This window comes from Mytilus galloprovincialis, chromosome 9, assembly GCF_965363235.1.
Source record: "Mytilus galloprovincialis chromosome 9, xbMytGall1.hap1.1, whole genome shotgun sequence".
Lineage (NCBI taxonomy): Eukaryota > Metazoa > Mollusca > Bivalvia > Mytilida > Mytilidae > Mytilus > Mytilus galloprovincialis.
Window position 1 is genome coordinate 61341305 of NC_134846.1, and position 144179 is coordinate 61485483.

Here is a 144179-nt window from a genome sequence, read left to right on the forward strand (position 1 = left end):
GTTGAGCAATGCATGAAATTGAAATTCCCATAAAAAGAACCCACATAACTAAAGCTTCTCTCCAATTAAAGACGCGTTTTAGTTACATTAAAGGAAATTATTAGATCAGTGTTACAAAATTGTCCATGTATAAGTAATGTGGGAATTGTTTAAGCTGGTTCAGAAATCTGTAACGTTTGAAGTATGAGAAATAATTAAAATGTATCAGTATTGGTCTATTAAATATTAGTCAAGCGGTGAGAATTCTCTAAAAAAAAATGTTTTTCATATTTCTTAAAATTGTCCGAATTTAAGATTTAAAAAAGAAACCTAAGTCCTTTTAAGGTTGTACCCAACACCTTCACTTAAATTAATTTGGCTCGTTTAATTTTCATTAAATTTTGGCAAAGTATTTACTTTGACCTTTTGACAAAAATATAAAAGTTGAACCAACTTATTTATCAGAAAAATTACACTGGTTATATAGCAGTTTGACAAACACTAATTTTGATCATTGAAAAGCTTAATATTCCCTTAACAACGCAACGTAATTGAAACGTTTAGCAGATTTTACAGAGTTATCTCCCTGTAATGTTAGGTACCACCTTAAGATCTGAAAAAAGGAATATAATCTTTAATAAAACAAGATATCGACATTTTATCTTAATTTAAGTTTTCAAGTTTTGATTCTAGAATCTAAAATCTGACCATTTCATTGCTAAATTTAGATTTTATTGCAATCTGTCATTTCCTACGGTTATATTTTAAACAGAGTAAAGGCAATTTTTGATGACTCTTGAGTAATAACCATTATATATGTTGTCATTTTTTTAGTAAAAGAATAAGAGTGTAAACTCTAAAGCACTGTCAAGACAATGTTATGTTTTGCAGGATATTTTGTGTCAGAAAATTGTCAAGATAAGTGTGTAATAGTCTCTATTTGTTTTGCTTTGTTGCAGTGTTTTCAAGCTTTACATGAGACAATATGGGTATATTGTGAATGATACTTTAATAAGATTACAAGATAGAAATAAAGGTATCGAAAACACTGGTTTTGGAAGTCTATAATCCAAAATTTATACGACACTTTTCAAGAGACATGCAAATTAATTTTTTTAACTTGTTAAATCAAAAAGAGATAGAAAACTGGTATACAAACAACAAAAACCACTGTGCTTACATTTTTGTAGGCTTTGAATACGTATGTAAACCAGTGTGTGTGACAAAACTAGATTATTCGTTGAATCATTTTATGAAAGTTTTATTTCGAGATTTAGGATGAAAAGAGAAAATTGACTCTGAGTTAAAAAAGTGTTCAAAATGTGAAAACTGTTGAATGATTGTTCTCGTTTACTAAAGAAATAACTGAATGTGTAGGGGGTTTATTATCCCTTGTTTAAGTGGGATGGAATATTTATATTTCAGTAATCTAGAAATGACCGTTCGATACCGTCAGTGACCAATCTAAACCTACAAACATTATGTTACAGTGGGTTAATGATAAAAAAAACATGACATCTGTGTCGCTTCTGCCATGTTATTGTATAAATTATAATACTTTAATGTTAAATATTGATTGGATATGAAATTTCAAGGTTATTACGCAACTCAATGTCAATTTCAAATTAAACTAGAGGTTTTAAATCGCATCTGTTACAAGGTGTAAACGATTCACCACCACAAAATCTGTAAACTATATTTAAACTTTGTAAGTCTTTCAGTGCTTTTTTGTTTTTTTCCGGTTCACACATAAATAATTTAATTTAGGATCAATTAAAACAAGCTGTTTTCAAAATTACTACATTCGTGTTAATTGTGTAATATCATATCCTATTTATCGTGATATTTGATTCTGTTAAAACGTCAGTATTATTGTAAAACCAAACCTTTTTTTCATTTTTATGTGTATTTGTATGATTTGTGGTGATATAAATTTTTTCAACATGTCTTTTTTGTTCTGTTTCGTAGTACGACAGATAGGAAGGACAATCTTCCCGTCGATACCACAATCCCTATTACATGTTGTCACGTATTGCACTTTAGACCAATAGTTGTAGCACATGTTCGGCTTTGGTATTGCATAATCAGATCAACATTTTCGTACTATTTATAAATTAATATTTCATTGATGATTTAAAGATTTGTTTATCTTTTCATTTTGTTTTTATGTTCTTCGAGTCAAACCTCCCAACGATTATATATTACAGATTTAGTGCGGGTTAACCTTGAACTGGCTAAAATTTGGACGGCTTATGCAATTATGTCGAAATCGAGCAAAACTACTAATGTCCCTTTATAATTCTAGATATATCATACATGTTCCATACAAATTTGAAAATTTTAAATGCATTTAAGCTGTCTTTTTGTAAAAAAAAATACCCTATAACTTAAAAAATGACTTAAAAATGACTGTTTTTGAAAAATTAATGTCAAACCACTGTTTTATATACCAAAATATCGACAGACGTTGAAATGATTTGTCCTTTTCAAATAACACTATAATAGGCTATATTTTTTTTGTTATCTTAGAGTTTAAAGAACAAAAAAGAAATATTTTTCATAAAATTGTAATTTGCATTTTTGAATTAACATTAATATTGTCCTCATTACATGTATGTGATTTTTAACAACGTTATGTCAGAATCTAGTTTTGGCTTTATAACTATTTTGATCTGAACCTCATTTATTATTCTTATGTAGACGCAACGCGCGTCTGGCTTATTGAATTATAAACATGGTATCTTTGATATTTATTATAACAGCTATCAATTTTCCATCTTACAAAATTTTATAATATGACATAGCACATCATCTATTTTGTCAACAGCAACATCGATTCGTTCAGTTCACTCCGAAAAGAAATATTCATACCTTTTCCCCAAAAATAATTATTTCAATTTTGGGGTTTTTGAATTCCTTTAAAGAAATACCATACATATATAAAATGAAAGCGATATAAAAAAAATCCCTAATGATTTGAAAGAAGAAAGAATTTGAAGCTCAAGGGTTTTTATTACTGCACAATCATCATATTTAATTACAGCACATTTCCGAAGTCAGTTATTATAATCTATAGATAATTTAAAAGCTTTTTATTAAAAATTTCATAGTAAACTATATAATTAAAACCATTTTAAAAGTAAATTATAAAGAATTCAAATTATTACGAATTTAAATTATAAAGAATTCAAATTATTAAGAATTTAAATTATAAAGAATTCAAATTATTAAGAATTTAAATTATAAAGAATTTAAATTATAAAGAATTTAAAGAATTTTGTGGATAGTTGTCTCATTGGCAATCATACCACATCTTCTTTTTTATATTAAATTATAAAGACACATACTTTAAGACGACAGTTTTTTTAAGAAGTCATTGCCAAATCGTAAGCTAAAACCTCGAAAGTCACGTAGATGCATGTTCGCCTTAATTGAGGGTTCAAATCCAGACCGAATCAAAGCAAAGACTTTAAATTGGCATTCACCGCTTTCCCCCAAGGAATCCGGCTTTAAGGAACCAGAACAAACACTGGTCGCCTCGGAGTAGAATAATATGTCCAGGTAAACGGACATGTCTCCCAGTGGATTGCAACCCTGTAAACTAGCACATTAAAATCCGTCTCCGTGTGTCGGTCTAGTACAAAGCAGGGTTAATATTCGTATATCATCAACTTTGTTGGACGTTGGGCAGCCATCAACCATATTCATCATGAAGATATTCCACCCACCCGATGGAAAATGTTTAATTGTTTCTACCTTTATTTCATGAAATGGTAAAGTGAACTTATTTTTTATTTAAGGCCTACAATTCTTTAAATCACTACTACATTCGTATAATCACAAATGTAGTCTCGATTTAGTTTTACAAAATGTTTTCTAAAAAGTAATACATTTATTGATTTTCAACATTGCCTCGGGTTTGCTTCAGTTCAACATAAATTGAGGTTTTCAGTAACTTAAATTTAGCATGTAGAACTCATATTAAATTCATGAGAATATTATGAATTAAGTTATTTCTTTTTTTTTATATTAATTTGAATATTGCGATACAAAAAGGTGTTAACTCAATATTCTCGAACTGACACAATGTACAACCCAATCATATATTTATATATATAAAATACACATTTTTCTAGCGAAACATTTTTAACTTAAAAATAAGAGAATAAATTATAAACTGGAATTTGAATCATGAAACAACTTTTTGTTATATGCATATATTTGTTTTTCTCTCTTCCAGCGAAGTAATTACTGATTGGGGTACAATGTAAATATTTGGGTTTTTTTTTCGAGTATAAACTTTTGGTGGTTTAATGGATCAATTTCTTGAGCCGTTTCCACAATGAAATTTAGGCTACACCATTGACAGGAAATTAAATATAATCAGTTAAGTTTTATTAATTAATACTCTTTTTGTTTTTTCTTACTTTTTGGAAAAACGCTCAAATCACTCAAAGTAATAGTATGTCGTTAATAACCTATAATGTTTGTATGGTTTGCCCTTATAATTATGTCTATAAAACTAGACTTTTAACAACAGGCAACTGGAAGGTTTTATTCATCTAGCTCTAAAACCCCCCATTTTCTTTGGAAAATGCCTGTACGCAGTTCTAAATATGTCAGTTGTATTTTCATAGGTTCTGATGATGAATAGCGTTAAATTTCATCACATATTTTGGACTTGCCTTTTTTTGAATTTGCATTGGAGTTCAATTTTTGTTGTTATTCTTTTGGCTGGTTGTTTTTGTGGTTGACCTGAGTTGAGGTAAGCCAAATTCAGAAAGCTTTACGGTCGAGGACCAGTATCAAAGGGTCATTGTAAATACAAATAGTTAACACACTCTTTATTATATGATAACAAGTCTCAAAGTAAAAAAAAAAAAAAAATACTATTATACAGAAACAGGGTATAAGTACAAATGTAATATTCTAAGTCATGCTGCATTTTTTGTCAATAACTTAAAGATTTCTATTTTTTTCTCTAAAACCTTAATTCATCTACAACACTAAAAGTACGCAGGAACAATAATCGGAAACTTCACTATTGTGATGCTGTATTCTTGCAGTTAATGTCACACAGAAATATTGTTGAAAATCCCGTTTTTAAATGCAACAAAGCATTGAGTATAATTTAAGCATAGGATATGAATGTATCAAATGCCTCAATATTTGTTTTGTATGTCACATAGGACGTTCCAACCTGCAGTGACGTATATATGACGTTAGCTTATAAGACGATCAAGTTTGTTTCTGTTACAGAAGAGAACCATAGGAAGAAAAGCGGTTTTCATATCAGCAGAACAGCTAAATTAGTATTGCAAATACCACTGTAAACGTATATGCTTTTATCCTATCATTAGTTAACATGAGACAATAACTTTTATTAACTTTGATTATAAAATATAATTACTTCTTTAAAAAGGATTTTTAATGCCTGGAGTGTTATACGATTGATATACTACTTTTTAAGTTTCCGTCCTTGTAGTAGACACAATTCACTTAGCGCATATGTTGTTATCGATTCATTTAAAGTGAATCTATAGACCTATGCTAGACAGTAATATATAATCATGTACATGTATATAAATCAAAATGATATTTTTAGTACGGCCGCATTTAGTTCTATACTGAGTTACAAGACAGCGCATGTATAAGAATGTTGAAAGTACTTATATTTTTTTGTTACAAAAGGGACGAAAGATACCAAATGGACATACAAACTCATGAGTCACAAATAAACTGACAACACCATTGCAAAAAAAGAAGACCAAAATACAAAAGGCAACAAACAAAACACAACATAGAAACTTAAGACTTAGCAAAAAGAAACACATCAAAACCGAAAAGTGATCTTAGTTTCTCCAGGGAAATAAACAGATCTTTTTCTACATTATTTTACGGTCATGTTGATTATGTAAGTACAAACCAGTTGAAAAGTCTAATTCAGTGGTTCATATTTGGAGAAAGAAGAACAGGAATGTGGTTACGACGATTGGAACACATCTGTGAAACATTTATTTCATAACGTTAAATAAACTCTTGAAGGCGTAAAATTAACGGTTGAATGCTTTCAACTTCACCACATGGACCCTTTATTGAATAGCTTCCTTCTGCGCAGCAACCCTCTAACAAGGAAATCATGATAAGAAATGAGATCTGGAATATCGTATCAACAGGCAGATTTTTACTGAATTAGACTTATTACCGGGTTTGTACAAACATGCGAAAGACAACGGCTGCCACATCTGTAGCAGGATCTGCCAACCGCTCTAGAGCATCTGAGATCACTGCAATATTTTATTTGGGTTCGTGCTGCTAAATTGTCTATGTTGTGTTTGTGAAATATTGTGTGTATGTTGTTTTCTTTTCTTTTTTCTTTGCAAAGGCGTTGTCAGTGTTTGTTATCGACTTATGGGTATTACTATTGTGCCTCTCTTATAATCCATATGCAGGCGCTGTTGACATATTGTTTCATAGAAATGGAAAATTTACAATTGGGAAGCTGAAATCATTCCTTTTTTGTAAAATTTCGTTTTCAACCGATGTAAGTCAAAATGTGAGGCAGATTTTACTGTATTTGTTGTTTCCTTTATCTCAAGTTAAGTTATAAGTGTTTTAAATTATCGATATGCAATAGAAATAACTTTTCTGATTATATACTATTGTCCTTGATCTGTGTTGACAAAATATTCGAGAATAGCAGTCAGACAACTTTATTTCAGATAATATTTCAACATCCTGTTTTTTTTCACAAAGTAAAAAATCTAAGTCTAATTGGTCATGATCTTAATATATTTAGAAGGTGATGGTGTTGTCTGTCCTTTGAACTGTCATATATAATAACCACTTATGTATCTCTTTTTACCATGCGTCATTTCCCGATCTAGAGTTAGTTTTGATGATATCCAATATGATTTGGAAAACAATGAATATAACCAACTCTTGATTGTTTTTGGAAGTTCAGCAACGATCCTTATTTAGTAAGTTCATCTCTGTTCGTTATCCCATTTATGATTTTCACATTCCTTAGACTATACTAAAAAATATATTTCAAAAAGATATAATCCTATTTTTATTCAATTATTTCAGGAAATCGAATATGACTATTTTTGTTGTATTCATCTCATTTTCCATTTTTGTTATCAAAAACTATATAAAATACACTAATTGGATATCCGAAGAAATGATTAAACCATTAATTAGATTTTTACATAGAAATAAGGAGATTTCCTTTTGAAGATAATATGTAAATACCGTGATAGGGACTAACTATGCTTCTCGGATTGCAGATTTGTTTCTTAACTTTGATGATATCAGCTTATGGCTAACGTTATAGGAACCAAACGCAACGCCGTAAATCATGATGTATTCTTGACATAGCTTATGACATTACATTAACTGTTTGATAAAGATGTTTCGTCGACAATTTCTCGGATAACCAACGTGAACTCCTTTGACATACCAAAAGAAGAAATTAAGAACTATTATGTGTCAGTTTCATGTCTACTGTACTGATACACAAACAAACATGATTGTCCTTACAAAAACAATGTTTTATTACCAGCTACGTGCTCTTCAAAACCAGCTTTCCAAATCAAAATTGTCAAGGGATCGACCATTTGATATTTGGATAAAGGATAGGGTGGAGGCAGGATGACTTTGTTTTTTGATTGACTATTCAATTTCTATTTCTAAGTATGTGCATTATTAAGGGTACATACAATTGATGTCTCTTTCCTCGTGTATTAGTATTTAAACTAGAAACACATATGATACGTTTCAGGAATGTGTTTTTTTTTTCGACAGACAATTGATATTCGAAGCGAACAATAGTTCTCTTCTCTTCTTTTTGACTTTTATTTTTATTCAAATGATGCAGACATCTTCCAGAAGCTTCTAACGGGGAATGAATAGAAGCTAGCATTATCCTTTGAATTCCAAGTTTCGTAAATGAAATATAGGATACCAAATATATAATTAAGTCTGCTTCAAATCTTGACTAACTTCCAGCAATTGCCAATGAAAATATGTTAATTTCTTACGTTTCTACATAAGAGATTATTTCATCTCTCAAGATTTTAAATTTCATATGTATGAAGTAACATTCTAGCAGCTGCATATGGACCATACATCTCCCAGTTGATACGTTATTTCAGGGTTTGCGTTTCTGATTTTGTATTCTATGATAGATTATTGCTTTCTACAAAGATGCGTTTAAACAAGGGTAACATATGTAAAGTTAAAGTTGTCCCTTCAAAATATTGTACGAACACCATCATGATTGGATGGACTGTAATGAAATGTATGCGAAATATATGATAATAGCGTATTGACATTCACTTCCGGATTGTCTAAACCTTCCTTTTGATTATTTTTTATTAGATTCATTTAACCTAAGGAAAAAGAGTGACGAGTTTTTTTTTCAGATAATCAATATTTTTGGCATTTACTGGGGGTAAATATTTATAATTTTTTTAACATGTATCAGACCTAGAAAATGTTTTACAAAATGACCAGAAAACATTTTCTAAAATGATAATAGGTGAGGTGAGCCAGTTAAGTAGGATCTATTTTCTTTTTTTAAGCTGAAACTTTCACAGTTAACGAGGTTGAATAAATTTTATATTGCAAGTAAATTTGAGTCAAATGATAGTCCAACATATAATTTTATTGCAATTAGTTTACATCTTTTGTGTGCATCGATTTTTCCAAACATCGATAATCAAGGGAAACAAACTAAACATTTTCTCACTAAAATTTATCAATAAAAGTTTTAATTTAATTTAAATTTCAAGCTTTTCAAAATACTGATACCTTCGGTGAATATCTGTCCGCCAGTAGTGTAGTCGACCAAGCACTAATGAATAAAAACAACTTTCCATAAATTTTGTGCGTTCGAGGCAATTTCTTGGAATTACCTTTATCAGGAACACTCAAACTCAAACATTTGAAAGCCAAAGATGTAAATGTCGTGTACAAGTTTTAATTTTCAACATGTTATAACATCCACAATGCAAAAAACATTACAAGTTATAACATTACAAAATTACCTCGTACACAAAAGTGTTGTTTTACCATAGAGTTTAATATATGAACTGTTATTTAAGAAAAGGGTGAACGACTTTTAGGAAAAGGCTCTCCTGTGAAATGAATTCGTAAGAAATTGGCTCTTCCTCTGTACATTTGACCCTACATATTTTTCTTTATCTTATTGGTACAGATTCACGTTGGAAAAATTTGCAGGAGTATGTAGAACAGTACAACCCTTTTCCTGTAACCTGGAGTACACATATTGAGATTTGTCCAGGGAAACTATTTCCCAAATATGCAATTATGTAATGCATGTTTAAATAATCATCTAGACTACAATCCAGGATAGTAATAATTCTGGATATCCCAATGTCTACCAGTAAAATTGGAATTCTGATTTATACTTGATTCTATTGACCGTGTATTTAAGTCTGTTGACCGTTATGGTTTATTACTTATTTTCAACCAAAGGAATATATTACCTTTGTTGTATATGTCAATTTTTTGGTCTTCTATGCTCTCCAACTTCTTTCTTTTTTCTGCCTTTTTACTTTTTGACTTGTGCGTCATTGATTAGTCTTTTTGTAAACGAAACGCGCGTCTGACGTACAAAACTATACGTCTGGTATTTATGATGAGTTTATTAAATATGTGCCGTTTGTGCATGTTCACACTATAAGTACTTCCATTTTTAGGGTTTGACCCCTCACACAATAAGACTGAGTTATAAGGAAAACAGTCTGAAATCAAAACTACATATAGTTTTACAGTAACCTTAACGAAATTAGTTGACCGGTAGGATGTTTCTGTGTCTCAATTATCTGGCAACACATTTTTGCGGTCTTAAAATTTAAGATACCAGTATAAAATCTGATCTGAATTTTACTCATTTGCGTTCTATAACTTATATATTTTGCAATGCGGTTGATGCTTTTATATCAGGAAACGACTTTTTTCTACATGAGGAAATGTTTGTTTAAAGTCCGGAATATGACAGTCGTGTTCCATTTATTTTTTGTATTGAATCTTTTTTTATTTAGCCAATTGTTTAGGGACCTTCCGTTTTGAATTTGTCTAGGATTTTGGTATTTTTTCTTAATTTACTTTTTTTACCCTATCGACGCATTTGGTCACGTTCCTGTATTGAATGTTATAGAACATGTATAATACCTAAAGTTTGTATGCTACAAGGATCTTGTTTTCTCTCTTTCTTATCTACTTGGGAGATTTAAACATCCTTGAACTACTGTCGCTTTAATTCTATAAGTACATGCAAACTTGTAAAAAGTACATATTTTAATAAATAATGACTACATTTTTTGACATCATTTAAATAAATAAATAAAAGTCAGTACAAGACATGAGTGCACACTATATGCTCCCTATCGGATGTAGTTTCAGGATACACTGTACATTGGTTTCGCTTGATGTGCAAAACACATTGATGGGTGTTCCGTATTCATATTGAAATATTCATACTTTAATACAGTGATTGTTATTATCATTGCTTCTAATAGATTTTCCATTTAACTTATCATAAATAGTCGGAAAACATACGTTTCCGGATGATGAAAATTGACCGCATTGACGTAAAACGCTTTTCTAATAGTTTCAAACTTTTACGTTTTTATTAAATTGGTGATTTAAACTGAATCTTACTGTACATATTATGGTGTTTTTTTTTTATTTGTCTCGGTAAACTTTCTATAACTTCCATTTTTAGTTATACATCCTTTTGTCGTGCATCGGGACTTACATATACTGTCGTTTGTTATTGTACAATGGTCATTTATTTTCTTGTTTTTAATTTTTCGCATGTACTTTGTCTAGATGCCCTTTTGTTGTATTTTTTGCCACATTTTCTATTTTTTAATTATTTAGATCAATATAACGCAATGTTGACTGTTGCAATCCTATATTTGCTATTTTTACCTTAGTTTCGATTATGTCTATTTGTTTTTTTCACATATTGTTCTCAACATAATTGAATTTTATGTCATTGTCATATAAGTGGGAGGATAAGCTACCTAGCAGCCCAGGTGTAGTCCAATATTTTTTACATGAGAAAATGCCTGTTTCAAGTAAGAAAAATGACAGATATTTTCCATTTGTTTTATGTATTTAAGTTTTTGAGTTTGCCATGTGATAACGGACTTTTCGTTTTGAATTTTCCTTGGAGTAAGAAGTTTTTGTATTCTACTTTTCATTATCCAACAGTTATCTTGATTCAATTTCAAATCTAGCTTAATATGGCAATGCCTTTGTAGCGAAAGAAAACTTTGCAGTGTTATATCTTTTTGCAATGTGGTTTTCTGGATTCAAGGTATATATCATCGGTGAAAAAAACTAACTAAATGTGGCCTTAAATTCAAAATTATATCAGAACGAGAATTTGTCCGCACTATCATTGTCTATGTTCAGTGGACAGTGAAAATTGAGCAAAAACTCTAATTTGACATTGAAATTAGAAAGATCATACCATAGGAGAACATGTGTACTAAGTTTAAAATTGATTGTACTTAAACTTCATCAAAAACTGCCTCGGCAAAAAAACTTTAACCTGAAGAGTGACAAACAGACGGACGGACAGACGAACGAACGGCCGCACAGACCAGAAAACAGTATTCACATAAATTACACATAAAAAGGCGTATTAGATCAAAGTCTATCCGTCTTTATGAGTACAATCTGTTTTCAAAAGTCATCCATTGCTCCATTAAAATATCATAAGTTTTTATCCCCATTTGCTAACGTTATTTTATTAAACGTGTTAAATATCGATATAAATTATTTAAAGTACAAACATTAACTACTGACCCGGTATCCGGGTCCATTATTGATATAATTGTGTTCACAGAACATCCTTCGTGACATATCCCTCTTGTATACTCGGTTAACACTTGACAATTCAACAACTTACACTTTTCATTTTTAAAGGCAAATACTACAAATATAAAAGGAAGATTTGGCTCTTCTGATTAATATTAAACTGTTTTTTTTTTATCAATCTCCGCTAAGGGTTTCCGTTACATAACACGATTTTTTCGAATGAGTCCTTACGGATCGCTATTTGAATTCAATCGAAAGCATGCGAACATCACTCGCCTGTGTCGGTTTATAAATCACAGAAACTCGCAGACACTATTTGAGGGTCCGTGGAATGAGAGTCAACGTTTTTAGAATGTCAAAATCTTCTTAAGATTGTCCATGTAAGTATTTTTTTCGTAAATAACTCGTAACAATTCCTTAACTGTTCATAAGAATTGTAAATGACACGTATCTTTTGTGTTACGTTGTTCACCATTTTGGACCGTATTGCGATGCCTTTACAGAATGTAATCAGCTACTACGGGGTAATTAAGGAGTTGTTGCGCAAGATTACTGTACAAATATATTCGCTTACTTTACGTATTTCTGAGGTAATGTAGAAGCGGAAAAAAATCGTACGGACTTGTAAATACTGGTTACTTAATCATTTCTCGAACTGTTGAATACAAGGCCTTAAACAATAATAAAAAAATTGGTCAATAAGTCTAAAAGTTGAAGTCAAATCCATATACTTGTTAGTTAAATCTCTACAAACTGAATCGTTGAAATAAATGGTCATTATATCTGGTGTAAACAGTCTAATTATCCAAAATGTGAATAAAAATGGTAACTTGTTAGATTTAATATGCACAACAAAATCATAAAAGACTGGTTGTGATGTACAATTTTGTATATACAATATCTGCAAGTGAATTAATATTTATTCTTGTATATATTTCATGAAATGAGCCTCATCATTACGGGGATGAAAAAAGAAAAAACCCATTCCTCCTGTCATTTCATTTTATTTGAAAGATACCAGCACAAAAAGGACACGGTATAACATGTGTATTGTGTTGAAATAATAACAAAAGAAAGATAGGTAGGATACTGATTAAAATAACAAATCACAAATGAAATTGTTAAGTTATCAAAAGTACCAGTATTATAATTTAGTTCGCCAGACGCGCGTTTCGTCTACATAAGACTCATCAGTGACGCTCATATCAAAATAGTTATACAGCCAAACAAGTACAAAGTTGAAGAGCATTAAGGATTCAAAATTCCAAAACGTTGTTCCAAATACGGCTATGGTAATCTATTCCTGGAACAAGAAAATCCTTAGTTTTTCGAAAAATTCAAAGTTTTGTACACAGGAAATTTATAAAAATGTCCACAATATTGATATTCATGTCAACACCGAAGTGCTGACTACTGGGCTGGTGATACCCTTGGGGACGAAACGTCCACCAGCAGTGGCACCGACCCAATGGTGTAAAGTTATCAAAAGTACCAGGATTATAATTTAGTACGCCAGACGCGCGTTTCGTCTACATAAGCCTCATCAGTGACGCTCATACCAAAGATTCAAAATTCCAAGACGTTGTTCCAAATACAGCTAAGGTAATCTATTCCTGGGACAAGAAAATCCTTTGTTTTTCGAAAAATTCAAAGTTTTGTAAACAGGAGATGTATAAAAATGATTGTATAATTGATATTCATGTCAACACCGAAGTGCTGACTACAGGGCTGGTGATACCCTCGGGTACGAAACTTTCACCAGCAGTGGCATTGACCCAGTGGTGTAAAGTTATCAAAAGTACCAGGATTATAATTTAGTACGCCAGACGCGTGTCGTCAACATAAGACTCATCAGTGACGCTCATATCAAAATAGTTATAAAGCCGAACAAGTACAAAGTTGAAGAGCATTGAGGATTCAAAATTCCAAAACATTGATCCAAATACTTAGTACAGCTAAGGTAATCTATTCCTGGGACAAGAAAATCCTTAGTTTTTCGAAATATTCAAAGTTTTGTAAACAGGAGATTTATAAAAATGAATTTATAATTGATATTCATGTCAACACCGAAGTGCTGACTACTGGGCTGGTGATACCCTCGGGGACGAAACGTCCATCAGCAGTGGCATTGACCCAGTTGTGTAAAGTTATCAAAAGTACCAGAGTTATAATTTAGTACGCCAGACGCGCGTTCCGTCTACATAAGACTCATCAATGACGCTCATATCAAAATAGTTATAAAGCCACACAAGTACAAAGTTGAAGAGCATTGAGGATTCAAAATTCCAAAACATTGATCCAAATACGGCAAAGGTAATCTATTCCTGGGACAAGAAAATCCTTAGTTTTTCGAAAAATTCAAAGTTTTGTAAATAGGAAATTTATAAAAATGACTGCATAATTGATATTCATGTCAACACCGAAGTGCTGACTACTGGGCTGGTAAAACCCTCGGACACGAAACGTCCACCAGCAGTGAAACTTCATAAATAGTTTGTTTAGAGTTTGTTCACTTTTTCCGAACAATTTTTTGCTCACTCGGTAGTGTCAAATTCTAACTTGGGAGTTTAATGACAGAAAAATAAAACCGAAAACAAAATTAAATTAAATTTGATATCATTGTATCATTATACACATTTTATTAATTATTTACTTCATGAAACAATAAAAAGCATGAAATTTTCAAGACAAATTAAAACTACGTCGTGATTTATAAATATTATGGGAATGCACAAATCAGCTTTTATATAAGTTTACAAGAGGAGAAAAATTAAAGTGTTGCAAATGATAGCTTGTGTATTTACTGGTCACAGATGTTGTATTGTGATGCAACAGTATTGCCTTTTATAAAATATCGGGTATAGAATTACAAACATCGAACTCTTGGTTAAAATAGTGGTGAGACTTTAATTGTTTATAAAATAATTTAAATGTTCTCACAAAAATATAAGTAACTCACAATTTTATTTCAATTTTTGCTACTTGTATTGCATTTCTAACTGAGATATTAAAGATAAATATTACATAATATAAAACAACAGAATACATTATCCCGAAGTTAATATGAGTAGATACATTGGTACTCATTTACTTAGCACCATCGAGTATAATTTTCTCAATACTGTAATTAGCTAATGAACGTTCTTGAAATAAGAGAGGGGTACACATAGCAATTATAACTTGATCAATTGTCTTCATCGATTTCATGTAAATATTGAAACAGGAGAATTGACACTATGGCCACACCACACAAGTGCTTTCGAAGGTTATTCGATTATCCATATTGTTTTATTCTTTTAAGATCTTTGGAGCGTTTGTAAGCTCGTCCCGTTACAGCGAGGTAGATAAGCTTATTCTGTGGTACTGTTGTAGGTTGAGGATATCGATTCGAGTGCCCGCCACAAGTCACGTGATACCAATTAATGTTATTTAAATCAGAAGCTGAGATGTTCTTCAATATTTCTTATATAAAATATTAAATCCAACCCCTTGAGTAAAGGAAAGTGTACAACAGCTTATTAAGGTAAGAACTTTTATTTTTTGTAGTGAATTGAGTTTTTATTATTATTATTTTACAATTTAAAAGAATACAACAAGAAATTAAATATAAAAAATACTTTAATTAGTTGTAAAGTTATTTTATAAACTTTAAAAACACTGTTTGTCTGTTATATATAAGTAATGGTTACAATTGGTAACTATTAAAAAAAGCAAGTCGTCCTCTCTAAGTTCTAAGCAATGCTCATAAAGAATGTTTTTTTGAGAATCAATCTGTGCTGTTATTGAAGACGAAAACTAGCATGTTGTATTAGAGAAACAATAATAAAAGTTATTTTATAAAATGATTTATGGACTTGCATAATTTTTAATGTCTTATTCTCAATAAATAAGTTAATGATTTGTTTTTTTTTTAATCGTTGACGTTAAAAGAAGATTTATCTATCATGAAACAAATTATGAAGTTTAGAAAAGTAGATGGAATCAAAACAGTTTTTTATTAAGTGTATTGAACATACTTAAGTGCAGTTTATTTACAAACTTTTAAAACAACTTCTGTCTATAATATTGTACATGCAAAATGAAAATGGGTAAACAAGGTATCTTGAAAAAATAACATCTGATGAAAAAAAAAACTGTATCAGGATGAAAACGAAAAATTTGAATGTACATACCGGGACGTTATAGTTCAATCCATGTAAGATTTTTTTTCATCATAACATGTAATTCAAATAGTCTATAGGTATTAAAGTTTTTCAAGCGTATTCACATATGTTTTTAGTATGTCAAAAGCTATGTTTTGTACGTTATAACGCCATTTATTTCCGTTAGCAACAGATTGTTTTCCCAGTTGAATTGCAATTTTAAAGTCGCATTTATGATTTAAAGATACATTATGTTTAAGCTTTGTGTAACCGTCTTCAAATTAAGTCATATCAGTCTTGTGCATAAATGAAGAAAAATTGTAGGATCATGTGTGAAGTATCGCACAGTAGTGATTTAGATAACGACTTTATATGTTGTTTTTTTTGTTTTCTTTCATACACCATAAGGCTAAAAACATACACAATTTTCAACCCCATTATTCGTCCTTTAAATAATCTAAACTAAAGTGAGAGTAGGATTGATTGATTGTTGGTTGCTTAACGTCCAGTAAGAGCGAGAAGATCGAGTTGTTAGCCTAAGTATTAGTTCTAAACTGTTCAGTACTAGAACTTTATTAAACTACTACTAAATAAGAAAAACTGAAAATAAATGCAATATGAAATTAAGATAAAAATAAATTAAAAGATAAAACAAATAAGTTTGACATAGCGGCACCGAACCATAAAAAACAAAACTAACGTAGGAAAAAAAATATAAAGTTATGATAAATGTAAATTGTTCTTAAGAATAAAGTATGTCAAGACAAGCACACAGGTAAGGGTTTGTGGTATGACTGACTATGGCACAAATATCCATTACAAATCAAGAAACAAATATATGAAAGGCCTTCAAAAATAAATAAGCTCATACCATATAATAAACCATGAAAGGCAAAAGAATCATTAAGTGTGTAGCAATTCAAAAGCGAAAACGAGAGACTTAAATTGTGCTTTTGAAGTACACAAAAAAAATTATGACAAATTGTAACCAAGCGACAACTACAGTAGTACAGGTTTTTTTTTTTTTGGCTTTGAACAGTCACATTAGGTTATTGGCGGGTTTAGTACTAGCCACTTCCTAATAAAGACTTTCATTCCTGTTATAGTAATAAGAAAAATCAAGAGGACAAGATAAAGATAACACGATTCCGAAGAAGATGTTAACCGTCTTTAAATTAACTCAATTATTGATACATTTTGTACTTCCGATTTAGATTGTGTTATTTTGTGTATAATTTTTGCTTTCATTTGTTGCATTTTTTTCTTCATTTCGTCAGAAAATATTTGTTATCATCAACTTGTCATCTAGTATGCTGTCACGGAAATCAAAATTCATTGACAATAATTTTTATTTTTACAGTACCGGTAAATCAAACTGAGCAATAACGTCTTAAGGTTATAGAAATTAAAACAATTCATAAAAGAAAAAAAATATTTTATTTCCTACTTGCGGACAATAGTGCTTTATTTTATTTTATTCCGAACGAGATATATCTGTATGCAGGTTTCTATCCACCTTGAATCGATGCTGAAATATGGTCTCATTTACTATTCTTAGGTTTAACTTAAGATTAAAATATTCGAAATCAATCGAAAAATCTTTTCTTATAATATCAGCATGTGCCTGTTTTATTTTGAATTGCAGATTGCAATTTTCAATATCACCATGACAGTTCAGAATGATATTGTTTAAATAACGTATTTCACCAATAAAATAATCATTCTATTATGTCTTTTTTGTATAAAGGTGTTGCGTGTCCCAATAATCCATTCACCATTACCATTAGAATACATATTTTCAGTTAACATACCCTCCCGCAGTTCTCAAAAAGAAGTATTTCCTACTTGCTCTATACATATGTATATCATCTGAAAACCATTCCTATACTATTACCTATACTTGTATACATATTTTTCCATATTTCTAATCCATTTCTCCACAAAAAAAAAAAAAAAAAAAAAAATCATAGCAATTTTGAAAACAAAATAATGTAATCTGTTCTAGAAAAAACATCATTTTTATCTGAAAAGATATTTGTCCAGTTTTGTTGAAAAAATGTTCAAATTTTGATTACCTCAGTTTTCGTTTGTAACCCGGATTTGATTTCTCTCAAACGATTTGTGACTTTCGAACAGCGGTATACTACTGTTGCCTTTGACATATAATATATGCATGGTTATTGCCTATATAAAATTTTGGGATGGGGAAAATATGAACATGTACGGATATGCACATGCTAGGAGTGTTGAACAAACGCCTCAATGTCATAAATATGAATATAACACCAATCCCTCATAAAATAAAAAAAAATGAAAAGCTAAGAGAAATACTGTTTTAGATCTGCTTTCAAATCTAAAGACCAAATAAAAAAAAAAACACAAAAAATAACCGCGTACTGGTACCAAGGCATTTAAATCAGGACAACTGGTAGCATACGTAACTACTGCATCAAAACTATCTACATTGCAAAAAAATAATTATGTTGAAAAAAATTAATTTCATTCATAAAAATGCATCAATTAAACATTAGAAAATCACAAACATGTGTGAACCAATATATGCAGTTATTGTGTTGGTAACCTTTTCATATCAACAAGCTGTTTCATACATGTATCAGGTACTAAACTCGTTATTTTTTTATTAGATTGACGTGAAACTGATGAAAATTCGAATACTATATATACAGCTATCATGATGGTGTACTTATGCTTTCTTATTAAAATACTTTATTCTATTGTTGCTAGTATGAATTAAACCAAATAAATGCAAATGCATCAAACAGTACAAAAAATATTCGTGGGTGCCAGCAAAGCACGTTAATGTTTTAGAACATAATGAATGACATTTCTTGGGTTAGAACTGTGAATAGAACAATATCTTAATGGAATTCGTTCAAATATTCTTTAGATTTATTTATGATTTCTAAGCTAGAAATAAGGATGAATTTATTATACACTGAGTAAATTAAAAGATTTTTTAGAAAAAAAAAGCGATACAGTATTGAAAAGAAATCTAATAAAGATTGGCTGAAAATAAGATTCAAACGATTTCAGTTTTTGTTACTTATCTACAGTTTTGATTAAAACAAAGTTGTTATAATTTGGCCATCAATCAAACCCTGAAAATGACACCCAGATCGATCATATTTCTTGCAATTTTTGAGTTGGTTTATTACAGTGTCTAGGAGCATTTCTTACGCTCCTTTCTTCGTTTGTCATATTTGAATTTGTTTGATAAATTGCCTATTTATCAATATCTCAGCTTGGTTCATTCATAGGTTTAGATTGTGTACATTTACAATGTTAGTTTCAGAATTAATGTAATTGCCTATATAAAGACGAGGGTATCTCATGTCGGATTTCTACGGATAATTTGACGATTCTGTTTGATTAAATCTTCAGATTTCCAACTTACAAATAAGTTCCATTTGATAATGCCTGCAAATACCGAAATGTAAACCAATTTAACTATTTTTACCTAAGCTTCGATTTCGTTGGGGTAAAATTTAAGGAGTAAGTGTTGAATATCTAAAAGTATGTTTAAAATTTAAATTTGAAAATTAAAATTTAATGATTATGATATAAGGACCACACTTTTGTCAAAAGAGAAACTACGTCGACGAGGTAAATTCAGTTCTCTGTCTGTATTAAAAAATAGTGTTCAGTTATCTTACAACAAATGAAATACTACGAAAGCTGAAATCTTTTAGCACTTTTCATTTGAACTGATAACCTCCTTGTACGATTTACTTACCTGTTTTTGCTTTCGTTTGTGTTTGTTGTTGTTGCTTTTGGTTATAATAATGTTGAATTCTGTCTCGACTTGTATATTTTTGATAATGTGACAAGTTCAATTACGAAGCCTATATAGACTGTCCCCCATGTGTTATATATTGCTGTACTCTTGACATTAACAAATGTAAGCGAGACCACTACGGTTCCTATAATTAATGTCTCCTTTCATGATAACGAGCTATATTGTTTCATTAAGTGGAAAAATTGACACGACAACATCTTTCATCATAAACGAAATTAGGTGTTTGAATCAAACAAGCTACAATCACCTTCTGTGCAGTCTGAGACAAGCTGTGTTATAATTCACTACTTGCTGCCACGTAAATACTATAAAAATGGTTAATGAAAGTCAGAATGGCTGATACTTGATTTGTCTGTTGTTATTAATTAAATCGAGTTTTATTCCGGACAAACTTGGTAACGAATCGAATCAGAACAAAGTATAAATGTTTTTATATGTTTATTCTGGGCAATAAAACTGTTTGCAATGAATTTCTTAACACATATAGAAACAAAACAAAGTTCGAATCTGTCATACAACACTGTGAACAACTAACCGCTTTTTCATTTTTTTTTATTTAATGATCAGAATTCGTTTTAATATGGCATAATACTTCTGAATTTATTTGGTTTTATTGACTTTTTTATCCGAGCGTCAATGATAAGTCTTTATAGACAAAATGCGAGTTCGTCAAAAAAAATTGAACTCGACATCTATGATGAGTTTACAAATAACATTTTTAAGTTGTGCATATGTGATTCAGAGAGCGTCTTTACGAGTATATGCCAGACGTCATTTTGCATACCATGCAACAATATATTTGAAGTAATGCTAAAGTAATGTTTTAATGCATCTCCTTCGATAGTGGGGATCATCATGTTTCCGGTTAGTGCATTTGTCCTTTTGTTCAAATCAGAACAGTTAAGCCCTTATTAAGAATGTTTTTCTTTTAAATATCATTACAAATAGTTTATTACACGATTCATTAATTTTTCCTGGCTTTTATTTGAACAGAATGTAGATTTCAAAATGAAAGACAAATCTATAGAGAAACGTTTCCCGCCTAATTGTTAAAAGGTTTATAAATTATAGATTACCTTATATTACCTTAGGCGTATTTGGCACTTCTTTTTTTAATTTTGGATGCTCATTGCTCCTCAACTTTGTACTTGTTTGGCTTTATAAATATTTTGATATGAGCGTCACTGATGAGTCTTATGTAGACGAAACGCGCGTCTGGCTTCCTTAATTATAAACCTGGTACCTTTGATAACTATTACCATAACTGGGACGATGCCACTGCTGGTGAATTTTCGTCCCCGAAGGTATCACCAGCCAAGTAGTTAACATTTCGGTGTTAACATGAATATCAATAATGAGGTCATTTTTATAATTTTCCTTTTAACAAACTTTGAACTTTTCGAAAAACTAAGGATTTTTTTTAACCCAGGCGTAGATAACCTAGCCGTATTTTGCACAATTTTTTGGAATTTTGGATCCTCATCGCTCTTCAACTTTGTACTTGTTTGACTTTATAAATATTTTGATATGATCGTCACTGATGAGTCTTATGAAGACGAAACGCGCGTCTGGCGTACTAAATTATTATCCTGGTACCTTTGATAACTTTTATAACTCAGAAACAAGGACAGAAATTTTTCGTATTTTTCTGCTTTTTATATTCTGTTCTTTATGAATTATCAATATATACCCGTCTTTAAACAAAGTGTTATAATGAAATAGAGTTGCGAACATCTTTAAAATTTCTCTCGTCTTTAGGCAACCTCAGGCAATCTTCCTAATGAACAAATATTGGGCAACAGTCAATGCCTCAAATCACAAAGGCAGACTGTAACCTTTTGCCAACTAAGTGTGTTAAAAAAGAAAGAAAAAAGCCTATTATCCTGTAGACACAACTGGTCTTGCAATATGTTTACATACCATGTTTGTCACTGATGAGTCACTGGCGTATTTATATCTTTCGATACCAGAATAGTCACCTGATCTGTAGATTTACCGATTGTGGCATTTAGACAGAGGTGGGGTATTTAGAACAAGAGAAGAAATTTACCATATGTACTTATCCGGTCGGTCAACTTTTCGCTTATATTTGTTGGACACCTCTATTTACTCTCTCTATTTAATTAATGAGGTCTAAAACATAGGTAAACAAGAATCGCATGTAGCCAAAAACAGAAAAACGAAAACAAAAATTGATAGAAAACCAACCGTCAGTGAATTGCTCGTCTACATAAGAAAAGACCTGTATCAAGTCAGGAATATGACAGTTGTGTTTTATCTTTTGGTTTTGCCAATTTTCATCGGAGTTTGTTATTTCTGTTATTTTACTTCTTGCATACTATTAGTCCTGGTGTCTTTGATGAGTTTATATCATTCTTCATTAATACTTTGTTACTGAAGATATAATTGAAATCTGTATATGTGTACACACTTTTACTGAATGATATGATGTTGATAATGTTAAGATTTTATACTTGTCGCTATTTCAGAATAAATCGCTCGTCTTTAGAACAAAACACTTTGTTTTGCTTTGTATTTTCGATTTATCATCCAATTTTCAAAACCTTTTCAGACTTAGACTTTTTTTTTATGTCATCGTCCTTTTACATTACATCTTAATTTGCACATTCCTAAACATGGAAATAAAATCTAGACGTGTAAAAGCAAATGGTAACTGATTCCAACATAAGAATTGATTTTAGTAGCTCAAGAGGATAACTTTACGGTCATAAGAGGATCAAAATGCTCATTTATTTGAAAAACAGAACTCTTATGTGATAAACTAACAACGATTAAAATCCATCATTCTATGAAAGTTCAGATAAAATAACTAACATGCATTCCAACTTAAAGTTTCAGTTTCTTTTAATAAATCGAAGCCATTTGTCTTTCGTAATTAAATTTGTACTATATACATTTGTACAGCAATATATATATCGCATATATATATATATAACAAAGCATCGTCCTTTTTATCCCGTAATATTGGCCAATGGACGTTGCTAACTTCAACTACCAAGTATGTATTTTTAAGGTAGCTAAATCCAAGTGCAACATGTACATTAAGCTGCAAAATTTTCTTATTTTCAAAGCAGCTAAATGCAAGAGGTCATATACATTGAGCTGCAAAATTTTCTTATTTTGAAGGCAGTTCAGTGCAACACAGACTTTGAGCTGCAAAAGTTTCTTATCATCTACATCCGATTTCACCTGGATAGATGCACGCTTGATTAGTGCCTATATATATATGAAGATATGGTAAAATTTTCATTTTCAAGTAACCTATCTCTTTTTCAAGCCATTGAACAACTTCAACATTGACGGCCTTGATATTAAAATAAGATAAGAACAAAAGTTCAACGACAAGTCACTGCACAAATCATTTTTATGTCGTAAACATATTTTTTAGAATGACTTTGAAATTTGAATGAATAATTATAGAAGGGACGTTTACATCCATAGAGACAATATAATTTTAATGTAAATCAGAGATTAGTATCACAACACAGCTCTATTTCAAAGACTTTTTCATTTCCAGTAATATGGTCATCAAGGAATATAAAGGTTAAAAGATATCTAATAAGCAAAAGGCTAAAATATTCCATGTGATGAGCTCAATCAAAACAAGACACTAACGTCACAAAGTGAACACTTAACGACTCAAATGATAAGTTTAAAATAGTCAAGTTTCATGTACACAATGTTAATTGTTATTCCCCTCCCCCCCCCCCCCCCCAATTCGTTTGACAATATTAGAAACAACATTTCCTATGTTGAAATTAAAAACTCTAAAAAATACACTAAGGCGAACTATAAATTTTAAGCATACCCTAGCCTCCTGAGAGAACGTCGCGTATGCACTGAATACATTTTCACAGCTGTTGAGAATTTAAATATTTGAATGGTTTATCATTCACATTTTGATTTCATGGAATTTCAGAGTAAAAATATTAATCCAAGTAAATAAAAAAAAAAAATATGAACTGAAATAGTATTTCACAAACTGTTAGTTTTAAGGCGGCTTACAATGTTTTTTAAGACAGTCATCAAATAGTGTTTCCTTCTTCTTTTTTCCATAGCCTAATTGATATGTTTGTCCCTGAAATTTAACTAGGAGTTTCTAAATCAGTTATCTTTGAAAAATGAATCGTTTACGTCTGAACGGGATATTGGACAATGATCCATCACGACGAGAAATACAATCTCCCTCTGGGTCACTTCAAGTTTGCACATGCATATTAAATTTGGTAATGTGTAGGGAATTGTCATGACGTATTTTAAATATTTTGACGTCATTTCGGATATGAGGTACTGCAAATTAATATTCTTCTACAACATCATTGAGAAAGACAATTGATTAATTCTATTAATACTGTGCCAGAAAACTGTAATTATATTAGTTATGGTTAAAAAGTCGAGTTGTTAAATGTATACAAGGTTTGAACATATACAAAAGAAAACTTTCTATGATTTTAACTAACATATTCTGAAGTCTTGCCAGACTGAGTTAGATTGTGAGATTTTGAAATCAGTTGAATTGTCCTTTTTAACTGGACCTTGGAACCATTCCAATAGAGATCGTTTACATTGGGGAAAATCATTGGCATTGCTAACAATAGTTAGCTTGTATGACTAATCTTCAATGAAAGCTCTTCAAGTACGGAAATAAGCAATAGTAAAACATAAAGATGTACAAAGATCATAAACAGAAACTTAAATAAAACGTAACTTAATATAAGATGTTTCCACTTGGAAATAATCGTTAGGGATTTCTGAATCCAATCACTGTCTACAGCCATATTGATGTACTCTGATGTAAAAAGGTTACTTTATTCTTCTCAATCACACCAAGAATTTTCCGAATTTCCGATACAAACTGCTGTTCAGTGAAACTATTCCTTTCACAATGCTATTGACGAAACATACATGATGTATATTTATCTGAATTCCTATTGATTTGCACTTTCAAATCTCAGGAGGCAATTAGTTATTTAAAAAATAAGTTTTCTGACTAAATATGAAATTTCTTGTCATGTGAATTAACCTTCTTATATAAACTTTAGAAAAGCTTTAGAATTTCCCGCGACACTTTTAATCTCACAGCACGTAGAAAGAATGTCAATGGGTTAGGCTTTCTCTTCAGCCGACACGCTTTGCAACTGTTCTAAAATGTAACATAAAGGCAAAATATTTTTCAACTGTTCGGAATAAAACAGATGCATCGATAAGAAACATTATTGTTTATTGAAACAAACATTTCTGTTGCACGTAAAGCGTAGAAAAAGAGTTTATAAAACCATTGCTAAGCCTGAAAGGTTCTTGGAAATACAAGAAAACTCTTTATATTACTAATCTAGATGTTAATAAACCTAAACATTTATAAAATGGTTAGAAATTTAGAAATGTTCAGGCCACAAAGGTATAAATATCGGAAACCAAATTATTTTTTTTCGCGTTTAGCCCTTTCAAGTCCACTTCACGACGATTTAATTTCGCGATTTACAGATATATTTCATGTAGTTCAATAGTTTGTTTGTTTGTTATTATTATATAGTTCAAAAGAAAAGATCTAAGTTTTACGTATTCGCGGCGATTTATATAATCGCGTTATATTTCTTCTCACGAAAGTCGCGAAAAATAAATCGCTCGTGAAAAAACGTTGGTTTTACATTACTTGAGGAGCTATACAACATAAAGGGCCGATTAGATTTTATCAAGGGAGAGTTTCAAAATATATTTTTAGGTCAGTATCAAAACGCTATCTTCTGAGCTGGTGATACCCTCAAGAAGTAGCATTCTACCAGCATCAGTATCGATCCAGTACTACAAAATGAAAATAAATTTTAAAAAAATGTTTCGTTCTTGGTGCTTTTCTGGAAGATTGCATTCAGCAAAAATATAATTACCAAAATTTCTACGCTAGCGAAACGTCCCCCGGCATATACAGCAGAAATTAAATTGTCACAATGTTTCATCGTGGAAGGATTGCCAAACCAGGTAAAAGACCAAAAACTCCCGTACAGATGGTTAAATCAAAATGGCGGTACAATGTGGCCAACTTCTTATGGTCATGATGACAAACAATAGTACCAGGTATAAAAGCTTTCTGTAGAATTTTTCTCAGTGAAGTTTGAATAACCATGTGAAAAGGTTTGAATTTTGGATCATGATAACAGTATGACCCATTTAAAGAGTTTGTTTTGTAAAACTGTCTCATAGAGGAGTTGCTGTCACAATGCTTACAATGGTAACAATAATTATCAATCTTAGTCATTGTCTATAACTTCCGTAAGAATTGTTAAACAAAAACAATTAGTCAAGATGAAGAGATTCTGACCACAAATAATTCTACAAAATATATAGAGCGGTCTCGGAGAATTGAAGTGATTCAAACGGACATTCGAATTCATAACCCCTGTGGATCGATGTGCGGAGACGAACAAGCAACTTTGAGACACAAACTTTGTTTTATAAAACAAAAATAAATACAAAACATTCATTTTCAGAATCACGTGCATCGCGAATGAAAAAAATATAAAATAACACTTGTAAGAGCGCAGCTTAATCTATTGATTCTTGTGCATTAATGGTATCTGCAAAACTTGTTTTTATAAAAGAATTTACTAAAATTTGACTATTATATTAGAAATTATTATATTTACTGTTGGATGCGTTTGAAAGTGACATCTTCTCATAAACTAAGACAAATCTATCATTTTTTGTTTATAATTCAATACTAGCGTTCGCTTAGATTACTAAATTTTAGATGCAAGTCCAAAAGGAACCAGCTGTGCTTCATTTCTTGTCTTTTTTTTTCTTTTATTATATGAGACAAACTTCACATTGGAACTTCTAAGCAAAACCCAAAAGATGCTAGCATTATCCTTTAACTTTACATTCAGTTATCAAACTAGCAGTTTCGCAGATGGCGACGGATATTTTTCTTAACCACAATTCCTCCTTTTTTTCTTCAAATATGATCTACCGAATGCGACTTATCACGTTTTGTACTCAAATGAACTATACGACGGGTACCACATGTGGAGCAAAATCTCCTTACAATTCCGGAGCGCCTGAGAACATCCCTTGTTTTTGCTGAAGTTCGTGTTTCTCAGATTTTAGTTTTCGATATAAGTTATGTAGATGATGTCCTCTCAATGAATAATTCAAAGTTTGGTAACTATGTTGAACGCATCTATCCCATCAAACTTGCAGTTTCGCAGATGACAACGGATATTTTTCTTAACCACAATCCCTCCAATTTCCTCGAATATGATATACCAATTAGACTTGACTCCGGATTTATACCTAAATGAATAGCACGACGGGTACCACATATGGAGCAGAATCTCCTTACCATTCCGGAGCGCCTGAGAACATCCACGGTTTTTGATGGGGTTCGTGTTTTCAGCCTAAAACTTTCTACGTTGTGTTTTGTATACTGATGTTTGTTTTTCGATAGTTTATTCTTTTGTTGCAATGTCGAAGTCAGTTTATTTTCACCGTACACGAAAAGTGTAATTATCCCTTTCGTATAGTTTGTCTCTCCATTATGCGCTTTTTAGTCGAACTATATCTATATAAATTATCTAATCTCAAATCAAAACGTCACGTCGGTACAAATACACGTAGACAGCAGTCATACCGAAGCTTGTGACCACAATCGACCGCAGATTGTATTACCAGTCAAATTTATAGTTCCTCAATATAAGAGATTTATGTCATTCAGACATCCTTTCTAAGAATTCAATTTTGGCAGGTTTTTATTATTTCTGAGAAGTAATTAACTAACATTTGTACTGTTCAGAGAACTGAATTAGAAGGGATAATTTGATTATTTGATTTTTAAATCAGTCATATGAATCAGATATATTGTTTGAACTTGTGACCATTTCACAAAACAGCAAACATAATTATGGTATTACCATGGGAACGATGAATCCACAGTTATTTTTGCCAATCAAACATTCCGTTAAATGGCTCGTTATCTTGGATTGAAAACGCAAGATTAATTCTGTAACCTTAAATCAAAGACAATTACGGATGACTTGCCACGAACAATTTCTCTTAACTCATTAATTCTCTAGTTCTATTCCAACTCTTGCATAACCAGCCAGCATAGACTTTTCTATAAATTGACCAATTTTCTCATCAAAGTTAGCAAGTAAATCGCGGAGAAGCTTAATCTAACTGCATTAATTACCCTTAACTGTGGTCTAAATGGTTACTCTATCCGACAGAGACAGTATGTTTTGTCATGTTAATGGCGAAGTAATTCATTCTTTAAACATATAAAAATATATCTTTCTGTTCTGCTTCTTGTGTTACATATTTTTTTTTCAAGGTTTTGTTGTTGGTTATTTTCAGCGATTTGTTAAATAAAAGTATACGCTAATTTATTAAAAAGGAAACGGAGGTGACATAACATGATAAGAGAGTACGAATAGGACACAATTACAGAGCATTGAAACTAATTTGATACACCATTTATGTATTTCAAAAACTTTAATTTTCTTCATTGGTGGTCGATTTCAAATAACAGAAACCTGAAAGTATTAAACGTTGATGAAAACAAACCCCTAAATTGCACGCTCAAAAAGTAAAAGAAAAAACACAAAATCCAACTCAGGAAAACTGCGTTTAAATCTTGTTGTAAATATTTTAATAAAACAGTTCTAATTATTTTCTTGTTAACAGCATGTATTTAACGAACGTGCATAATAAACCATGCTAAACGATATAGCATATCTAACATTTGTAATAAATAACAAAAGAATATTTAATTACTCAGTTTTATAGGTTTAAAAAAAAACTAAGAACATTTATTACGATTTCTTTTTTAACATTAGTTTCGTATCCCCACAATTCTTCCAGTTTATTATGTAATTAACAATTAACGATCCGGTTAAAATGTTGGAAACCTTCAATTGTTTGTAACCAATATTGATTATCAATTTCTTGTAATTTTAATTACTCACTCCATTTCTTATCTTCAAAACCAGTGGTGTGAACCCATGCTGGGCGACAAGTTTTATTTCAATAAACATGATAAAGGAAATGTTACTATGTATGGAAAACTCTGATGTAAAATATTTATCTGCGTTTAATTGTAATGATATATTGATGTCTGATATTGTGATAAGATCACATTATGTACGTCTTAATTGGATTTCATACAAATCACCTGCAGTTTACAGATACTAGATTATTTATTTAGTCTATCTATTTACAGTATCACGTTATTATTAGCCAGGTTACTTTCGGGACACGTTCACAAAGGGTGACACTAGTGATGTATTGGCCTGTATGCATGACTTTATATCTTACGTAAATGAAAACTATGTTAAATCTTCAGTAATAAAAATTGTTAAGCTTTTTTCTCCATTAATTTTCACACATAGCATAAATACATTTTCAGTTGACATTATTCCCGCATTGCCATATCATTTCCTTAGTTGCCCACACAGCAAGGTCTGCAGTGAAATAATGAAAACAAATACGAACAATGAAGACTAACTTAATTCCTAATGATACGGGTTACATGTTTGCCCCTGGGATGCGAATTTTGTGGTGTCTCAAGATTTATTAATTAAAGAATTACCACATTGTAGGAAAACCATAATGAAAAATGAGGAAATGGATATAAGGTTATGTCCCAATTATCAAAGTATATAATTACACAAAAAAACAAAACAAGAAGAACAAAATAGGCCTCAAGAAAGTTATCGATTTAGATAAAGTAAAACTATACCTACATTTGGGAATTAAAAGTACAGTATATGGATGCAAAGTGAAAAAAAAAAAAAAATGAAATTGAAAAAAACTTATACTTTTGTATTAATTTTGTTCGCCAAAATATATATATGATAGAAACTGCTAGCGTGTAATTTTTTCCAGATGTCGTCTGTTTTGTCGTTGTCATGGGACAGCAACTACTCAATCGATTTGTTTGACTGCCTATCCCTGAATTAAGAAAATCCAAAAGTTCTAGTAATTAAAATAAATATTAAATACAATATGCATCAATAGTCTTTATGTAATCCAAGAACAAGAAAGCGATAGTAAAACATGCAAATGTAACATAAGTAAACGCCAGTAACATTTCACAAAATGTTCCTTGATATATTATTCTATTTTCACAGAATATCTATTTCACTTTTACTGTAAATCTCGTGTTACACTTCTCTTAGCATATTTTTGGATGGTTTCTATACATCAATTTGGGTTAATGCTTAACAAAAAAATATAACCTAAAAAAGGAAACAGATAAATACTTAAAAACATAAAATTAAAGTTGATCATCATAAATATTTCATATTTTGTGTAAAGAACGTAGACGTGTTAGATGTAAATTACTCTATCATTTAAAAGAATTTAATAAGCATTAGTCTTAGGATTGTCGAAATTGATTAGAGATGCATTTCATTTCTTAAAAAATATTTGTTTAGCAAAAAAACTTCTTTTTATTGGACCTCTATGATAGCTTATGCAAGATTTTTTCATGATTTATTATTGATGTATTATTAAAAACTGTTTAACCTGGTAGTGTGGTATCAATGCATACCAATAAATTACGCGGGTTTTATGGGTGCGGGGGACAGTTCCTAGATGATGTTATAAAGTACTGTGTTATCTTTTTTTTAAGACCTCTCTCGAACTCCAAGTATAACAGATATACATTTTTTAGGCATCATCAGTTTGTTATGATTCGTGTAATAAGGTTCATTTACATATCCCCTAGTTTTGCAAAACTATTAACCGACTCAAAACTGTTATTAATATATATGAACAAAAATCTTGAGAAATTAAGATTCAAAAACATTACTTAGTTCAACTAATGTTGGTAGCTTTTGTCAATTTTTAAATTTTTTTCTATATGGCAAGTCACCAAGACTGAGTTAAACCTGTTCTGACATAAAATATGATTAGTGTGGTCTACAGTTAATTTTTTAAAAATCGTTTGAAAACACTTGTTTTTTCTACCTTCAAATGCAGATAGCCATATGTTGTTCTTATGATGTACCACTGACCGAGTTCTACCCCGCCAATTCAGTGATTGTCGCTTGTTGCGGTGTAACATATTTGTTTTTTCGTTCATTATATTTTGTACATAAATAAGACTGTTAGTTTTTGCGTTTGAATTGTTTTACATTTGCCATTTTGGAGCCTTTTATAGCTGACTATGATGTATGAGCTTTGATCATGGATCCATAGTTGTCTAACTTCTTTTAATTTGGTCTCTTGCGGAGATATCACATCTTATTTTTATATAAGACAGATTTTTTTGCACAATATTACTTTTCGTGCTCGTAAACGTAATTGATTTGGGTTTCAACTGTTTAAGTCAGTGTTTCATACAGCTTGGAATTTCCAAGAGAGGGACGAAAGATACCAGAGGGACAGTCAAACTCATAGATTAAAAATAAACTGACAACGCCGAGCCTCAAAATATAAAGGCAAACAGACAAATAATAGTACAGCAAACACAACATAGAAAACTAAAGATTAAGCAACACGAACTCCACCAAATACTGGGGTGATCTCAGATGCTCCGGAAGGGTAAGCAGATCCTGCTTCATATGTGGCACCAGTCGTGTTGCTTATGTTATTACAAATCCGTTAAATAGTCTATTTCGGTAGGCCACATTCATGAAAGGGAAGGAGATTGTAGTTACGACATATCCGATATTAGCTGTGAAACGTTTATTCCATAACGGCCAACCAACTCGTGATGGCGCAACTTCCAGCAATTTTGTTCCCAGTATTAAGATAAAAAAAAAGTGCTATAAAAATTGTTTTGGATTTAAATTTCTCTTCGTTGAGACTTGGATTTTCCCCTGTGGTATAGTTATACTATTTATAAGTTCAAAACTGGTTAGTGAGAGTAGTTGTATAACGAGTATAAATATAAATGGGTAAAATATGCACGTGAAATACTTTGGCGGTTGAAAAGGTGGGGTCCCGTTATATTATATAAAGACTATTTGTGGGTGTCATTTATCGAAAGTGCACACAGTAATTACGACAGTTTGCAGTTTATTGTGTCATAGCAATGTATATGATTATACTTTGTTTTATTTCAGTTAATTTAAATGTATTGGACAAATGTGTTTGTACTTATAATATTTTGGTTTATAATGTTATTAAACATTGCTTACTAGAGCAACTAAACCTATATTTAGAGTTTTGTTTTATTTAGAATGAAATTCAAAACAGTGTGGCTGTGGCCATTGATTGACACATTAAATTCATCCATTGACTGGGACAATTTAGGTGAACGTTTGTATGTAACGACCACTGCTCACTATATACTTTTTAAAGACACTTAAACTATGGGGTCACCAGAGGTTCTCAACACCTTAATAAAGTAATTCGAAAAATTAATCAGAAATAACACGATGTTTTGATTTATATCAATTATATAAATCAAAACATAAAGGTTATTCCTGATTAATTTTTCGAATTATTTTATAATTAAAGGCGTTAAGAAACCTTTGGTGACCCCACAGTTTAAATGTCTTTCGTAGGTACGCCGTGAACAGTGGTCGTTACAGACAAACGTTCACGTAAATTGTCCCAGTCAATGGATGAATTTAATGTGTCAATCAATGGCCACAGCCACACTGTTTTGAATACCAAGGATTTAGTAAAGAAATGTTTTAAATTCGGACGAGCATGGCGAGGGAGAATTTAACTATAGCTTTTAAGATAATGTACAGAATGTTGGTAATTTTATTCCTCAATATCAAACCGCAGAGCTGATTCTGACCAAAATGACTAGTTTATTAGTTAACCAAATGAAGTTCATACTACATCACATTAGATTAATGTCGTGCAAAATCTGTGCATTTAGGTTTAAAGAAATAACATGTTCTACTGGAAAGTAATCATCTCGTCCGGAACAAATACAAATCTTACTTGAGGAACCATTTCACCGTTGAATAAACAAATTTATTCAATGTACAATGATAAAATCGATAGAGTTCTTATCTCGGATCAAAAACGGCTTCAAGCGCATCAAAGTAGATCAATTGAAAATATCTTAGCAGAGTTTATGAGGATCTTTAACTTTACTAATTAAATCAACAAGCAGTGATTCTAATTATGGCTTTTGTCATTGGAATTGTGATAAGGCTTGTTCTGTTTGGCAGTTCAAGCGATGTTTTTGGAAATCATTGTGCTAATATGTAATAAAAATTTAAAAGATCATATTTTTAGAGATATTTTTTATTAATTAATTGGAAATTTCATCAAAAAGTACAAAGGAGATGGATGCATACAACTTCAGGTTGCTGTATGTCATTCAACAGAGAGCAAAACGCATGCCCTAAAGTAAGGTGAACACAAGTGAAAACAAGACAGAAACTGACGACAACCATGACCACACAACCTTGGTTTTTGTGTATAAAAGTAAGACAGGCACGTAAAAATGAGTCGGAATTAAGCATATTATTTAGCCATTAACCACCCTTTACTAACACATTTATGTGCTGTTTACATTACACAATAAAACAAACTTTTATACTAGACTTATCCGATTTCCACAAAGCACATAAACAACTAGGATTAACTTTGATTGCAAATGAATTCAAAAAAATATATACTTACAAATAAATAAAATTTCATACTTGCATTAAAAATACAAATATATATTCAATAAATACCAATTCAAGGATATAATAAGTAAATCGTCATTGTGACATTGCATTGTATCCTACAAAATATGACAGTTTTGCATATATTTTTTTCTTTACGTTGTGTTTTCTCCTTGATGTTTTCTTTCTTTTACAACCACCAAGAGATCGTAATCTTGTTTAATTCACAAAAATAAGAACTATATCTTAAAGTCTCATCCGATAGTAATTATATAGAAGTTTTTCTATAGACATGTTAATGATATAGCACAGGTAAAATAAAAAAATCTCACCTAAAAGGCACGTATCTCATCATCAGACTAGAAATAGAAAATAATGCTATTTATGATTTGAAAAAAAAAATCACCAAAGTTACCAGACTTGTAATTTGGTACACCATATAATTTTTTCGTTTATATAAGAATCGCAGATAATAAATCCTATAACTTAATATGTCTTTAATGTTTACATGTTTGCCATGAATTTCGGAATTTTATTTATATGTTTTATGTTTCATAGCAGAGGTAATTTTCAAAAGACTGAATATTACTGGAAGGTTCAGTGTGCTGCAAAAAACTCGTTCAACTCACAATTTTTATTTGATCGAAGTACCTGTACCGGTTAAAAAATAATGATCCTTCATTAAGGATTCTAATGATGATCGTTTTGTCGCAATCGACAAATATTTATCAAGAAACCATGAAGATAGATTTACTCTGGATTTCTAATTGTTTACCAATATAGTTTCTCTGTAATCTTTTGTTTTGTGTTCGTTTATAATATCGAATGTATAACATTTATCATACATATATGAGAATCACCAAATCTTTCTTATACTAATTATAGTTTTGAATTTTTCTCCTGCATATATGGATTGTTGATTTTTCTCTTACTTCGATCATGTGTTGTCTTTTGTTGTTGTTGATATAATGGGTTCTCATTGCACTATCGGTACGTGTTTCTACTAACTTGCTTACTAGTATATTGTATAAAAAAATAAAAATCGACAGTTTAATGCAGCAACATAAATTTGGACCATTTGTACTTTCATACCTTTTTCAGTTTATCACAAAAACAAGAAAACCATCACATATGCTTTGTTGTGAAGTTTTTTTGGTTAGCCAGGATTTTACATAGTAGAAAAAGACGTATTGATTCTGTTTTTAAGTAAAGAGAAAAGTGAGATGGTCTACACGAACTTGTTTCCTATGACTGTAATTGCTTTTGATTTTGAACAACTTTGGATCGAATCTGAAATACTTATTTCTTCTACTTCGAAGGCTTCCCAAAAGAAAAAGTACAGACTGAAGGAGACAAGGGAGAGCAACAACGCATACATTAACATGGAATAACAGTGTTATATGTAAAGACTAAAGGTAACTTTTTCTTGGAATATACGGATTTTACTGTGAATTATTTTCGGAGGAATCAATCAAAATGGTGTCGTTTAGTTTGGATTTTGTGAGAACTAAAGCGGGGGACTTAATGCAGACCGCCAACGATAAAATTCAAAATCCAGTATCCCAGCGTCGACTGGTTCTTATTATAGTGTGTATTGCACTTCTACTAGATAACATGTTATATATGGTTATCGTTCCTATTATACCTATATATCTACAAGACATGTTTAGCAATGATGAGAGTAAAACTACAGCTATACCATATATAGACAATGTAACATCAATGTATAATTATTCTTATCTGTATAACAAAGACAATCACTGGAATAAAACACTAACAACAACTACAACAAAAGGTCCACTCGATATACCACCTCCACCAATTAATTATGGTGAAGGTGGGGGTGCTATTGGTATACTTTTTGCTTCTAAAGCTATTATGCAACTAATGATAAATCCATTTACTGGTGCTCTCATAGACAGAATTGGATATGACAGACCACTGATGATAGGTTTAACCATTATGTTCTTTTCGACAATTGTTTTCGCGTTTGGAAATTCGTATGCAGTTTTATTTCTAGCTAGAAGTCTTCAAGGGGTTGGATCGGCTTTTGCAGATACATCAGGCTTCGCTATGATTGCCGACAGATATCGGGAAGATTCAGAGCGAACAAAAGCACTCGGAATAGCTCAGTCATTTATATCATTTGGATGTCTTGTAGCACCACCTATCGGGGGTGTCCTCTATCAGTTTGCAGGAAAAGTTGTTCCATTCATTGTCTTGGCGTCTTTTTGTTTAATAGATGGTATTCTTTTGTTATTCGTGATGAAACCATTACGTCAGGAAAGGCGTATGACTTCAAAAGAAGATCGCCCAAAAGGAACACCAATATATCGACTACTGATGGATCCTTATATTTTAGTAGCAGCTGGAGCACTAGCTATGTCAAATGTTGCATTAGCATTTTTAGAACCAACTATTGCTATGTGGATGGAAGGAACTATGCAAGCCACACAATGGCAAATCGGTCTTGTTTGGTTACCATCATTTCTTCCTTACCTGGGAGGTGTTTATTTGACTATAACGATTGTAAGGAATTTTCCTCGCTACCACTGGGTAATTTGTTGTGTAGGCCTGGTTATTGAAGGTGTAAGTTGTTTAATAATGCCATTTACGGAGGCATTTTTTGTAGTGTTGTTCCCAATAATGGGGATTTGTATTGGCGTCGCATTAGTTGATACAGCAATATTACCGCTTCTAGGATACGTTGTAGATGTACGATATGTGTCGGTGTACGGTAGTGTATATGCTATTGCTGACATTTCTTATTCGTTAGCATATGCACTAGGTCCTATTGTGGCAGGTCAGATAGTTCAAACAATAGGATTTACATGGTTAAATGTGGGTATTTTTCTCAGCAATATACTTTATGCTCCCTTATTGTACAAATTAAAGAACTTTTACGACTATACACCATTTACCAACGAATGTGATGTTCTTGTGTCTGATCCTCCATCTAAACATTACAATACATATCTTCAAAACGGCTCGATCACAGACGGAAAAATGTCGGAAGTGGGCGCCATCAATGGAGAAAATCACTTGAAAGTGACAAATGGAAAAGCGATGCACGCAAAAAATGGTTATCACGCTGACTCGGAGGAAATAGACTACTTTGAAGCAAAACCATCAGAACCATTTTCCTTTTACAGTCGACATTAAACATTTATCTTAACATTATTGATAGAATTGTCGTGTTGTTCTAGACTAAATCTTTGCTATCATAACGCTCAGACATTATGTTCAAAACCTGATATCGTTACTATTCCATAAACGTAGAGGCTTGCTATAGATAATGTCAATATTTTCTCCAGAAACACAAACTTTATTTTACCATTAGGTGCTCACTGTGCCCTGATACGTTTAAACATAGTATTTGTTGTTTTAGACATAAATTGACTACATAGACATTGTATTGTCTTCTCATTCTAGAATTACATTGTCCAAAAATGATAAGACAAAGTAGAATTGTTTTCGTTCTGTGAATAATTACAAAAATAAAATAAAATGCATACAAACCAATTGGTTATCGTTCGATAAATACAGTTGAAGTTTTGACACATTTTTAGTTGGAATGCTTAATATTTAAATATATTTTTATTGAAGTTAAATGTTTTCAAAACTGAAGACTATTTGTTCAAATCACACTTTACCAAAAGAGTATCTTTAATTTATAGTATATAAAAACAATAGGGTATAAAAAAATCCACAAACGAAAGAGCAAGTTGATAACTCAACATAACAAAATCGAGATCAAAAGAAATGGATTAACCCCACTACTAGTATTTGATCATGTGCCTGTCCAAAACCAAGAAATTCGTCAGTAATAATATTTTGTTAAATTTTGATGTTGTTTGGTTACTAACCACGATAATTTAGCATTGATGAGTGATCTTCGTAGTCTCTGCTCTATTTATTCACAACAGATTTTTATGCACGTTTCTGATCGTCTAAATAGTCAACAAGTTTAAGAAGCTACCCACGACGTATCGTCAACATCGACATCAAAATATCTAACAAAAGGACAACTATTGACAAAGTGTCTGATTTTTGACAGGCACATTTATCGGGTTTAAAAATTTTTCATCCATCTTCCTTTTAAAAAATGAAGCTGCTGCTCTATTCGGATATTCGGGGTTTTCTCGTGTAATCCAAAACATTTCTACACTGATATCCAACCATATTTTGTTTTAGAAGAGTGGTCATGAAGTTAATTTAGTTAAATTTTGATTACTGACAAAATGTCTGCCATTTTCAAAATAAATATATAAAAAGACATTTAGCTGTTGTTCTTAATGTGAATAATTATGTGTATTTCATGTGAGAAACATTGAATCTCAAATATTGAAACTCACATTTCATGTACATAAACTACCATGATAATTGTCTATACCACCAATAGCTGTAGAAAATCTTATACCAAGCATAGTATACGCCCAAAAAGTGTACTAGGGCTTTGTTTTACATTTATGATAAACAATGGGAATTGAAATCGAAAACTTTTACGCTCACTATCACGAGTGGCTGACTGAATAGCTGTGTCAATGCAACGATTCACTAGCGAAATGTTTCTGCAGTCCTAGTAATTTTGGAACCTGAAAAGTCGAGTGACCTGTAGATCTACTGATTGTATCATCATCCCTTTCTTAACATTGTAACACGTGTTGGGTGAAGTATGCTACAAGGAGATACTTACTCTGTCGGTTGACCTATTTTCGCTCGTTTTAAAGTTCATAAATTAACTCCATTTGTGATTATAACTTTATTTACATCTTTTAAATTGATTTACGACTATTGTTGTGTTTAATATTTAGGGACCCTTTCGTTTTATTGGTTGACTAACTGGAGCGTAGTTGCTAGCGGTAACAATCCATATAACCTTAGGTCGGAGTTTCATTCTTACATTGAAGATATGAATAGATTAATGAATATCTTACCACAAGTTCCATTATTGCGTTCTCTGCTAAATGTATTGTCTATTAAGACCACTTTTTGTAAATTGTCCAATTTTCAAATTATGTTTACAAATATACCTTTGGGAAATTCAGTGGAATCGCAAACGAAAACCTCCAGGATACGTCCTAATCAGCAACGTTCTTTCATTGAAACACTATATATAAATAAGGAGGTGCGCTATGATCGTCAATGAGACAAACTGTTCCTTCTTTTTTATTTCCCGAGATCTCTATCGCCAATAACTGCATTATTCAATTATTTCTATTTATTATTTATTAATTTATTTTGGCTTTCAGAATAATCAAGATATAACGTGTACGTATAGTTTGGATTTACAGGTATGTAATGCACCCAATTATAAAGTGTTATTATACTCCGGCAAGGTTTTCCGTACTAACAAATGTTGTTTAACCCCGCCGCATTTTTGCGCCTGTGAAAAGTCAGGAGCCTCTGGCCTTTGTTAGTCTTGTATTATTTTTAATTTTAGCTTCTCGTGTACAATTTTGAGTTTAGTATGGCGTTCATTATCACCGAACTAGTATACATATTTGTTTATATTAGCTGAAGGACGCCTCCGGGTGCGGGAATTGTTCGCTGCATTGAAGATCTGTTGGTGACCTTCCGCTGTTGTCTGTTCTATGATCGGATTGTTATCTCTTTGACACATTCCCCATTTCCATTCTCAATTTTAATTGTGTTTGTTTTCTTCTCTTCGCACTAAATATATATTATTAAGCTCTTTGTGGTCAGGTAGATTGTCGTTTACCGTATCAACGTTTGCCTAGAACTTCTGATTAAGATCACTACCGAAAGTAGAGGTCTGATTCATATATTGGTCTTTTCCACAATATAGACATACCACTAATACTTCTTTTTGCTTTAGATGGTCGAATTGAAACTTGACAAACTTGGTGCTTATCTTATCGACCCACCCGGTGAACTTCCTTTCAGAATTCATAATAATTCATTAGTTTGTGTTTGTTCCACTGATTTGTATTAATTGCTTTGCGAAATTAGAACATTTGTAAACTTCTGTTGCCTTGATTATGTCCAACTTATGTTATTGACTACGGAAGAAAAAAAAAGGTAACATCTAACTAAAAGGGAAATATTTTTCTTTTGTCAAAACAATTATAATGTTAAGTATTTTACTCGAAAACAATACGTAGATCTACAAAGACGTATATATTGGAGGCAAATTGGAAAGGCATTGGCAATTATTTTTGCTTTTCTTCTACATTGGCTAAACAATACCACATAACTGTAAGTGTCCAACACAAAACCATCTTATTCTCTATTGAGATAATATAATATCTAGTAACAACAATAACACATGTCCTATGTTCATATAAAGGAATGATTTACGCATTATGTAGAAAAGTATTAGAGGAAAGATTGCAGATACCTCGCTTTAATACATTTCCAATAGCAAATACATTGATCTTCGTTGATATGCAATTTGTATTGTAAAGCATGTTACTAGCTTTTATTAACTTTTTAAAAACTATTATTAAGTATATGTTACTCACCATAAAATAGAATAAGTATATCTAAAAACACTTATCAATGACTTAGATATGGGTTTTTAGGCATACGTATTCTATTTTATAATCATAATGTGCAATTTTTACGTATTATGAAATGAGGCGTTCTTGTTAAGTTGAATAATTTGGAACAGCATTAAACATGCAAAATGTGAATATGAAAATGCGAATTATAATATTTCAATCTAAGTAAAAATAATTGTCAAAATAAAAACCCTTCTCTACAAAAGGCAATTTGTTTTTTAATTGAATGATAATCAATCAAGATAAGCATTAGAATGAAATATTGCTATTTTTCATGTGAAAAAATGTAAACTGCTGTTTAAAATGTGTAAACCTGAAATGAATAACAATACGTTTGAGAGAGTGAAATTTATGCTATATATTACTGACCAAAAATATCTAAAGTCTTTATCATGATGGAAAAATGTTATGAAATAAAATAAAAGCTTTGAATATATCATACAGAGTGGAAAAATACTTCCAGAAAAATATGCCAATAACTTTTTCCAATGATAAACGTTGGATCAATAATTAATTTCTACCCAATTCATCAGATAACCTCAGTTAAAACTGCACAGATAATTGGGAATATTGGCAATTTTGAATTGACAAAATCAGCGGTTTCTGAAAGTTTTTAATGCTGATATAAAGAACTATCGACATTCCTCAGGGTTTTATTATTATATCATGCACAATGAAATATTTTATGTTATTGGATTACAACGTTTGTTTTTGTCATGTTTAGGAGATAAACAACCTTTGATTAATGCAAGGATATCGTGCTCGCACTTGTTTTCTTCATTCCGATTAAAAGACATATTTCATCAAAGTATCAGTACAAGTCAGTCGGTAAAGTTTTGCATTAGATTGCTTTATACGCATCATATAAAAGCCAAAATTCACTGAAAGAAACAAATAAATCGGTTTCACATCTTATTAATTTCAGTTTGAGCAATACACTTAAATCCCGCAGCCTTTTATGCCAAGAACCGCGCCATGACCGAACAGACTATACAAATTGCCTTTATACATCGTCGATTTATCTTTACTTTACCTGATGATATTTCTTATTTAAATAACGTGTGTTTCGTATCATGCAGTTCTTCACTGGTCAAAATTCAATTATGACGTCAAATTATTGAATTTTCTATTGTAACGTAACGAAAAAGGCAACACTGTACCTGATGAAGTACCACACAAGGTACACATCCTTTAGCAGGTCATTGGAAACAGCAAAACAAAGTATCGATCTCCAAGGCAAACTTAAAAAGGGAAAGTACCGAACTCCAAGGCAAACTTAAAAAAGGAAAGTCCTTAAAAACTGACAAAATGAAATGCTTCCAACAAAAAATTAGATTATTAGTTTGTCAGCATATTGTCTACAAATTATTACAGAAACAAATTATACCAAATCTAATATAACGCGATGTTTTCCCATTCTCGACATTTATTTAAAAAAGAACACAAAACGCTCGACAAGCCTCGCTTTTTTTTAATATATTTCAATATTTCAGTGTAACTACTTTAGCTTGTCAATATGTATATCTTCGTAATAAATTGAAATTAGCCAATCTGAAATTACCAATATCTGAATTTGGAAGACACGAAAAATTATGAATATTATCTTTACTCAATTTGTCAATTTTTTTCGACGTAAAGCTTAATATTAAATTGTTTGCATTTTGTTTAAGTTTCAAATAGTTCGTTTATATACCCGATGGCGTTTGCTTTTTGTTGCACTTCAGTGTTCCTGTTGTTCCAATGTTTTCCTTTTATAGTTGACGTGTTTCTCTCGGTTTTAGTTTGTAACCCGGATTTGTTTTCTCTCAATCGATTTATACTTTTGGACACCGGTTAACTACTGTTGCCTTTATCTATGTTCATATATCCAAGATTTATCATGCAAAATCTTTTCTTTCCTGGCCGGGATACGAAATCATGCTAATGAGATATAGTGGCACCAAAACACCCTGCACTAATATGCTTGACTCGCTAGACCACTCAACTACATAATCCAGTCCAACAATGTTAGATCTGTAAATTTGCGGCAAGAAATGTTTTTTCAATTCACCATTCAGAATACCTGTGAGAGTAATCTTTGAAAACGTTTAATTCTTGAATGGTCAGAATTATTATGTTCAGAACTGAAATCACAAATGTTCAATGAAAAAAGTAAATGAATTTTAAAGAATAAGAAGGGTCCTTTTCTGTTCTGATAGTTTCGAATATCCTTTAATCGATGTTAGTACCATATGAAGATAACCTTAAACAGCACTGAAATGCGTCGTAGTCTTAAAAGGCTGTCATGCCAATTCAGAGCCTAGGTAGTTGAGTGGTCTAGCGAGTCAAGCATATTAGTGCAGGGTGTTTTGGTGCCACTATATCTCATTAGCACGATTTCGTATCCCGGCCAGGAAAAAAAAGGAAAAAACATTTCTTTCCGCAAATTTACAGATCTAACATTGTTGGACTGGATTATACACACACACACACACACACACATATAAACCCAAAAATTTACCAGGGAATCTTAGTTTGGCGAAATAAATTATACATGTAGCATTTACCAAATTAATACAACACATAACTACACACAGTATAATTTCATTTACAAAGGTTATAACAACTATATGCACACACCATTTAAATACACACAGTATACATAGATCATTAGATAGCAGAAGGTAGTATGAAACATATTACAACACGTTAGATCTTAATGTATGTGCTCGAAATATAAGTTTAGTAATACCCCAAGTTACATAGTTCTCTAAGATTATTTAAGCTCATTTATTGTATCTATTTAAAGAGCTTTGACCATCTTAAAATGTTTAACACTGAAATAGACAAGTTTAACTTGCTGTTGAGTATCTATTCATTGAATTTGAGTGCAGAGTTTTTGACATTGCTATCGCTAAATGTGTTAATTTCTTATAACGTTAATTCATCAAAATACTATACTATGACGCTCATAACCGAAACAAAAAAGTAAATCACAAAAATACTGAACTCCGGGGATTATTCAACGGAAAGTCCCTAATCATATGGCGAAATCAAAAGATAAAACACATCAAACGAATGGGCAATAACTGTCATAATCCTAAATTTATTTACTGTTTTCTTGAAAATACTAGACTATTTTTGGCATCATTTTTTAGAAATATAAGAAATTAAAAACAAGAACATGCCTTATTGTCCCTTAGAGATATAAGATAATTTTTATAGCGATTAAAAATCAATGGTTGTTTTGCAAAAACAAAATATTGGTGTCCAGGTGTGTCCCATTAATCAGTGAACCAACCATGATATACAAAAAAAGTACCAGGCATTACATAGTTCCGAAATTCGTGACAGGGTTATCGTTTCAGTTTATAAATGAATGCTTATAATACACAAATAAGATCTGTATACTATATATTTACGGGATGATAGTTGATACATTCTTCTTAAATAATGAATTGCTTTCGGGAATGAAATGAATTCCCAACTGACATCGGGAAAAAAGGAAGCCATCATTAATTTAACTAATAAGCGCTGCATTGTAGACATTCTATACTTGTTTACATCAAATCAAACTTCAGATGCTTTTAAAAGATCTGCAAATCATAGTCTGTTACGATTTCCATATTTATCTCTTTCCAATGCACGGAAATAGATCGTGTAAAACTGCTCTTTGCACGATATTTTAATCGGTTATTGTCAGCAAAGCCTTAATTAACTCCATTAGCCATTTTATTTCTTAATGAACATCTGTTTGCAGGTAAAGCTTTAATTCATTGTGCAAATCACCAAAGTGTCTCTGATAAAACGTTTTAATGTGTTAAACATGCCAGTAACTAAACCGTTAAGCTCACTTTTTGTAACATTGATTGAAAAACTCAGGAAATTTGCATGGTGACCTTTGTTTGCATGTTAATAGTTGAAAATGATTACGAAATGAAGTCGTTGATAAATTAACAATCCGATGCAGTTATTGTTAACATTCGTTTTTATTACCAGAAAATGCAATCAAAACACAGAACTGTAAATTTGATCGTGTTAATTAAATTTTCAGAAAACAGTGAAGGTTTATTTTTTCATCTCTGACAATGATTCTTTTTAAAGAATATTACATTCTAAGCCTGAAGTTATGATAATAAAACAGCATACAAAATTGTAAACGCGGCAACACAGAGGACATGTTTTGATCTTGTTTGGGAAAATTTATTGACAAATATGATACTTTTATTATTAGATCTTTTCATTTTCTATTTATTGATTTGCTAATAACATGTTTTTAATGTTTTTTATTTACACATATACTTAGGGCATATAACAATTACAGTTTGAATTCTATTCATTTTATATGTCATTACTGTATTAAAACTATCGCAATGGAATGTAAGAAACAATGATTTTATCAACAAATAAAGTATTTGTTTTTCATTCATTATTTAAAAAAAAATAGGGCCTTTAATTTTCGTGTTTGAAATATTTAATATTTGTCATGTCGGTTTTATTTTTTGCTGACTATGTAGTATGTTGAAGGCCGTATGGTGGTCTATAGTTGTTGATTTCTGTTTCAATTGGTCTTTTGTAGAGAGATGTGTCATTGGTAATCATAGATATAGGAAGATGTGGTGTGAGTGCCAATGAGACAACTCTCCATCCAAATAACAATTTAAAAAGTAAACCATTATAGGTCAATGTACGGCTTTCAAAACGGAGCCTTGGCTCAAACCGAACAACAAGCTATAAAGGGCCCCAAAATTACTAATGTAAAACCATTCAAACGGGAAAACCAACTGTCTAATTATATAAAAAAAAAAAAAAAAAAAAAAAAAAACGAGAAAAAAAGAAACACGTATAAATTACATAGACAAACGACAACTACTGTACATCAGATTCCTGAATTAGGACAGGTGCAAACATTTGCAGTGGGATTAAACGTTTTAATGGTACCAAACCTTCTCCCTTTTTCTAAAACAATAGCATAACATCACAACATAGAAAAACACACGATAAAATTTCAATTGGCAGGCTTAACTCAATCAAAAAACGTAAATTAATACACTATGAACGAATAAATTTGATCTGCGATATCTGAATGCAAAGTTAATAAATTATTAGGGACAAACATTCAAGGCCAAAAAGCAAACAAGAAAGTCCAAACAAAGCCATGGCAATACACCACTGCGAAATATTTAACCTTTCGAAAATAATCACTTATGAAATAACATTAACGGTACCAATTTTCCTGCACCAGATGCGCATTTCAACAATACATGTCTCTTCAGTGATGCTCGTGGCCAAAATATTTGAAATCCAAAGCTTATATAAAAGATGAAGAGCTATAATCCAAAAGGTCCAAAAAGTATAGCCAAATCCGTGAAAGAAATCAGAGCTTTGCATGAGGGAGATACATTCCTTAATTTATAAAAATTTCTAACATTTTGTAACAGCAAATTTTAATAACACAAAAAATCCGTATTTTCATGCCTGTACCGAAGTACTGGCTACTGGGCTGGTGATATCCTCGGGGACTAACAGTCCACCAGCAGAGGCATCGACCTTGTGGTAGAAAGAACATTAACGGTACCAATTTTCCTGCACCAGATGCGCATTTCGACAATGCATGTCTCTTCAGTGATGCTCGTGGCCAAAATATTTGAAATCCAAAGCTTATATAACAGATGAAAAGCTATAATACAAAAGGTCCAAAAAGTATAGCCAAATCCGTGAAGGAATCAGAGCTTTGCATGATACGTTTGATTGATATCGTTGTACCGCAAAGCCATTTATTGCCGAACCGTTTGGTTTCTGTAGATGTTCAATTTCTACTAAAATAAAGGAAAATCGGCTTTCCATAGATGATTAACGTTTATATCCACGTTTCGTTGATTTGTTTTGTCTTGTACATTCATCCCGCATAAAGTCATTCCCATTTCTCATAGTTACTATATCTTTATAAAAGAATATGCAAATTTTAAACCTTATAGATACTACATGATAAAAAAAAATACACGTTTGTCGCTTTGTTATACTATACGTACGAAAAGAGAAATAAAAAAAACAAGTTTGGTTTTGTAAGAATTGCAACTGTCAAGTCTCTGGCACTTCATTTGATAAATCAAAACAATGTTTGCAATAAAACTGATGTCATAATCCAGTTATAAGCTCTGCCTGATTGAAACGTCAAATCTAAGTGTGAACATTGGCTGTTGATTACTATTTTGTTTTAAATAACCTTCAATCTAGTTACCTAAGTCATAATAGTATTTCCTTAAACATTAAGATGGAAATTTTCAGGTTTCCATATGGGACTTTTTATATCTCCGTTGTAATTAAATGAGCGTAGAACTTGAAATAACATCGTATCTGTTACGTATGCCTGTCTTTCGTCAGTCAATACATAACTTGTCATAGAGCTTAAAGCTTGTGATCTTTTAATATGCTATCGTATCATATTTGATATCACGACGCTCATTGACGAATGCTATTAACTTGCAATATCAAGGTTTTTAATTGTGCTATTAAATATTCATTAATCATGTATTTCAAGCAGATTCCCTTATTTAACAGAACGCTATTTCCGGGATTATTTTGTTTTATGGTCTACAAAATCGTCAACATTTACGTGTCGACAGTGAACAAAACCAAATGAAGTTATATTAAACCCTTGTTTGATTACTTAGTGTGTTGATGAAGTGACATTTATTTCAATCTTCGACATTGTACTTACCACTTCTATGAAAGATGTATGTTTCAAGGCGCGGATGGATATTGATTTCTGTAGAAAGGGTGTAATATACATTAGAAGTGGTTCTTTATTTGTCAAACTACGCGATAATTAATTCGATCATTCCTTCAATCAAACTTCAATGAGTTCCGTAAACAGCCAAAAATCTCAGCGTCTGTCGACACTTTAATACTTGAAACACGCAAAAGCTGTCAGGGAACGTAGTAAGTGGAAGGGAAATCCATGTTGTATAGCAATTTAAGGTGTACAATACGTCTTAAAACCTTCTCTTGATAGATTTATAACAAACTTTAGAGAAAATAACTTTGTAAATGGGAAAGTATTACGGAATACAATTATTTACAGTGTGACCTAATTATGAATAAATAAAAACAGGAGGTTGATGCATATCACGTAAATACACAAATAGGAAAGCATTCCATGGATTTCTTTAACCTTCCCGTTTCAAAAGGAAGTTGTTACATTTGTAATTAGGGAAAGAATAACTTGTCATTAACAGAAATACAAACCTCTGGACACATACATGACATATATAATCATTGTAGCTCTTCTCTGTAAAGATAAATGCTGGGTAATTCTTATTTTAATTAACTGTATATAAGATATAGAACATGAACTTTGTGTATAGCCAATCGTTACTTTTGAATTCCAATCATCTTCCATGTCTGTTATTGTTCAATTATAATTATCATTCATAACTTTAATGTTACAAAGGTTTAAATTGCAAATATTTTGTCAAACTATTATAGCACCTTCATAAAATCTACACGGAGACAGCTATTTAGAATGATTTCGATGACCATCTCTTTATTCATTTAGTAATATATTGACTTTGACAGACACAGCATTTGCAGAATTGGTAACGGAAACAATGTATGAAGTTTCGCTGACGTTATTTTTTATAAGCCCATAGACATAATTAAGTCATGTAACCGTGACGTCATCAACGTTTTTTTCATGGTTTTCTACGGTTTAAATTGTTATTCAGTGTGCACCAATTTTTTTTATGTTATTTCTTCATAGACAGGAAAAAAATATTACAGTCATTCCTTAATTAACCATTTACGTGCATACATATCAGTATGTTGTTATGTATTTTCACTTGAATATACCCCTGAACTCAAACAATGGTCAAATTCAATAAATCTATAAACGATCTTACACAATGTACGAACCTTATTTTCATTATTTGATGAACATAGTTTAAAATATTGAAAAATAGTTGTCCGAAATATTTTGTCGGTTAACATATTTTGTTAAAATTTCAAAAGAAAGTACACAGCATATGTACCTAAAGGTGAACCTAAATTCGAAACGAAATCATATTGAAATAAAAGAAAATCATTTGAGCAATATTTTCTGTCCAAAATGATTTTGGGTTCCGTTTGCTTTTCTTTACTAACTTTTAATTACCTCCCTGGCCTATCAACTATGTCTCGTGACAGTTATGAAAATACTTCTTACTTCCTGTGAGGAAAAGAAAACGATAAAAGAGAGCATTTGGCTTATGACAGAGTCCGTAAAGTGTCTAGTAATAAATAATTAGCAGGTGCACATAATGAACAATTAGCATTATTCGTTACTCGTAATAACTTCTTTAATTTTGAAAAGCATATTCATAAAATGACTGCTCCCAGCAGTCAGCTCTTCTGTGTTGACATGAATTATCATCGAAATAGTCATATTTATAAATTAACTGTTTTAAAACTTTTACTTTTTGAACTACTTAGGCTTTTCTACCTCAGGAATAGATGAACTAAGATGTATTTGGAAAAACTTTTAGTATCGAATTCATAACAGTGTGGCTATGGACATTGATTGGCGGACTTTTTTTTATCCCATTGACTGGGACAGATTAGGTGAACGATCGTCTATTACGCCCATTGCTAACGACGTCCTTAATATAAACATTTAAACCGTGGGGTCACCAAAGGTTCTCAACGCCTATATAAAATAATTCGAAATACTAATCAGGAATTTGTGTTTTGATTTATATTGATTAAATAAACGTCCTTTACTTGTGTTTTTGTTATGTTTCGACAATCAATTTTCATAAGAAGATATCGCAAAGCCATGTTCTTTCAGAAAAAAGAATGACTTACTAAATGCATGTATTGATTGATTATCTTTTTCGGATTTAACAATTTCGATTGTCGAGTTATGTAATCTTTTAACTTTTATCTGGTCTAATTTTATTTTAGAACGAATGCATAATCCACTTTCAAAAGTTGTGCAAATACGAAACATAAAGACAAAATATACTTCTGCCCTGTCTTTTTCGTACTTGAAAGTTATTGGATAGTAAGAAAGCTATTTGGATTAAACCTTGTGAAATTTGCATGCATTTACGTTATTGTATTGGCAAAATGTATCATTTGGTGTATAAAGGAAACTTAAACCGTTCTGCTATACTGCTACTATACTTGTGAAAAACACTTGGCAACAGAAACGCATTCATCTTATCTATATAAAAAAAAATCGACCCAATTTACATAGAAATGGACGTCTTCGTGCATTTGTGATCGCAAATAAAATATGTTCCGGACCTTATGAGTATTTGGACCATACGTGTATGGTTGGACCATATTAGTATACCCTTATGGTCATGATCTATGCGTATGGTCCAAATACTCATTTGGTCCGGAACACATACATGATATTCTGTGCGTTGTCGGTCGTCTATTAATTTTTTTTCTTTTGTTGATGGATTTGACGTCTTTCTGTGAGTGATTATTTGTTCATGACTTAAAACTTACTTGCAAATAATTTAAAAACAAGACTTGATTTATAAAAATGTCCAAACAAACCATGATTTTTTTTTAAACATACATCACATCCATTGCAAAAGGCTAAAATTCGCCAGGTCTTTAATTTCAACTAAGTGAGTTGACTAAATTAATGTTGCGGACCATTTTCCAATTTCCATGCAGTATCCCTATTTTTTTTCTCGCTCATCTTTTATGTTTGTTTTTTTCATCCCAAGACCTCTTGGAGCTTTCATTCTATAAAGTGTGTATTTTGCTAATGGCCGAAGGCCATACGGGGACCTATAGCTTGATAACGCCTGTTGGTCCCTGGAAAGAATGTTTCTGATTGTCTATCACACTTCATATTCTTATTTTAACATGCAGTTATATATATGATAAGAATGAAAATTGAATTGTCATTGAGACAAAAACCCAACCAAAGAGCAAAAAAAAAAAAGAAAAAAAAAAGCCCAAGGCAACATGTAGATCTTTCGTATCAAGGGAATTGCTATAAATATATTTATTTCAGGTTAATAGTATTAGGCCATACTCAAGTTATAAAATAGATCTTGTCGTCAACTTTTGCAACCAGCTTCTATGTTTCTATAATGCACTGTTCATCTTTTTTGGGCTTCGACTTTTCCATTGGACAGACAATTTTGTTTTCGACTGTTTTAAAAAGATGCATTTTTTTACAAAATCATACAAGTAAGGAGTCTCTAGCCTTTGGTAGTGTTGTATGTTAATTAATTAATGTTTGTTTATTTATTTGTTTAGGAAATAAGTATGACGTACATTTTCACTGAACTAGGACACTTTTTATAATAGTTTTTCGATATCGCTCGGGCAAAAATAATCACGAATATAATGCCTACCCATGCATTGAAAAAACGGGTATAAACTACATAGTGCAGCTTCCAACAAGAATACAAGATTTATTGATTTTCAAAATGCGACCAAAATTAAAAACTTGCTCGCACCTTAAAAAATTCAAGTTTGATTTTCATTGAAATAAAATAATTGTTATGATTTACACACCGTTACTTTTTCCAATATAAATATTCGAACTATTTTGTTTGTTGTTTCCTTTATAAATTTACATCATTTTTAAAAAGACCACGCGTCTTCTATATTTAGAAGACTATAAAAGCGATGTTCATTATCTTTCTTCTGCTGTAAGTTTAATTTAGTTATTTTGTGTCATAATTGCCATCTCGTATGTTTTAAATTTGAATAAAGAAGATTCAGGTTGTCTTATACGTCAATGATACACACAAAAAACACGATAACAAATAAAATAAGGTGCAACATTCATTCTCCATGAAAAGAATACATCACATGGATGTAATTTTTGTAAGAAAAATACCAATTTCGTGAGAAGTTGTGTGTTGGACTTGAAGAGCCAAGGCAAACTGACAAATATCTGAATGAACGAATCGATTTATGGTATATAAAAAAAAACAAAGCCCACATGGTTAGCATTGAATAAATAAAAGGCCACTCTTAAATGATCACAACGTAGAAGTTTTTGTTCTCTTAATCAATAAGATATTTTCTGAAATAACGCGGGTCCCTATTAACTTAAAAGTTTTTTTGTTTTTTTTTACCATGAATAAACTTTTTTTTTTATTATTATTTATTGATATCAGCTCTGGACATTAATATTCTTAAAAGTGAAACTGTTGTAAGTGATGGTATAACAATTATTTAAAATAAATTCCTTAAATGATTTGTGAAAAGAAAGTTTCATTTTATGTATCAGAATTTGTAACAAATGATTATTTAAATCCCCACTTGAAGGCCTCCGATAGACTGAGTGAGCATAAAATCATCGCCCACGACAAACAAGTTAAAGGTAAACTTTTCAGTACAATTACTAATAAACGTTTTGCTGTCGACCACACTGTTATGAATTTCGTTCTAGTAATGTTTGGTTCTCAATGCTCTTAACTACGGACTTTATTTGGCATTTTAAACCTATATTGATTCGAGCGTCACTGGTGAGTCTTTTGTAGACTAAACTCACGTCAGTTGCATATTCATAATTTCAATACTGGTATCTATGATAAGTTTAATTGATACGCAATAGTTTTTTTCGTAACTAAAAGACATCATTTCCTTTTAAAAAGTAATCGTGCATGTCTCCCAAGATTAAATATAAGATTGTAGTATGAATTACTGTAACATATAACTGATGGTAGTTAATTTGATCTTTTACTATTAAAAGAAATACGAATATGGAAAGTCTGGCTGCGTACGATTGATGTTGATTGTAGGTTGTAGGAATGATATACCACTGGCGTCATGCCACTCTACTTCTAAATTAAACATATACCCACACAGTGCATAAACAAACAACAAGAGCCTTTAACTCCATCGAACATATATCAAAGTAGAATACTTGCAATCTAAGATATCGAACGCAGGGATAACCAATATGTTTGGCCAAAACGAGAAGAAATATTGAAGTTTCTGTTTATCTTTAGTAGGACTGGCTATGATTTATGTTATGTGTAGGTCTGATAATGATACTTTAGTTAGTTCTATACTATAATTATGGTTTGATCGTCAGTCGTTTAAATCGGTTTATAAGATGCGAGAGAAAAGATAGCTACTAGTTTTTTTTCAATTTTTTAAGTACATTTTAGAAGGCATAAGTTAATCTGCTCGTGAAAATCATTAAATGGTTATGTAAAACTTGTCCACGTACATGTAGAATCTACTTTAAAAAATACCAACCTATATCTGTTTACAAAACCTGCTACTACTAGGGATGTGTTTATAGACTATTCACGGGGAAAACAAAACCTAAACTTGTATAGGAACTGTCTGTCGGAAATTGTTGTAAATGTAAACTTACTTCGAATAGATGTAAAAGATAATAGATAGAAATCGTGTAAATCTCTTTATGAAATAAAAAAAAGCATAGTTTTTCTGTAGAAAAGGCAAAAACATCCTAAATGGCCAGAAAAATGAAAAGGTGGAGAAGAAATAAAACATTATGAGCAATTATATTAAATTCGAAGGGACAAAACATAATACGTAATCACAACACAGAAAAAAAAGAGATGAACCATACTAAGTTCACCAAAAATCTGTAAACCATGTTTCTCTCGACAGGAAACCTCTCAAAGTAGAATCTCAATTTTCTGTTGAAAAGTAAAAATCCTATGATATTTTCGGACATGACTGTATAGTACATGTAGTTACGATAAACAGAAACTACATGTATGGTCATCTCTACCAAAGGCCATCAAGGTTAATATTGATCCTTACGATTTGGAAATTAATAATCAAGTTTACCAAGCCATATCCTCTTAAACAGCAACCCTCTTAAAATAAAGTTAAGTTATATGGGAAAGTGAAATGATTGTCGACGAACAATTAACTTAGTATGAGGCTAACGCTCAGGATAAAATTCGAACAACACGGCCCAGGCCATGTATAAATTTCCAACAAATCTTTGGCTTCCATGAATTATTTCTTAAATACACGATTGTTTGTAAAAATCCCAATGACCACACAGAACTACCTTACAGGGAAAATCATCTCGTCAAAGTCCATAAAATATTGCACAACTTTGTTATAAGAACTACGTCCCAAGAACCAGTAGGACAATACACAGCTCGTTAATAAGTACTCAAATTTCCATTGGGAATTACATAGGTCGACAATAATACATGACCTTCTAAAGATTATAGTTCAGTAAATAGTTCCATATACGAAGTCAATGCAAATCCCGTAGAACAAAACTAAACGTAGATGGAGTTAAGTGATGTCATAATTGGAGTCATATCATATAACTAATAGAAATATTCGTACATACAGTATGTTACCCTGTTGATAATTCTCCCAGGGGCTACTAATTCTAGATCATAATTCTATTAATATTGAATCTATCAATAGCAAATATTAAACATTAAACAATTGTATTATGTTCTCACATTAATGATTAATTAATCGGTTATTAGTATAGTTAATTATTGGTGTCATATGCTTACACCTGACTTAATAAGATCACATGGATGAGAGCTGTTTTCTCCTTGTTTGCACAGAATTAATGGTTTTATGATGAAATAATTCATTTGGAATGGAAACACGGTACAGATAATACCGCACATTGAATTTCATCAAAATCATTAAAAAAGTAAGTAGATAAAAAAAAAATGACTACGCAGGTCACAGTTTTCAAGCAAAACCCCGACAAAGGGATAACTGTGAATTTTTTCATAAAAATATGATCCTCAAAACTGTTTTCTGCCATTTCTATTGATATAATTCGCATTTGATTTAACCGTTTTTTATCACTAAAACTGAAATAATTTTACCGTCAAATGTGTAAAGCATTAAGGAGTTTAGCTTCCCAATGGGGTTTTGGAGATTTGAATGTTAAGTAGGTAAAAACATAGTTTTTATGTACAACCATACACGATGTAGAAATATACAAGTTGTACAGCAACCAAAGTTCAATTGTATATTTTTTTTAGTGCCAGTGTACTTTTTAACAGTTTTATTTCCGATACGTTTGTTTCTTTCACCGTGTTCTATCACTGTATAAACTTTCTTAATAAAATCAATGGACAACTTCAGGTTACAAAATATAAAATGAAAAAAAATTGGGATTAATATCAGATTTGATTTTGAGTTTCTAGCAAGTATGTTTCATAATACTGATAAAATTGAAAATGGAAATGGGGAATGTGTCAACGAGACAACAACCCCACCATAGAACATACAACAGCAGAAGGTCGCCAATAGGTCTTCAATGCAGTGAGAAACTGCCGGACCCGGCGTCCTTCAGCTGGCCCCTAAACAAATATATATATTTAGTATAGATTACTAATGTATCTAGTTTGTTAGACCATCTCCATTGTTATCCATCATTTAACCACTGATACCAAGCGACTCATTTTATTAAAATTCTTACGTTAACAGAAACCTCGTAAGTGATGATAATTTCAGAATAACTTACGAGCATTTCAATTTTTGTCGTAAGATTTTCTGTGAAAAAGTGCCTTTGACAAACCAAATAAACATAAACAAACAGTAGTTAAAGCGAAATCTAAACGTTTCCTCCTTGAACTTTAGACAGTATTTCCACTTTGTTAAGTATCGCTTTATGTCCTTTCTGATTGATTCTGCAATACAAAAATCAGACATCAATATAAAAAAGTTAACAAAATACTGTTGACGAGAAATTGAATTGTAGGTCCGGTAATAGGACAAACTAAAGTTTTGTAAACATGGATGTGCAATTACCGTTATGTAGGATGCTTTTCTCGCCAACACAGTTTCCAGACGTTCGATTGCCATAAATCAAATAAGTCTTTTTTCATGGCGAAAATGAAATATTTCGATATCGCAAATTATTCCCATAGTTTTAAGAAAATCAGATTGTTGCTAGTTCCTTTAAACAAACCTTTGAATTTTGCATCGATCTAACTATGTCATTAGTAAAACATGTACAATTAGCAGGTTCCGAAATACAATTAAAGCCTATTATTCGATAACAGATAAAAAGATACAACTGCAAAACAACAAACAAAATGTCATATTTTCTTACATTATAAAAAGATACGTAACAATAAACAAAATGACATACTTCTCTTATATAATAAAAAGATACATACAAATAGAATGAAATTCAAAACAGTGTGGCTGTGGCCATTGATTGACACATTAAATTCATCCATTGACTGGGACAATTTAGGTGAACGTTTGTATGTAACGACCACTTCTCACTATGTACTTTTTAAAGACACTTAAACTATGGGGTCACCAAAGGTTCTCAACAACTTAATAAAGTAATTCGAAAAATTAATCAGAAATAACACGATGTTTTGATTTATATCAATTATATAAATCAAAACATAAAGGTTATTCCTGATTAATTTTTCGAATTATTTTATAATTAAAGGCGTTAAGAAACCTTTGGTGACCCCAAAGTTTAAATGTCTATCGTGGGTACGTCGTGAACAGTGGTCGTTACAGACAAACGTTCACGTAAATTGTCCCAGTCAATGGATGAATTTAATGTGTCAATCAATGGCCACAGCCACACTGTTTTGAATTTCATTCTAAATAGCTTTGCGATGTCATGTCCCAAGTTTTTGTGTGTTGCTGTATATCATATTTGTTTTTCTCGTTTGAATTATTTTACATGCATGTGTCAATTCGAGGACGTTTAAAGCTAAATATGCGATATGGTTTTTGCTAATTGTTGAAGGCCATATGTTGACCTATAGTAGAGAGTTGTTTCATTGGCAATCATACCACATATTTTGTATAACCAAATAACCGTAAAGTCGTCGATAAAAAAATAAGAAGAAGTTGTAAAATTGCCAATGAGAAAATTCTCCACCAGAAACCAAATGACATAAGGTTAACAGCTATAGATCACCATACGACTTTTGCTAACGGTCGTATATGAAGAAGAAAAACAATGAACGAAATACAATTATGTTATATACAGCAACATACGACAACCACTTTATTACAGGTTCCTGACTTGGGACAGGCACATACAGAATGTTGCGGATTTTGAACAAGTTTGCGAAGCCCTACCCTCTAGCTTACATAGTTGTGTAACAATACAACATATAAACAAAATATATAAATTAATTGAAAAGGATTGACTGTCATATTGCTACAAAGCAGAAAATACAAATAACAAATCGGACGTGTCAATGTATTAATACATCCTTACAACAAAAAAGACCAATAAGTAGAGATCTGAGAGTACTCGTTGTGTTGATACTGACAACTAGTTCAATAAACACTAATAAAATAATAATGCATCTTAGACTATCATGTATCAATCACCACACATTCAATGTCCAATGGATTTAGTGTACAAACGTCATAAACAGTCAAGAGGAAAATACGACCTTGTTACATGACCGCAAGCAGTCTTCGAATGCCATCTCGATGAATAATTTATTAAATGATTCTATGCATCAAATGCACTCGAAATATTGATACCGTATAACAAGTCCATGCATGATTGATATTTTTTTAATTGTTATAGTTTGAATATACGGTTTAGTATGTTTTAAATCAAATATGTGAAATTGGGTTAACATGAATTTGACTGCTTATGCCCATTTAAATGTTCTACGTCTAAAAAATGTAAAACTAAAAAGAAACTACCACAGATCAGTCGTATAAACATATAAAAAAATGCATCACACAAGTCAACCACTATGAATATTTGGTGTGTTAAACTATTTATTCATATCTCATCCCTCACCACTTGATGATAGTGCGAAAGAATTCGTTAAGAAATCTAACGTGAACTAAAAATTATGTTTGAAATTAAAACCACAAACAAACAAAGTCAAGCGATTATTTGAAAATTAAAAAAAATATATATCAAGTTCATGTCTGCCTTAATTATGCTCACTCTTCACCCAATGTTTTGAAAGCGAAATGAATCGGATATGACGGTAATAATAGTTAGTTACAAAAACTGTATACAGTCAAAGCAAACAACCGATTTCAAAATTAAAATTTTACGAGAAATATCATTGAAAACATGTATAGAAGCGGGGTTTATTAAAATCATGTGCAAATTTTGTTAGGTCCCAATCAGAAACAATTTAGGTTATAAGAAACTCTACTCCTATGTCTCTTTTCATAAAAAAAAAATAAAAAAAAAAATGATAGTAATTCAAATTGTAAGTGTTCGTGCCTTACGAGTATTTCGTTTGTATTCATACGGGTTTATATGTAGAAAATTTATTTTACTAAAAAGAAACATATTTTAGTGCTTTCCTGCACAACAAATGCCGAAGAGGAGCGTAAAATGATAGATATGAAAATAAGAAGATGTGGTATGATTACCAATTCGACAACTCTCCACAGCAGAGACCAATTATGGGCCAAAGGTACGGTCTTCTTCATTGTACAAAGAAATCCATATGCTTTGGGTTTTAAAAAGAATTAAGTACATATCGTGTTTTGTGTTTTGTGTTTAAGAGATTAAGTAATGTTTGTTTCTGTTATCAATAATATATTAATAATCTTATTTAAAAATCATTACTAAATCAATTAAGACATTGAAGAAGTAAAAGCTATTGTGTAGAATCATTCTTCCAGTTTGTTGATGAAGTTATCCGTTTTATGGACTCCCCCCCCCCCCCCCCCCCCCCCTTTATTTAAAATTAACCTTAGAATTATACATTGTGTCTGTCACTGACATTTTCACTTTTGGTAAGCTTATTATATTACAATTCAAAAGAATCATGAGATTCAATTTACTTGTGCTATTTAAAAGATCAAGGTCATGCACACTAGGAGGGAAAAGGTGGAACATCGAATCATTCAGTTCGTAGAACCAAGCATGTAAAAACCAGTTCTCCCAGCGAATAGAAAAAGTTAAGAGCTAATTAATTTGACGGTGTAATACCTTAAAGTATTGTTAATCAGCTTGTTACAACACTTCAGAAACACCTACATAAAACCAAGATTCTTTGAACGAAGCAAAACAAATACACCGTAATTATAGCATTTGAAGGATTCGTTCGATGAAAATAAAATAAAAACCGAAAACTTTTGATGAAATCGACAACTTATGAGAGTTTCCAGGTGTAAGTATTGGTTTATCTACCTTAGATGTCATATAAAGCGCATATCAATTATTGAGCATATGTTTGCTAATCGTGACAAAAGAAAAAGAAAACGATTATTGGAATAAAAGTTCTCTAATTATAGTATTTGTTCTTAAAAGCGAAACTAACGAGTCACTTAATTGGGCATTTTATTTTCAACCATGATCTATCATAAAGGAATTTATTGCTAGGCATAGACTAAAATAAATTTAATCGTCGAAGCCATCTGTCAATAAAGTAGACGTTTAGAAGAAGATAAATGAAAATGGGTATGGTAAATGTTTAAATATGTTTGCTGAAGAATCCTAATATTTGAGACTGGAACAACTGTTTATATAAGGTTAAACTATTGTCATTTGTTAAAATTATTACGTGATTAATTAGTCTACTGATGTTATATGTTTCTGTAATTGTCTGAAATTTGGTTTATCAAGAATTCTTCAAATAAACAGATTTTGATCCATTCTTACAGTCCTTCAACTTTCCTTGTTATAGACAAATTGTAAATTGCTCTCAGAACTCTGACCTAAAGATTTTATTTAATAAACAACCATGAACCATCTCCAATTATGATACTTAGAAAATAATATTATACTTTCACAATCCTAATGACATAGTTTCAAAACTATAATTTGCGATATTCATATCAAGTAAATAACATATTGTTAAAGCATACCTTTATACAAATAAAAAGGTGTACATTAAACGTTTACTACTTGTGATACATGTATATACAATAAACAAAAGTATTGTTACTTTATGCATATTTATGTTGTTTTGATGACAGACAGACAGTCAGACATTGATATTTAATGCCAGGTTACTGCTGAACTGCTAATTTATTTGTTTGATGGCACTATAAAAATAAGAAATGTGGAAGGATTACCGATGAGATAACTCTTCACAAGAGACCAACTGAAACAGAAAAATTAACAACTTTATGTCACAGTACGGTCTTTAACGATTAGTATAACCAATTATACCGCATCGTCTGCTTTATAATGTTCTTTTGCTCTGTTTTTGTATTAGTGGGTTACTGTCTTATTGACGTGAGATATATAATTATACTCGTAGGGTAAATTTCGATTTCTAAATAAAAACTTGAAGAGGTAACGTTGATACTGATACAACCTTGAAATTCTTATCGTTGGTTGTCAAATCTAAAATATGTGGAACTATAGTAAAAAAAAGAAGAAGAAAATGGACAATTATACTTTACTGTTTACTCTATATAGATAAAACATTAAGTACCAAAATTGTATTCTTGACATAACATTATTTAGTACATGTCAAGTAGAATAAACAAATAAAGGATAATATTTGTGCGGAGCTCATAGTTATCTCTTGTATAACGTGCGATCGAAAATCAATCGATTGTGTTACATGTATACGGGTTCAATGAGGTCGAATTATTCACTTGCAAGTGAATAATTCACCAGGGATGTTTCTTTGCTCATTTAGACAAGATTGAACCAAACTGGCTACTAATAGCGAATTATTATTTCAGTATTTCACTCTTACGAATGATTGAGCCAAACAAAATCACATTCTATTTTTTTCATATCTCGTAGCTACTGCCCCCTTAAAAGAAAAACACCATCTTCACTTGGTACTTGAAGTAATTTGCAGTAGAAAACTTTTTCTTTTTTTAAATTAATGCGACAGATTTTAATCTTGTATTCATCAAAATGAATATATATATTCTATGGTCGATATGAACGTGCGGGTATATCAATATTTAATATATGAAATACAAATTCTATGCATATTTCACTACTATATTTACTTATATGTTTTGATTGTACAAAATACAATTGCTGCTAATTGCGAAAAAAAATGTTCGATATACGAACAAGCTTTATTGATGGCGAATAAATAGATCTTGTATTATTTTATTTTCCATTAGATGAAATGATGGTACAACAAACATAACTGAACTGATTGAAAGCATACATATGTTAAGAAGGTATCTTATTTTTGACAACGGAATCATGTCTTCACATGTAAGAGAGTACATTAAACGTGTGGCATCCATTGACCAGGAACAGTATCCAGAATGGAATTTACAGGTTAGTCTTGTCAGCCGATGCATAGGTATCTACTCATTACTGTAATTGAAGTGGTGATTTTTCTGCATTCGCTTCTTTGGTATATTTTGACCAGTTCATAATTTATGATGGAATCGATTCCAATGAACATCACATAAGGCAAATTCCTACTGTATTCAAAGAGAGAAATTTAATTCTAGACAGTCTAGTCACCGGTAGTTTGTCCATCTATATTATATTGTAAAACTATGTATCATGTATATTATTCCTGTAGAAATTATTCTGCTTAAAAAGACTTGATTGTTAGCTCACCTGGCCCGAAGGGCCAAGTGAGCTTTTCTCATCACTTTGCGTCCGTCGTCTGTCGTCGTTAACTTTTACAAAAATCTTCTCCTCTGAAACTACTGGGCCAAATTAAACAAAACTTCACCACAATCATCATTGGGGTATCTAGTTTTAAAAATGTGTCCGGTGACCCGGCAAACCAGCCAAGATGGCCACCATGGCTAAAAATAGAACATAGGGGTAAAATATAGATTTTGGCTCTGAAACCAAAGCATTTAGAGCAAATCTGACATTGAGTAACATTGTTCATTAGGTCAAGATCTATCTGCCCTGAAATTTACAGATGAATCAGAGAACCCGTTGTTGGGTTGCTGCCCCTAAATTCGTAATTTTAAGGAAATTTTGCCGTTTTTAGTTATTATCTTGAATATTTTTATAGATAGAGACAACCTATAAAAAGCAATAATGTTCAGCAAATTGGGATCTACAAATAAGTCAACATGACCGAATTGGTCAGTTGATCCCTTAAGGAGTAAACGCCCTTTGTAGTCAATTTTTAACAATTTTGGTAAATTTTTGTAATCTTTTACAAAAATCTTCTCCTCTGACGCTACTAAGACAAATTTAACCAAACTTGTCCACAATCATCATTAGGGTATGTAGTTTAAAAAATGTGTCCGATGACCTCGCCCGTGAACCAAAATGGCCGACATGGCTATAAATAGTACAAAGGGTAAAATGCAGTTTTTGGCTCATATCTCTAAAACCAAAGCATTTAGAGAACATCTGCTGTGGATAAAATTGTTCATTAGGTTAAGATCTATCTGCCTTAAAATTTTCAGAGTAATCGGGCATTTTGTTGTTGGGCTGCTGCCCCTGCATTGGTAAGTTTAAGAATGTTTTGCAGCTTTTGGTTATTATCTTGAATATTATTATAGGATGCTAGACTTATTTTTTTGTTAGAGAAGATTGTTGCAAAATAATTCATAAACAGATGCTCTTCGTGATTGTACCTTTTTGATATCGCATTGGTTATGCATTACAACACAGAGAGAAGTATATCGAAATTTAGTCCGAGATTACTCTGACGTCCAACGGCTGTTTTGCCAGACAAGCTGGGGCCGTGGGACGTCAGAGCTCGTCCCATATCAAAAAGTGGATATTTGCCCACCCAAAATAGATACGCTGCTTCGTCGCTTCTGGTGCCGACTGACGGCCTTGGAATTATATAAATCGGGCATCAATCTGTTCATTTTTCATTTATCTCTTCATTTATGTAAGTTTCACCTACCTGCCAACCTTTATTTTCTCATCATTAGACAGTTTTCACAGTGACCCATCGATTTCGGCATTTTGCCTTTCATTTTCAAAGATTATTACATGACCACGAGAAAACAGTGATGATTTATGCAAATGACCATAATGTAACACCTCGTTCATTTACGATGCAAGTTATCTAAATGTCCGAGAGCTTCCGATTGTAACGTGGTCGGAACTAAATGCTTCATATCGATCTCCTGTAAAGGAGGTGAAAAAATATAAATATTTGCATATTTTGAGTCTCGAGACCACGAACTGTCTCGTAACTTGACGTCCATTTGAAAGTGAAAGTCAAAATGCCGAAATCGATGGGTCACTGTGAAAACTGTCTAATAATGAGAAAATAAAGGTTGGCAGGTAAGTGAAACTTACATAAATGAAGAGATAAATGAAAAATGAACAGATTGATGCCCAATTTATATAATTCCAAGGCCGTCAGTCGGCACCAGAAGCGACGAAGCAGCGCATCTATTTTGGGTGGGCAAATATCCACTTTTTGATATGGGACGAGCTCTGACGTCCCACGGCCCCAGCTTGTCTGGCAAAACAGCCGTTGGACGTCAGAGTAATCTCGGATTATCGAAATTGTAAAACTTAACCCTCAGAAAGTATATTACTGGTCTTCCTGAGGAATTATTAATTTGAATATCAGGAACCTCATAAACTAACATGAATGACAAATTTAATATTTTGTTAGGAGAATTTAGTGATGGCAGATCTATGACAATTTCCATTTAATATTTTCACAGCTTTATATATAGACTCGGGACGATTTGGAGATATATAAAATTGTATGTTTAAATATAATTCGTCCCAATCTAGTCCAACATTATTAGATCTACATATTTCCGTTAGAATCTGAATTTGTTGGGGTAAATTTGAGACGAATTTAAAAATGCGGTGACTTATCATTTTTATTTTATTTTTGAATTTAGTATTATATCAACATATACTACGTTTTGGCAAAGTATGATCAAATCCTATCATTTTTAATTTATATTCTCGTTCCACCTTAAATCCCCTTTCCAAACACGTCAAAATGTTATTATACAAGTCACTATTATAAATAATCTACTTACTTATTACTGCTATAAATACTACTGAGCAATTCATTGGTATCTTTAACTTAGTTTTGGACACATTTTCTATATGCAGTGGTTAAAAAATAAATGAAACAACAAATTCATGTAAGTAACATGATTATTTTTATAAATTTGGAATACAAAAATTTGTTCTTTGCAAAAAATAGGTTCTGCATGCAAGTTATCGGATACTTTTTATCAATAAATTATCCCTCCGTGCAATCTCATCCTGTATAGTAGATAACAAGTTCGGAAGAAAAAAAGTTTTTTTTATATAGATCTGTAGGTAAAAATTGATTTACAAAATGTACTTTTATTATATAATTTACTTGAATACCATTGTATATAACCATCTTCAGGCATTAAAGTTTAATAATTACATTACATGTAATATGTTTCATCTCAATACGTTATTTTGATTGGCTAACAGCAATCTCGAGTCGTTCTAAACTTAACGTTCATTTGTAAAATGTAACATTCATGATGACACGTGTTTTCACAATAAACTGCACAGATAAATAAAAAAAAACTTGATGAAAATGTGTGTTCATGATCCTAGCAAAACAATGTAATTATAAGATTTGAATGCTTACACTAAAAAAAAAAGAAAAAACACCACAATAAACACACACGCCCCGACATAAGTTACAATTGGATGCACATATTGCCACATTAAATTCATCCATTGACTGGGACAATTTAGGTGAACGTTTGTATGTAACGATCACTGCTCACTATGTACTTTTTAAAGACACTTAAACTATGGGGTCACCAAAGGTTCTCAACACCTTAATAAAGTAATTCGAAAAATTAATCAGAAATAACACGATGTTTTGATTTATAACAATTATATAAATCAAAACATAAAGGTTATTCCTGATTATTTTTTCGAATTATTTTATAATTAAAGGCGTTAAGAAACCTTTGGTGACCCCACAGTTTAAATGTCTATCGTAGGTACGTCGTGAACAGTGGTCGTTACAGACAAACGTTCACGTAAATTGTCCCAGTCAATGGATGAATTTAATGTGTCAATCAATGGCCACAGCCACACTGTTTTGAATTTCATTCTAAATATGATACTTAATTTCTATCTCTTTTTATAAATTGCACTCTTTACGCAAATAAAGATTTGACCTTTGTACATTAGGTAACTGTCATTTAAATAAACAGGTTGATCTGTTGTTATTTATTTTCATAAGCTATTTTTTAAATAAATTGTTGTAAAAACTAAGTTTTTATATATTTACCGATACATTCTATAACGATCATTCTAACAATGGCACTGTCTTCTTTGTTTGCAAGTCGAAATTGTAACCCTTAATTATCAGAAAACAAAAATCGGGAAGTTCAGTCCGATATTGTCTCGCAACAATAAAATATCATTCAAACTTTAAAGTGAGAGCTACACAAAACCTATCAAACATCGGGTTGATCAAAGCGGCACCGGAAGGGTACGAAGATCCTGATTTACATGTGACACCTATCCTGTACAACCTCAGTGTTATTTGGGGATGTCACGTTCATAGAAAAGAGGAAGAGATTGTGGTGACTATAATTGGAACATATATTTGGTAACTATTTTGTAATCTGTGAAATAAATATTCCATAATGGTGAAGCAATTTATGATGGCGTATGGGTAATATTTGAAGGTCTGACTTCACCCTCACCACTTGGAAATCTTAGTTTATTGACTTAAGTGTATGCAGCAACCTTCTGTCGGGGACAGATGAATATTACAAAAGTTTAATTACATATATAAAATGGTGTAGTGATTGTCATTTGTTGCTGTATGTCATATTTGTATTTCGTTCATAAAAAACAGGCCGTTAGTTTTCTCATTTGATTTGTTTTATACTTGCAATTTCGGTGCCTTAAATAGCTGACTATGCGCATGGGGTTTTGCTCATTATTGAGGCCGTACGTACCTTTAGTTGTTAAATTTATGTCATTTCGTCTTTGATGGAGAGATAGCAATTACACCACATCTCCTTATCTCTATAATGATCTATAATCAGCAGATTTATTTTTTGTTCAGTATTGTTTATGAGAATGTATCGTCTGTCAAAGAGTAAAGAGTCGTATCGGATCCGTTTTCCGAAACTATTTGTATTGTCAGTATTCTCGACGGAGTCTCGGTTATTTTGTTTGGTTTTGTTGTAACTATCATCATTACTTGAAATTTATCATCTGTTTAAGAGTAAAGAGTCGTCTCGGATCCTTTTCCGACACTTTTTTTGCTAGTCCTCTAGAGTTGTGGGTAATTTCTTTGGTTTTTTGTATTAGTATTACCTGTCATTTATTATCTGTTATAGAGTAAAGAGTAGCAAGGATCCTTTTTTTCTGACACAACTTGTATTGTTAATTTACTTATAAAACGTAAAACCAGAATTAACAAAACAACAAAGAAGAACACATGGCCAAGATAGTCATAACCCCACAATATATCAAGCGTTAAATCAGCTTAAAGATCGCAAAAACCTCAGCCTCTAGTCTAGGCTAGATCTCACGTCTATTTACGTATACCCAACATCACATTTGATTTATATCCAAATATGAACTTTGATTGCATACAACATCTACCATTAAAACAATATACCCGAAATCATCTTTTCATATGTCGTTTTATGCAAAACGTGCGGTACAGATGAATTTGTAATTGCACAACACTTGTCTCAGGAATGGTTCATCAGATAAGCTCATAAGAACAATTTTAAAGTTTAGAAATGACAAATCTGTATACGGCTAATATATGGTTGTAAAACAAATAATAGTTAAAGTTTTCGCAAAACAATGCCTTTAGTGTCTTTGAGAATGGGTTATATAATGTAATTATCGTATGATTTACGTAATAGCCTGCTTATTATAGAAATTAATTACTTGTGTTTCCTATTTTCAATCTGGAATAGCAATATTTTGAACTAATTGAAATGACTAGAAACTAGCTGCCATTGCTTTTCATGTGCAATAGCCGCAAGTGACATATAGGGTTCATATAGACCCCTGACACCTGCGTCAATTAATTCATACCAAGTTAATGAAGCTAAAAATTGAAAGGTTCCAAAAGATTATACAACTGAAAGCTTTTTCGAATCAATAATGTGATTCCCATGGGTCATCGCATTGAATTACAGATTTAATATAAAATACTAGTCTATCTAAATAAACAATTTAAGCGTATCATTGGCGGGAAAATAAACAGTTTTTTCATCACAGTAGTCTATTAGGAATGTCATGCATATTTGACAAGGTCAAAAATTGACGAAGAGAAAGTCTAGATACTTCCCTTATTGCTTTTCAATTTAGAAAATTAATGCTTTGCTTTCAATTAAAGTAAAGCACTAAGTGTATGTCGTTTAATAAATTGCCATCAATTAACTAATCTTGGCACTTTGGCAACTTGCTGCAATATCGGGTTTAAAAGAAATATTTGTATTACTGTATAATACCATAGATAGCTTTTTTAATGTCAAGGTCTCTATGATGAATTTTTATGAAATAGAAAGAAAATTTCAAAGTATTTCTAACCTTGACGTTATCCAATGTACATTTGTAACATCTAGAAATAAGTAACAAAGAAAAGTAATTAAATATGGTTTGTTACAATAGGAAAAATAAACAATTCTTTTCGTTTTATACTTTTAGATCTTATAGTATGCCTAGTAATTTCAGACCACTGCTTAAATTTAAGTGTAGATAAGTATATCCTACTAAAGAGACATTAATCTAGTGGATACAGTGTGTTGTATATAAATTTTCCTATAAAATTGATGGAGGACTTACAGTTATACTTTTTTTTTATATTAGATATCGATGTATACATATATATATATTCTTGGTGGAGGAAAACCATTACTCCAAATAAGTAAAGGTGTGCCTTTATTGGCAGAAGTTAGAGTCATACAGAATACAGAATACAGTTTGTGGTTTGATTTTATTTGGCTCTTGTAAATTTGTTTTTGTTTGAGCGTCATTTGCTGTTTTAAATATTTTCCATTGAAGCGTTACTGATGAGTTTTGTATTTACTTAGGTTTACTTAGGTTCTTTTACTGATACAGGAACTAAAGTTTCTCTTCATCAGTCTCTATATTTAAACCTTTTCCACTTACGGTGATTGTTGCTTTATAGTCTTCGTACACTATTGTTTGATTCAACCAGTATTTGTCTAGTCTATTCTTAGATGTATTTGTGGTTGGTGATATCACTAAAATATCGGGTAGTGTATAGTTTAAACATATTTTATTTGCTTAAATGTGCAAAAGGGATGAGACACAAGTTAATCAAACTTATATAGTCTTCTCCCATAACAATTTATAACAATAGAATATTTACAAAGCATGCATACAAACAATACATTATATATATATATAAAATGAACTGTGAAGAGATGGTGTGTGATCGGGTAGTGTATTCCATGTTCTCACCACTCGTAGAGCACAGACATGTTTCCTTAATTCTGTTCTGGCTCTCTGTGGGAATATTTTCAGTCTGTTTTTGTATAATACAAAATATTAATCCTGGTATATATAATGAGGTCATTTTTGAACGGTAAAAGTTAAATTTAGTACAATCCACGTCGTCAACTATACTAACTCAAAGAAATCGAGATTCCCATATATCAACTGTACCAACAGCGGTGCATGTTTTGAATATTAAACATAGATATAGAAAGATGTGGAATTATAGGTCAAGGTACGGCCTTGAACACGGAGCATTGGCTCACACCGAACACCAAGCTATAAAGGGCCCAAAGATTACCAGTGTAAAACCTTTAAAACGGGAATGTACAGGAAACATTATTATAAGACGATTTCAGATAAAAAAAATAATTAAAACATAGACAGCATCAATAATACTAAAAAATGTCGAGAACTTTTTTTATGAAATTGAAAAACATCATTTCTAAACAAACAACACACTTAGAAGCTAGGACAGCACAGAAATCGGGAAGGACTCTGGACTTATTATATAATACTTTAAAATTGTTGGGCAATTTTCTCAATTAGTTCATCATTTGGATCGAGGCACCCGAATTAGTATTTTTATAGTTATTTTATTACTTTATCTTCCGTGTTCGATTTGTTATTTGAGAAAGCAATGATATTTCAGATCCCTCTGATAGAAAATAAAGAAAGAATAAACAGGTATTGCTTCATATTAAACATACTTTGACTTATTATGAAATTCCGTTTTCTAGACACACGTAAATACGCAGACAACAACATTGCATTTTCACTTTTAAGAGGAATATAATAGTAGGGGGGTTTAAAGATAGGACATGTAAATCTTAGTGCATTAGGATTAATTATAGATTTTTTTAACAGAAAAATATTAAAAAATTTAAATACTAAAGTAAAATGATATTTGGTGACATAGAAAATGAGATAGCACCATATATCTATTACCAAAACCATATCACGTTGTCAAAATGCGCTAATTAACTACACATAACGAGTTTAAAAACAAAGGCTAACAACCATATGTTGAAAGTCAATAATAAAAAGAATACTAGAATAGTTTATATAAATGAACTGTCTCAACAAGGTTATGTATATATAGTCATGGTGCTGAACATACGTAACAAGTCAAATTAATTGAGTTTAAATTTAAACTCTTGCAGTCAATGAAAACTAGTTTAAATGTATTTCACATAGAAAAAGACTGATTTAGTGCATGCCTTACACTTTAAAGGTAAGAACAATTACATGTGGAAACATTATATAAGTATATCATTAAAATGGAGATATTACAATGTTTGAAGTGTGCACGATACCGATTTATATACAAAGCTTGCATACATTCTCTATGTACGTGTTGTACAAGGTTTATAAAATTGAAAATGGAATAAAGGCAATATATTATGGGTACCTTATCTTTATTTTTACAGAAACCTTTACCAAAACTGCCTGTTCCCGATCTCAGTAGAACATTAGAAAAATATATCGAAATCATACAACCAATTTTAACGCCGTCTCAGTATGCTAAAACGAAAGACATCGTACGGGACTTTGGAAAACTTGGAGGAGAAGGAGAATTTTTACAAACGAAACTTAAAGAATATTCTGAAACTAAAGACAACTGGGTAAGTCACTTATGAACCAACTAAAAATTACTGTGTGTGTGATCAATGAAACAACTAAAGATAACTAGGCGAGTTATTAATGGAAAAACTAAAGATAACTGGGTTAGTTATAAATGAAGCAACTAAAGATAACTGGGTGAGTTATTAATGGAACTATAAAATGAAAGAACTAATTAAGAGATAACTGGGTGAGTTATAAATGAACCAACTAAAGATAACTGGGTGAGTTATTAATGGAAAAACTAAAGATAACTAGCTGAGTTATTAATGAATCCACTCAAGATAACTGGGTTAGTTAAAATGAACCAACTAATAAAAGATAACTGGGTTGGTTATTAATGAAACAACTAAGGTAACTGGATGAGTTATTAATGAAACAACTAAAAGTAACTGGGTGATTTGTTAACGAAACCACTAAAAAAAACTGGGTGAGTTATTAATGTATCCACGAAAATTAACATGTTTACACGATTCTTACCTTTTTTAGTGTTTAAAAAAAAAGATACTGGTTTATTCCAAAAAATGTCCTGTTTACAATTTCCTCAGTTGCCCAGGATGCGAACTCTTGCGTGTCTTATGATGCCGTACTATGTCATACTATTTATAAAGTTCATATATGTAAAGTAAACGGGGAAATGGGTCTTCTAACCTAAATTCTCTGCAGCTGACAGCTATGCTCTTTGATTATATAAAGTTTGAGTTTTCCTCTATCGTATGAATTTTGATATCTTTTAATTTTTCTCATAAAAAAACTTAAATGATAGATATTTTATATTATAGTTAATATAAGGATTCTAACATACTTTATATAACTCGAATGTGTCTGAGACGCTTCTGGATTTACTCTTTATCAGGAACGACATATCACAAAATTCTAAGACAAACACAATCGCTTTCCAATTACCCAAGATTTTCAATGTAGATATTGCATTTGTTTTCATTGATCTAGTATAATGAGGCATTCATGCTTGATGTGATTCTTTTGAAGCAGTCCAGCAAAAGTCGTAATCAAAGTCTCATTTGTTTTGAAATTGTTCATTTTCCTAAAGATTACACAATTACTACTCCTCTTTTATAAATTGAGGATCGTTAATGCCTAGTATTATTTCTATTATCCAGTAAATGATTATATGTTTAAGACAAAAGCTGGGGTTCTTCATTAGGTCAGCGATGATTATATATAGTATGTAAATTTAAGTCTGTTGTTTAAGTGCATATACTTAAATCTGAAATAATCGCATGCTATATCAAGTCAAGACGAGACAAGGCAACACTTTATCAATGTTTTTAGTTTTGTGACATTCCGTGGTTAATCGCAAGACAGATAAGCAGACATAAGAGTAAAACTATCTTCACAATACTACAAAAATTAAACAAACAAAATAAATTGCTGACTCTGCGGTATAGGATTTGCTCATTGTTGGAAGGCCGTACGTATACGGTGACCTATAGCTGTTAATTTCTGTGTCATTTGGTCTCTTGTGGAGAGTTGTCTCATTGGAAATCAAACAAGATCTTTTTTTCTTTTATATATATCAAACAGTTGCTGTTTCTATCAAATTTTCTATCTTGATATATTGGAGCGAACTTTTGTTCTAATTAAACAACTTAACCTATACTGAATTGACAAGCATCGGCTGTAAGTTTCGAAACCATAACTAATTGTACGAACTTTTTATAATATCACACATAAAAAGACCAAGCAGTAATTGTTATAAATATTGTCTGTATGAAATAGACTAAATATTTGTAACCTGTCACACGAACTCCAATACAAACGACGGGAAATGAAACAGTTAATTTAGTTAATGCGAATCTCAAGATTTCAACTACAATTCCTATCGATCTTAACGTCTTAAAGCAAAAAATATGAAAGATATATTCATATCTAGCTTGTAGATTTTACAGTTCCATGAACAAGCTCGCGTGTTCATTTTTATCTCTTGACATTAATGCTTTGGTATCAATCGATCATGGCAAAAATTGTAGGAAAATTATATGTTAAGGAAACAACTTATATAAAATGAAGGAAGCTGAATGAGAGTTAAAGGAAACATCTAAACAATACAACTTTTGGCGTCTTTGTGCTACGCTACTCAATCTAAACAGTTACAAAACCTCCGTACCATTACTTGGAGTGCATATTTGATATTGGAAACTTTCGTTTAATTTCTCTATAAACACGATTCATCCGATGTTTTAATAAGAAAATTCTCGTGCTCTATTGTAATTTATTTTTCCTAATTACCGATATATTTTTGTAATATGACATTTACTGATGTTTATCGGTTTACAGTTGTTTGATATTGGAAAATAAGTGAAAATGTAAATTTTATAATTGTATTATAAATAGGATATTGACAAGAAATTAAAACAATTTCAGACAATAATTGTCTACTCTTTTAAACTTAAAAAGCAACAGTCAGTATTATCGTTTCTCTAATTCAAGCTTGATAATTGAAAAAGACAAAGGCATGGCCGCAAATTGTTTTCAATGTATTAGTATTACAACGTTTAGTGTATTATGCCTGCGTTTCGGCTACTTTTACACGCATTAAAGAAACATCTATCGTATGGTTAACGACACGTACATTACCGGTAATTTACAAATATTATATAAATTGTTTTATTCACAATAAAATCTGGGTTTTTGTACATCTAGAGATGGGTACTTTGATAATCAATTAAATAAATCTAAGAAAAAAAGTTGAATGTGGAAGGGAGAATAATGAAACTTCATATATTTGGTAAAATTCTAACAACTAGCCTAGGCCTGATTACTAAGCCTAAACATACATGTATATTAATCTTACAATATTTTTATACTTCATCTTTTTTCCAGCAAAACTGACCGTCTTCACTAGCGTTTATGCAGTTAGGTGATGTGACTAGTCATCTAGTTTTCACCTAACCGTCTCTTAAATAACATGCATAGTCGATATACATGTATTATTGGTGTAATGTGTGACTCTTCTTTAGCAAGTTTACATAGATTTATGAACATTTGATTTATAACTTGATGCTAAAATGTGTGTTTTACTTACAAAAATTGTGAACGATATTTTTACTTTATAAATCAGGCCTACAGTTGGTGGCTAGACGACATGTATATGAAAGTACGATTACCACTGCCTATCAGCTCTAATCCAGGGATGGTGTTTCCTAAACAGCATTTTGTAGACAGAGCTCAACAGCTAAGGTAAAAACAGCTGAATTATATGCACAAATAATTTCTTTCCTTTTTAACGTCTTGTATAACAAAAACCTGACGTAAAATTAAAGGCTCTAGGACACGGCATATTTAGTGTCAGCAGGTCTTGGTAGACTAAGGATTCTTTAAGTACCTATCCCAAGTCAGGAGCCTGTGATTGAGTGGTTGTCTTTTGTTGCTGTATATCATATTTGCTTTACACTTATTTTTTATTTGTAATAATACTAGAATTTTTCTAAATATAATCTTGCAACGTTTGTATCACGTTTTTTCTTAAGCCTTTTAGCTGCGAAGTTTTTCTTCTTCATGGAACTCATTTAATCACGGGACCAGGACACAAATAAAGGCACCATTAGTATGTACTGCTGTTCGAAATTCAAAAATTGATTGAGAGAAAAACAATCAGGGTTAAAACTTAAGCTGAGGGAAACACACCAACTTTAAGAGGAAACAACGGAACAATAGAAACACTGAAGTGCAACAAAAAAAAACAAAAGACACTGCAAGACAGAAACGAACAATAAGATTACAAATGACATTTCCCTGACTGGCGGGTTGATCCTGTATTTTGTAGCTAACCAAACCTCGCGTTTTTATGGCAATGTTGTATATAACACTAAAATGACAACATTACATGACAGGACTTCAGTACAAATAAAGACAAACCCAGTTAGAACAGAGAAATACATAAATAAACAATACAATAGTACATTTCGACATACAAATAATTATCAAAGGTACCATACTTATAATTTAAAACGCCTGACGCGCGTTTCGTCTACACTCCTCTTCTGCAAGAGCAACGAAGCTTCTAAGGTCAATTTACCCAAGGTGGTGCATATGCTGGATAATCGTTTCCTCTTGCAGTTTACAAACTGTAAATTTACAGATTGTAAACATATTAAAGTCATGCATCTGGTCTTCTGAAATTGTTTAATGATTTTATTTTCATATAAACTGATATAGAGTAAAGGATATTTTAATGAATTAAATGTGTTGTAAACGCAGGAATTTTCGTCCACAAAATGTTTTTTTTCATAGGAAATGGCCTCTTACAGTCTTCAAAACAACATTTAAGCTTTTACAGACTGTAAAAGGCCAGTTTGACTCATCAAATTAAGACGAACATACAATTCGACATTCAGATAGACAAACACACATAGCACGTCTCGATTACTCGATGATACTGCACTGAAAGCTAGTTCAAAGCCAATATCAAATGACTAAAAAACATGTTTTCATAGAATAAATGGGAATTAGATATATTAAGAGAATATGGGGTACAACTGCCAATGGGACAACTCTCCACAAGAGACCAAATGGCACCGAAAATAACAGCCGTAAGTCACCGTACGGTCTTCATTGACAATTTTCAAGAGCCGGTACCAGTTTTTTGTGTTAAATCTTTAAATACTTTGATATTTTGCAAACTCATTATCTGTGTGCATCATCTATTAGAGAGCCATTCAAAGTCTTTGTATAATTTATATTAACATATTTCTAAGTGATCAATCTTCATCATTTAAATAAAACATTAAAAACAACTATGTCCTTTGAGATTTTGATAAATTTTCAAATATATATGTCTTTCTTATCTGCCTACGTAAACGGGTTTCTTTCTTGCCGGTAATTTTATATTTGAATATCACAAGTTATCTGTAAGCAATTTAACGAGAGAAATTCATTTTACAACACTTGCCATTCATTAAAATATCCTTTACTCTATATCAGTTTAAAGGAAATGGTCTCTTTCGGTCTTCAAAACATCATTAAAGCTTTGATGACGTCACATATACAAAGACTTTGTGATGGATATGAATCATTGTTGAGTTTTTTTAAATGTTAAAACGATGATTGATGAGTTTATTGGTCTTTAGGGGGATATATTTATTACAGAAATCAAAGTTACCATGTAACCTATCTATTGTATACGGCCCAGATAAATGGCTATTGTTATACTGATGATGTTAATCACAAACATTGTTCATTTTACACCAGGGCCCCCAAGAGACAGAGTCTGATTTGATCTGGTATCTAACGAAGTGTATAACACCAGTAATCAGCTTCAATCACAGACGTTTAGTGATAATAGCATCATATCTATTCAACGCGTTCATTAGCCTGATATAGCGCGCCAGCATTATACCTCATTTGGGAATTCTTTTAGTTATCACGATTGGGTTCACTCTAATACGCCAAACAATACCGGTCATTTCCATCTTTAAAACGCGTGAAAGGATTCCTGTGCGGAATCGAAAAGAACGGCGGTTTATTCTACTTTTTAATATGGTTGTACATATTTATTAAAACTCCCCTAGGGATTTAGTATGCTCATCATTTGAAGCGTTATAATGAATTTTAGTTGAGCTACGAGGATTACAGTAACAAGGTTCAGAACATTCATTTCCATCTGATGTAATCTTATCTTCAGAAAGGAAAAAAGATATTTTCCGTTTATTTAAAAAAAAATTGTTTCTCCTGGAGTAGAAGTAATGTATTATGAGAATACGAGACTGATAACAATGTTATGTGCACAATTTATTACGCTTCTTAACGACACGCAAATTGTTCCCCTAATCGACGTCTGGCAACAAATTGTATATCAATATACATCGAGATTTTCAAAAGGTTGTCTATCTAGTTTAAAAAAATATTCGAAAAAAAAATATCATTAAGTTGAACTATAAACTGAGAAACACAGTTTAATTTCGGAACCAATGGAGTAAAATTTCATTAGGGTGAACATAAACTACTTGTAAGCGTCAATTGGGTCTTAAAGAAATGAGTTTAATTGAACTGTAAGGAAATTTATGGTAAAAAAACGGAAGATTTAAAAACTATCAAAGCCATTTCAAATTGATTTGTAAAATGTAAATTACAAAAAAGTGACAGTTAATGACTATTTGATGTTTCCGTTTAATGTTTTATGGAACAGTTTGCTTTATTTTAATAAGTTAAAAAGAATACACTTTTGAAAGTTGATTTTGGTTTATTACAGAAAGACGGAAATCGAAATATCTTCTTTTCCTCGTAAACTAAAGAATTGTATTAAATTAGTTCTACGTTCTGATGCTAAACAAAGACAGATAATGCACACTCAATTTCATTTAATCAATAACAGGATTACCTTTATATAATACTGCACATAATAAGTCTTATAAAGAAGAGTACACGTCAGCATATTCCCGCCCTTCAAGTCTCGTGCCTATAAATGCATACGACCGCACATAATACATCTATTAAAGAAGAGTGCACGTCAGCTTATTCCAACTTTAAGACACAATCATACAAATACATACGGATACCAAATTCTAATTGTAAGTCCTTCGTTGGTGACACCCTGGGGAAGAAATCCCCAATAGCAGTGACATCGACCGGACACTTTAAATAAACTCAAAATAGATACCAGGCTAAAATGTTAAATTGAGAATGTTTTACGCCAGACGCATGTTTTGTCTACAAAAAAAAAATCATCAGTCCCGCCCCTAAAAAAATACCGCGCAAAAGTAAAACTATAACTTTAATTAATAACTTGTTATGATGCTTACTTCATACAAGAACTTCTTAGGAAGAAAGATAAGAAATTAGCAATATCCTTTAACTCTACTTTCCGCTATATAGAAGACGTTCTTTCACTAAATAATTCAAAATTTGGTGACTATGTTGAACGCATCTATCCCGTCGAACTAGAGATAAAGGATACAACAGATACAGTTAAGTCGGCCTCATATCTTGACTTACATCTAGAAATTGACAATGAGGGTCGGTTGAAAACAAAACTTTACGACAAAAGAGATGATTTCGACTTTTCAATTGTGAACTTTCCATTTCTAAGTAGCAACATTCCAGCAGCACCTGCATACGGGGTATATATTTCCCAATTGATACGATATTCCCGTGCTTGCATTTCCTATCATGATTTTCTTGATAGAAGGTTGCTGCTCACAAGGAAGCTATTAAACCACTAAACCAAGAGTTCCAAATGGTAAAGTTGAAATCATCCCTTCGTAAATTTTACGGACGCCATCACGAGTTGGTTGACCGTTATGGAATAACCGTTTCACAAATTATATCGGATATGTTCCTTACGTCGTAACTACAATCCCCTTCCCTGTCATTAATGTGACCTACCGAATTAGACTATTTACCGGATTTGTTATAACATAAGCAACAAGACGGGTGCCACATGTGGAGCAGGATCTGTCTACCCTTCCGGAGCACCTGATATCACCCCTAGCTTTTAGTGATGTTCGTGTTGCTTATTCTTTAGTTTTCTATGTTGTGTCATGTGTTCTATTGTTTGTCTGTTTGTCTTCTCGCATTTTTAGCCAGGCGTTGTCAGTTTTTTTGTAGCTATGAGTTTGAATGTCCCTTTGGTATCTTTCGTCCCTCTTTTAGTAAAATCTTGATGGAATTTCACAAAATATCATGACACTATTAGGTTTTTGACTCCACCATTATTTTTATTGCCTGTGTGGGATTGGAATGACTGAAATCGTTGAAACAATATGTTTAAAACTGTTCGGGATATTCAGACCAATACTTGCACATTCTCCAACTCACAGGGCAACCAAATCTCGACAAATTATGCTGACGCAAAAATAACAATTTATTGATATTACTATACGACCGCATCAACTCAGCCAATAGAGACCACGAAGACAATATGACCATAAGACCCCTTTTTATCATATCCTCTTACAGATTTATAATATTGTTTTCCATTTAGGAGAAATTAAACAATCTGTTATACAAGTGATTTTTTTTATGTCGATATTACATACATATATAATTTAACTTAATATAATTTAATTTTGGATGTAACGCGTCTTCTGATTGGCTGACGTCGTTTTGTTTATCACATAATAGACACACTTTTGTCATGTGACCAACGTTTTTTCATGGTTTACGCCGGTTTAAATGGAATTTAGAATTAAATCATAAGAAATAACTGTAAAATTTTGTCAGTCTATTCGAAATAACATAAAAAAATGTGGTGCACACTGTTAAATAACCCGCTACGCTCGTTATTCAGTGTGCAACACATTTTTTATGTTATTTCTTTATAGACAGTCATTACTTAAATGAAGAATTTTACTCAGCATATTATTTTATGTAATGTTGGCATTCCACTAACAGGAACGGTTGGGATGGTACCTTTTTGGTTTCCTATATAGATTTATTTAAAAATACCTTATTCGAAGTGCCGTGACCTTTGCTCTTGGAATGAATTGAACTTTTATTCTTTGAAATATTTACAGCAATAATGTTTTCTTTCAGGTATGCTTCAAGGTTGATATCTGGCATCTTGGATTACAAAACCATCATTGATGCGTAAGTTATCGTAAATTTTATGTCTATCAAAACATATAAATTATTAAGAAAAAGGTATGTTAAAAATTTCTCATCAACTTGGTGGATAACATTGCAGTTAGGTTCTTGGGATCCCGGATCTGAAACAGATTTGGTTTTCTTCTTAAGCTATACGTATCGAATAATTTTTTTACTTTATCTTATTCTATAAAATCCAGCATGCATTTGAAAATAATTGAAAAACAGTTGTATATTTAGCTGGGGATTAGTTTTATCGTATGCATGTTAAACATGTCAGCAAATTATCCAAAATTTAAATCATGAATATTTGCAACTAACTGAGAATATGTGACGGCGCTTTGTCGTTTTTGTATTAGCACGGTGTTCACTGAATTTTCTTTATTTTATACCCTTATATAATTTTCCCACGACTGAAAAGTATTTCATGAAACATGGTACCTTTATCATTACAGAAATATGTTTTTGTTATTTTATCATTACTGCGACCTAGTTTCTCATGTTTTACTTGAAATTCAACGTTCTGTGGTACTGTTATTTCAGTAATTTGCACAGATTTCAGTATAGTCAGACATAAAGGATGTTCTAAGTTTTCAAGCTGACCTTAATTAAGTGTACAGCTGACATAAACTTTGTCATTATGTACATCTTATAGTTACTAAAACGGAGTGTAATTTCCGACTTTGGAAGTCTTTAGTATTTTATAGTATAATTAGTTTCATCAATTTCTCTTCCGAAATATCCATTTAAATACTACTATACCGGTCAGTAAATGGTACAAACATATTAAAGACGACAATAAAAAGTCTATGATTACATTACAAACATTTCTATCATTGGTATCAATCATATATTGTTACTTGTGCAAAATGTACATGTTTCAAATGTCGACCGTAAAGAAAATTAAGGTAAAACATATAAAATAAAGAAACTATAGATGTGTATCATAATAGTTTTTAATTTAATTTTGAACCTTGCCTTTAATTTACCAGGTTCAATCCACCATTTTCTACATTTGAAAATGCCTGTACCAAGTCAGGAATATGACAGTTCTTGTCCATTTGTTTTTGATGCGTTTTGTTATTTGATTTTTCCATGTGATTATGGACTTTCCGAATTGATTTTCCTCTAAGTTCAGTATTTTTGTGATTTTACTTTTTATAGATGCACATCAAATAGTATTTTGTCTGGAATTTGTTAACTCATGAAATGATAAGGGAGGTACATGTACAAAACTGGCAGTTAAAATTTAACACAGATTGCATTGAATGATATGAATTTCTACGGCATATTTGGAGGCAACAGAAGTTAACCAATGTTGTTAGCTCATAAATTATTACGATATTACTAACCAAAGTTAAAACAAAACAAAAACACTAATGGAATATCATGCACTACAAAGGCCGCATAAGTGACCGTTGTCTATAGGATAAGCGTCTCCTGCTATGGCATCACCAGTCATGCGAATCAATGCTATCAAAATAGCATGATCGGGAATAGAACAAAATCAGTAAGCTGGCAAATCAGACAATTACTTGTTCTTGTATCTAAAAGGTGAAAACTGCGAAAATTGTAGGTACTAAGAAACATCGTATCGGTTCACCAATTCCTGATGGTGACCGTCACACTTATACAGTGTTGTTTTCATGCATTAATTCCAATAAATCGTACTGAATAAAAACAGAGTATATGTATCTGCAGATAGGAAATATGTGTCTGACAGATATCAAAAGTGCTCACATGTTACAACTCATCTTAACCAATCTGCTGACACAATATGAAGTCATTTTGTGAGCGGGTTAGGATATAAACGAGAGGTAAACCAAAAGTATGCGCAAACTCATATCGGGAAAACAAACTGACAATGGCATGGCAAAAAAACCCAAACAAACAACAGAATGGAAAACAAAACATAAAAAAATAAAAAAAGATCAAAACAAACCCTAACAAAACCTGGGATGATCTCGGGTGCTCCGGTAGGATAATATACATGTATATCAAGTTTAAAATGTGGGATCCCCGTTTGGACATGCATACTATTTTACGTTATTTACATATAATTTCTATTGTATACATTTGTTCCAGGCGTGGATTACCTATTGACAGAGCTAGACACAAGGAAAAGGGACAACCATTATGCATGGAACAATATTACAAATTATTTACATCATACAGAATCCCTGGTGTAAAGAAAGATTCTTTAATATCAAACCATACAAACTTAATGCCAGAACCAGAACATATCATTGTTATATGCAAAAATCAGGTAAAACTTCTATGATAAATGTGCTGATGTTGTTGTATAATAAATAGTACTCCAATATGTACATCTGGATAGCTTTGTGTTTGAGGAAAAGAATAAAATCCTAACGTTTTCATTTGATAGTTTCTTTATAACTTTGATACTGTGGAATCATAATTGTTCTTTGGTGTTCATTTTCCACAAAATTCAAAAATCATAGAGGCTTACAATATGTGATAAAACTATGAAGTTATAAATCCAATTACACGTCCGAAAATATAAAGCCATGAAAATAATTAAATCTAAAATAACATAATATCACTTTTGACATTAACTTACAGAGTAAAGCAGAATATGAGCAAAGCAAATTTTAATTTTATACCATGAAAATGGTTGCATTCTGTGAAAATTGTCGTTATTAAAAAGGAGCAAAAATAAACTGATCAACATGTTTATGATCGATATGTACAGAATTTAGACTACTTGTATTAGACGTTAGAACTGTAACAGTATATTATTTTTCCTAAAATGAAGAATAAAATTAACAAATGGGGTTTATTTAAAAAGTAAAATAACAAAAATAACAAACTCCAAGGAAAATTTAAAGTCCCTTAACAATGGGCAAAAATCAAAATCTCGTACACATCAAACGAATGGAAAACAGCTGTAATATTCCTGACTTCCTGCGGAAAAAACTCAAAGAATGCATACGGCATAGTTATAAAAGTACTGCGAAAAAATGAAATAATGATATAATTTACATAACATTTCAGGTTAAAACGGGCTTACCAAAAAAAAAAAATATATATATATCAAACTGTTTAGTTGAGTCAAGGCGTCTTCGATTTCTAGTCAAGAACTGTTAAAACTGCAAGGTACAAAATGTATCTTCAATTTTAATGCATGTCAGCTAAACTGAACTAAAATATTGTCAAACAAATGTTCGATCAGTATTTTCTCCGAATGAAATCGTCTTCTAGTAAGGCAACAAAGGTAACGTTTGAAGCTGTCCAATACTATCGTCAGCAAGCGCACATAATTTGCATTTTGGTGTATAATCCATATACATACAGTTAACCTGTTCAATTCAGTAAAACATCCTGGGTTGAAAATAATTAGTTATAAAAATATAATATTTATTTTTTGATACGATATACTCATGTTAACCAGGACGAATATGGTTATTTCAGTTGTAAAAAAGTGATTGTATGAGACGCCATCATCATCTGTTTTTTTTTTTCTTCTACAAATCACTACTAATTGTTGCCAAATACTGGCGCATGCGAACTCATTCCGTGTCATTCTGTAAAAAAAAAACCGCTTATAATTGAACATTCCTTGTTTATTGCATTATTTGTCAAATAAGCAATTTAGTTATCTCGGTCGTATTGTGGAAGATTTATTTAGAAATGTTCATTATATAAAATTCGTCTATTGTTCTTTCTTTTTCACAGTTCTTTGTGTTGGATGTTATAAATAATTTTACCAGACTGAGTGAGGGCGATCTGTACACTCAACTAGGAAGGATATATAAAATGGCAGAAGAAAACGCAGCCAAGGCCGAACCAATCGGCATTCTAACAGCGGCTTACAGAGATCAATGGTCAATAGCAAGGGCAAAGCTAATGGAAGGTAAATGTGTCCCTAGCAAATTACATTGTAGGGTATTTTATTTCATAGTTTCTAAAGACTAGTTAGCATTTTTTTTTTCTTTTCATTGTTTTTGAAAGTGTTACAACAGCCAACACAATTTAAACAGGGTACTTTGGTTATCGATAATAACTAGGATGTGAAATTGTTAGATGCTACCGTTGTCAAGCTGTGTACAGAAAATTTCGCTTTTGACTAGGATTTTAAGGTGAAACAATTTTCCTTATTGCAACTATTTCATGTATAGTAGAGAAAGATACTCGACCCTTTCAACTGTACATCCGTAAATTCATCGAAAACTTAATCCCAATAAGTCCATTAGTTAAAACATTTTCAAGGTTCAATCCACCATTTATTTTCTTGAAATGTCCTGTACCAAGTCAGGAAGATGGCCATTGTTATATTATAGTTCGTTTCTGTGTATGTTACATTTTAATGTTGTGTTTCTGTTGTGTCGTAGTTCTCCTCTTGTATTTGATGCGTTTCCCTCAGTTTTAGCTTGTAACCCGGATTTGTTTTTTTCTCAATCGATTTATGAATTTCGAACAGCGGTATACTACTGTTGCCTTTATTTATTCAACCTTCCCTTTCATGAAGGTGACCTACCGAATTAGACTATTGACTGGATTTGTTATAACATGAGCAACACGATGAGTGCAACATGTTGAACAAGATCTGCTTACCCTTCCGGAGAACATGAGATCACCCCTACTTTTTGGTGGGGTTCGTGTTGCTTATTCTTTAGTTTTCTATGTTTTGTCATATGTACTATTTTTTGTCTGTTTGTCTTTTTCCTTTTTAGCCATGGCGTTGTCATTTTATTTTCGATTTATGAGTTTGACTGTCCCTATGGTATCTTTCGTCCTTCTTTTATACAAGCATTTATAACACATTAACAATTCTATACAGCGGAATTACGAACCGTGTAGCAGCAATAAGCGAGTAAACACAAATAATAGGCCTTCTTTTAAAAAATTTTTTAACTGACTAGTATGACAGGGTGTTCAAGAATATATCCCAATTGCGGTATTAAAACATTCATGATTGCATAAATTTTCAATATATGTACAAATGTCTTCATTTTAGTAGGTCTCACCTTTGGGACCCAATTGCAAATTATCAACATTAATACAACTCTTTCAAAGAAAGTGTACCTTAGATTCTTCCGTCTACTATGAGTATATTGTTTTGGTATGGTTGAATCGTGATGTTCAGTCTTAAGTTTTCTATGTTGTGTTTTGTGTGCTGTTGTTTGTCTGTCAGTCCGTTTGTCTGTTTGTCGTTTTCTATATTAATCATAGCATTGTCCTTTTATTTTCGTTTTATGAGTTTAAATGTCCCTTTGGTATCTGTTGTCTCTCTTAAATTGTTAACTGTGTATGCATTAGGACTCAATAGCAAATTATCAACATTAATGCAACCCTTTTAAAGAAAGTGTACCTTAGATTCTTCTGTCTTCTAGTATATTGTTTTGGTGGGGTTGAATCGTGATGTTCAGTCTTAAGTTTTTTATGTTGTGTTATGTGTGCTGTTGTTTGTCTGTCCGTCCGTTTGTCTGTTTGTCGTTTTCTATATTAATCATAGCATTATCCTTTTATTTTCGGTTTACGAGTTTGAATGTCCCTTTGGTATCTTTTGTGTGCTGTTGTTTGTCTGTCCGTCCGTTTGTCTTTTTCTATATTAATTATAGCATTGTCCTTTTATTTTCGGTTTACGAGTTTGAATGTCCCTTTGGTATTTTCTGCCTCTCTTTTAAATTCTTAACTTTCTATGCATAGTGTAATAGAACCCCGTCTGTTTATAGATCCGTACGCTACTACCGAAGGTAAAGTAACGAAATCTAACTCAAAGCTCTGTATGTTAAACTTAACACAGTCGTATTTATTATTTAGTATGCAAATTTATTGGTTCAAATCCAGAGCGATTACATATTAAACAAATCAATATCACGAATTTTAAAAGCACATTGAAAATAATATTTAGATTTTTTTCTGTTTTAAATCGCTTTTTATTTCTTTTACGAACAGATTCAACAAATCGGGATTCCTTAGATGCAATAGAAAGATGTATATTTGTACTGTGTTTAGACAAAGGTATTCCATTATTATTTAATCATCAGAACAGTATAGATGAAACAAATAAAAATATAAGAGATGATGTTTCTCTTGCCTTCCAAATGTTGCATGGCATGGGAACAAACCTAAATGGTGCAAACCGTTGGTACGATAAAACTATGCAGTTTGTGATATCCGAGGATGGTGCTTGTGGATTGAACTATGAACATTCACCGTCAGAAGGGATAGCAGTTGTGCAATTAATAGAACATTTACTACGTTATATGTAAGTTTTGGCATTGTGTTTGTAAGATTTCTGTCTGTAAATACTTAAAATGAGACACAACCTGTAAATGTTACAGTTATTCGATGTTAAAATCTCGTAAACTCTTTTAGTAGTATATAAGTCAATACAGATAATCCCATTTATTGTCACATTAAGCTCTTACGTCTGTTTGGGTTGCTCACCCAATTTTGTCAATAACACGGAAATTTTAAAAACCACTATCATACAAGTTAGAATACATTTTTATTTGGCTATACAACTAGGTTTAACCCACCATTTCTGCGGAAAATGTTTGCACCAAGTAAGGAATAGGCAGTAAATATTTTCACCTGTTCCTTTTTCTCCCGTTTTCAAATTTGCATTGATACTTTTAATACAGAGATGCTCAAATGTGCATATACTTTAAGAATAAAGAGATGGATCAAACTAGAGAAGTTTTACCCCTTCAAAATGTACATTTTTCGTTCATTTTTTTTACATAAACGAGGCCGTTAGTTTTCTCGTTTGAATTGTTTTACATTGTCTCATCGGGGCCTATTATAGCTGACTATGCGGTATGGGCTTTGCTCATTGTTGAAGACCGTACGGTGACCTATAGTTGTTAATGTCTGTGTCATTTTGGTATTTTGTGGATAGTTGTCTCATTGGCAATCATACCACATCTTCTTTTTTATATGCAGGTTTGAAGTTGTTATCAAAAAGTTCGTTTCTATGTTTGATGGATTTTTTTTTGCAGTCAAATTCTATAGTAATCTGTTCCATTGTTGCTTCGCATCACGATGCGGATTTATTAGTTTCAGTCGAAATACACGCCATCTTGAAAAAAATACTTATCACGTACAGATTCTGATTGGTTGCATTATAATGAGGCTGAGATACAGCAACAGCTATTGGCTTAAATGAGATAAAGAATTACAGACTTTTCTCGTCCAGGATAAGACATCAAATGCCGGAAAATTAACTATGTGTATTTCAGTTCCGATCAACTGTCATTAATTCATGTTCGTTTTATTATGCAGACATTTCACAGATAAATTCAATATTGAAATATTAATTATTAATAAGAATTCAATTGCTTTGTTACTCTGCAATTTGCACGCTTTCCTTTGCTAAACAATGTTCGTATACAATGTTTCCAAAAATGCATTAGCTGTATTTTATAACTTCTGACAATATAGGCACACCTCAAGAGTCGTGTCTAAATTTATAATTGTTTTAATTTTTTTAATTTTTTTTTTATTGCTCTACGAGTATAATGTCTTAACTTTCACATAAACTGAGACACACACATATACCTACACAAAAACTTGGTCACAAAACTTGCACGCACACACTCCCTGTCACACAGCTACTCAACCATGAGTACTTGCACACCTCACCTATTGAATTACATTGCGGTTAATTATATATATTTAAATGTTTCTTTCAAAAATTTACTACATTTTCTTTCTAAGAGTATACTTTTTTCATACCATTCTAAGATTTCTAATTTAAAAACTCTATATACATCTATGTACTTGTGTTTTAACACTGATGCATAATTACTTTTGTAAAGGGCAAATAAAACAATTGTTAACAACACATTAATATCAAAATATGAACTGTCATGAATTATGAATGCAAGTATTAAATTTTGCATTGATAAAATAGGTGTACCTAATTTTATTTTATCTAGTAGTAATCCAACTTTAATCCAAAATTCTTGTAAAAATTCACACTCTTTAAAAAAATGATTATAATTGTCTACTTGGTGACATATATGACATTGGTTATCCTTCATTATTTTAAATTGATAAAGCAGTTGCTTACCTGGTAATATATAATTGATCAATTTCCAGATCATTTTCCACCTAAACATTTTTAATTTGTTATCATTTAACTGGTGAAATGTAAAGTTTAATAAATCATGTATATGATTTGAGGAATTAAGATTGAATAATTTTTAATGCAAATTGATTAGGCTTTGTTTTTGGCTTCAAAGTAAAGATTTCTGTCTATTTGAACTTTAGTTGAAATTGGTTGATTTGATTTTAACATGATTTTCCATTCCGTTTTGATTGCAGATTTTAGTTTAGAAAGTTCTGCTATCCAGTTTGATTTTTCTTTCAATTTATTTAAGATTATTTTTTGGGAGATATTACCTTGTTTATCTATGATATCATTAATAAAAAAAAATGTCACTTTCTATCCAGTTTGGAAAAATAAGACTTTTACCATTAAATTTAATTGATTGATTACCCCAAATAAATTGCTGTCTTACACTTTTGAAATTTAACCCCTTGCTTATCTTGGAACTATTATGTACTTTATACTAACTTTTTAATATTTCTAAATAAAATTCTGGCATAGATTTTTTTAAATTTGGTATGTCATATATATTTTCAGGGTTCATGTTAAATAGAGCGAAGCTAGCTCAAAATTTGTTAAAGTAATATAAAAGTATAACCTTCCAATTTGAAAATTCTTCTGTTGTTAACCTTTTAACCCAAGATATATGAATTGATGTTATATAACTATCTATATCAATAATTTGTTTGAATTTTCAACAGCATTTTTTTTAAAGCATGGGTGTATAACGCACACTCTTAAAGTTAATACATTTTACATCCATCAATATCTAAAAATACCACATTTCCAATACTAATTTAACAACCACATGCACACATATATTAACCTTAAATTAGTGTAGATCGAAGCAGTCCATAGCTTTTTAGAAAGCTTAAACTTGTTTTCCTCGGTTTTTATTTGTAACCCGGATTTGTTTTCTTTCAATTGATTTATGACTTTTGAACATCGGTATACTAGTGTTGTCCTTATTTACCTGATTTTTGAATTGTATAAAATTAAAAAACAAAACCAGCATAAAGTTGTGTATATAACGTAAGGGTACCCAAATTGCACCTATTTAGAAAAAAATAGCAACGAAAATCTTACAACATTTCCTAGAGACTAAACAATTTGTATTTTTTTTATTTGATACTATGCACGTCTTTCAACATAGGTAAACATATTTAGATATACACAAAACGTTCACAGTATTTATCAACAGATGGACTGTTTACTGAAAAAGCAAAATGTTCGAAAACGTCACCGTACGACGTCATCAAAACGTCATCTTTTTAAAATTAGCAAAAACAATATATTATAAGCATCCATTTTGTAAAATATGAAGAGTAAGCATGGACTTATATCCAATTGTTCAAAATATTTGAAGAAATTAAACAAAAGCTCGGTTATTAGACTTTTGACGATGTGAATTTAAGCATGGATGCAATTTGGGTAGTCCTCATTACAGAATCCTGGATAGTTTGGAGGTTGATTCAAACCCTTTTTTTATGGACTCAATATGGATTAAAAATCAAATTAGTGTACCTATACAATGAAGAAATAAACACAGTATGGACATATTTTACTTGATCATAAAAAAACGTAGGTGAAAAAACTGTCAAAATAGGTGCAATTTGGGTACCGTCACGTTATATATGCCTTAAAAAATAAAATTCTCTCAACTGAAGTCTAAAAATCCGTTCTTTTAATTTTTTCCTGTAGTTACTTTCATGTTAAGGACATACAAATTAAACATGCAAACATCATAATTATATATGTGTTCTAGTTATCAATTTTGCTTTCTTTCAGGGAAGAGGTGCGTGCAAAACGACTCGTCCGGATGAATTCTGTTTGTGAACTTGCAAGTCCAAGGAAATTACAATGGAAAGTATTTCCAGAAATCGTTGATTCTTTTAATGTGGCGTCAAAACGTTTAGATTGGTAAGATGTCATAGCACAATATAAAGTTTGTTAAAAAGATAGAAATAAGAAGATGTGGTATGAGTGTCAATGTGACGACTCTCCATCTAAGTCAAAATGTGTGAAGGTAAACAATTATGAATCAAAGTACAGCCTTCAACACGGACCCATGGCTCACACCGAACAGCAAGCTATAATAGAGGACCACACAATGACTAGTGTAAAACAATCCAGACAGGAAAACCAACAGTATCATCTATAAAACAAAATAGAAACGAGAAAACTATATGAACCACATAAACAACAACCACTGAACAACAAGTTTCTGATTTTAGACTAGTGCAAACAAACGCAGCAGGTTTAATAAGGCGCCAACCTTCACCTTTAAGTGAAACCGTAGTGTAACATAACAACATAGAAAGAAACATTAAGTAAAACAAGCAAAAATGTAAACATTCACTAAGCGAATAAATTTTATCTATGACAATATAAATACAATAAAAATAAAAAAGGGGGATGTAAAATCATGTCAAAAAGTACTCTAACCTGGAACAAAATAGTATCAAATGACATTAGGTACACAGGTAAATTTAAAATATCATAGTTTTGTTGTTAGGAGTACGAAAATGTTTTTTTTCTAAATAAATAAAACTAAAATGACAAAAAAAAAAAAAACGAACTGTGTGAACATCACTGCAGAAATAGCAAAAAATGTCCACATAGAAGAACAGAAAGACATAAAAAAAAATGGAAATGAAGAATGTGTCAGAGACTAAAATTTGGTGAGCAACCCACAAAGCACATTAACAAAAGCGAAAGAGAAGATAACAAAAGTATTACCATATTACAGAAGTAAAAATGGATTGTCATACTAAGTTATTTTTAAAATAGAATATAATATGATTGCATTATAAGTAAATGAAAAATTTAGGTGTGAAAGTGCTTACAATGTGATATATTTTTCATATCATGTCTGTAAACCTTACTTTCCTTGGTGCGATAGAGCTTTCAAGGTTGATTTCCGATATCATTGTCGTTTCACGAGACTTTACTACGCAAAGCATGCACTCAGTATCTCAATGCAATAATGGAACGTGGAAAAAGACGGCAAGTAACAAGCTTTTGGTGAACTTTTAATATCTACATACATGTTTACTGGTGTCTATGATGAATATTCAAATCCCCCTCTGTTAATTAGCAAGAACAGAACGATGCAGTGTTTAAGAGCGTTTCACTCCGCCCAAATAAAAGAATATTTGGGAATGTTTATAGTAACGTATATTAAAAATCGTCAAATTGGAAAAATAATATTTACTTTTTAAGTGGTGTTTATTTAAAAAAAATATAATACTTTAAATCGTTCAAAATTTCATACTATATATTGGAACTCATTTGCAATGTTTAAAATATTATTCTTGCAGTAAAATTGAGGATCTTGATCTTTACATACTAAGATTTGTGGAATTCGGAAAAGAGTTTCCAAAGTCAATGAGTATGAGCCCAGACTCCTTCATACAACTATCTTTACAATTAACATTTTACAAGTAAGTATGAGTGAGACATCTGGAGGGACAATTAAATTATAATACATGAGGTGGTTTGTTTCAGATTGTTTTTTCTTAATTTTCAGGTTGAATTGAACGACTGTGTCTTGAAGGTTGCTTGTACAGTCTTAAATTGTTTGTGATAAGCGCATTTCATTATCCAATCATCAAAATTGAATTGATGACAATGTTTCTTATTCGCCAATACAAAAAGAACCAGAACCAACAAAATATCACAACAACAATGCGCAAGAATGTTCTTAAATGTCAAAACAAATGAGACTACATAAATGGACAAACATACTTCGACTTGACGAATAAAGGAGTAGGTCCGGTAAGGACCGATTTTGGCCTCAAATTTCAGGTTCATCAGACAAAAGATTTTGACCACTTTTTAAACACTTAAGTGTCTTTTTCATTTAAATCAATTAGTTTATGTGAAAGATTTTAACTGATTTAGTCATTAAAAACGATCCGATTCAAGCTCACATATGAAAAATCTACCAAATATGCAAAAAAAATGTCACTTTTCAGATGGTTTTTGTCAAAAATGAAAGTGGCCGCATCCGTGTTCATCCTCAACCTTTATATATGTTATGTATTATCATAAAATACAACTTACATTTCAATATTAAGGATGAACACGAATGCGGCCATTTTCGTTTTACACGAAAACCGTCTAAAATTTATCTAAAATGCTAGAATTGTGAAGATTTCAGTAATTTAGCATGATTTAATGGTGCTAGTACCCGATATATGTGCATTGCATTGTCAAAAACAGACCATATGTATGTAGCAGAAGCATTCTACTGTCCAATAAATAACTAAAAGTTTACATTTTAACAATTTTGTAAAACTGCTATATTTTGGGGCCAAAAAGGGGTCTTACTGGACCTACTCCTTTCTCCCTAAGTTCCTCCAACACTGAGAAAATTATTGCCTGTACTTCACTTGACAAAAAAGATTATATAATTTGTCAAATTCAAATCGATTTTGGCAGTTGTCTCCTCGTGTGTTCAAGTTTATCATTGATTAGAACGTTGATAAGCACGTCTTAATATCATGTATATTTTAATACTCAATTAAACCGCGTAACGATGAAATATATAACACCTTTATACCGTAAACAATATTCTATTTTTTTTTAAATATATACAAATGCTTCATTCAGAATTCACAGAAAACTTGTGTCTACTTATGAAAGTGCATCAACTCGTCGATTTAGACTTGGCAGAGTAGACAACATAAGAGCCAATTCTCCAGCAGCGCTTGAATGGGTAAAAGCCATGATAGGAGAAGTGTTAGTGTCTGTGAGTATACATAAATTTACTACTTCCACTTTAATTTTTAGAGTTTATTTGTCGGTGTCCTTTTGTTGTCAACATTTAAAGTTTTTCAGTTCGTATCCAATTTGACTTGATTTCTTTTTTAAATCATACACAAAAGTAAAGTTCTTTTAGAAATAAATTGATTTGCCCTTTCCCGTATCTACTTATTCTTTTAATTTTACAGCAGTTATTTCTGTATTTGTTCTATTTGAAAGTAATATTAAAACACAAATAAAACCTGTACTTTTACTACAATAGAAAATATTCAGAAAAGTCGTTAACCGATGAGATAAATAGAAATGTCATTTATAGTTATCTGTTAATCCACCAACAATGTTACAAGCCAATAGATGCACTGGTGTATGAATGAAAACTCAACAACCAGGAATTGAAACAATTCTTCTCCCATTTTAAATTTTGACTTGAATCTCCTTTAGTCAATGTCTTCATTTTTTTTAACTTAATAAATTCTAAACAATACTATAACCTTAACATTATAAAAACTATGTGAACTTTTTTTTATTGTAATTCACGGCTGCCATACTTGTCAGAAGAAGGAAATAAAGAAATATTACCGTCATTTACATCTTTCCTGTATTCCATCAATACTAAATGCATTTTTCTATAAAAGGATATTTCAATGTTTTACATAAACTTAGTGTTGAAAATGAGCAGAGTCCGCATTACAACAATGTCACAATCCTACATACTGTAAAAGTGCAATAAACATGTTATACATTGTCTCATAGCGATCATTGATTAATCTTTGGTGCTTCATGGGTAAACACATAAACTTATAAAAAGACAAAGCACTCTGAGAGAATACTACTAGGTACACATGTATGAATGGATTCAAATTAAAGATGCATTGTGGTATAATTCACTTCTATTGATTTAAAATAATAACTTATAATCTGGTCATTTATTGTGAGTGCTTTCACTTTCACTTTTATCATCGATAAGGACATTCGATTTTTTTTTTGATTTTTGCAAGGAATTATGATGATTTATTTAAGGTATTGAAAAGGGAATAAAAATTAACATGGCTCGGGTAAATATAATTTATTTATTCGAACCATACGAGAATAGCGTGACTTCATTTTAAGCAAATGTTATAGCTTTATCCAAATACAACTTGCTTCGGAAGCTACTCGGCATGGGATATATTCCAACCACGTTCGAGTTATTCATTATTGCAAGACAGTACTTCCCTTTTTTGAATATACCTCGGAGTTCGATATTATTGTTATACATTTTATGGCAGCCAGAAATATTTTTTCATGCTTAATATAATATGCTGAATTTAGTACTTGTTATTTTCAGGATGTGGAGAAAATGGTTCTTTTACGCAAAGCTATGCAAAAACAAACTGAAATTATGACTGAGGTACGAATTAATATTTAAATATACCAATTGACTTTTCTGATTTCATTGTTTTCATAATGTGTTCTTGAAGTATGTTAATGAAAATAAACATCATTTAAAGCAAAGAAGATTCCGAGAAAAAACCCAAAAGACAAAAAATAAAGCCAAAGCCGGGCAAGGAATCAGAGCCGTGCATACAAGAGGAAAAACTATTCCTTAATTTAAAATAGTTTCCTAAACTTTGTAAAAGCAAATTTTAATAACACAATATTCGTTTCAATAACACACTATTCGTTTTTTTTTCACGCCAGTACCGAAATACTGGCTACTTGGCTGGTGATAACATCAGGGACTAACAGTCCACCAGCAGAGGTATCGACCCTGGAACAGTTGTAACATTAACGGTACCGATTTTACTGCACTAGATGTGCAGTTCGCAAATTAATGTCTCAATTAATTCAGTGATACTCGATACCAGAACATTTGAAATTCAAAACTTAAATAAAAATTGAAGGGCTGATAAATAAAAGCAACAGTAGTGAACTGCTGCTATTGCGGTTAAGGCTTGCATAAAAGAGATATATTTCCTAATTTCAAATAATTTCTGAAATACTGTAACAGAAAATTTCAATAATACAATATCCGTATTAATATATTTTCATAGTAGTACCGAAGTACTGGCTACTGGGCTGGTGATACATAATGCAGTTTTGTGAACATCAAGTTTTGTTTTTTGCTTGATTTATACGTCTTTTTTCTGTTTGGCAGTCCATATTTGCTTATCCGGAACTATACTTAATGAGGAATGCACATCTCCTTTTCAGTTGCATCGATAACTTCTCTATTTTGTCGACTCTCTCTCAATTTTTCTGTTGTCATTGAATCTTTTAATCTGTCCTGAGTGTTTATTTGTACTATATTCCTGTCATGTAATGTTGCCATTTTAGCAGTATATTTAACATTGCCATAAAGCGCGAGGTTTGTACTCTCGTTTGTTTTTGTGTTTCTGTTGATTCGTTGTTTTCCTCTTATAGTTGATATGTTTCCCTCGGTTTTACTTTGTAACCAGGATTTGTTTTTCTCTTAATCGATTTATGACTTTCAAACAGCGGTTTAATACTGTTGCCTTAATTTAATAGCGTGTAGTTTCAAATGATGAATTTTCACTTACCATATTTCTGGATTATTTTAAATCAAATACATTTAAGGCATATCACAGTTACTTAGCAAATGTAGATGATGTAAGCAAGACGTTAGCAAGAGTCCTTCATATATGGATATATTGTTGGTTGCTGAACGTCCAAAGGCAAATATTTCGTAACAATTAATACAAATATGTACGTTCCGCAATATAGGTATGTTGGGATGATGGTTGGGGAAGTTCAGATTAAATCTGGAAAGTGAGTGTATATTCGATACAGACAGACATTTTGACTTGCAACAGGCTATCTACGTACCCATCAAAGAGTTGTTATAAGGGTCATGAACGTGCAGCAAGCGTGCAGCAAGCTTGGCAATCTCTCATCGGATTTAATTTCCCATTCAGACCAAACGTTGCTGCGTACTTGAACATACCGCACTTTGGCAAAATATATTGCCGGAGTGACCATATTTCTATTTCCAAGTCACCCTTTGGAGTCCTTCATATATGAAACGATTAAACATTTTTTTTGACAACTTCATCGTTTCTTTTACCACCTTTCAATATATTCATTTATCTTACAGAATATTTTGGGACAAGGAACAGATTGCCATCTTCTTGGTTTAAGGGAAATGGCAGTGGAATTAGGACGTCCTGTTTCAGATTTATTCCTTGATGACGGTTTCAGGATTGCCAATCACTTTTCACTATCAACGAGTCAGGTATAATATCATTTGAATAGAACCGATAGGGCGTATCATTTCATAACACAAAATACGTACAGTCATATTGCAAACACAGTGATAACTGCTGTAACCATATTTTGACTATTTTCCGATTATGTCTGATTATGTCTTTGTTCACGTATCGTTGTAAAAATAACGGAATTTGATGCGACCGTCATACACGTGAGAGGTTTAGCGGTATGAAACCAGGTTCAATCAACCATTTTCTCCATTTGAAAATGTCTGTACCAAGTCGGGAATGTGACAGTTGTTGTCCATTGGTTTGATGTGTTTTATCATTTTTTTAGGGACTTTCCGTTTTGAATTTTCCTCGTAGTTCAGTATTTTTATGATTTAACTTTTTACAAAGCAATTGATGTCACATGGATGCCTCCAATACTGAGTAAATGTTCACTGCAAGTTCAAGACAGCCTCTATTTTAGGTTGGAACAGATGACTTTGATCACATTTCGGGAATTGATGTCAGTCAAATAACTTGACAAACTACGAGGAAAATTATTATACATGTAACTTGAAAGAAAAATATACATCTGATCAATTTAGACAAAATGTCTTGATAGATTCGATAAAAAAAAACTGAGATCGATTACTTTTAAGATTTGAAAAGAGTTGTACCTATCGAAGCGTTGCCTATATATTGTTTCTTAATACGAAAACACTTCTGATGAAATCGAAACCAAATAAACGTTCTTTCATATTGAAAAAAATTTTGAAGTCACAATTGAATATAAACAAAAAACAAAATATTGCCGTTTTTCTAAATATATTTTACATATAAATGTATTTATTTAAAAATCATGACGTGTGATTGTGTTTGTGGCGATTTGAATTTCATATTGACATCATTCATACAGAAACTATATTCTCACTTATAAATATATTATTTATTTTTCATAAATCTATATTTCATTTTTTAATTAATAACATGGTTTACTGTTCATTTGCTCAAAACTATCCAATTTACTATGTCGATAAATATTTCCTTAGTGAACCTTTTAGAAACACATAGCGCTATACTTCGTACTTATTGACACATGTCAAACATCTTCTATCAACATTGTTTGGAAAAAACGATTTTAACTCGCAAACTAAGAAAATCGACAATCAGTTTGGCATTGAATTATATCTCCACGTGTGGTATAAATAAAACATTTCCAAAAACAATATGGCAATCATTCATACATATCAAAACTTAAGAATATTTGATTGCAGGTTCCAACTACTATGGACGCATTCATGTGTTATGGACCCGTTGTACCGGATGGATACGGTGTGTGTTACAATCCACACCCTCACAATATTCTTGTTTGTATCACATCTTTCAAAAGTCACTCGGAAACAAGATCTGATTATTTTGCATATACATTAGAAAGCAGTTTCCTTCAAATGCAGGAACTCTGTTTGAAAACGTCGGAAGCAGCACGTCCACTGCAGACCGTTCAAGAAAACTTACATGAAATTCAAAATTCTACAGACATGCGTAACGGAAGTGTTTCTCGATTACACAATGGAGATTGTCATGGATCTCCTAGTAGAAGTCCTAGGCATTTAGCGAGGTCAAAACGAGTTGGAAGTTCAAGTAATGAGGTAAAAACTCAAAAATAGATTGATGAATCGCAACATCAATTGTTTACCACAGCATCGTTGCAACTGAATGTATTTGTTGATTGTTAATAGGGACTTTTCAAGATGAAAGAATAACTGTAAAAGAAACATGAGAACAACATACATCCGTTTTTCATTAAAATATACGCAGCGCCATGAACATATTGTGTACATCTCTCCATAATATTATAAACAATGATTTTCGGATAATGGTTCGAGTCTTACAAAGTTCTACAAAATGATGACAATCAGAATTAATGTTTTGAATAATTCATAGTACCAAAGAAATGTATGCCTACTATCTTGTCTTATTCATATTAGAAATGAAATCTATATTTTCCATATTAGGTAGTATGAATTTAACGTTACAGCAGATTCCGACGAGTATGAAGCTACAGGTAGATTCCTTGGTTAGCTTCCTTGCAAGCTCAACCATGAAATGATTATTACCTTAAAATTGGGAGGAGCATAGCACCAATTCATCATCCAATGAAAACACTCATATCAATGACCTGTTTATAATATGAATGTTTCATACAAACAGGTTTACCAAAACAAATTTGCATTCCCCTTGTACTCTCATAGTTGGCAATTTGGTGTTTGATATATGGATGATTATTGCAAGCAGTGCTAGCAATGATTTCCTCAAAACAAGTTTATAAATTTAGATATCATATTGGTTTAAACAAATATGGACCAATTCAAGTACACCTTCTAGGGTGCGCTCGACTTTCGTGACGTAGCACGATTTTTAATTTAAAGGTTGTTTAGGACTTTTTGTAAACAATAAACGCTACATAGATAAATAAGTGAGTAATTTATGCTTAAAATTTTATAACAAAAATATCTGTGGATTTTCTACAAAAATTTGGTTTATTTGCCTCAAAATCCCGTTTAACTTTTAAATGCAATGAAACTATAAATAATAATACTTGCTCGAAGTTTCCCCTTTGTATATGTAAAAAATGGCCCATGTCTAATATTCATTATCTTTGCTGTTTTTATACTATTGAAGTTTGATAAATTCGTAATTCAAAGGCAACAGAAGAGGTCATAAACCTTATATTTTGTATGATTGTAAAGTACAGTACATACACATACATGTAACTGGGTTTATAATTGAACTGAGTAATTGAGTGAAATAAATGTGGCAAATCAAACACACCTACATCATGCTTGTGAATTTGCTTATAATTATCAATAAACTTTAAATTTAGATTGAAACTGACTTGTAAAACTAGTTTTACAATGTTTGTATTCTGTCACTAGTTCTGATTGGTTCTCTGTTTAACTATTGACTCCACCAAAAGGCTTGTTTACCTTACCTAAGAATGATTTCATGGTTGAGCTAGCAAGGAATCTAACCAAAGAATCTACATGTAGCTTCATACTCGTTGGAATCTGCTGTAAGGATTATGTACCCATATGTTGATTCAATGCTAAACATATGGAAATTTTATATAAAATCCACAGCCTTTATCCTTGTACTCTCATATTTGGCAATTAAATGACCATTTGATATTCTGGGGGGGGGGGGGGGGGGGGGGCAGGAGGATTTGTTTTTGATCGGTTATTTATTTTTGTAAACTGAGAGGACAGATTAATCATTTTCTGCACTATTGAGGCAAGATTTTTGTATTGTCATTAAAGCAAGGGACTGATTATTCATTTACACAACTATATTTATGATATTCGAAAACATACAATTTTTAAAATATTTGTTAGTTATGAATAATACATGTTGTGTAGTCAAGTTATTGTGTACCATTTAATCAAAATTAAACATTGTCCCCTGCAGAAATTTTAAGATTCAATATTGTATTCATAACCTCAGACACATACTTGTGTACTAAAGGACAATATATATACAAACATATTAAAATAATACATAGCGAGAAAGGACAAACGAAACACAAATACATAGTATATTATAAAAGACAATTGGTATAATTAGATTAAGTATTTTATACTTTTCTTCACGAAATGAATCATTTATATTCCCAACCAATATACATGCATTGCATACATACATAGTATTAAAGTTTGGTTTTACCTATCCTCTTTGAAATTTTTTTTTGACGGGTTTCGGAACCACTGAAGGCCCAAGAAGCTATAGACCTGCTGAGTTATTTATTTTCAATACATTGCAAGTCAAGTAATTTATTTCAAACTACCAAAGAACAAACCATTTATTTTTGTGATTATCAAGACTGAGTTATTTATTTTCAAAATCCTCCTGCCCCCCTCCCCCAGAATATCAAATGGTCGTCCCCTAATAGATATAGGATTGCATGCAGTGCTAGCATTGATTTCCTTAAAACAAGTGTATTTATGTAGTTATTGGTTAAAACAAACAAAAATATGGACCAAATCAAGTACACCTTTTAGGGTGCGTTTGACTTTAGTGACTCAGCACGAGTTATTTTGGAATTTACAGGTTGGTTAGAACTTTTTGTAAAAAATAAACACTACCGCATCATAGAAAAGCAAGTGAGTAATCTATGTTTCATATTTTATAACACAAATCTCTGTATTAAAGGCTGTGGATTTTCTATAAAAATCTTGGTTTATTCGCCACAAAGTACTCTTTTTCTATTAAATTCAATGAAACAGTAAATAATAATACTTTGCATCAAGTTTCCCATTTGTATATGTACAAAATGGCCTATCTCTATTTTTTATTTTATATGTAGTTTTGTTAGGATTGAAGTTTGAAAAGGTCGTAGAAAAATGGCTACAGAAGGGGTCATAAACCTTAAAACGAATTATAATTTAAAAACGTATCCAACGGATTCTTGTAAATCAATCGAGTTTAAAAAAAAAAAATAATAACCATAATAAGTAGCATACATGTATAAGAAATTAAAAACAAAAGAAAGACTACTCAGAATTCTTGAAAAAAAAAATCAAGCCACTGCATTTTTTGTTAACACAAGAGAAACAAATGAATTTTACGACTTGTGGGGTCTCATAGAATAATTTAGATATTTGTTGTTATAATATGATAGTCTGTGATTTCTCATATACTGTCGATTCATTACTATTCGTTGGATACCAATTTCGTGGATTTCGTAGTGGATACAGGGGAACAACGAATTCAAATGTTCAACGAATTACGAGGTTTTTTAAAGGTATGTATGCAGACCTTGCTAAAACCACGAAATAAAATATCCACGAATATGCAATAACATTTACGGTACCAATTTTCCTGAACCAGATGCGCATTTCGACAATACATGTCTCTTTAGTGATGCCCGTTGCCAAAATATTTGAAATCCCGAGCTTATATAAAAGGTGAAGAGCTATAATCCAAAAGGTCCAAAAAGTATAGCCAAATCCGTGAAAGGAATCAGAGCTTTGCATGAGGGAGATACATTCCTTAATTTATAATACTTTCTAACATTTTGTAACAGCAAATTTTAATAACACAAAAAATCCGTATTTTCATGCCAGTATCGAAGTACTGGCTACTGGGTTGGTGATACCCTCGGGGACTAACAGTCCACAAGCAGAGGCATCGACCCAGTGGTAGTAATAACATTTACGGTACCAATTTTCCTGCACCAGATGCGCATTTCGACAATACATGTCTCTTCAGTGATGCTCGTGACCAAAATATTTGAAATCCAAAGCTTATATAAGATTTCCTAAAACCACGAAAATTGGTACCCACGAAAATAAATGAATTTACGAATGTTTGTTTCATGGACCTCATGTTAAATTTACTTACTACTGGGATAAATACATATTAATATGCAGATTTGCCTTCTTCGTTCTTTACGACACCATATATTGTAGGTACACACCTCTCTAATAGAATATTGAATAACACAAAAGGGTTTTGCACACCTCTGTTCTGTGTTTCATGCCAGTGAACGTCAAATACGAAAGTAAAAGATAGCGAATAGACAAATGATATATTATAGTAGCGTCCGGAAAAGTTGTTTTATGATAAACTCCGAAATGAAAATAACTTTCAATAGTTTATGTACGTCCAAGTAAAATCATCACAGATATATTTTGATATGAGCGTCACCGATGAGTCTTAAGTAGACGAAACGCCAATTAACGCAATTAAACCAAAATTTATGATAACAGAGATGCTGTTTCATTTTCTATTATGAATTATCCATTTTTAGATCATTGATACATGTTCAGTACTTCGGGAGTTTTAATAAGCTCACTGTTATGCGCGTTTAGTGCAAATACAAAATAACAATCCTGGTGTCTATGATGAGTTTGTTTACAGATTTTTTTAAGGTCTAAAATTTACACTTCCATGTTCAGTTTTAGGTTTTTTCTTCCTTTATATTCAAAAGTTCTATGAGTAATTTTCATATTTCTAGTACAAAGGAAAAATATTTTGTCGCGTTTTTCAGTCTTTAGGTCATGAGGGCAAATAATATATTATTTTCGTCATAAAAAAATGTTTCAATATTCCCTAAATAAACCAAATCATATATTATTATAGAGTACGTACAAAGAGATTTATTACTTTTTATGTATGATTTTCAAAATTGTGATCATTCAATTTGGTTAAATGTTTGACTGCAGCATGTGAATGCTCTTTTATGATATTGTTTTTGATTGTGATATCAAGTATTGTAAATGAATGTGGATTTTGTGGTTTACAGAATGTTATATGTTTATCTGGCGAAGTGTGATCAGTTCATATTCGATATACAATGTATATTGATAGACAATGTTATTTATTAGATTTATTAATAAAAAAATGCCTGGTGAATGTGGATTGATAATTTATCTTAAATTAGTGTTTACAGTGTTTATATTATTAGGAAATGTTTGAAACCCGATGTTGTAATTATGCTATTCCGGAAATATGAACACTGGGTATGCCTATTTTTTTGCAGAATGATAGACGTCAATAAATATGTTGAATCAAGATTTAATCAAACCAATATAGTTCAGTTCCTTCATAAATTTAAAAGTGAAATAACGAAAAGTAAACAATATTAGATATTTTTGTTATAAAGCTTTAATCCTCTTAGTGCGTAGCTAAATTTCAAGACATTGTCCAGAAACGGGACAATTTCAGTAAAAAATACCAAAAATATTAAATTATTATTTAGTCTTGAATAACAGCATGTTAACTTAAATAATTTAGGAATTACTAGGATATAAAGTCAACATGTTTATTTTTTAAAAAAATAACGTTATTTACATGTCATTGCATAACGTCATAAGGTTAGAACGTCACGTCTTCAGCCAGTTTGGCGCTTTTCAATTAAATAACGTCAAGCACTTTGCAATGCTAAACAGAAAAAAGTATTTTTTTTTCACCGAAGCGTAATACAACCACAAAAAAAAAATAACAAAACCGTTAGAAGAACTATTTGAACCCTATACAATTGGTCTTTCTTATGTCATTATTTTAAGTTTGAGGCATTAAATTATATCTTTATTTGGTCAACAGAAATAAAACATACATATTTCCAAATTTTTAATTCTGTTCAAAAATAGTTCACCTCACAAATCATTACAAATCGTCTATAATATACATCTAGAAATACAGCGACGTACACAGTGGTAATGAATTTGACAAGTTAAACAATCCGAACTTTTCTGATTGGGTTCCATTAATATATCCCCCAGAACTAGAGATTAAAGAAAAAACAGACACGGCTTCCTCTGCTTCATTTTTAGACTTATATCTCAAATTTGATTTACACAGTCATCTCAGTACCAGAATCTATGACAAACGAGACGATTTTAATTTTGAAATTATAAATTTCCCCCAATTTAGTAGCAATATACCAACTTATTCGATATTCAAGAGCTTGCAGCTCCTACTCAGACTTTGTAAAACGTCATCAGTGTCCGAGTAGAAAGTTGATGACCCAGGGGTATGTCAAAGAACGTCTCGTCCTTTTTCTAAAAAAGTTCATCGGAAAGTACCAAGACCTTGTTGATAAATATTCTGTATCAACTTCACAAATAATACACGTTGGTCTTGATGTATAGATTCTGCGTACTGATGTTATTTATCATCTTAACAACGTGTTTTATAGTTCTTTCATTTGTCTTTGTTCTATTATTAATATTACTTTTACTGTTGAATGGTTTTATGTGATATTCGTTTGACGTGGCTCGGTACTTATACATCTCGTCAATGTGTGTATTGTCTTTCATTTTTTGGTGGTGTGTTTTGTATATGCGACTTTTTGTATTTCTTTGGTTCTTATTACGTGACTCTGTACTTTAAAAGATCCTGTCAGTATGATATTGTTCTATTTTATGTCATGATATATTTCTATTATGAATTACAATATACGTTGAACCACAAACGTCAAAATCATTCAATCGCTTAGTGAAATTAACTATTTGTGGATTCTTATAAATTCTATATGTAACTTTTGAACTCGTTTAAATCTCGGTCTATTTCTGAAATTTATTCTTACATACTTTTGATTTTAAAACCCTGTATGCTAACATTGCCTAGGTAAATATTTGTGGTCTGTTAAATTGTTCTTTTTAAAATTGTTATACGATGACTGATGTTCCCATATTCTGACTATTTTATTTATTGTGTCTGTTTAGTTAACGCATCAATGTAAATATAGCGGAATTTGATGAGACTGTCATCAAAGTGAGAGGGTTAGCGCTATAAAACCAGGTTTAATCCACCATTTTCTACATTTGAAAATGCCTGTACCAAGTCAGGAATATGACAGTTCTTGTCCATTCGTTTTTGATGCGTTTTGTTATTTGATTTTGCCATGTGATTATGGACTTTCCGAATTGATTTCCCTCTAAGTTCAGTATTTTTGTGATTTTACTTTTTACTCTTCGTGCACGTCTTGACGTTGCTTTTGTTTGTGGAAGACTTTAGTCCTTGAAATATTTTCCTAGACAGAGACCTTCTCTGCACTGTTGGCACCAAGTTCTAACCTTCCGGTTATGACAGGAAACACAATTCCTTCTCTTTCTCCCAGGGATTTCAAAGAGGAAATGCTCTGAGGTTGCTCTACTAGTCATACCTTCTCCATTCCTACCCAAAGCTCTATGCTGAATTGTATGGTCCCCAACTAAGCTAGTCACAATTTCCTGTTGAAACTGAAGATGGGTTAACTTTCTACCCAAGAGGAATGATCTCTTGTGTCAAATATATGCATTCACTGTAAGCAGGAATAGTATAAAATATATATAGCAACATAAATAGTAGTTTTGAATTCTTTGGAAATATTTTACATAATTAAGTTTTAACTGTGAAAAAAAGGCCAAAGATCGTTTCAGCGATTACGTCATTGTGTGGCTGCCGTACAGTGACATTTGGACTTTATGAGCCAGAACAACATTGTACATGAAATGTATCTCAGTTGTCAACTTTTTTATATCATAAAACGCGCCCTAAAACTTGTTTAAACCCGCCATATTCTTCCTGTGCCTGTCCCAAACCAGTGCCGGTAGTTCAGTGGTTGTTGTTATAGTTCATGTTTTTCATATTTGTTTTTAGTAAACTGTTTTGTTATAATTTATGCCGATATTTTTCTCAATTGAATTGTTTCAAATTTTCATGTCGAGGTCTTTTATAGCCGACCTTACGGTACGTTTTTTCCCCTTATAACTCAATTTATATATTAACATGTGACACTTGTGGCATTCAGTATGTGGGAGAAACAATGGACAAATTTAATATTCGGCTCAATAAACATCGTTCATCGTACAAAACCAACAAAAACTGTCCTCTCACAAGACATCTTCGTTCAACGAAACATGCTTTTGATAATGTTACTTTCCAAATTATAGAAGTCAACACCGAGTGGGACACCACGGCGCGAAGGAGAAGAGAAAACTTTTGGATCCACCAACTCCACACTTAAGAACCTGATGGTCTTAACGAAAAAGACGATAAAAAGATACAGGAAAGAGAAAGAATAATTTAAAACAAAGCATCGTCCTTTTTATCCCGTAATATTGGCCAATGGACGTTGCTAACTTCAACTACCAATTATGTATTTTCAAGGCAGCTAAATCCAAGTGCAACATATACATTAAGCTGCAAAATTTTCTTATTTTCAAGGCAGCTAAATTCAAGTGCAACATAGACATTGAGCTGCAAAATTTTCTTATTTTCAAGGCAGCTAAGTGCAACATATACATTGAGCTGCAAAAGTTTCTTATCATCTACATCCGATTTCACCTGGATAGATGCACGCTTGATAAAGCTAGTTGGTCTAGCGAAATATTGCGTTTATTTTCATCGTTTTGTAAATATTTTAAACATTCTTATATTTACATGTATGTAAATAGTGTGTTAAAATTACATTGTTAGGCAATCTATAATGTTATGTGTGTAATTGAATTAATTTCTGTACTGATTAATCCACACTCCCATAGATTTGTATGTCATGTGCTGCTATTTGTAGGCACTTGTATATTTATATAAATACGTATATAAACTAGTATCTCAATTGTTTGTAAAACAATTGAAAGGTCTTTCCTGTAAAAGAGATGTTTTCGTAATGTACTTTGTACGACCTTTCGTTTGATATACGACAAGCATACCTTCTGAAACTTTTCACTTTTTACACTTAATGACCTCATCCGCCTACATTTTTTGAGACCGGAAGTATGATATATGTAACACAGGGTAGATGAGCTTTCATTTGATATGCGACAACGCCATGTTCTAAAAAAAGTTTGATTTTTGCACTTAATAACCCCATCCAACCAATTTTTGGAGGTCGGGAATTTGATATTTCAAATGTACACACCATGACCTTTTATTTGATATACAACAACCCAATCGTAAAAGAATTTTTTTTTACACTCAATGACCCCATCCAACCAATTTTTAGGGGACGTCAATTTGATATTTGAAATGTACGCTTTATGTTCTTTCATTTGATATGCGACAACCTTACCATCTGACAAATTTGAATTTTTGCACTAAATGACCCCACCCTTCCCCCTGGGATGAAAAAGGGATTTAAAATTTTCATTTTTAAATAGAGTTTATTAAGACCTTCAATTCGATATATCAGATGGCCCCATTTGACAAATTGCCAAAAATGATGCAATATCAACTATATAAATAGAACTTATGAAACTTACAAAGTCAATGCAAAACATGAAAATTTCAAAATGATTTTTTGGTGTTTTTTTTTCCATGGAATGTTTTTGGTATTTGGTCAAACATATAACTATGTGAACCTCTTGAATTTCTTAAACATTTTAAGTGGTAAGCTGTTGTTGATTCAGAAATACATGCCGCCGCTTGCAAAATTTCAAACTGCATTATCTCTAAAACGACAATAGATATCTCAAATCTGTTAAATGGTAAATGATCTACAGTTAAAGGACAACATTATAGAAAAAGAATTTGGACAATTTCAAAGTTCACCAAGGTCACAATTAATCATCAAATATATGATGCAATACCAAACTTGAGAACCGGAAGTCGTAGAGACATGGGACTATCACCATTCAACTCAGGACCACTTGACCTTTCAAATATCACAATGTCAAGGTCATAGTATAATGTGAAGGTCATAATGTGAAGGTGAAATTTCATCATGACCTGACATTGGCCTCAAATTGAAGGTCTTGAATTACTGATCACCTTTGCAGTTTGTAGTAGGTTGATATCTGTTACCTTTAACAGATATACACAAAATACTATACTTTTAAGAATCATCCCGTTGTAACTTTTGAACAGACGGTCGGACATTTTTGGGCTTATTATATAAAATGTAGAGCTCGTCGAGAGGAACATTTTATACGCTGTATGTAGGCAGCAAAGTCTTATCGTGTTCCTAATATGTAAGCTTGAAATTGCAGCGTAATTTTTTTTGCACTCTGTGACCTTTGACCTTGGGTGCATATTAAAGGTCACATGAATTGAAGATTATTGGTGAAGGTCCCAAGTCTCTACGACTTCCGGTTCTCGAAATAGATTTTTTCTAAAACTGTGTACAATTTTTCAAGGGAAATAACTCCTTATAAGGGTTAATAACAAAATGATTGTATATGTACATTAACATTTCCATCTGTTCCTGTACATGTTGCCGTTTTCAAATCGATTCTATCTCTAATACTTTTTGAGAAAAATGCAAAGGAAATAAATTGTTTCAAGGGGATATAACTCTCATAGGGGACGATGAAATCCCATTCAGCCTCATATAGTAATACATCATGATGAGATGTACCTATTGTCCAAATAAGGTCATGATATCTTTAAAAACAACGAGGGGGTGGGGCTATGTTGAAAAAAATCAATAAAAGGGAGGTAACTTCTTAAGGGGATGATGAAATGCTTAACAATGTCATATGGTAATACTTCATGATGAGGTCTATCGATGGTCAATATTTGGTATTCATAACTTCAAAAGAAACAAGATGCAAGCATGTCAAAAAAATGTTGGAAGAAAAAAAAGAAAAAGAAAAAAAAACATTAGAAAAACAATAAGGTCTTTCCTCGGGAAGAGGAAAGACCTTAATTATTATTGTATTATAAATAACTTTAATAATACTCTAACCACAAGCAGTCAATAAAAGATTAATAATTTTTTTTCCATAGTTTCACTGAACGTATGTCTGGATCATACACTGATAAAAGTTGATCTTCTTTTAAATCTACTCCTCCCATGTTTACATTGTAAGTATGGACAACTCCCGGAGCGACCTTTTCCTTTCCCTTAGAATTTGATGCAGTTTCCAACCTTGCAATAAAAATAACTATCAAATCAGATTTCTAATAGAATATAACTCTACTTTTATATTATAGATTTGAATTCCCTATATTTCCTTCAGCAGAAAATTATCATCCATCACCATTGTTATCATCGCCAATTATCATAGTTGTTGTTGTTGTTTACTTTTTCTTTCATTTCTACAACTATTACTGTTATCACACATATTATTCTTATTAAAATTACTATTACTATTTTCGGAACACTCTATACATCGAATTACAAAATTATTTAAACTTCATTATTATGAAAAAATATGAAGGTTATTAGGCAGCTTATCTATATATAGCTTAAATGAACATAACAAACCTGCAATGATCATGCAACCTGCAATGATGATGTAAGAAATCGCACCTGTCGACGATCAGACCAATGAATTGCCAGTATATTTCCCTGCTTCTTAGCATTTACCGTTCCTTTAGGGTTTTTTAACGTTTTAAAACTTAACCCTTTCAATGCCAAGACCAAATTTCAAAATTGCCAAGACGTTAGAAACGTAACAATGTTACGACGTCACCGATAATTTCAGATTTTCAACGTTGACGTTCCTATCGATTTTGTTACTCTTTCGCCATGCATAGGACGCCTACTATTTATCATTGCATGCTGCGGCGATTCAGGATGGTTGGATATATACATGTACGTAGGAGGAGGAGCAATTACCATTAGGAATAAAGAAATTCTAACCGTTTTATTGTCAGTCATTTGACGTATTTACCACATCTTCTTTTATTGATCATAGACGTATGTACCACGTCTCCTTTTATTTATCATAGACGTATTTACCAAATCTCCTTTTATTAAAAATAGACGTATGTACTACATCTCCTTTTATTTATCATAGACGTATGTACCACGTCTACTTTTATTTATCATAAACGTATGTACCACATCTCCTTTTATTTATCATAGACGTATGTATCACAACTCCTTTTATTTATCATAGACGTATACATGTACCACATATCCTCATACTTGACGTATTTACCACATCTCCTTTTATTTATCATAGACTTACATGTATGTACCACGTCTCCTTTTATTTATCATAAACGTATGTACCACATCTCCTTTTATTTATCATAGACGTATGTATCACATCTCCTTTTATTTATCATAGACGTATACATGTACCACATATCCTTTTATTCATACTTCACGTATTTGCCACATCTCCTTTTTTTATTCGTTTGTTTATGTGTCAATGCTAATGGTGTTTTTTTTATCGCATGATTGCATGGCTAATAAAAATTCTATACAAGAACAGAAAGAAGATGTACACATAGTGATGTATGAAGAATAAAGTTGCAATTCAAAGAAATGCCAAATTCTACTAGAAAATTATTATGAACTATGATCTTTCTTGTCTAATTTATGTTATTTTTAATTTCTTGTTTTGTACTTTTTTTCTCAATTGTGGCCTTCATTTTCACATGTGATGTATAAAATAACATCATGCAACAGCTGGTAAACTGATCACTAAAGATGTATCAATATTAACATAATGTTTTGAATATTCACTGTAAAATTGAAAAACGTTCCCTGAATTATTTTGTGACGGTCAGTTATTTTTGTTGTTTTTTTTTATTTGTTGAGGAAAGTCAGAATTCCCCATCCGCGGGAGATCTTACATTTGGAAAAAGTGTTATTTAAGTTAACTGCCTTTTGGGTGGTTTTTTTTGTCAGTCTCTTGACAACTAATAACACTTGTTTATTTTAGAAATCCTTATTTTAAATAATAAAATAAAATTTATAACATGTGACAATCTTTATTATTTGTAAATGTCAAAATGTTACTGCTCGTCGCACAGAACTAAATGTCGGTTGAAACACAAACTATGTATACCGCGGAGACATCTACCACATTGTAATCTTGATCGCTTCCTTCTTCCGTTACTTCGATATGAACATACAACACAATCTTTCACTTTTCCGTTAGCTAATCTTCGAAGTTCTTGCTTTCGATTTCCTAACTGACCCGGAAATCGATCTCTCATGTGTTCCATTGACAAACTTTCAACTACCTCGTGATAGTGGACGAGGTTTGTTTGAGTTTTTTTTATAAAGAATGTATGCATTTATCATGAATCTTTGAAAAAGATTAAACATGAGTTTTTTCCACATTTTGACGGTTTTCCTTTCATCGTTGTAGAATGCTGTAAACATATCATTTCGATCGACTCCTCCCATATTTTTGCTATAACTTTCTATAGCGGTTGGTTTGCCATGAGGTGAAACTCCTGCTTTGCAAAATGTAGACACTAGGCGTACTGGTTTTCGTTTGTTTTGTCTGTATGCACATACTAATGTTTCTTGTCTTCTCATAAATACACATTCATCCGGACGTAATTCTGGGGTTTTTATTCTTTGTGGCATTGGTCGGTTACTTCTCAAATTTCCAGTCATAAATGTCCTACTCAAAAGCAGTTCTGATGCTAGTGATAGACTAGAAAAAAAAAACTATCACAAAACACGTGGTATCCTTTATCAAATAAAACACTAACGTTCAGAAGACTTTTTACAACCATACTACTTTGGAGTTCTCCATCAGGCACAGGATCGAAACGACGACCTCTGTAAACAGTACTATGTATGAGATACCCGGATATAGATTCAACAAGCATCCAAAGTTTAATGCCAAATTTGTGACTTTTTGATGGTATATACTGTGTCATTACAGAGCGCGCACGTGTCCCAAGCAAAGACTCATCAATCAATAGGTTTCTTTCAGGTGTATACAGGTATTTGGATCGCATGTTCAATGAATCAAGAATCGGCTTAAACTTGGCCGATGGGTCATATGTTGGATCGTTTCTGCCTGAAATTTTACGATTATCAACAACATGTAAAAATTTTAGAATTAGTTGAAACCTGTTTCTTGGAAACATCTTTCTAAACCACTTGTATTCTTGTTTCCCTTTCTTCCAGTAGCACTGTAGTGTTGGTCTCTTATTCAGTCCCATATTGTAAATAGCGGCAAGAAACCCTTTGAATTCATTTATTGTAAGCGGCCCAGCCTTAATCCATTGGTGAACACGTGAATGTCTACATCTGTTGATCCTTTGCATGTTGGTTTTGATAAATGATCGGGCATATCTGAAATATAAATGTCATAAGATTCGAAAAAAATATATACGCTAAATGATGTAAAATAGTTTAACTGTAATTTTTTAAAAACAGAAATCAAAATATATTATCTGCATGCTTGTTATTTGAATTTTCGTTTTGTAATACTGCGCTGTATTTCTCAAGCTGTAATTACATTAATCAGTCCGGAATGCGGTTCGATAAAATTGCTCCCCTTGTTTATTTCGCTCTCCTGTCAAATCATGTAATTTCGCTACCTCCATTGGTAGACGCTACAACGATGGGTGTCGTCAAGAAAGGTACGATTAAAAGAATTAGCTAGAAATTAGACGATCACCATTGGTATAGGTGAGTTGTTTAATAGTTGTTGCTTTGGGATAAATGCATGTTTTCGATTTATTCATAATCAGGAATAGCTGGAAAGGAAAGAAACGTGTTGCTACGTGAACCCGGAAAGGCCGGGACGAATTTAAAAAAAAATCTAGAAACGATCGTTCTGGGTGTGCCACCTACACATTCAAACGTGTACACAAGCACAGTATTCCCTATCTATGTAATGTGTTTTCATAATTATGTGATATAGGGCAAAAAAAGGTAGCAGCTTTTTGTATCTTGTTGTCAAGCATTTCCAGGGGAGATAATGTTATTTTTCACGGTGTGTTCGATAGGTTTGTTACATTGTAACATTATATAATAAACACTCATAAAGTGGATTAAAATAGCCTCCCACACTCAATTACCTGAATTTCAATTATTATATTTACCGTAGTGCTATTATATAAGACTTCGGAGGTTCATATCACTTATATTCAACGTTTTTATATCGGATTTTTTTTTTACTATTGATGTTGAACGGTTCATAGTAAAAACAAATCCGATAAAACCGTTGAATGTAAATGATATGAATCTCAGAAGTCTTATATATTGTCCTTTAATATAAGACCGGAGGTTCATATCATTTACATTCAACATTTTTTTATTGAATTTTTGTTTACTATCAATGTTGAACGGTTCAACGGTTCGATATTGGTAGTTAAAAAAAAATCCGATAAAAAATAACGGTTCAACAATGATAGTAAAAAAAATCCGATAAACATGTTGAATGTAAATGAAATGAAACTCTGAAGTCTTACATTATAGGACTATCGTTTATTAGTTCTTTATCCTGACTAAATGTTTTTTGTGTATATTACAAAAAAAAGGGGGGGGGGCTTTTTAAAACACCAAAAAAACCTTAACAATCCTACAATATCTGTTTACAGAATGAGAGAGATATTTCGTATTATAAAACTAATTTTTCTCACATGTTTGTTTGATAAGTTGAAAATACAGACAAATGTATAGTACGTATATCCATCCCCTCTTTTTCAATTCATTAGTTCAAGATACAGCTCTGAAGAATATGCAATAACCTACATTTTTCTAACATGTGAAGACCAATGAAAACATTTGATATGATTTGAAAACATGGCCAATTAAGTAGGAACTATGAGTTCCGTAGACATAAATTATAATTCAACATTTTCGATTTATATTTTGCTTTATTTCATATTCTAGTATATTTAATAACATGTTTATATTTTGTGATGCATCTGATGTATAAATCCAGTGGAAGATCCGGGAAAGAGCTCTTAGTTCTGATCCGTTTGTACGGGGAACATGTGGTTGCAACCCCCTCTTTAATTACCTGTTCGATTTTTATGTTTGCAGTGTCGAAAAGGGAGATAGACAACAGTTTTATCAAGAAGTTATGTGAAAGTTCTGCTATACATCTGACAGTCAGGAATTATTCTGAAATACACATGTCGACCAGAGGCATAGAACAGAGAGGAGAGGTTTTAACATACCAGATGCTTATCTGAGATTCCAATTTGAACTAAAGAAAGCAATATATAAAGATATGTAGGAGAAATAATCTATATGAATAAAGTTATGCCACAAAAGGAATTTGTTTTTTTATATACAGAATTTGTCAAACGTATCCATAACAGAAGAGATTTGAATGCATCCTTCATAGCCTTGTAATACTGATGGTAATAATTTATATAATTTCTGGGATGATATAGCAGTGTCATGGGTTTCCCCTTTCTCCTTCTTCAAAGAACTTGATCATCTGAACCCTTCTTTTTTTTTAAATTGGAGCAAGAACAGTTAAACGAGCATATGCTTAATTTTCGTTATCTTTTAGAATCATCATTTTTTTTAAAAATAAAACAGGTTGTACATTCTACATAAAATATGCTAGTCAACCGTTAATGTTAACACCCAAAAAAGGTCTTTAAATTAGTATATTCATTTTTCAACTTACAAAATATGTCAAAGGTTTAAGCATCCCAAACATTACCATGTGACTTGAATTTTTGATTTGTCAATATCAAGCAAACTCAATATTTCCCATAACATCATAATAGTTCTGTTTTTATTATTAAAACAACAAAGGAATAACTCTTGTACAAAACTGCAGCAGATTATCAAAAACTGTCTAGTAAGTAAAATTTTAACCCAAGTCGCTGCTCTTTTAAGCACCGTCTTAGCAACGGCTTGGTTGATTGTAAGTGTTTGGTGCAAAGACTGAAGACTTGAAGGCTTTCGTCGGAAAAATATGTTTGATTAAACATAGGGAATCACTGAAGCATGACTGGAGCGGGCTCCCCTTAGCTCAGTCAGCCCCCCCCCCCCCCTTAATATAAAATTCTGGATCCGCCACTGAATATTGGTTTGAACAGTGCGATGGAAGTCTTCAAATGTATAAAAAAAAAATGAAAGTCTTTGTGCTGGCTATTTACATACGGGAACGAAAATTTAACTTCAAATTGTGAAAAAGAGTGAGGGGTAAGATTCATTAAAAAAAAAATATCGTCTGATCCAAAATTCTTTCGAAAAAATATTGTTGTCAGGCAAAATTTAAAACCAGAAAAATTATTATGAATTCTGATCTTCTAAAACCTTATAGTGTTAAGTTTTGAAAAAAAATATTTGATTGGTGGAGGCGAACAATAAATGGTCGCGCTCAGACAAGAAAACCATACCCCCTTTAAAGTTAAATGATTAACCTACTTCCTTGTTGATGGATTGTTTCCTGGCTTGCTTTGGTAGAGTATTGTTGCATGTTTCACATTCGAGTAATACATATACGCATGTGCAGAACATGAAATATGAAGACACCGGTGTACTACTATAGTACTTGACTTGTAATAGTGAGCATGTATGAGAAAAATAGAGTGAGCCAATTGTAAGATGCTATAAGATAGACTAACATGAATGTGTCCATAGTACACGGATGCCCCACTCGCACTATCATTTTACATGTTCAGTGGACCGTGAAATTGAGGTCAATACTTTAATTTGGCGTTAAAATTAGAAAGATCATATCATAGGGAACATGTGTACTAAGTTTCAAGTTGATTGGACTTCAACTTCATCAAAAACTACCTTGACCAAAAACTTTAACCTGAAGCGGGACGAACGGACGCACAGACCAGAAAACATAATGCCTCTCTACTATCGTGGGGCAATAAAAATGTATCGAAAATATAGCACAAAAAAAATCATGAAATAACTCAGTGCAATCCCAATCTAAGATGCAAACACATCCACTGCAATCAACAAATAAGACGCAAATAGTCACAAGAATTTTTAAAAAAAAAATCCATTCGCGGGCAACTACCGACTTATTATACTGTATGATCGAACACGAACATAGCCAAAATATAACACCAAAGAAATAAGACGGCAAACTAAATTACAAGAAATTGCAAGATCAATAAATGATGTATAAAAAATAATTCCGAACGACAATTGGTTAACACAAACGAAAGGAATACAACGATATAAATATATGCAACTTCACAATGATCAACCAATCCGGGTTACTGTATAACTAAGATGTAACAAAATGCGTAACAATAGCAACTGGCACTTCCGCTAGGTGGCGTCCCAAGTCAATCAATAAATAAATCACAAATGGCGACCTTGATTGACATGGTAATTTATACGGGGATATATGAAAAGTCCTCTTTCCGAATGTTCCGAACGTATTCAAATTTCATAAAAAGAATGCCCAAATAAGGCGTATATATGCGTTAACAATCATAAGACACACCTTTTCATTGATTAAAAGCAACGTGAAGTGGAAATTTTGTAGAATAATTAAATTTTAAATAATATACGGTAAATCGACGATCATTATTCACAAAATCAATATTAATTTTATATATTTTCAAATGATATAACAGTCCTTTTTTGTCGTTTTTCATATGTATTTTGTGAAAATAAAACTGCGAAAATTTAATGAGGGGAGATAATTCCGGCGAAATCATACTTCCGGTTTTCTGAGCAGACGACAGAACTGACTCCTGAAATTGAAGTTGAAGTTGTTTTTATCGGTAAGTAGCCATTCAGGGCCATTATATTAACTTTTAACAGACACATGATATCATACTTAAGTGTTAATTATAGATTATACCACTACTACTTGTGTTGAAGCGTGAAATTATCACACTGAAAGTGAAATGATTTTGAAATTGAAAATGAAATTTGAATATCCTTCTTTGGAATGGAACACAGGCACTAGACGTTTTGGCCATAGTAATAAAATATTAGCAATGGGAAGAAAATAATATATATTGCCAATATTTTAGTACTATTAGTATTACAGAACGACAAGTGCCAGTGCTTGGAATTATGCTCCATCTTAACTGCTCCTTAAGGGTGAAGTTTAAATCATGTTGTTTATTTACTATAGTATTATGTATTATGTTTTAGATTTATGAGTTTGACTATCCCTTTGGTATCTTCCGTCCCTCTTTTATGTATAAAGTATAGTATACTGTATAGTTCTTATATTATAACACAATAAATAATGTTACAGTGCAGCATGTTCAGCTACACACACTGACAGTGACACAGTTACAATGACACATGTTGATAGTTTTAAATTATTTTACATTCATGATCCTGATTCGCACACATACAATGATACATGTACATGCATGTTGGTTAGTAATTTAAATTACACTTAAATCATTGTCTGAAAAAGACCTTGAATTGGATGAGAATTATTGTTTTGCCATCTCTTCTGTATTGAATTAATGAGGATAGGTAAAGGGTTATGTTTTGCCATATTTATTTCATTGATTCACTGAAAAAAAGCAACAGAAGCAATGTGCAAATATTTTATTTTTCGTTCATCATGATATTGCAACGTTTTGCATGTAACTGACATATTAAGTACTTCTAGTAGCAACTAGCTCATATTTTCACATGTTAAAACCTGAAATAGATGTTTATTATGAGTATGATAATCTTATTATGCCCCATATATGGGCATTATGTATCTGGTCTGTGCGTCCGTCCATTCGTTCGTCTGTCCCGCTTCAGGTTAAAGTTTTGATTAAAGTTTTTGGATGAAATTGAAGTCCAATCAACTTGAAACTGAGTACACATGTTTCCTGTGATATATGATATTTCTAATTTTAATGCCAAATTACAGATTTCCCCCGCCCCCCATTTTCACGGTCCACTGAACATAGGACATGATAGTGCGGATGAGGCATCCGTGTACTGGGGACACATTCTTTTTTTTAATTGTATGTCAAATAACTTGAGGGTTTTTTTACTCTCATTTCATGTTTGAGGTATCAGTAAACTGTGGACACATTTTTTTGTTTTCAGATTGCTGATCATCTTCTTTTTTTTATAAATGGATTCGGACTCAGACTATGCAGACAGTAACTATCAGCTAACATCCCACAGTGAGCTATCGTTGGAGTTTGATTTTGATGATAGTCCAAATGAAGCCTCATGTATCGTCATTGACGATACATGTACTGACAGTCAAATAGTGAGTTAATAATATTAATTAACAAAAAATATTTTTATTAGGAAGCAACATTATGTTTTTGTATAACAGTATAAGTTTTTTTTTCACAAATAATGTTTGTGTCAAAGAAAAAAATTATATGCTTTTACCTATGATAATTACCAAATGCTTTTCTGTATGCATGCTATCACTCATAAATATGAAAGCCATTACTGCGCAAATAAAAATAAAGTAAAAGAAAACAAACGAATATATAAAAAAAGAAGATGTGGTATGATTGCCAATGAGACAACTATCCACAAAAGACTAAAATGACACAAACATTAACAATTATAGGTCATCGTACGGCCTTCAACAATGAGCAAAGCCCATACCGCATATAGTCAGCCGTTCATTGAAAAGAAATATTTTTTGATAGATGATGAAAGAAATATTTTAATACAGATTCGTATGAAAACACAATTTTTTCATGATTTTAAACTTATAGATCTAGACACTAAACAAATTGTTTGGTCATATATTTGTACTGGTAGTCCTTAATCATGTTAATTAGTGCATAGCTTAATCATGTTAAGAAGTGCATATATTAAATGCTGTAGTTTACTGAATTACTGGTTGTATATATTACTACACATGGGCAAGCTGACCTCCCCCCCCCCCCCCCCCCCCCATGTTGATACATTCTCTAATCTATTTAGAATTTAAGTTAAAATATAATTTAGAAAAAAAGTATTCATAACACAATATATCACAAATATCAATATAGATCACTTCTTTTTTATTAGGTTCATGACAGTGACGCAGAGACACAAATTCCAGTTCCAAAAATATCTTTACGATTCGTTTCATCATCAGATTCAGATTCAGAAGATTTACCACACCATAAGAAACAAAAGAAAGAACAGGTAACCAAAATAGACAATAAAGAAACCAGCACACAAACTGTTTGCTCTGGTGATTTCATAACCAACACGGTTGGTATATTGGCCATACCACTCGTAAAATCTGAAGAAAACAACAAATCAACACAAACTCTTGTAACTGGAACAATTCTGTCCTTCAGTAAATTCATGTTTATTGAATAGAACAATTTAAAATGGAAAACTGTTTGAAACTGGGTATAACTGAAGATGATTTGAAAAATAAAACAATACGCATAAATATTTTACAAAAAGAACTAAATTTTGGATTGTTAGTTGAATTTTACAATTTCCTAAAACTTGAAAACTTAGCTATTCAAAATTACTTTTGCCACTGGATTTCCAATTTATGCAACATTGATATAATCAGCATTAATGAAAACGCCTTAATATCCAAATTCCACCGTCAGTATAAATTACTCAAAAATAAAAGAGGACTGGCTAGGTTAGAAATTTTGAATCAGCAATTTTTATTACCACTACAGACATGCTCAACACCGAAGAGGAAGCCATGCAAACAGATTGATCCAAATATTGAACTTGTTTCAGATTTACAACAGTCTTTCTGTCAACAAGAAATTAAATTGAAAACAGTTAATTTCAAATTGTCAGATAGAAGAGAAAAAGTTAAACAAATCAGTGAAAAAAATAAACAATTGAAAAGAAAATTAGATAGGTCATTCAATCGTGAAGATGAAAAGTCAACAAAAATACAAAAATATGAATTAGAAATAAATTCTTTAAAGAGGGAACTGAAGAAGAAAACTACAGAAACTACTTTACTGAAAAATATACTTGATAATGCCAAAAAAAAGTCTACCAAGTATACAAACTTGTATTATGAATCAAAGAGAACAGAAATAAAATTAAATAAGGAACTTAAGTCCACTTCAATTGAAATTAGTAATGCTAAAAGTGCACTGCAAGAAAAAGAAACTGAGTTAAATAAAGACAGAAAATTAAATGAAGAATTAAAAGAATGTCATACAAGTATTGAGTATCTTGAATCTTTACTACAAGACACACCCGAGTTGATTCTCTATGATGAAGATCTTAAAAAATTTAATACTAAAACAATAGAATGTGTCATTAACCTTAGCGATTTAAAAGTGCCAATTGAGAAAATATCACCTGTCATAAAGCAAATTGCTGATATATGTGGTAAAATCCCAAACAATCTTCCATCAACTAGAACTATAGAAAGAATGATAGACAGCAAAATAGCTATTGCGCATAAACAAATAAGCAATGTTCTGTCTAATAAAATCGATACAACTTTGTATACAGATGAGACCCGTAAGTATGGTAAAACACTACAAACATATATTGTTACTGATGACAATAAGACATCTTATGTATTAGGCTTGCGAGAAATGCTTGATAAAAGTTCAAAATCTTGCTTAGATACTTTTAAAGAAATATTAAAAGACATAACTGACCATTGTTATGAACAGGAGAAAGATAATGAGAAACAAGCAGGCTATGAACTTTTATGCCATTTGAAAAACACGATGTCTGATAGAGCTTCCACTGAAAAGGCATTCAACGTTTTGTTGGAAAATTTTAGACGTGAGATTCTTCCACTTATTATCGAGGACTGGAACAAATTAGATGTCACTGAGCAAGCTCTTTGCTCAAAGATGAACAACTTCTTTTGTGGATTACATTTAATGGTTGGAATAGCAGATGTATGTGAAAAAGCCCTTTATAAATTTGAAGAAGCTTTTTTAGAGGGTAAAGATATAGGATCTGCACATTATCCAGAGCTAAAAAGATTTTATAGGCATGAAAGTGGGACACTAAGACTAATACGAACTGCGTGCAAAGTATTTGCTGTTGGAGAAGATGAGAAAAGTGGTGCCAGTATGGCTTGGATGACATTCCTCAAGCAACAGGGGGAAAAAAACCTATTTATTCGTTTTAAGCACAACCGCTTTAACTTGGTGTTTGTGCTTGGTCTAGCATGCTATTTCCACAAAACTTTAGCGTCTATATTTTTAGATACAGTTCATGGAACTAACAATGGACTCCTTAGAGCAGTTTCCCTTGATATTAAAGAAGATCTTTATCTTGCAGGCTGCAAAAGCTTTGGTTTAATTTCAAAACTAATAACAGGTCCATTGTGGCGTTTGCTTGAAAGTCCAGGCCACATACTGGAAATGAACAAGTTTTATAAACAGGTAATAGACTTTCTAGTGAAAGGAGTTTCAGATACAGAATTAGCAGTAAAGTTTTGTAACGGTACAGAATCACCTTTTGACACGGACATAAGTACAGATGACAAATTACTGCAAGATTTAGTAAAAGAAAATACAGATGTAGATGCAATTGTTGTTCCAATGGTTCAAAATTTATTCCAGGCTATTCATGAACTATTAAGCAGACTTATAATAGATCATTTACCTGGTGGAACTTTTTGGGAACCAGAAGAGTACACTTTGTTATCAAGTAAGTCTGCTTTAAAACACAATAGGCTACCTGAGTTTGTGTTTGGACAACTAGACCAGCTGTTGCGGTACCGGCCAAATGCCACTGTTCTTACCAATGAATCTTTTATAATGTATTCACATAATAAGACTAGACACTGGTTGGCATCACTTGATGAGATCGAGAAAAAAAAACTAATCACAGAAAGCATGAAGGAAGGAAAAGAACAAAGACAGTTATTCAGATCAAGGTTAGCTGATATACAAATACAGAGAATAGAAGTACAAAAACAGAAACAGCAACAGTTACAAGAATTGGAAAGGAAACGTATACAGAAAGCTGAAGATATGACTAACATGGTCTGTTATTATGGTCTATGGCAAAATCAAAACCAATTGGAAGAAGGTCTTTCCGTCCTTAAAAGTGAAAAGGAGAAAAGGGCTGCTTTAGAAGCTCAGTTGAAATTCCGTAAGACTGTTTTGAAACAGAAACATCCTGACAAAAAGATTTATAATTTTTCCAAATTAAATGAAAGGGGAAAATACACAAAATTAACTATTCAACAACTGAAAGATAATGTCGAGACATTGATCAAAGACACCCTAAAAGAACCAACACATGAAAATGCAACACAGGGAAGACCCCTCTTGGTTGGGAAAACTATAAAACATTCATTTAGTGATGGCAACATTTACAATGGATATGTCATTTCTATGGTACCCGGCTTTTCTATGTGGTACAATATAAAATATGAAAGGGATGATGCGATCTATGCCTTCAACCTAGTTGAAGACATGGAAAAAGGTGATCTTAGCATTGTTGTGGCCAACCAGTGAAATGTAAGCGATCACAATATGTTCTGTTCATGTTTATCTTTGGTTTGGATTTTTATTTTGTTTGTTATTTATATCAGTCAAACCTGTCTTTCATGACCTCATTTTACTTCAGTATATTGTTATACTTTCAACAAAAACAAAATCTGTATCTGATGGCCATTTTTGAATAACATAGATTCCATTATTTGTCTGAATTCAGGTTTTACTGGTTTTTGGTTCATCTGTTGAGAATAGACTAATAAAGGTTTGTCTGTCGTAATACATGTAGAACTCCATTACATTTCTAGTTGCAACAATTTAAAGAATAGCTATATAGTCTTTTTTATATATTTATTTTAAATACCAAGTCAGAGGTATTTTTATCTTTATTTTAAAAACAGAATCAGAGGTGCTAGGTTCTTTTGTACATATTTTGATTGTGTTTACCCAAATTTGACAAAAATGAAATATAGATGTATACAAATAAATACCAATATCTCTATTTTATTTAATACATATTTTTTTTTCAGTTTATGATATATACCTTTTTTTGTAATTTATGATTTGTACTAACTTCTGTTGTGTTACTACTAATCTTAAGTTCAGGATTATACTTTGATCAACAGCTACTTATTTCAATACATGCAGTCCATTTAACTGTTTAATATTTTTCTTATCTTTTTAAATTGAGAAATCTTTCTTCTTACTATATATTGTTTCTGATGAACAAACATTAATACATATTTGGTCCAGTAATTAATAAAAAAATGTCATAAAAACGCTCAAGTAATCACAATGAAAATCCCCACAAGGAGGCTCCATGATGTATGTGATACCCTTTGCAATCAACTCTGTCAAATATCATACATGTATAATAAAACACTTATGGTTTCTTAATGTTGATGAGTTTTTTTCCTACTTTTTCAGATTTTCCATTCTCATTAGTGAAAGCCTTGTTTTGAAAGACTTAAAAGGATGTACAAGCTGTGTAGCCAAAGGATGGCTATTTTTTAATGCAGTTTTAGCCAAAGGATGGCTTTTTAAGTTTCATTTTACTTTTCATTAAGTGGAAATACATTGACATAGTACAGTAACTGTTATAAGTGGAAATGTATATATTTGTGTAATGAATATTGTATTTTGTGTATTCTCCCCCTTTTCAAGATTTTATATGTAGTTCTGTATAGGAAGATGTGGTATGAGTGCTAATGAGACAACTCTCCATCCAAATAACAATTTATAAAAGTAAACCATTATAGGTCAAGGTACGGTCTTCAACACGGAGCCTTGGCTCTCACCGAACAACAAGCTATAAAGAACCCCAAAATTACAAGTGTAAAACCATCGGTCTAATTAACAGTTATAGCAATAGTGTTATTATTTACTTTGCTCTTTTTAAGGTTGTGTTAACAAGTTTCATCATTTATACATAAGTTTGACAGTTTTAATTAGTCAGCCAAATGTTTTTCAAGGTTGTTCTTTGTTTCATAACTGAAATTTTACTTTCAATGATAGACATTTCCTGTTTTGTTGGCCTAGTTCGCAAAGCCCTACCAGGTGCTCTACCAGCCCTCCTCTTGGAGCTGTAGTGCCCTACTAGCCCTACTAGTTTATGTGTCACTTTTTCATTGCTTAAGGGAGTTTAGTGTTTTGTAATTTTTTAGGTTAATTAGGGGAGTATAAATAGGGGGGGGGGGGGGGAGGCATTATTTTAGTCAGTACGAAGTCAAGAATTTTTTAGTCTGTATTGTAACTTTATTGTAATACTGTCTGTTTACTATCATGACTATGCACTGTTAAATTGCGTATATTCTACATGTATGTCTTTTTAATATAAGTTGGAACTTATCATTGACTTTGAGTTTCTAATAGTTATACACTACTCAAGGATCCATTTATAATGTATGTGACCAGGAACATTCTCAGTACAATGCTACCTGATTCATGAAACTTAACAATACTTTGAGGATCAACCTGAGACAAAGCAGAGTACCAAAGGAGTATTAGGAAACTGCCATCACTTCCATTCGTCATCGTCAGGTTCAGGCATCTCTGGTTCCCCCAGTTACCCGACCATCCTCTCTTTTTTGTCAAATTTGCTAATTTCAACGGTTATTTAGCCAAGATAGGCTTTTAGATAATACTAACTTTTAGATATTCCATGTTATATGTCTTAAAAGTGTATTTAATGGTGATAAAAATCAAAATTTTGAAAATAATGTGTTTTTTGTTACATTTTTCTTACATTTGCATGAAAAACGTATGGGGGTACCCCTATTCAACGCCTCAGTTTTATCTTATCATATGCAAATGTACACAATTGTTTTCATATTTTGGTAGCTCTAACTATATTAGATACTTTAATATGCTGTTTAAGCATATTTAGAGAAAGTAAATAGTGTAAAAAAAGTTAGGTCAATATTTTGATAAATAAAAAAACACCATGGATAAATAATAGTATGCAACATAAATATTTGAACCCATTTTTTTTTTTTTTTTAGTAGTTTTACTTAAATTATTGCATTTTTCATTAATATATGGTCTAAGTTAACAGTACAATCAATAAAATTACTTATTTTATTTTTTTTATAAAATCTCTGCCAGTTGCTAGTAACAAAACTTTTTTAAATAATACAGAAACTATGACTGTCGGTGTAAATGTAATTGTTTAAGAAAAAAACATGTCAAACATGCAAATATTATTTAAAAAAAATTAAGTTTTAATCACTTAAAAGTCATGTGATGTTACATATATAGGACGGGTGTGTTCGATGCGTAAATTAATTAACAAAACCCCGTCATATAACATCCAACTTTGAAACTGCGCCCAAATGTCAATTTTAGGTGTGCCACTTTGGGAATGATTTTAAACGATTGACAATTTATTTCTCAATTTTTGTAATTTTCCCCAGATTTTTTCTATGTCGGGCAAAAAAAAGTAGCAGTTTTTAAGGAGACCCCCTAAATGACGTAACAGCTTGACTTATGGTCGTTTTGAAAACGATTGTTTGCAAGTTGCTCTGTTAACAATTGTACAATATGAAAATTAAACAACGTGAATGCAAATATTTATAATGACTTTACGGAAAGTAACTTTTGTGACATCTTGACAACCGTATACAAAGTTTATTTCACTTTTCTACCTTCTAAACACAAGAGGTCGAATTCTTTTGTTCTATTTAAACCGCATATCGGACTGTAATATAGAATAAGAAATCAATCAAAAGTCGAGTTAATCGATAAGTTCATGAAAAAATATCTCAGATATACAGAGGAAATTTCAATATTTTTTCTAGCTGCATCATATTTTTAAATGTCTGTTAATATTCCGATTCGGTGCGATCAGTTAATTTTATGTTTATGAAAATTTTTTTGTCAAGATTTTTGAGGATCTATGAAGATTCTTTTGGGGTGTTTAAAAAAAAAACACGTTTATAGGTCTTTATAGTATTACATTATTTTCGGCGGCAAAATAAGAATTGGACATCTATATACGATCCTAAATTGCGTTCAGTCACAAACAAGGAAAAAGTAGTAACACACGATCATTATTATGCAGTTTATATTCATACTGAAACAATTTTCAATAATGCCTTTGGTTGTATTCACTTTGATAATTCCACTAGACTTTTCACTCCTTTTTTAGTTATTTAAGACATCGGTAAATTGTGCTTATATTTATTTTTTAATTTATTTAAATGGGGATGGTTTCGGGGGAGGTTAAAAATAATCATTAGATAAGATTTTAGGAAATTCACATGCAGACGGGAAATGTTTCTGTTAAATTTGTACTCATATCTACAGATACATGTACATTTTATAGGAAAAGCAAAGCTATGAACCAACTCAATTACCTCCATGTGAAAGTATGACAAAATATATATATACTCTATCAATAATATTTGATCAGTTTTATGAAGACAGAAATGCCAGAATAGCGAACTTTTTTACCTGTTTGTTTCAAGGACTATCTTCTTCATAAGATTGGTTGTAAACATGAGCATAAAATATGCTATTGCAGGAGCTCCTCTGTCTGGCATATTCTTGACACCACTTTCACCAATAAATTCGGGGTCTTCAGCAATTTCTTCCGGCGGAAAAATACGAAACCAAGGATTTGCCATATTCGCCATATTTCGAAACGCTCCCGTTGACGTCATATATTCTAAGACGAATTTCATATTCGTGCAATTTCCCGTAGTTTTCCTTACATTGCTATTTGTGAAAAATCGCAATTTTGCAAATGCCTAGAAAAGGCTAATAGAAGAACTTGTAAATGCCAGTCAGATATTATACGGAAATAATTCATGTATGCACGTTGTTAAAACTTATTACGAATCTATAACGTATTATCGACAAATAATATTTCATTCAATGGTTAATGAATGCAAGCTTATTAATTTTCGAGTGTGTTGCCGGAGTTTACCGGATTGTGGCACAATCAAACATAGCACGCGTATCTATAATACTAAAATTACGAGGTCCAATTTGTCAGCCGTCATCACGTAAAAACGACGAATCACAGAATTCAACTTTATATATAACTAATATAGTACAAAGTGTAGATTAAAAATTACACCACTCCAGGCCCTTTTGTTTTCCACGTAATTAATATTGCCAATAATGAAGAAGTTCGGGTCGAGTCCGCTACCGATACCAATAGTATATTCACCTGTTACCTATTACCTTATCTGTACGTTCCGCATCTGACAGGCGCACCACCAAACGTTGTATTCAGGATTAATATGCTATATACACGGGTCATAACCACATGGTTGACACTACTAAATTGTCAAATTGTTACCTATTGTAGTATTTTAATCAGTTAGACTTTCTAAGATAACAATACGAATACTAATTTGTTAGTGGGCATGACGTAAAACAGCGAGGCAAAGAATTCAACTTTACTTATAACTTATATAGGACAATGCTGTTGATTAAAAAATACTCCATTCCAGGACCTTTTGTTTTCTAAATTATTAATATTACCAATAATTGATGAGTTCCAGTTCGACGGGTTCAAACAGAAAGACTTGAAAGCAGAGAAAAACTGTGTATCTTATAATCGGCATGACTTTAACAGATGACAATACTAATACTAAAATAAGACTTGCGCATAGTTATATACTTTAATTCAATCACGGGTGTGTTCTAGTAGCATATGAAAAATATGAGAATTGATAGAGCCATAATCAGTGTACGTTTGTTTACATTCGTTCGTCTCGGATTTTCCTTGTACATGCAATGTGCTGTGACCACAGTTCGTTACTCTCGGAGGTTTTTTTTTCAATTTTGGCCCGACAATCCCTACTTTTGTTATTATAACATTTAAATAATAATTTGATTGCAGAACACGTATGAAGATTTTGATAGTATGAAGGATTTTCTAAAATGGTTTACAGCCGTAAAATCTGTGAATTCAAGTCTATAAGAAATAATCATTTTTTCTTTTAAACTTGAATTTTCATATATATGACTTTACGTTTTGTTTGTTCCAGCGCGGGTTCCTGTTGATGTTGTGAAAGTGACGTAATAAACGTCAACGTCAAACTATTGTTTACAGTAAACATAATAAAACCGTTGAATTATTTAAATTTAACTGCCGTAGTTGTCAAACCAACTTATTTTCAACATTTTTAAAAGACATAAAGCCGTAGTTGTTGTAAAATATGAAAAATATTTTTACCAATTAAGGGCCAAAATATTGGCCCTGTGGCATTTTTCAGATATTGCTTAGGCCAATTTATTGGCCCTATGGCACAGAACTCGTTAATGGCATTCCCTTTCTGCTTGCTATGACTGTTCCAGTGGAGTAAGTGCCATTACCCAGCAGGTCATGTGTTAGTTTAGGACTGGTAAAGAGGCGGTCTGTTGTGACATGGTGAAACTTTTATAATGTGGCTCCACTAACTCTGTTACAACTGAATAACCAACTCCATGAGGATATGGCTGCTGACGGTTACGTCTTCCAAAGTACAACTGTACGTGCTCAGTATAACCTGTATCAGTCAGCACTTCGGTGTTGACATGAATATCAATTAATTGGTCATTTCTATAAATTTTCTGTTTACAAAACGTTTAATTTTTCGAAAAACTAAGGATTTTCTTACGCCCAGGAGTAGATTACCTTAGCCGTATTTGGCACAACTTTTAGGAATTTTTGGGTCCTCAATGCTCTTCAACTTTGTATTTGTTTGGCATTTTAACTGTTTTGATCTGAGCGTCACTGATGAGTCTTATGTAGACGAAACGCGCGTCTGGCGTATTAAATTATAATCCTGGTACCTTTGATAACTATAATCAGATTCACTTGCACGTCTTTCAACATAGGTAAACATATTAAGACATACACAAAACGTTCACAGTATTGAACAACAGTTGAAGTGTTTACGGAAGAAGCAAAATGTACGGAAACGTCGCCATGTGACGTCATCAAAACGTCATATTTTTAAAATTAGCAAATACAATATGTTACAAGTATCCATTTCTTAAAAAATGAAGAGTCACCATGGACTAATATGCAATTATTTAAAATATTTGAAGAAATTAAACAAAAGCTCTGTTCTTCCGACTTTTGACGATGCAAATTTAATGATGGATGCAATATTTGGGTACTCCTCCTTTCAGAATCATTGATGGTTTGGTTCAAAGGCACCAGTTCGGAGGTCAGTTCAGATTTCAGGTACACATTTTTGACTAAACCTATGACATAAACAAACATATAATAGGTTTGGTCATAGGCTATGTGTCAATTCTTTCCCAAGAACGTGCAGTTGACAGTTAGAAAGTAAAATCAGCGCGATTTTCTCGATAGATCTTAGTTATCAGCTTATATTAAAAAAAAAATGATAAGAAGCCGACCTACTTGCTTTATAAAAACAGACTGGAGATACTATGGCGACATTTAAAAGCCATGAGTGGAAGGAAAACTCACAAAACCATGGCAAAATCACGAGACGCAAAAAAAAAAAAACACCCTAAAAATCCCCAAAATACTCCGTAAAAATACAACAATGAGCAACACGAACTCGAGAGCTTTGGTGAATATAATAATACAAAACGGCATTTAACATGAAGGTTTTTTTGTCAAGCTGTGTTTTGTCATTATGTTGATGTAAGGTAAAAGGGGGACGAAAGATACCAGAGGGACAGTCAAACTCATAAATCGAAAATAAACTGACAACGCCATAGCTAAAAATGAAAAAAAGACAAACAATAGTACACATGACACAAAATAAAAAACTAAAGAATAAGCAACTCGAACCCCACAAAAAACTAGGGGTGATCTCATGTGCTCTGGAAGGGTAAGCAGATCCTGCTCCACATGTGGCACCCGTCGTGTTGCTTATATTATAACAAATCCGGTAAATAGTCTAATTCGGTAGGTCACATTCATGAAAAGGAAGGAGATTGTAGTTACGACGTAAGGAACATATCCGATAAAATTTGTGAAACGGTTATTCCATAACGGTCAACCAACTCGTGATGGCGTCCGTAAAATTTACGAAGGGATGATTTCAACTTCACCATTTGGAACTCTTGGTTTAATAGCTTCCTTGTGAGCAGCAACCCTCCATCAAGAAAATCATGATAGGAAATGCAAGCACGGGAATATCGTATCAATTGGGAGATTAGGTAGCAATACACAGTTAGGAAAAAAACTTGAAATTGACACTCATAATTTTTAAACACCCTCTTTCTCCCCCTGTCTAACAAAGAAGGCTTTATATGTGTGTTATACATGTATATACTTGTAGAAAGAGAATCTTCCATAGATTTGATTTCTAATGGTCATAAGGGTGAAATATAATCCCTTTTGGGTGTAACCATGGCAACAATCTGCATTTCTTAGATACAAAATATAGCAAAAAAGGGGGGTGAACATGTCACAAAAGTCTCCAAAATTTGGTCTAAAGGAAAATTTCAATGAATTACAGTGATACCTTTCCTGAATCCATAGGTTTATATCTATCAAGTGGTCCAAAAAAAATCATATGTCTTCCTGCTCGTTTTTCCATAAAATTGAATTGAAAAGATCGAGCGCAAAATCTTTGTTGATAAACACTACAATAATTTATGGACCTATGAACGGTACGGATAGAAAAATACGGACTGTCAATCATTGAAATGGCCTATAAAACATGTTAAAATCATTCAAATGTTCATATAAACCCACTAAGAAGGCTATATTATTCTTCAATTATCTAAAAATCAATTTTATTGTACAAAAACTTTCATATTTAAAAAATTCACAGGGGCCATAATGCGAAACTAAACTTCTAACTGTGTATTGCTACCTTAAGGATTAACATTTTTTTTCCCAATTCCACTTTAAATGGATTTCTGTTTTCTACTAGTTAAAACGAGCATTTTCGCCTGCTTGTTTTGAAAATCGGTTCAGAAATAAATATTTTATGAAAGTTAGCAGTTGACACTGAAATGCAACAAAAAAGTGATTTTATGAAACATGCCATGTCAAAGTACATTTTCTCCTTTTTTAGTCAATTTTCTAAAACTATACCTTCTAAGCCTGTCTTTCCTTGTTTAAAAACCTAAAATAACCTTAACAGTAGACAACTTTTACAAGTTAAAAGCTATTTTAAAGCTCTAGAATGTCAATTTTGTTGTGTATTACCATACCAAGGCCTTGGTTAAAATTTAGTCAATACTGAATTTATTTATAACAGCGGGGAAAAAATTGGGCTTAATTCATGCTAAATTGTGACTTTATACTTGCTAAAATAATAAATTTGATTAAGTCGCATGAAAAAATATAAAGCGTTCCCTTCTAAGGTTTCTACATAACGCGCAATCTTCTTTCCCAAGGGGTAGCCAATAAAGTATCAATTAATAACGGAACCAAGTCTTTGTGTCAAAATGTCTATATTGGTTGCTAAGGACAATAAACAACAAAACTAACATATATTGTCATACTAAAGGTTGTTTCTCCCTTAAAATTGTATCTATAACCTAAATATCAATAGTTTTGTGGTATGTTTGTCTAAAAAAAAGGCAATAATTTGCTTTGTAAAATGCCATAAGGTAGCAATACACAGTTAGGAAAAAAACTTGAAATTGACACTCATAATTTTTAAACACCCTCTTTCTCCCCCTGTCTAACAAAGAAGGCTTTATATGTGTGTTATACATGTATATACTTGTAGAAAGAGAATCTTCCATAGATTTGATTTCTAATGGTCATAAGGGTGAAATATAATCCCTTTTGGGTGTAACCATGGCAACAATCTGCATTTCTTAGATACAAAATATAGCAAAAAAGGGGGGTGAACATGTCACAAAAGTCTCCAAAATTTGGTCTAAAGGAAAATTTCAATGAATTACAGTGATACCTTTCCTGAATCCATAGGTTTATATCTATCAAGTGGTCCAAAAAAAATCATATGTCTTCCTGCTCGTTTTTCCATAAAATTGAATTGAAAAGATCGAGCGCAAAATCTTTGTTGATAAACACTACAATAATTTATGGACCTATGAACGGTACGGATAGAAAAATACGGACTGTCAATCATTGAAATGGCCTATAAAACATGTTAAAATCATTCAAATGTTCATATAAACCCACTAAGAAGGCTATATTATTCTTCAATTATCTAAAAATCAATTTTATTGTACAAAAACTTTCATATTTAAAAAATTCACAGGGGCCATAATGCGAAACTAAACTTCTAACTGTGTATTGCTACCTTAAGGATTAACATTTTTTTTCCCAATTCCACTTTAAATGGATTTCTGTTTTCTACTAGTTAAAACGAGCATTTTCGCCTGCTTGTTTTGAAAATCGGTTCAGAAATAAATATTTTATGAAAGTTAGCAGTTGACACTGAAATGCAACAAAAAAGTGATTTTATGAAACATGCCATGTCAAAGTACATTTTCTCCTTTTTTAGTCAATTTTCTAAAACTATACCTTCTAAGCCTGTCTTTCCTTGTTTAAAAACCTAAAATAACCTTAACAGTAGACAACTTTTACAAGTTAAAAGCTATTTTAAAGCTCTAGAATGTCAATTTTGTTGTGTATTACCATACCAAGGCCTTGGTTAAAATTTAGTCAATACTGAATTTATTTATAACAGCGGGGAAAAAATTGGGCTTAATTCATGCTAAATTGTGACTTTATACTTGCTAAAATAATAAATTTGATTAAGTCGCATGAAAAAATATAAAGCGTTCCCTTCTAAGGTTTCTACATAACGCGCAATCTTCTTTCCCAAGGGGTAGCCAATAAAGTATCAATTAATAACGGAACCAAGTCTTTGTGTCAAAATGTCTATATTGGTTGCTAAGGACAATAAACAACAAAACTAACATATATTGTCATACTAAAGGTTGTTTCTCCCTTAAAATTGTATCTATAACCTAAATATCAATAGTTTTGTGGTATGTTTGTCTAAAAAAAAGGCAATAATTTGCTTTGTAAAATGCCATAAGGTAGCAATACACAGTTAGGAAAAAAACTTGAAATTGACACTCATAATTTTTAAACACCCTCTTTCTCCCCCTGTCTAACAAAGAAGGCTTTATATGTGTGTTATACATGTATATACTTGTAGAAAGAGAATCTTCCATAGATTTGATTTCTAATGGTCATAAGGGTGAAATATAATCCCTTTTGGGTGTAACCATGGCAACAATCTGCATTTCTTAGATACAAAATATAGCAAAAAAGGGGGGTGAACATGTCACAAAAGTCTCCAAAATTTGGTCTAAAGGAAAATTTCAATGAATTACAGTGATACCTTTCCTGAATCCATAGGTTTATATCTATCAAGTGGTCCAAAAAAAATCATATGTCTTCCTGCTCGTTTTTCCATAAAATTGAATTGAAAAGATCGAGCGCAAAATCTTTGTTGATAAACACTACAATAATTTATGGACCTATGAACGGTACGGATAGAAAAATACGGACTGTCAATCATTGAAATGGCCTATAAAACATGTTAAAATCATTCAAATGTTCATATAAACCCACTAAGAAGGCTATATTATTCTTCAATTATCTAAAAATCAATTTTATTGTACAAAAACTTTCATATTTAAAAAATTCACAGGGGCCATAATGCGAAACTAAACTTCTAACTGTGTATTGCTACCTTAAGGATTAACATTTTTTTTCCCAATTCCACTTTAAATGGATTTCTGTTTTCTACTAGTTAAAACGAGCATTTTCGCCTGCTTGTTTTGAAAATCGGTTCAGAAATAAATATTTTATGAAAGTTAGCAGTTGACACTGAAATGCAACAAAAAAGTGATTTTATGAAACATGCCATGTCAAAGTACATTTTCTCCTTTTTTAGTCAATTTTCTAAAACTATACCTTCTAAGCCTGTCTTTCCTTGTTTAAAAACCTAAAATAACCTTAACAGTAGACAACTTTTACAAGTTAAAAGCTATTTTAAAGCTCTAGAATGTCAATTTTGTTGTGTATTACCATACCAAGGCCTTGGTTAAAATTTAGTCAATACTGAATTTATTTATAACAGCGGGGAAAAAATTGGGCTTAATTCATGCTAAATTGTGACTTTATACTTGCTAAAATAATAAATTTGATTAAGTCGCATGAAAAAATATAAAGCGTTCCCTTCTAAGGTTTCTACATAACGCGCAATCTTCTTTCCCAAGGGGTAGCCAATAAAGTATCAATTAATAACGGAACCAAGTCTTTGTGTCAAAATGTCTATATTGGTTGCTAAGGACAATAAACAACAAAACTAACATATATTGTCATACTAAAGGTTGTTTCTCCCTTAAAATTGTATCTATAACCTAAATATCAATAGTTTTGTGGTATGTTTGTCTAAAAAAAAGGCAATAATTTGCTTTGTAAAATGCCATAAGGTAGCAATACACAGTTAGGAAAAAAACTTGAAATTGACACTCATAATTTTTAAACACCCTCTTTCTCCCCCTGTCTAACAAAGAAGGCTTTATATGTGTGTTATACATGTATATACTTGTAGAAAGAGAATCTTCCATAGATTTGATTTCTAATGGTCATAAGGGTGAAATATAATCCCTTTTGGGTGTAACCATGGCAACAATCTGCATTTCTTAGATACAAAATATAGCAAAAAAGGGGGGTGAACATGTCACAAAAGTCTCCAAAATTTGGTCTAAAGGAAAATTTCAATGAATTACAGTGATACCTTTCCTGAATCCATAGGTTTATATCTATCAAGTGGTCCAAAAAAAATCATATGTCTTCCTGCTCGTTTTTCCATAAAATTGAATTGAAAAGATCGAGCGCAAAATCTTTGTTGATAAACACTACAATAATTTATGGACCTATGAACGGTACGGATAGAAAAATACGGACTGTCAATCATTGAAATGGCCTATAAAACATGTTAAAATCATTCAAATGTTCATATAAACCCACTAAGAAGGCTATATTATTCTTCAATTATCTAAAAATCAATTTTATTGTACAAAAACTTTCATATTTAAAAAATTCACAGGGGCCATAATGCGAAACTAAACTTCTAACTGTGTATTGCTACCTTATATACCCCGTTTGCAGGTGCTGCTGGAATGTTGCTACTTAGAAATGATAAGTTCACAATTGGAAAGCTGAAATAATCTTTTTTTCTTTTTTTGTGTGTCGTGAAGTTTTGTTTCCAACCGACCCTCTTTGTCAATTTCTAGATGTAAGTCAAGATATAAGGTCGACTTAACTGTATCTGTAGTATCCTTTATCTCTAGTTCAATGGGATAGATGCATTCAACATAGTCACCAAATTTGGAATTATTTAGTGATATCATGATTTTTTCCCTCGCTCATATTTTCCAAAAGGTCTAGTAATTACTCTTTGGTCGTCCTATATGTCTTTCATCTTTAATGAGCTGTTTTCTTAAATAATTGTGCCTCGCGATTTTTCATGAATCTTTCCTTTTCGTGAAATTAGAGTAATTAAACTCATTATAGATACCAGGACTAATTTTGTAAATTTTGTACATACGCCAGACGCGCGTTTCGTATACAAAAGACTCATCAGTGACGCTCGAATCCCAAAAAGTTAAAAAGGCCAAATAAATAACGAAGTTTAAGAGCATTGAGGACCAAAATTCCCAAAAGTTTTGCCAAATACAACTAAGGTATTCTATGCCTGAGGTAGAAAAGCCTTAGTATTTCATTTTGTAAACAGTTAATTTATAAATAAAACCATATCAATGATAATTCATGTCAGCACAAAAGTGCTGACTACTGGGCTGGTGATACCCTCGGGGAAATAAATCTCCACCAGCAGTGGTATCGACCCAGTGGTTGTAAATAAACTCATCATAGATACCAGGACTAAATTTTGTACATACGCCAGACGCGCGTTTCGTCTACAAAAGTCTCATCAGTGACGCTCGAATCCAAAAAAGTTAAAAAGGCCAAATAAATGAAGAAGTTAAAGAGCATTGAGGACCAAAATTCCTAAAAGTTTTGCCAAATCCAGCTAAGGTATTTTATGCATGAGGTAGAAAAGCCTTAATATTTCAAAAATTCTAAATTTTGTAAACAGTTAATTTATAAATATAACCATAAATAAGTCCGCGATATGATGCAAAAAAGATGTGATGATGATGTTGACAGCAACTGAGAAACCAAGAAAGAGATAGAAAAGGTGATGATGAATTGCCTTTTAAGAAGGTGGGGTTCAATGCTAATTAACCTTTTCAGGAAAGTTTTCTGAGAAAACTATAACGATAATCCCAAAGCTGTCATTTATTATATTGGATTCTGATTTTACGATCACTTCATGTTTTTTTCTTCATTGTCTTGGTCCAGTTGTGTTTCATTTAAATTACGAGTGTGCAGCTCGACATCCAACTGATCACTTATATTTCAATTGTTTTTAATATTGACGAAACTTCGACGTAGTAAGGAAGATAATAGACCTATCACATTGGTTGAAGATTTCTGAGTCAACCGTATCTAGGACGATAATAACTTGGATAAATTCTCTTCATAAGAAGTCAGAATTTGGCCAGCAAGAGAAATACATGATAGCTACATACCTACGGATTCCAAAGGAAAGGTTCCTTCAGTTCGCGTAATACTGTATGACAGAGAGGTGCCAATCTAGAGAATACATACAATGTAAACATTCATCTTGGTCCTCATATGTGCTGAATCACATTGTATTTTAGAAAGGTGACAGTATACTGGTGGATCGTGGGTTAGTTTCAACTCGGAACATTATAGTAAACAAAGCAATGATGCTTAAATAAATAAATTTGGTGTATTTACTGTCTTCTGATTGGTTAAAAGTATTAGCTTTATTTTCAATGTTATCAATTTTTATGGCGACACGCCCACTCTAACGTTGTGTATTCATACGCAAACATCTGTGTACGTTGTTATTTGTATTAAAATATATATCTTTGAGCCTTATTTTTGATAGAAATTTATTTATAATGAATGGCAATAATTTTTTTTGAATTTATTGAACCATAAAATTAATTTTTGACTCTCCACATTTAACATAATCCGCTTCGCGGATTATTCAATGTGAAGAGTCAAAAATTAATTTTATGGTTCAATAAATTCAAAATAAATAACTGCCATTCATTAAAAAGAAAAATGAAAAAAATACCGAACTCCTAGGAAAATTCATAACGGAAAATTCGTTATCAAATGGCAAAATCAAAACCTCGAACGAATGGATATCAACTGTTATATTACTAACATAGTACGTGCATTTTCACATACTAGTATAAAAATAAACCCAGTTTTAAAGTTAGCTTAACCTCTCAAATGTATGACAGTGGCATGAAAATTCATTATATTGACAACGATGTGCAAATAAAATAAACAATAGTTATCAAAGGTACCAGGATTATAATTTAGTACGCCAGACGCGTGTTTCTAACAAGACACAACAGGCAATAATGTCAAAAACAGGGTCACAGCAGTAAACACTGTGTTACAATCTCAATCAGTATACTAGTAATTAAACTAAACATGTAACAAAGAAACACAATAAGGCATGCAGACAAAGCACAACCGCAAACAAATAAAATATTAACCATAGTACAATAACACAAAGACGGGATGTATAAGTACAGAGCCCGTAAATTGAGCTTTTCTTATCACTTGGCGTCATGAAGGGACTGTAGCAGATCGCTTTTTACAAAATATCTCATCCATATTTTTATCCATTTATTCTTAAATGACTGTTTAGCTAAACCTATCTTTTGTATTACCAGGTGATGTCTAGGGAAGAAGAGATTCAAAGATTGAGTCTGAACAGAGAGGAAATGGATATCATCAAACAGACTAAACAGTGATATTCATAATGACAAACAAAAGAATACTACAACACGGTATTAAGATGATAAACGTCAGTACCCATAATCCATACTTCAAGACCATCGTTTAGTATTTGATTTATTTAGAAGTTGATACGGAATAGTTATCAACTAGGTTTTTGTACCTTGCGATGAAGTTTGATCTTACCTGATCCGGAGGACCATACAAACTTTTCTCATCAATTGGCGTCCGTCGTCGTTCAATTTTACAAACAAAACTTCTCCTCTGAAACCACTTGGCCAAATTTAACCAAACTGAGCCACACTCATCAGTAGAGTATTTCTTTTAAACATGTGTCCAATGCCCCCGCATGCCAACCAATATGGCCGACATGGCTAAGGAGACAATAACATTCATAACCAAGGAGTAAACAAAAATTTTGAAAAATCACATTGTAATTTTATTTGCTGTAACATCGTTGTCACTGATGAGTCTTTTGTAGACGAAACGCGCGTCTGGCGTATATACAAAATTTAGTCCTGGTATCTATGATGAGTTTATTTGAAGCCTTTTTCTGTAACGAAAAAGGAAAGTATGCTAGAATGTTTTTATACTAGCAATTTTGGGGCCCTTAAAAGCTTGTTGTTCGGTGTGAGCCAAGGCTCCGTGTTGAAGGCCGTATATTGACCTATAATGGTTTACTTTTTTTTCTCTAAATATACTTCAGAAATTTACCCAAAAGAACTCACTTTAACTAAATCTAACATAAACAGCAGCAGTTGTCCATTTCTAGATTTAGACATTTAAATTTCAAACGGGAAACTTCATACTAAAATTTACGACAGAAGAGACGATTTTTCATTTCCTATTGTTAATTTTCCTTTTTTAGATGGCGATGTGCCTTTGGCTCCACCACACGGTGTTTATATATCCCAAATCGTTCGGTTTGCCCGTGTGTGTTCTTATGTCATAGATTTTAACGATCTTAATCAATGTATCACTGGGAAATTGTTGTGTCAGGGATTTCGATACCATAAACTACTTAAAACTTTTACTAAATTCTTTCATAGATACAAAGATTTGATTAGTAAATTTGGCTATACCTGTAGAAAACTTATTAAAAATGGTATTTCACATCCTAAATTTTATGGTAATATACTTAAAGCGAGGATCCGTGTAAACTCATCGAACCTTTAAACAAACTTATAAGTAAGGGTTATCGTACCAATATTGTAATTAGATCCCTGAATATAGTTTACATTGGCACTAATATCGATTTTGTCATTAGCAAGTTAAAACATAACTAAATTGTATCTTCTTTTGAGGCGGGATGTATAGAGACACAGACACGTTAATTTTTATCTCTGTAGAAGTCGCTTCTCACTATCCTACTACCTGTCGATACATTTATTTTTGGCATTGCACAAGTCATATCTTCTCTGACTGTTCATGACGTTAAAATACTAAATCCCTGGGATGTGTTTTAGTTGATTTTAGTCTCTGTTGCATGATTTTTTATTATTAACTGTTTTTGGCTTTTAACTAGCTGTCCGTAACTGCGAGTACTCTCAAATCGTATTTTCTTGTTAATTCGACCTGTTGATACTGTTTATAATGCTTTTGTGTCCTTTATATAAATTTTCACTTCCTACTAAATTTGTATTAACTTTACTTATTACTTTTACCTGTATTATTAAAACCGGTTTTTTTCTGAAGTGAATATTTTCGCAGGGTTAAATATTTCGCAGTGGTGTCTTGCCATGGCTTTGTTTGGACTTGTTTGGTTGTCCCTTGTATTTTATTAACTCTGCATTTGCATTCAGATATCGCCGATGAAATTTATTCGTTCATAGTGTATTAATTTACGTTTTTTGATTGAGTTAGGCCTGCCAATTGATATTTTATCGTGTGTTTTTCTATGTTGTGATGTTATTCTATTGTTTCAGAAAAAGGGAGAAGGTTTGGATCCATTAAACGTTAAATCCCTCTGCAAATGTTTGCACCTGTCCTAAGTCAGGAATCTGATGTACAGTATTTGTCGTTTGTTTATGTAATTTAATCGTGTTTCTCGTTTCTCGTTTTTTATATAGATTAGACCGTTGGTTTTCCCGTTTGAATGGTTTTACACTAGTAATTTTGGGCCCTTCATAGTTTGTTGTTCGGTGTGAGTCAAGGCTCCGTATTGAAGGCCGTACATTGACCTATAATGGTTTACTTTTTTTCAAATTGTTATTTGGATGGAGAGTTGTCTCATTGGCACTCACACCATATCTTCCTATATCTAAATCCTCAAGAAACCAACGAAATTTTCATCAAGTTATAAATAATAGAATGAAATTCAAAACAGTGTGGCTGTGGCCATTGATTGACACATTAAATTCATCCATTGACTGGGACAATTTAGGTGAACGTTTGTATGTAACGACCACTTCTCACTATGTACTTTTTAAAGACACTTAAACTATGGGGTCACCAAAGGTTCTCAACACCTTAATAAAGTAATTCGAAAAATTAATCAGAAATAAGACGATGTTTTGATTTATATCAATTATATAAATCAAAACATAAAGGTTATTCCTGATTAATTTTTCGAATTATTTTATAATTAAAGGCGTTAAGAAACCTTTGGTGACCCCACAGTTTAAATGTCTATCGTAGGTACGTCGTGAACAGTGGTCGTTACAGACAAACGTTCACGTAAACTGTCCCAGTCAATGGATGAATTTAATGTGTCAATCAATGGCCACAGCCACACTGTTTTGAATTTCATTCTAATTAAGAAAAAACACAATATGACCGACATGGCTAAATATAGAATAAATGGGTAAAATGCAGTTATTGGCTTACATCTCTGAAGCTAATTGGTTATCAAAGGTACCAGTATTATAATTTAGTACGCCAGACGCGCGTTTCGTCTACATTACACTCATCAGTGACGCTCATATCAAAATAGTTATAAAGCCAAACAAGTACAAAGTTGAAGAGCATTGAGGATCCAAAATTCCAAAAAGTTGTGCCAAATACGGCTAAGGTAATCTATTCCTGGGATAAGAACATCCTTACATCTCTGAAGCTAAAGCATTTAGAGAAAATCTGAAAATGTTCATCAGGTAAAGATCTATCTGCCCTCAAATTTTTAGACGAAGCAGCGAACACGTTGTTGGGTGGCTTCCCCTGAATTGGCAATATTAAGGACATTTTGCAGTTTTTGGTTTATATCTTGAATATTATTATAGTTAGAGATGAACAGCAATAATGTTCAGCAAAGAATAATCAACAAATAAATCAACATATTCAATTGACCCCTAAACACTTTCGCTCCTGAATTAATATTTTTCATGGAATTTTTCAAGAAACGATTGCCTGGTCGGAATTAATTTAACAGATTATCGTATTTTCGATTGCTCATATCTTAGGAACGGATGTAAATTTCGCTCAAAAAATTAAGATTCGAAGTTTTTGAAATTAAATGTTTTTATCTGTCTCGACGAGTTGTGTCAGTGAAAATAGAACATTCGAATTCGTTCTAGTTTTCGCAGGTATATACCTTTTCTACCCTATGAATGTTTACAAGAGTGAGTCTACGTATCGTATGAACAGATTCGTTACAAAGGAGAAGGGGCTATAAGGCGCAAAATTGGCCCCACTTCAGAATCTATTGATATTTCTTTCAATTGATCTTTAGGATATGGAGCTTATAAAACACCAAAAATTTTATAGTTATCTTTTGCGGTTTTCTTGTTATGACTTCGTAAAAATGGTAGGCCGACTAAGCTTAAGTATCAGATTTTTGTGTATTTTATTCTTTTTTTTTATGTATTGTGTACATTTTACAATCGATTACACCTTAAATAATCAACGTGAATACATTATTATTAGTGAACCATTGTATTTATACAATGAAGAACAAAATTGATATAAAGTTTAACTATTTAATATCAGTAAAATAGTTGCTATGGTAACAACAAGTTAACATTCGTTCTATGTACATGTATGACCAAATTATAGAAATTTTTCACCAGAGAAAATCTACAGTTATTGTTTGTATAAAAAAGAAGATGTGGTATAATTGCCATTTGAGACAACTGTCCACAAGAGACCAAAATAACACAGACATTAACAACTATAGGTAACCAAATGGCCTTCAACAATGAGCAAAGCCCATACCGCATAGTCAGCTATAAAAGGCCCCGATATGACAATGTAAAACAATTCAAACGAGAAAACTAACGGCCTTATTTATTTTTCTTTTAACTTGAATAACCAAAAATGAGTTTGTGTGTACTTTAATGTACTCGGCTGATAAAAAAACAAGAAGGTGGGACATATTACACACTAGTATACATATAATATATGAATAAAGATAGCAATTTCATAAACTATACATTTCGACAATTACCGGCTCAACCTTAATAAAACTGAAATATTGTTAGCACATTTTTTTATGTTTTGTTGTTAAGGTGTCTTTACAATATCATGATAATGTGATTTAAAACGACAAATATAAAAAATTACGAAACGATGAAAAAACAATTGGATTTGATGGGACTCGAACGTACACCATCATGCCCAATGCGCAGCGTGTAGGTGATTTGAACCACATTGACACAACTATTTGAAGTTAATAACTCATATTGATCATTTTCATTCATAAACGGTAGGAACAATTTTTTTTTCCATTTCTTTACTTCTTATTCAACTAAATTGTTTATATCAATGATATGGCCATTTCATCATTGTTGATTATGTCGTGGTCTAAATTATTTTTGTTTTACCAAACAGACGTTAATAGTGCAAAATGGAAACTGAGGTTTTCGTCTGGGGCGTGTTTTATTGGTCTCTTCTGCACATCTCCAGAATGTCTTCTGGTGAAGAGTAAAATAAAAATTAATTTTGACGTCGAATATAGCAGATTTTTGTTATTTTTGGCATATAATCAATAATAACACATCTCTTCGTTTTTATATTATATATCTGACGTTTAATCTCGTGTTTCCTGAATATGCATGAAATATGTGTCACTGTGCGTTAAAAACTAGCATCAATTTAAAGTTGTGTTAAATAAGAGAAAACCATCTGATATTTAATAACTCCTGTTGGGGTGGGGACAGGAGTATTTCGTATATGAATATGGTTGCCTGCCAAGAGTTGAAAAATAGGCATGTTTAGCGACATATTAAAATGATCAATAATACCTTCTTTCCTTCCTCATCTAATGATTTAAACTGACCACTAGCCAAATCATTAGTGTTAAAAGTAGAGTTTAACACCAATAAATCAAAATTCCTTCCCCAGAATATCAAATAGTTGGCCCTTAACTGTTATTGTCCGTGTAGTTCTTATATTCATCTAGCTTATCATCCTACAGAGATGTCCTACTAAGGCTGTCGTACCATAAAAACATGCATAACACAGCTCACATTCTAATATATCTACATTCATAATAACATTGAGAAAGGAGATGGGGAATGTGTCAAAGCGACAACAACCCGACCATAGAGCAGACCTCATAATCTAGTATAATATAAGAGCATAAACCTTAAGCACGGGGAGGCACTCTATTTATTATTGTCATTTCGACTAAACAACGCCATTTTTGGTTTGTGCCTCTGCCGTCTAAACCACCTATTTAAAGGGAAGAGGTAGAAGAGAGCCAGAAGATCTTCCCAATGCAAAAAAAACAAAAAACAAAAAAAAAAAACAAAAAAACAACAGAATTGGACCTCTCTGGCTCACAACCAAAGAACAAAAAAAGATGCTTAATCATGTGTAAAAATTGGTGTCAGGAATCGGAAGTTGTTATAAAATTGCAATACACAGAAACGAATGCGGCATACAGAGATTCAATGATTTTAAGTCGGCACCATTGGCCTTCAGAAGACTTGAAGTCTTCTTCCACCAAAAACACTCCCCTGCTGTGCTGTGGAATTTTTTACGTGTTAAGTTATATATTGAAAGTTTTTTTTTTTAATTCTGTCTGTTAATATCAAGTACATTGTATTTAACGAATGATACACTGATTTCTATTCCGCTGTAAAAAGCTTCTTAACAACAGAAAACAGTAAAATTATCTGTGTCAGTTCCGTAATCAATTACAATAAATATAGACGACAAGGGCTAGGCTGTACTTGAGAGGCTATGTTATACTTTAATATGAAGAAAAACACTTTATAATTTACTTTCTATAATGAAACTTTATTATAATTATCAATCATTGACAAATAATATGTTAAAAAAAACTGTTCCTGGTCAACCTTAGTCCAATAACGGTATATATGAAAAACAGACGAAAAATTTTGAACTTTGATGCCAGTTTTGAGCAAGTTTTTAATTAAAATTCAGTATGAGCGCAGCTTTGCCCCACTGAAATATTTCAACATAAGATGCTTTTTGTTGGTATTATTGCTCTGACAAAATATTTCGTTGGGGCAAGAATGCGCTGGTACTTTTTTCGTAAAAAAGTTAGTGAAAATGAGTAAAAATTGTGAAAAGCCAACAAATATGCACGTGAAGTGCTGCCAAAACACGGCATTATGACGTCATAACTACAAAAAAAAAACCATTTTTTTCATAAAAGGAATATGTCTAATGGAAAAAGAAAGCCATACACTTGCGAATAAGTAGAATTTGAAAAATTCTCGAAATTGAGGCCAATTTTGCCCTTTATAGCCCCTTCTCCTTTAATTCTTTTCCAGTTGTTTATTAAATAGTTATCAAAAGTCATTAAACAATATGAGTAAAAATTGTCCGACGGTCACGAAAGTTAATGACCGCTATTTTGTTCACTGACATATTGAAGGGAGACAACACCATCTGTTATTTTAAAATATGCATTTAGCAACGCTAGAATTGCCTTTCCTTTACCAATATATGAGCATACTAACATTCACTATTGGTGATCAAAACTTATTTTCTAATTTTTCAGACTCCTTAAAAAGAGTTTGAGATCAACATAAACATGTTTAAGGACCTACATAATTGTCAGTCTCGTTTTTTAAGTACATCTGAGATCTGTTCTGCCTGAATGTCAACCGCTACTGTCCTTCCTCTAATTATAAAAAAAGAAGATGTGGTATGATTGCCAATGAAACAACTCTCCACAAGAGACCAACATGACACAGAAATTAACAACTGTAGGTCACCGTACGGCCTTCAACAATGAGCAAAGCCCATACCGCATAGTCGGCTATATAAAAAGCCCCGAAATGAGAATGTAAAACAATTCAAACGAGAAAACTAACGGCCTTATTTATACACAAAAAAAAAAAATGAACGAAAAACAAATATATAACACAACAAACGACAACCACTGAATTACAGGTTCGTGACTTCATTTATAGAAATGAATTTGAATGCATTTATTTTTTTTTCATATCCATTTTTTGATTGAAAAAAACTGTCAACTATAGTGATAAACACGGAACACATGTCAAACAGAAAAAAAACCCAAGTGAAACTGCGAGCTACTGCTCACTGATGATACCCCCGCCGCAAGTGGATAATATTAATAGTGTAAAATTATGCAAGTGTTCGGTAAACATGAAGTTGTCGAGTGATGACTCTGAAAACGCATCACACGGTATAGCTCACTTGTATAAACCCTGAAACCAAATTTCAGAAATCCTTGTATTTTGTTCCTGAGAAAAATGTGACGAAAATTTTCAACTTGGCTATCATGTGTAAAATCATACAAGTGTTCGGTTAACAGGAAGTTGTCGAGTGATGAATCTGAAAACGCATCACACAGTATAGCTGACTTATATCAAGCCTTAAACCAAATTTCAGAAATCCTGGTAGTGTAGTTCCTGAGAAAAATGCGACGAAAAATATTCATGGGACGGACGGACTGACTGACAGACTGACGGAAGGACAGACAGAGGTAGAACAGTATACCCCCCCTTTTTTTCAAAGCGGGGGTATAAAAATATACTGGCCTCAAATCTCAATTGTAACAGTTCCTCTCAGTGTGGTATTTTGAGAAACACTCAGGCAGGCGCAGATGTTTTCAATAATCAAAACAACCAAACTTAGTGTGCTTGATAGACTATTTTTGCTTCGCATGGAAAAAAGATGGCATCTATACTCTTTTAATCAAAGGAGGAGGGCATATGTCGCTGAACAAGGCGGTCTAGGCACAACCGATTGTCTTCCTCTTCGTGTCTCGGACATATAACCGTTTAATACCCCTTGGCTCCAGAAATGGAAAAGTCGAGGAACGTCATATTAGTTTGGTGGTGGGTACTCAAACTAAAACGTTTGAAAGCATTATATTTAGCCATTCCCATCATGACAAAGAAAACCCAACTGATCCACTTGTAAGTTTGTGGTTGTAGTGTTGTATGTATTGAGCAGCATGATCAACAACACCCAAGTTACATGAGTAATCTGCTACTGCCTTGGGACAATCGAAATTGTGTCTTGAGAATATTCTATCAATATTGACGCACCTTTTAACTTGTGAAGTTGGATGGTTGAGAGGGAATACACATTTTTTCTGTCACCCCAAACAGTAGCAACTAGTGATCCCTTCTGTCTTAACCTCATATCTCCACGCTCATTGGTACAATTTTTTTTATACATTATCCTTAGGTAACCCTCTACGATTACATCTAACTGTGTCACAAGCATAAGCACCAAAATTTTCATACAGAGCTAAACACAACACTGGACTGGTAAACAAATTATCTGTGTAAAGATAGTACCCTATACGGACTAAATCTGACTGTGGCAAGCATCTTTTTACAACACTACTAACAAGATGTGACTGTGGGTTGCATTTCCTCCCAGATAAATGTCAACATTATGCATATAGCTGTGTTTGGAATCTGCTAAAACCCAAGCGTTTACACCCAATTGTGTAGATTTTGAGGCATATATTGCTTTTAATGTACCCTTCCTTTAAATGGTATAATTGTTTAATACACAGTGATGTTTCTGTGTGTAGTGTTTTCCTGTTGAAAAGCAGTATTAAAATGAGTTAAAAGAGGTTTGACTTTGTATAACAGGTCATAATTTTGATCTCAAGGCAGAGGTTGCTGTGTCGAGTCAGAAAAATGGCGATACCGCATTATCTATGTAAAGCGATCCCGACTCATGGTTTATTGCATATATAAGTGATTGTAAAAAACTGTCTGTGGAACAATGCATCCTTGTTGATGGTTTCCTGTGTATGCCCATCTCGAAACATAGTCCAAAGAAGGCATTGTATAACAGGTCATAATTTTGATCTCCAGGCAGAGGTTGCTGTGTCGAGTCAGAAAAATGGCGATACCGCATTATCTGTGTAAAGCGATCCCGACTCGTGGTTTTTTGCATATATAAGTGATTGTAAAAAACTGTCTGTGGAACAATACATCCTTGTTGATGGTTTCCTGTGTATGCCCATCTCAAAACATAGTCCAAAGACGGCATTCATTTACGGTATAGACGGCCTAACCCATGCCATTTTGTTTTCATCAGGATGGTGTTCTTTCTGTCATTTGGCATATGTATCAGTTTGTTTTTATTACCATCTCTAGCAGAACATGATTAAAAACCATGATTAAAAAAATGTGGCATAACGTTTCTGCCTTTTCGCCATCGTATGTGACGTCACAATTTTTTTAATTACGTTGACGCTTGGACTGATTCGGATGTGTGTCTATTTTGTGATAAACTTGGGTTTAGTTTTCTGTAATTAGTTAATATTTCAGTTTCATTATGTATTTCTCTTTCATATTCATTTGTTAACATTTACTGTTTGCAATAGCATTAAGTATTCTATATAATAAGGATGTTCTTATCCCGTGCATAAAAACAATGCCGTATTTGTCAAAACCTTTTCAACTTTTAATCTTCAGTGCTGTACAACTTTGTACCTTTTTCACGTTCGATCTTTTATATCTAGGCGTTATGTATTCAGGTTTAGTTTTCTGTAATTAGTTAATACTTTAGTTTCTTTGTGTATATCTCTTTCATATTCATTTGATAAAATTTACTGTTTGCAATAGCATGAATTGTTCTATATAATAAGAATGTTCTTATCCCGGGCATAAAAACAATGCCGTATTTTGCGAAACCTTTTCAACTTTTGATCTTCAGTG

The 144179-nt window shown here is 31.9% G+C and overlaps 2 protein-coding genes and 1 long non-coding RNA gene across 5 annotated transcripts; all 3 read left to right on the forward strand.

Moving 5' to 3' along the window:
- The first annotated feature begins 14983 nt into the window (after positions 1 to 14983).
- On the forward strand, positions 14984 to 96552 carry LOC143045529 (choline O-acetyltransferase-like). Of its 3 annotated transcripts, XM_076218106.1 has the most exons (16): positions 14984 to 15361; positions 34712 to 34807; positions 38645 to 38686; positions 59897 to 60059; positions 68615 to 68809; positions 71890 to 72008; positions 77301 to 77354; positions 79437 to 79617; positions 81048 to 81225; positions 83271 to 83583; positions 87220 to 87351; positions 88752 to 88874; positions 90046 to 90184; positions 91526 to 91588; positions 93293 to 93430; positions 94667 to 96551. In XM_076218106.1, exons 4-16 carry the CDS (start codon positions 59946 to 59948, stop codon positions 95057 to 95059), a joined length of 2142 nt encoding a protein of 713 aa, XP_076074221.1. In that variant the 5' UTR covers positions 14984 to 15361; positions 34712 to 34807; positions 38645 to 38686; positions 59897 to 59945; the 3' UTR covers positions 95060 to 96551. The 3 variants fall into 3 exon arrangements, with proteins under 3 accessions (XP_076074221.1, XP_076074222.1, XP_076074223.1); XM_076218107.1 differs by lacking the exons at positions 34712 to 34807; positions 38645 to 38686; XM_076218108.1 differs by lacking the exons at positions 14984 to 15361; positions 34712 to 34807; positions 38645 to 38686; positions 59897 to 60059 and adding an exon at positions 61392 to 62000 and having other exon boundaries at positions 94667 to 96552.
- Positions 96553 to 109043: 12491 nt separating this feature from the next.
- LOC143047004 (uncharacterized) lies at positions 109044 to 110801 on the forward strand. The gene is made up of 2 exons (XR_012969357.1): positions 109044 to 109206; positions 110569 to 110801. It is a non-coding gene; the product is annotated as an uncharacterized LOC143047004 (long non-coding RNA).
- A 5599-nt stretch (positions 110802 to 116400) lies between these two features.
- LOC143046441 (uncharacterized) lies at positions 116401 to 118862 on the forward strand. Its single transcript, XM_076219603.1, has 2 exons — positions 116401 to 116422; positions 116680 to 118862. The coding sequence occupies exons 1-2, from the start codon at positions 116401 to 116403 to the stop codon at positions 118860 to 118862; spliced, it is 2205 nt and encodes a 734-aa protein (XP_076075718.1).
- The last annotated feature ends 25317 nt before the right edge of the window (positions 118863 to 144179 follow it).

Bases quoted from the DNA above. Each gene is read 5' to 3' on its own strand.
- LOC143045529 (XM_076218106.1), top strand. From the start codon at position 59,946: ATGTTAAGAAGGTATCTTATTTTTGACAACGGAATCATGTCTTCACAT. The intron at 77,355-79,436 runs GTAAGTTATCGT...CATTTGTTCCAG, and splicing joins TACAAAACCATCATTGATGC to GCGTGGATTACCTATTGACA. The intron at 83,584-87,219 runs GTAAGTTTTGGC...GCTTTCTTTCAG, and splicing joins GAACATTTACTACGTTATAT to GGAAGAGGTGCGTGCAAAAC.
- LOC143046441 (XM_076219603.1), top strand. From the start codon at position 116,401: ATGCCAAAAAAAAGTCTACCAA. The intron at 116,423-116,679 runs GTATACAAACTT...CTAAAACAATAG, and splicing joins GCCAAAAAAAAGTCTACCAA to AATGTGTCATTAACCTTAGC.